The 144,179-nt window shown below is 43.6% G+C and overlaps 1 protein-coding gene across 1 annotated transcript; it reads left to right on the top strand.

Moving 5' to 3' along the window:
• Nucleotides 1-25,929: 25,929 nt before the first annotated feature.
• LOC144819308 (carbohydrate sulfotransferase 6-like) lies at nt 25,930-123,726 on the top strand. The gene is made up of 2 exons (XM_078677261.1): nt 25,930-25,970; nt 122,552-123,726. Exon 2 carries the CDS (start codon nt 122,564-122,566, stop codon nt 123,707-123,709), a length of 1,146 nt encoding a protein of 381 aa, XP_078533387.1. The 5' UTR covers nt 25,930-25,970; nt 122,552-122,563; the 3' UTR covers nt 123,710-123,726.
• Nucleotides 123,727-144,179: the final 20,453 nt, after the last annotated feature.

Raw genomic sequence — 144,179 nt, 5'->3', positions numbered from 1 at the left:
TCACACTGTCCTCCTCGCTGCGAATAACCAAGACCCACAGTAGAGTGGCAAGACACCTTTACTGGCCCCCATAGAATGGATAATGAAAGAGATATTCATAATTGGGGGTAAACCCAATGTTTCCATGATAACTCTGGTAGTATTTTGAAGAGGCAGGGATATTGTCAGGCTGTGACCCAAAGACCTTCCCTCAGAACAGATTTACTCTAGCAGTGGCTGACCCTGGGGCAGTGCTCCAGAAAGGCCACAGCTCCTGTAATGAAGAGGGCCTACTGTGAAGGTGGGGTTCCCCACTTACAGTGTCTCAGACATGGATATAATATTCTTTCCTGAAGGCTATTTGACACAAATATGGGACAAGCTATAACTATTCACTTCTTAACATGCAAAAACTAGTAGACCTATTGAGACACTCTGCTAATTCCTGAAATGCATGATATGGGGCATCGAAGAGTGTTTCAAAAAGTAATGAAATAGTAGTGGAATATTCTGCTACCATGCCTGCTTTTTGCCTAAGTCACAGACGGTGGTTGGCTTTAATATGTCTTTTTATTGATTTTGGATGCCAGTTAGTAGCTGATAAATGTCATCCTGAGTGAATACCTACATGAATAGAAGGTAATGTAAATGTAAATGTAAATGTGCTGGACTTGTAAAGCGCACAGCTGCCCGTGAGCGTCCCGGCGCTTGCTTAGGGAACCCGTCCTGGTATTCCCCTGTGAGAAACCCCGGCAGGGTGTCCACAAGGTGAAAGCCAGGCATCCCGCCGCGAGGGGCCATAGTGGAGATTAAGCAAGCTATTGCCCAGAGTCGCAGAGTGTGACCCCGTGAGTTGAGTAGGCACCAGAGCGAGAATTGTCGAGTCCATGGAATTTTTTGAGCCCGAGACCTGCCGAGGCGGGGAATCGAACCCTGGTCCACGGTCGATCTCAGCTTCCGGGTCTGCCACCTCTAACCACTGAGCCACGCTTCTCCGGTCTGAGCAATAGCCCTAATGAACCCCCGGGCTCTGCATGATTATAAGAGGGCTGCCTCTCAAACAGTTATGTACAAGGTTAGGGACCTGAACTAACTTCTTGATGCTGAAAATCCAAAAGCCAACTCCACAAGGTTGTTGTTAATGTCAACAGCTTTAAAAGAAATTCTGGCAGGGGCTCTGTTATTGCGGAGGAGCGCCGTCCCACTGCTTAGATAAATAACGGTGATGGATCAAGCCCTGATCTTTGGACTGGGTAAGAGTGGTCTGCTTAATTCAGACACTCTGTTCATCACCACCCCCTTTTCTGTATCGTCACTGCTGAGAGGCAGCAGAGGCAAATGTGAAAAGTAAAATGGTAAAAAAGCCATTTTATTTTACTTAGGGACCAGAGCTCGCCGAGTCTTAGGGCAGAGGTGTGGCCATCCTGGGAGCATCACTGCATCAGCAGGATAGAGGAGAAGTGGTGGGGGCACTGTAGGTACGCATGCCGGTTTGGCCGGTCGCCATGCCAATTTGTCTGTACCTTTGATAGTTTCAACAAGATCCACCTCTGAGAGGTTGCTGTATGTCTAGGTTTTTTAAGGCATACACATTATTTGTTAAATTTGTTAAAATACCCCTCACACACCAAAAGGGCCCTTGGTGTCATGCTTCATCATCGGGGTCTTCCCGCCCTGCAGAGAGGAGGATGTATCCACCATAGTACTCTTGTTGAGCACTACCTCTTCACTCCCTAACCTTTGTTTCTCTTGATTTACCTTTGATAGTTTCCTCTACAAGATCTATGCATAGCTGAATGAGGAAAAAGGCTGAATTCATGTACCAGGGTGGCTTCATATAGTAAGATGTACGCAAAATGTAGCAACCAACTGTGTGAAAAAACTAAGAAATGTAGAAAGGGGGAGAAGGGAAAAGGGAGAGGAAAAGGGGGAGTGCTCAGAAATACCCCATACGGATTGTAGGAGCTAAAGACAGTGACGTAGTCTATATGGCTATCCTTTTCCCTGAAGAGCAGCAAACTTGTCCAAAGTAACCCAAATACAGAAGAAATCTGTGGTAATGTCCAATTGTTTGAATGTGAATTGTGAGCACTTCTTAGGAAGGACACCCACGCCCACGATGTATGACAAGAAATGTGGTTAAACGACTTCCATCCTAATAAAATTTATTTATTTTATTTATTTATTTATGCAATTTTATATAGCGCGAACTTTACCCGAAGGTGTCAGAGCGCTTTACATAGGACCCAGTTTCAAACATAAGGACTGACGGTACAAAAAGAATTTGCTAATTTTTGACTTACATAAGAACCAGTTGAAAACAGACGGACTTAGGAGTACATGCGTTATAAAAAGGTACAAAATGACCATTACAGCAATCGTTAGGATCAAATCCAGTAGGGTCATATGTAGCATCCATTTTTCAGATGCTTTTGTCTGCTCTTGAAGTACGTTAGGTTTGACATTTGGTATAGCATGCCCACACCCAATCCACCATCTATACAAGCGTTCAACCTATTGGCTTTGCTAATGCTTGTTGTTTGCCCTCTCTTCTCTGGATAAAATTCGGATAATGGGAAGAAGGCGTCCCTCCAAAGCTCTCTTGTTGCAGGTTCAGCCTGGCCTGCATTTGACACTCATCTAGTGGGTACGGAGACTGCTACTGTTTCCAAATAGCCCTATTACACAGTGTACTTACTGGGAGAGCTTGTGCAAAGAACACACAGCGCCATCAGCAACAGGGAACGGGCTTGTGGGAGTGTTTGTGAAGGGGGTGATAACCCTGTGGGAGGCTGGGAGACATTACAGGGAGACTCTCGTGCCTCGCAGGTGACTCTTAGTGACCTCAGATTCAACATAGGTTTTCCCTGCCAAATACAGGCGTCTGTTCCTGATGTTTTCACATAAGAAGTATATACACATCATTCATAAACCATTTTTGCAAAAAAATCCCGATGTGTATTTTGCGTGTTCTTTGCTGGAGAAATGTATGTAATGCGTACATTAGCCTCAGGCAACTAGCTGAGCCAAGAAGTGCCAGTCTAAGGAGAGAGACTGCCCCTCCCACTCGCCACTTCACTTCTCCATTTTAACCCATCGCAGGGATGTAATGTAATGATGTCTTGTATAGCGCATGTATCACCCCACATGGGGTATCTCAGCGAGGTAGACCGCTGGGGAACCCGTCCTGGCTTTCCCTGTGAGATGGTCCCTACTGGGTATCTCCAAGGTGAAACCAGGCATCCCCGGCGTATGTGGGGGGCCGTTGTGGAGATGAGGCAAGCTAATGTCCAGAATTGCCGAGTGTGATCCCTGTTTAGAGTAGGCACCGAGGCGAGAATTATTGAGTCCGCTGACCCTGGTCCACGACCCTGCCGCGTCGGGAATTGAACCCTGGTCCCGGGCCGTCCTGTCGGGGGAGGGGAGGGCGGGGACGGAGGAGGAGGGGGGAGGGTGGAGGGGTGCAGAGGAGTTTGTTTCTGCTGAAGACTTTATGCGAGGTTTCTACGGTGAAATTGGCCCTGTTTCCCAGTTTACATTTACCCCACCAAAGACTTTTACAATATTGCAAAATAACTTGGTACACACTTAGATTTTGGCCCCTGTGTATGCTGTCCCTGAAATATGTGTCGTTTTATAGAGAGAGAAAAATGGGTATAGGAGGGGGGCTCGTGGATACAGTCTGTAGACAACAAATGGCAACAATCGAAAAGCACATTTTGACAGAAAATCTTGTGTCTATTTCCAAGAATGTATCGAAGACAACGACTATATCAGATATCGTACAAGTAGGGGATTGAACCGGGGAAAGCCTCGCGGGGAGTCTCGTTATCTCCACACCTGGTGCTAGCTTCTTGGGGAACTGAGCCAGTGGCTGCTCTCCTTAATAGGGGTGGCAAGGGAAGGGGACAAAAAATAAATCTACTTACCTGCAGGCTGGCCGCCACCTCCTGATCCTCGACACGCAGGAAGCAGGAAGCACACAGGCTCCCCTAGCTAATGACCATTCTGCTGTCACCAGCATGACAGTAGCATTGTGATTGGTCTGAGAGCGTGGTTCAGCGCTCAGACGGGGACTATGTTCTTTACCTAAGCTGTGCAATACAGCCAAGGGAGCACATGCAAAGTGCGCATGACTATTTGGGTGGCCCAAGACAGATGGTCAAACTGTTACGAGCATTGATTTGATTGATTTGGGATTTGATTTGATTTGATTTTGAGATTTTTATAGCGCTCAAATGCCCAGGGGCGTCTAGGCATTGCATCGGAGCAGTCTGCCAGCAATGAAAAAGGAGGTAGGATTTAATTTGAAAAAAAGCCAGGTTTTCAGTGCTTTTCTGAAAGAGAGTAGTGTTGGGCAGTTATTGATTGCTAGAGGGAGCATGTTCCACAATTTTACGGTGTTCAGGATGAAGCTGCTTCCTCCCCAGCCAACTTTCCTGAATTTGGGTGTCTGGAGATGTTTGTTCTGAGTTGAGCGTAGCATTCTACAAGGATGATACCATGAAAAGTGCTGTTTCAGGTACGCAGGTCCTGTTCCATGTACAGCTTTATACTCTAGACATAGAGATTTGAATTCTGTCCTCTTTTTAATGGAAGCCAGTGGAGTTTTTTTAAGCCTTGGGAAATGGAATGGAACTTGGGAATATTCAGCAACATCCTGGCGGCAGCATTTTGCACCCGCTGAAGTTCAAGCATGTGCTTTTTCTGAAGGCCCAAGTAAAGGGCATTTCCTTAGGCCAGTCTAGCCATTGCTAAGCTTGTCACCAGTGTTTTTACTGCGTCTGGGGGGATGAATGGTCTCACTTTCAGGATTGACTTCAGTGTTAGATAAACCTGAGAGGCAGCTTTATTGATTTGATGTTGAAAGGTAAGTCTGTCGTCAAAGATGATGCCCCGACTCTTGACCTTATGCACTGTAGTTGGAAGAGTTCCCATGTCCAGAGGCCACCAGTTCTGTTACCAAAAGAAGGTGTCGGATCCCAACAGGAGAACCTCTGTTTTACTTCCATTAAGTTTTAAGCAGTTTGCGGAAATCCAATGGTTTACATAGGACATACATTGATTAAAGCGATCAGCGGTTTCCTCCAGATTGCTTGAGATGGACACCACAATCTGCGTGTCGTCCGTGTAGGAAACCAGCAAAAAGCCAAACTGCCGGACAACATCAGCTAAGGGGGTCACATATAGACTGAACAAAGTAGGACTCAGTGAGGAGCCCTGCGACACCCCACATGGAAGTGTGAACTGTTATGAACAGGAATCGCCAATCTGAACAAATTGCAGCCTGTTATTTAAAAAGGATATGTTCAGACTTAGAGCTGAGTTCTTAACTCCCACCTTTTGGAGCCTTTCAATAAGAATGTCATGATTCACTGTGTCAAAAGCCGCCGATAGATCCAATAGGATTAAGGCAGCCCTTGCACCTGAGTCCAGAGTGGTTCGAAGCTCCTCTGCTGCCATAACTAGGGCAGTCTCTGTGCCGTGCCCTTGACGGAAACCGTATTGAGAGGGATCCAGTAGGTCTTCCGAGGACATAAAGGCGGTGAGTCAGGAGTGTAGGATTTTCTCCAGGACTTTAGCCCGAAATGAGATCCTCACAATAGGTCTATAATTGCTGTGGTCACTAGGATCCAAATTTGTTTTTTTTTTAATAGGGGAAAGATTGAAACCGTTTTCCACGCATCTCGGAAAACGCCAGACCTGATAATCTCTTTGAAAAGTAGATTGAGTTGCTCACTGATAGCATCAGATGCCACTTGGAATATTTTAGTGGGGCATGGGTCTGATGGTGCTCCAGATTTAACTGCTCTGACTATATGTGAGATCTGTTCTGCCTTAGGTGAAACAAAGGAATCCAGACCATGGACAGGTCATAAAGGCGATGTAGTGGGGGTATCCACTAGGGGGTCAGTATCCTTCTCTGTGAGGGAAGGGCCTAATTAGGAGTCTGGAAGTTCTCAAACCGCCAGACCCATGGTGAGGCGGCAGTGGCAGTCTTCAGACTGCCACATTACGATCTCGGCGGTCATGCCGCCTTGGGACTGACGATTCCAACAGGACACGACTGTCCCCTGGAGGTGGCGCGACGTGCTTAAGACAGTAATATGCTTGACAAGACCACGACGGTCCTGCCAAACATATTACGACTTTCCTCACCGCCACTGATTTCATGGAGGTCTTTTTTCCATGAAAACAGTGGTGGTGAGGAAAGAAAGGGGGCCCTAAAGGTGTGGCATGTCGACGCAGACAGAAGGTCACACCATGTGCTCCCCGGTGGGCATGCACCCCCAGTTCCAGCACGGCATGGATTTCACAGTCCCACCCTGCTCCTAAGGAGAAACGGAAAAATTAAATGATAACATTGAATTATTAATATTATTTTTTCCCTTTTTAAACTGCTCACAGAGCAGTGGGGCAACACTCCTCAGCTTTAGCGGAGGAGCCGTTGCTGCTCTGAGTTCCAGGGAAGTGGCTGTGAATACGTGGACACGCATAGGTGATGGGACCACTGCACTCCATTTATGACTGTTTTATTTTCCAAAGGTGCCAGATCACCCATTGTCCTTGTTTGCTAAGCCCCTCCTCTTCCACAGGCGGAGGGGTTGGGTACTAAAATCATTGCTTATGCTGATGATACCCAGCTCCTCTTCACTTGGGAAAAAAATTATTTATCCACTTCTCGAGCGAGAATATGCCTTTCAATGGCTCTTCGATGCGCAGCTCAAGTGTAACGAGGACAAATCAGAGATCCTTTTATTTGGGAATTTTCCTTCCTAGTTTAGGGAATCACTCTGGCCAGCTGACTATCCTCTGCCCAATTTTGCGGGCCAACCTACCAAAAACCTTCGGTTTTCCACGAAGATGAAAAAAGCTAGCCGGACGGTGTTTTGGCACCCTAAAATCACTTAAGAAATTCCTTCCCCTGCTTCCTAGGACAGCCAAGGAAATGGTCACTCATACCTTAATCATTTCACGTATTGATTACGCAAATGCCCTTAATGTTGGCTTGCCAGGATATTTGTTGAAGAGGCTTCAGGTAGCTCAGAATGCTGCAGCAAGGTCTCTTCTTAATATTCTGGGGAGATCTAGTATAAAACAAAATTTACATGAGCTCCACTGGCTCCCTGTGGCTGAAAGAGTCAAATTCAAGGACCTTACTTTGGCTTACTCAGCCCTGTATGAACTTGGTCCCGTATACCTAAAGAAGTGTTTTAAGTATTATGCTCCCACGAGACTGCTGCGCTCAGCGGCGCGGTTTCTAACGGTTATTCTGCGCTATCGCCTTATGAGAATTGGTGGCAGTTCCCTGGCATACAAGGCAGCGGTGGCTTGGAATTCACTTCCCCTAGATCTTCGCGGTATCCAGGACCCAAAACTCTTCTGCAAACAGTTGAAAACTTTGCTCTTTATCTAATGATCCGATGGTTTTTGCCCCTGCCTGGTCTCGCGCCAGGACACTCTAAGTAGCTGTGCATGTTATAAATTATATTAACATAATATAACATTACAGCAAAGTTAAAGTTTTTAAAAGACCAGTAGTTTTAATGTGTATTCACATACAGAATGCTCTCAAGACAATAACCACTTCTGGCCTTCAGAAAACCTAGGCCTCTAAACCAGTGGCATAACGAACCATGAAGGAGCCCCCCTGCAAAGTACATGGACGGCAGCAGCGGCTTCTCCGCTAAAAGGTGGAGGAGCGTCGTGCCACTGCTTTTAAGCAGTGAAAAAAAAGCAAAACAAACTGATAATAACAAAGGCTTTTATTTAAAAAAATCTCGCTTACTTTCTGCAGCGGAGCTTCCCACACGTCGACACAGCGGGAAACAGCCGTTCCACCGCAAGTGCTACAACGCATGTCATTACCCCGCATGCTGTTGCAACATGAAAGGTGTGCAGCAGTGGGTAGAAGGTATTGGATTTAACTCCAACACCTTCCCTACTGTTGCACACACTGGCATTGGAATAGTAAATTAAACTATTCTAATTTCCAGTGCACCTCTGACAGCAAGTCGGGGTAAAGATTTGCGTTGCAACGGCATGCGGGGTAATGGCGTGCGTTGCAACATCACATAACCGACACAGCCAAAGGAAGGAGGGGGAGTGGTGGCACTGCTTCAAGTGTGCATGGTGGTTTGGCCGGGCATCTAAGGCCGCTAAAGTATCATGCGCACTTACATCTCTGCACTCAAGCTGTGCTGCAGAGCCGGCTGGAGAACAACCAGTGGGTCTTAGGGCCTCAGTGAGCGCCTAACTATGGCACTCAAACCGATCACGGTACTGCTCTCATGCTGGGTAATACCATCTGGATTGGCGTAGGGGACCCTGTGGCGAGTTGAGGTCGAGGAGCAGAGGCCAGAAGAGCACCGCCCCGCAGAAGCAGAGGAGTAGCTGCTATCTTCTTTTTTATAGGCCCTAGCCTTTGGCTCAGGCCTGTAATGCTGTAGCAGGCCTTTAATGACCCATATAGCCCACTGCAGCTAGCTTTAAGAATATATTACAGCCTTATGATGTTTCTCATATCAAAGTATTCACATAGGCAAACATTTCTATTGTTGCTTAATGGATTACTATAATGTCTTTGATAAAGTAAAGATACATCTTTTGAGGAGAATGTTGGTGGACTGGGGAAATGAGAATGTTGTTCTTTCATTATTGCAGAACTACAAAATGCGCTTTCCTCACTAAAACATCTGAAGAAAATGAAACCTTTAATTCCCCAGGACGATTTCAAGATTATTGTTCAATTCCTAGTCCTCTCCAAAGTGGACTACGGGAATACCATCCTAATAGGGACGCCAAAAGCTCACCTAGCCCCCCTAAGGTCAGTCCTTAACATGGCAACCCGACTCATAACTGGGGTAAAAAGGTTTGATCACATCACACCAACCCTCCGCTCCCTCAACTGGCTGCCCATTGAAGGTAGATGTATCTTCAAATTGGCCTGCATCACACACAAACCCCTTCCCTCACATTCCCCCAACTACCTAAACAGCAAACTGGTTAAAACTGGAAGATCCAGATCCATGAGAAGCCCCAACTCACTTCTTCTCATCCCCCCGAAATTGAAAAAGAAAACCATTCAGTCCCGGTCTTTTTCTGGTAACATACCCAGGATGTAGAACTCACTCCCGATTGACCTCAGATGCAACCCCTCCTTTCCCTGCTTCAAAAGGGACCTGAAACTCCTTCTCCTCAAGAAATACTTTACCATCCAAACCAAAGAACCTAGCCTTCAATAACCTAGCAGACTCCCTGCTCACTTGTCCATCATGGACAGGTGCATATTTGACTGGTTCAACCTCCTGAACTTCCCTCCTTCCCTTCTCTGTATGCCTAATTATAACGTGTTACTTATATCCTCTCGCACCCTTATGTCCTGCTTTGTAATGTATGTCTAATTATATTTTTTGGTTTATATCTTCATGCATCCCTATGTCATGCTATGCAACGCAACTTGTTTTCTCCTGTGTATATAAAGCGCTCAGATACACCCGGGTCTAGCTAGCGCTATATAAAATTTATAAATAAATAAATACAATGGAGCAAGGCGGGTGAGGCTAAGAATGGCCTAAAAGAAGGCTATGTGCTAGCCCCCAACCTGTTGAACCTGTATTTCGTTTTTTGGAAAACAGATGGGAAAAAATAATTCTCTGCTAATTTGGGAGGATTCAGTCCTTCACTTTAAATGTAGTTCTTATTAGTCAAACCCTTTTGAGTATACAAAGACTGATTGATAGGGTGGCCTACTAATTACAACATGAACCATTTAGGGCTCTATTACAAGTCTGGTGGTCCACGGACCACCATACTAGTGGGGCGAAACTGTGGCGGTCGGACCACCATTGCCCTGCCGCAGCCACCAGGGAACCACTGCTGTCCCACCAAGCATATTACGAGTTTCCTCTCTGCCACGTTTTTCATTGCGGTTCCTCCTCCATGATAGCCGTGGTGGAGAGGAAACAAAGAGGGCTCGGTGTCCCCCTTGTGCCTCTGCGCCCTGGGGTGCATGCAGGGGGGCACAACATGTGCACCCCTGTGTGCATACACCCCAGTTCCTGCACAGCAGGGAATTTACAGCCCCTGCTGTGCAGGTGTTGTTTTTTGGCATTCCCATTGTGGTGCCCATTTTCAGGGGACGTCCATGGGAATGTAAAAAAAAGCCCACCAGACTTGAAAAATACTCATAATCTCATGTGACGGCGGGCGCACTCTTAATCAGGCCCATAGAGATCAAAATAAGCAAAACCAAAGTTCTAAAATTTGGTAGAAGAAAAGAATAAGTTCCATCGACTCTCTAGATGGTAAACTAATTGGCATATAACAACCACTGGCCTCCTCCGAGGAGGCATAGATTTTGCCCTCTCTGAGTCCAGGGGTCACAAAGGAAGTGCCAGGAGTAGCAGAGAAGAAGCTTGAGGTCACAGCTGCAACCCCTGACTACTGCAAAATGACGTCTGTGCTCCATCCTCGGTGATTAAGCCGTCAAGCTCCTCACGTACAATAGCAATGATGGATGTCAAGGATAAGGGATCCAAAACTGTTGAATGGCCTCCGAGGGTGGCACTGGTAGTGGCAGATATAACACATTGTAATAGGTGCTAAATGCTCGCAATACATCTTTATGAGCACGTAGGACTGGGCGTCTATCCTATACGATCTCCATGATTGGGGGAGTGTCTACCTCTTGATGAGCCAGCCTGGCAAGCATGCGTCCAGGTTTGTAGCTGAGCGAACACATTTTAGAATCAAACATTTTATTATGCGGACAGGACATCTTAGAATACAGCCCAGCTGCCTACATCGATTCACCGGCAGGGGGGATTCGCACAATAAACGTACACAGCGTCTGGGTCTACATCCCAGAGGTCGACCCCGCGTATCTGATGCAGCACCACCGCCCCACCTGGAGCATGGCTCCCGCTTTTTAGAAGAAAAGAGTCAAAAGGGAACAAAGAAAATAGGACCCCCCCAGCCCCCAACCCCCACCCTACACCCGCCCAAAACTCCCTCACCCACCCTCCCACACCCATCCCACTCCGCATCAACTTCTCCAAATGCCACTTGTCCCCAGGGACCCGGCCCCCTTGCCTGGCTGCAGCTAACAGGTCTTCAGGTGCGTGGCGTGGCGCCTACAGGTTCCAGGGGTATAAGTTGTAGGATTTGCATGTACTTTGGGCATGTCACCTCCCGAAGGTCTTTGGAAAAGAGCTGTAGAAATGGTGCCCAGAGACTAGCATATTCCGAACCCTTCCCATCCATTCCCAAGGAAAGTCGCTCCATAGCAAGGGTGTGCCACAGTCGCTGAATCCAATCCCGGGTATCAGGTATCGCCGGAGAGCCCCACTGTGCTAAAAGGACCTGCCACACAGCCAGTAGAGCCAGCGCAATTTGTCTGCCACTGAGAGAGCGCAAGGGAAAACATTTAGGGTGGGGTAGCCCTAGTAAAATGTGTTCAGGTAGCCGGGGTAGTGTGATCTTAAAAGCAGCATCCAGCTCATCAAGAACTGTTGCCCAATAGCGTTCCAACTTCGGGCAGCGCCACAGTAGGTGAATCAGATTCCCAGACATCCCACATCCCCTCCAGCAGAGGCCTGACTTCGCCTTATCCCACATCTTGACGCGCGCTGGGGTATAATACCAATAGGTCGCTGTTTTGTAGGCTGATTCAGTCCCTGCAGTGTTAGAGGTCGTATGGTGCGCCCAATAGAACACATGCTCCCAATCTTTGGTCGACAGGGGACGCCCTAACTCCGTATCCCTACGTACTTGCGCCTTTGTACGTTGTTTCCGGGCGAAGCGCAAAATCATCACATAGAGTTCCGAGATGAGGCTCCTGTCATCCTTTTTGCAAACTAGCCATCGTTCAAAGGCCGTTAGCGGCCGCGACATGAGGACTACGTTGGCCGGGAGAGTCACCCAATGCGCCACTTGCGCCACTTGTGCGTGATAGAACGCGTCCTCCTTGGCCAACGGAAAATAATCCGACCGTAGTGTGGAAAACGGGACCAGCCCGTCCAAATCCAAGAGCATGCCCACCCGCTTGCAGCCCTTCTCTCACCAGCGGTGAAAGACCGGAGATGAGCAGCCCGGTGGAAAGTCAGGATTATCATCTATGGGTGTCATTGGGGAGGGGAAGGAAGTCCAACCCTTACGTAGGGCTAACTGGTCCCACGCCTTCAGCATCGGAGACGTCAAGGGGAGGCGTACAGTCCCCACCCCCTGCATTTGCGCGGTAGCCAAAGCTCTCACCAGACATTACATCCGGCTACCGTTTGGTCCATAAAGAGCCAATGTTTACTGGACAGGGGCCTATTCCATTCCACTATGTATCTGAGACAGGATGCCTGGAAGTATGCAGAGAGCAGAGGGAAACTCAGGCCACCAGCCGCCTTCGGGGAAGTAGTCACTGTGAACGGAAAGCGCGGCCTTTTGTTGTTCCACCGGAACTTGTTAAGCAACCCCTGAAGTCTCCTCAACATGCCCAACGGTGGATTCAGGGGCAACATCTGAAAAAGGTAGAGTATGCGGGGAAGCACTGTCATCTTAATTGCGGCCAGCCTGCCAAACCATGATAATTTAAGGCGGGACCAGTCGGATAGGGTCTTAGTAACCTGATCAGCTAACAGGGCATAGTTTAAGGAAAGGGTCCTGGCTAGGGCCGGGGCTAGTCGTATACCCAAATATGTGATGTCTGAGTGCACCCATTGAAAGGCAAAGTCCCTCTGCAGGTCCACTACGTCAGAGTCCGGTATCGAGATGTTGAGAATTTGTTAATTTAGAGAAATTAACTTTAAACTCCGCCGCTTTGTAAAAGGCAAGGAGTTCTGCAGACAGATACCGTAGGGAAGAGTAGGGGTCAGTCAACGCCAAGATGACATCATCCGCATCGACACGGATTCGATGGACATCGGCCCCAAAGCGGATACCCGAGATGTTAGCGTGGGTTCGAACGCGCTGAGCGAAGGGCTCCATGTACAGTGCGAAAAGTAGCGGGGAGAGGGGACACCCCTGTCGTGTTCCCCTAGTGATGGGAAAGGGAGCCGACCTACATCTATTTACCCTCACTACCGCTTTGAGAGCTGCGTAGAGGCACTGGATCCATCGCAAAAAGTTATCACCTATACCAAAGGCCCTCAACACCTCAAACATATAGCCCCAGTCCACACGGTCGAAGGCTTTCTCTGCGTCAATAGACAGCAGAAAAGCCTGCGCCTTAGAGCGGTGTACCAAGTCCAGCAGGTGGAGCAGCCTCTTAGTGTTATCCCCCCCTTGCCTGGTTGGCATAAACCCTGCTTGATCAGGATCAATCACTCAATCCATTAAAGGGGTAAGCCTCGCCGCCAACACTCCCGCAAATAATTTTGCATCAATGTTGAGGAATTGAAGAGCCGAGTAAAAAAAGGAGACAGCTCCCTACAGTATGTCTTATAAAAAATAGCTGACAACCCATCGGGCCCAGGTGATTTAGCCAACTTTAGCTGTGAAATGGCCGATATAACCTCCTCTACTCGGATCTCCGAATCTAACGCCTCAGCCGACTCCGGATACAGGGGCGTGATAGCGGACGATGCAAGATATTCCGTTATGTTCTCATGCGATGCGCCCTCCCTCGTATATAATGATTGATAAAAGTGGCGAAAGGTGTCAACAATGGCAGTGTCAGTGGTGTGGGTCGTTGCCTGGCGATCTTTGATCTCTGTGATGGTATAGGCCTGCGCCAGCGGGTGTAATCTATGCGCGAGCATCCTACCCCCTTTATCTCCACACAAGTAAAATTTGTGTCGCAAGCACAATAAGGCATATGCCGCGCTATCAAGATCCAGATGTTTGAGCATGCGCCTTTTCGTCTCTAGTTCTCTCCATACCCTTGGGGCCCCCCGTTCTCTTGTGAATTGCCTCCAGGCCGCGCACATCCCCCTCCAGTTCCTCCCATTTCTCCCTGCGCAACCTAGCATACGTAGCCGCAAGCGCTTTGAAATCTCCCCTAACCACTAACTTCAGAGCCTCCCAAATTGAAGCTAACAAGGTGTCCCCTACCATATTTTCGGTCAGTTAGCGAGTGATAGTGTCGCAAATCTTCGTGACCACGGAATCAGAGTGTAACATGGAGTCTCTAAGCCGCCAAGCGGCCGAAGGTGGTCGGGCGCCACTGAACGGTCGGAAAGAGAGCGTGGTGTAATGTCCGCATTAGATAAGTGAGGCAGGAAGGCAGTTGTGGCCAAAAAGTGATCAAGGCGCGCATACGTCGTGTGTGCCGCTGAATAATAAGTGAAGTTGCGCTCTTGGGGGTGCTGAACACGCCATACATCGTGCAACCCTCCCTCGGCCAGCCACAGCTTCCCTTCTTGCGACCAAGCGCCAGTTTGGTTCACCCGATGTTCCGATCTATCTATCCCCACTTCCATCACAAGATTAAAGTCCCCCCCACCAAAATCAAAGCATCTGGGGACGCCAGGACTGTGCGATGGCAGCAGAAAGGAAGGGCTCTTGTTGGACATTTGGAGCATACAGAGACCCTATCGTGAAGATCGACTCGCCCCATTGAACCCGCACCGCCAGGAACCTCCCTCTAATGTCTACCACTTGGGACAGCACCTTACAATGGGTACGACTACTAAACCGCAGCGCAACCCCATGCTTCTTATTTGGGCCCAAAGACCAGCGCTGTAAGGGATAACACTTATCCTGCATGCGTCGGACATCTTTAGCAAGAAGATGTGTTTCTTGTAAGAGGCACACATCACTGCGTTCTCCAAGAGGGACAGGATTGCAGCACGTTTCACTGGACTATTGAGCCCACGAACATTAAGGCTCACCACCCTCAGAACTCTAGCCATCCCACACCAGACAGGAAAAGAAGGCTAATACGCATGTGGCGCCTAGATCAATAATGCATAGCAAAGGCAATACAGGCCGACAGTAGCTGTTCCCATTACCTCCAAGCTGTGGACCCACCGCTTCCAGCTCCCCAACCATCCCATAGGAGGAAGAGTGAAATAGCCACCCCCTCCCTATATCCCCCCCCCTAGATGATGCGGAGTCTCCACCCATCCCCCAACCCCCCTTCTCCCAGCCCTCCCCCTTCCAACCCAAGAAACCCCAACAACTCAAAGCATAACAGGTCAAGAAAGAAAAGCAGACAACAGTTCGTGAAACAGGCATCAAAGGCAAGGGGAACATGGCACCAACATCCAATCATCCAGTTCCTGATACAGGACTTCCTTTCCGGACAAGGACATAGAAACACTAGGCATTGCCTCTTGCGGACAAACCCCTCCGATGCCAACAACCAGCCCCCTTAGGGCCTCTCGGAGGGCCTATGCCTCAAGTGCCCACCGCTGCATCCGTTACCTGGGCCACAGAGGCGACTGCAGCCCCCCTTTCTTGCATGCTCGCTGACAGGTCGGGCCTCACAGCGGGAGCAGGCTTGCCAACTCTCTGCCATTCCTCGGAACGCCGTTGTCGCCTGGTGGGAGAACTGCCAACGTCAGATGGGGAATCCTAATGTTGTTGCGGCGGGACCTATTCTCCAAGCCCTCGGCATGGGCTTGCAGATCCAGGTTCTGCTCCGTCAGACGGATCACGTCCTGCTGGAGCCGATGTATGTCCTCCGCCGTCCCCAAGTCGTGCTCCTCCAGTGTCGCAACTCGCTCTCCCACTCCATCCATGTCCCGCCGCACTTCATGGAGATCAGACGCCAACTGGGAGCGCAGCTCCGCTATGTCCTCCTTAATAGCCGAGAACAGCTCTATTATGAAGGCCTTGGTCGCGGGCTCCTCGTTATCGCCCCGCCGCGGGGACCTGTCTGTCACTGGCGAGGCAGGTTGCATTGCTACCTTCGGCGTCCCGTCTTTCGCGGGCTTGTCTTTCTTAAGCCTGGTCGTCACCATAGTGTCCTCCGCGTAAGCCTGTCAGCAAGCCGCAAGGACGCAGAAGGGAGCGCCCGCTTAAGTCCAGCTCCCCCTCACACGCCCCATTTCCACGAAGGCCCACTTCTACAGCAACCAACAAGAGTCAAACCTTCTCCCTTCAGGCAGCACCTAAAAGCTCCGCAGTCCCAAGGTAGTCTTCAGCCCTTCAGGCCCAGCTCAGCCTGCTATCGGAATGTGCCCTGCAAGATGAAGACACTCGTCGTGGCCGAAAGCGGTAGGTATCCTCAAGCCCCTGGGCACTTCTGCTATCAGGGCCTAGGCACTGGCGAGTGTGGTGCCAAGAGCGTGGGGGAGAGGTGCCGCTGCCGCACTAGGTCTCCCCCAGACCACCTGCCACCACCAAATCTCCGAGCGGGGGAACCCGCAACAGTCCAGCTCTCCTGCCCCACTCCACTCTCCGTCGCTGGCTAGGTACCGTCCGCCGGTATGCAGACCGCAATCCGGGCATCCCCGGTAGCCCACTCCCTCCTCCTCACCTCCGCTGCTGCGCTGACTCCAAGCCTGGAGAACCACTACTCAGGCGGGCTCCAGACCTCCCTAGGCCGCGACTCGTAGCGTGGTGATGCCCGCCTCGGAGCCTCAGCTCCTTCCGTCTCGCCGAACCCTCCAGCCGCGCTCTACACTCCCTGCTGGGAAAGGCCGGACACAGCTCGTAGAGCTCCGTTCCCCTTCTCGCCGCTCACCTCTCTGTCGCCAATCTCGGGGCCGCCAGTCACCACAGACCTCTCGCTAGGCCGCTCACCAGACTCCTCCGATCTCCAGGCTGCTCCCAGTCGACTCAGCGCAGCTCGCGTATCTTCAGGCCTCCTAACTCCATCGACCACCGGGGCGCCCACAGGCACAGGGCGCCGCCACTGCTAATTCGGAATGCCGCAGCCCCCCTCCGCTCCGCGTTCTGCTCCGGCACAGGCCGCACTCTGGTCTCTGTTCTCTTCGGGGCCTTGCCTCCTGGCACCACTACTCCTCCCGGCGGGTCCACCTGGCAGCACGAGGGCGCTCCCCCCGCTGGACCGCTCAAGGGCACAGGACAAAGCCGATCCCGCTGCCGGACGAGCGCACAGCTCCGCAGCCTCACTCGCGCCTTCACCAGTAGCTGAGCCCAGGCCGCCCCTCAGGCTCCTCGTGGACATAGGCCGCACTCCAGATTTCGGCCTTTCCTCAGGTCGGACCCGCAAAATGGGGCCCCAGACCCCTGCAGGGCAACACAGGGGCACCGGACACTGCAAATTCGTGCTCAAATGGGCACCTAAGAGGGCGCTAATCAACGCAATGAAACTTGTGGCGCTGGAGGGACTGAAAAGCACGTCCTACTCCGCCGCCATCTTGGCCATGCCCCCAGCGAACACATTTTAAAGTGTGCAATAACGTGCTTTAGCTACAGTCAGAGCTCGCCGGGTTTTTTCATCTGGCAATTGGCAATTGTCCATGGTTGTTACCTCTACGGCCTTCGAGTCCCTACTCAACTTCCTACAAAACCCAGCTATATTCTGCATACAAATGCCCTTGGTTACCACCTTAAAAGAGTCCCAATCTATGGCATGGGTTATTGCAGTAGTATGATTAACTGCAAAGTAGCGGATAATATGTACACACTGTGCCTCTTGAAAGGCTGCATCATCTCATGTATCTTTTGAGAATCGACAGGTAGCAACCGGGGGATGCTGCACTCCCCATGTAATGTCTGCGAGGGTTAATACGATTGGGAATCACCTGTCCTAGATAGTCAGAATGCGCTAGCTGTGGAATATGGTCTGGGGAACAAAGAAAATGGTCTAGTCTGGTTGACCATCTAGTCTGCCTTCTGCAAAAACATACCTGCCTTCCCAGTCAATCACTGTTCGGAGGATCTGAAAGGGTATTTCTGGCCAGATGTCATAATAAGGCTCCTTGTGCATAAGAGGAATATGTTGTACCATAAACCTTGCCCCGCCAGTGCTTGCTGAGCCATTGAAGTTCATTGTCAATGAGATGAGTCTCTTGCAAAAAAGAGCCAGTGGTCATTTGATATATGCGTCTATGGAATATCGACGGTATGCCGAGTGTAATCCCTACACATTTAGGGTAAAAAATCAAGTATTGCAGTAACGGTCCTTGTCGTCATATGTATTATCTGTAGGATAAGCATCTACCCGCCCAACCTTCCATAACATCCACCCCCTTGAACTTGTTCATGCGTGAAAGTCTGCTTTGCTTGTGCTTTATGGGGATTAACCGTGGGACATAACCAATAACGCTCTAACAGAAACCAGAGCCTGCAGACAACGACTGCACTATCAAACATGTGTACTAAAAGCCAACTCTCAAAATGCAGGAAGTGACAAATCATCATGTAGTCACGAAAGTCGAAGAGAGGGTGATGAACACCAGATCTGAAAACTAAATCATGTTACATGGGTATGAGCTGCTACAGTATACCCAACAGGATATATTTTGAAAGCCCGTTAATCATGGAAAATTGAGTATTATAGCAAGTCCTCTGCTATTTGTGGCGTTTAAATTGGACCTGTCAGAAGCTCCCCTCTGTCCCAATCCTGCAGAGAATATGTCGTCATCACTTGTTGGTGAGCTTGAGTCTTTGCGGGTTAAGTGAGAGGGACGACCCGAAGCATAGCTGCCTTTCTTGGCAGTTTTTAGGGCTCGGGCCTACGTCACACTGCGTAGCAGTGTGGGCGGAGCCCAAGAGTCCTGTAGTTAGCATCTCCGAAAAGCTACCTAACAAATTCCTGGCTGCTCGTGATTTTTCGTCCTTTTTGTTGCCAGCTGCATTTCGATTGGCCTTCTCGTGCATGTGTTTTCGGAAGAGAGCACGCAATAGGCCATAGGCGGTAGACTAGCTCCGCCTATTGCATATTCCGTGCGGACACGCGCAGCAGAAGGGCATATTTCTTCAATTATCGCGGCTGTAGGGCCCGTGGTAATTGAAGACAGATGCTGGGCGCGCGTGCACCACTCTCGTTCTTCCTTGAGGCTATTGAAACACTTCGACTGCTATTACGGATGGTAACCACTAGATGGCATTCCTCCCGTAACATGGTCCACCGGCTGCTCACTGCAACGGAGAGAGCTTAACTCTGCCGTGCCGTAGTGTTCTGGTTGTCAGGAATTAAGTGCGCCTTGTACCCTTGTGCCTCCACGTGTGTCTGTGTGTGAGCGAGCTTTCTCCGGCCATCTTGTAGTGATCTGATTGTCAGGGTGTGCACCTTATGTCACTGTGCCTCTGAGTTAGCTGGTAGCCATGATTCCCTCTTGAGAGGAAGCGGGCCCGCGTCCTTGCTGCTTCCATGGCTTATTTCGGTGCGCATGGAAGCCCAGCAGGCGTTCGAGGCTGCGGATGCAAGTGTGTTCATTATGCGCAGCGGTGGCGGGTGGACTCAGTCCAGGATTACCTCATGAGCCATGTCCGTTTTCAGATGTCACACGGAGAGGAGGGAGCTCTAACAATGAGGGCATCGAGCTGCGATCAAAGGGGTGGTGTGGGGTAGAGTTCGAGGAGGGGGAGTAGAGTGTCGAGGTAGGCCACAACAAACCATGTTTTCATAAAGTTTTCTCCAGCGTGCAGTTTAGGTCTCATGTTTAAGTGGTACTTTGTGTCATTGGCACTAACAAGAACTCTTAAAACAGGAGTTATTATGCATAAACATGCGCATGCCTGTTTCGGAGTGAAATGCATATTTGCATACTGGGTTCGCCTGAGGTTTTCGAGGCCTGGGGCCGGTGCTGTTGTGAAGCAGTGCCTGGCGGGGACTGGGAACCCCGGTTGACGGGAAAACAAGACAGGCGGAATGTGTGGCTGGCGGTGGGAGTTTATCTTCACTCCACCCTATGGCCCCGTCTGTTCTGTGCAGCCTGAATTCAAGGAGTGCTGGAACAAAAATGCGCACAAGTGACCTCCAGACACATTTGTAAAATGTGAATTTATTTCCAGTGAAGAGATACTGCTGCCTATATGGACTGATGTATGTGCCCACTGGCAACGCTACCCCCCCAGAAGAGACGTGCAGCACAGCTGGGCACGTAAAGTGAAGGAAGGGCGCGCGTGCCACCTTATCGCACCTCGTGATCAGAAACAACCGAGAGAGAAAATGGTTGATTTTAGCTATTGGTGTTTGTTGGACCTGGGATCTCCAGATCACATAGGGTAGCCAGGCACAGAGCAGTAAGGCCTAACCTAAAGGTCAAAGTGTTAAGCTTGCATCACACCCTAAACGTAACTCAGCGTCCGGCCACAAGAAAAGAAAGAGTCTACACCAATTTTGGAAAAATACGATTCGTTTTATAAAAGTTCTTTAAGTTTTCTTGCTTTGTAAAATTAACACATGAAGTTGTACATCAAGCATTTCCCCATCCATTTTTCTGCAGCAAGGGAGTCTCAGTAATATAGCTCATGTTTCAACAATTGTATTAAACACTTACACTTAATACTTGAACTTACAAGCAGATTTCTGGTTACTTAGGTTGTTATTCACAAGAAAAAGAACACATGTCACATTTCATTTGGTTAGCGAAAACTTATAATTGTGCAATCTAGTTATCTCATTCAATATAGTTAAATTTAGTGCTTGCCCAGCACTACCTGTTTGGTTCCCCTCTGATCAAATTAAGCAGATAAATATTTCAGTTAGGTTCATATGATGACTTTAGGATTTCATTAAACATTAGCCCCCGTTTCTCCTCTCTGTCTAACCATCGTTAGTTTTCAATCTAAATTCCTCTCTTGAAGATTTTACTGTCTTTGTCAGTTCAAAAGTTCCTCTGGGGCTTATTTAGGAAGACCAGCCACCAACACCCGTGGCGTCAACTCCCAATTCCCAAGCACCCCCACCAGCTACCAGAACCCGGCTTACTTATTGGATTTCCGATGTCTGCTCAGCCCCGGCCGACATAAGCACCCGGAGACGCCACTGCGCCTCCAGCCACTACTCTATTGCTGTTTGCCTCCTCTTCCGGCCGGGCTGACTCACCCCCAGGTCCTGCGCGGGAGCCAGACGCTGCCGCGCCACTAACAGGCGAATCCACACAGGCCGCTTGCTCCCTGGGACGCTTCCTTGAAGAACCGCGCCTCTGGGCCTGCGCGGAAGTCAGACGCTGCCTGCCATTACTCGCTCAGCAGCAGCTCCGACGGCGCCAGGACTTCCCTCGAGCCCCGACACCACAGATTAGGGGGGAGGTATTCACGGCTCACCAGAACCCAGGAAACTACGTCTCTGGATGGAGGGCAAAGCAGCTACTGGACAATGCTCTGCAGCACAGGTGAGGAGACAGCCTTTAGCAGATGTAGTTCTTGTGGTGGCGACGGGAGGGAGGGGGTGAAGAGAGGGGGACAGTGGCTCACCGTTCCTTCCTTACGGGGTTCTCTCAGAGATGTTAAACTGCACTTCCTACGGGGGCTGGAGAAGGGCAGTGCTATTGGTTCAACAACGGCCCCGGCAGTCACCAGTTATGGGTCAGTGGAAGGGTCAGTTCCTCTACTCTGGAGATAACTGGGCAATATTCAGGTATAGAGTACCTAAGCAGGGTCAGATCTAAGGCCAGGGGCGATAACAGAAGAGAGAGAGTGCATCCCCTAGGGTGAAGTCAATCCTCTCAGTGTTCCACCTCCCTGATGTCCTAGCCTGCACTCCAGCTAGCCCTCTCAGATCGTTCTAAAATGGCCGCCCTAACCTGGCCTTTTTATAGGCTGGCCTCAGTCTACCAGAACCAGCTAGAAGGTTCTAGAGCATCTCTATGTTAACCTATGGGCCCCTTTCCTTAATTGACCGTTATGGCAGTTGCTAGCCACCATTTTAGGTAACTAAGCTGGTCCTCAGTAAAGGAGGGAATTCTGGGCCTGTGAGGAACCATGGGGTCAAGGAGCACCTAACCCCTTAGGTCAACACCTAAAAATTCCAGTGGACATCAAAAATGAAGGATAGACGGGCAAAAAGGGGACAAAAAATAAATAAATAATAGGAGGGACCACCCAAAGGGCAGACAGGTCTAACAGTGTTTCTTTCACAAGCACTGGGTGAGCTGGCAAAGGGCAGGTGATGTGGACGCTGGAAAGGCAGGCGACATAGAGGGAAAGCATAGTCAGGTGACGTGTAGCGGGAAACGGGCAGGCGTCTAGGAGTGAGAATGATTCAGTGACGTGGAGTGGGGGAATGGACTCCATGTTATATATCATTGTTTTCCCCAAACAATATTTCACAATTACGACTTTTCTCTATATAGTGTATTATTTCGACAAAAACATATTGTCATAAATTTCGACCTAGCCTACTTTGTTTTTATTTACTTTTGTCTTTTTCGGTATGTCTGTTTCTATTTACATATCTATTTCTATTCACACACATCTATAACTACACCCCAAGCTGAATATATATATATATATATATATATATATATATATTGTATATACTGTATTTGTTTTGAGTTTTAGTAGAAAACAAACAAACATCAAATCTATCTATCTATCTATTGCTCTATCGCAGAGTGAGAGTGAGTGCCGAGTGAGTGCCGAGTGAGTGCCGAGTGAGTGCCGAGTGAGTGCAGAGTGAGTGCAGAGTGAGTGCAGAGTGACAGCAGAGTGAGAGTGAGTGCAGAGTGAGAGTGAGTGCAGAGTGAGAGTGAGTGCAGAGTGAGAGTGAGTGCAGAGTGAGTGCAGAGTGAAGAATGAGTGCAGAGTGAGAGTGAGTGCAGAGTGAGAGCGAGTGCAGAGTGAGTGCAGTGTGAGTGCAGAGTGAGTGCAGAGTGAGAGTGAGTGCAGTGTGAGTGCAGAGTGAGAGTGAGTGGAGAGTGAGTGCAGAGTGAGAGTGAGTGCAGGGTGAGAGTGAGTGCAGAATGAGTGCAGAGTAAGAGTGAGTGCTGCAGAGTGTGAGTGAGTGCAGAGTGAGTGCAGAGTGAGTGCAGAGTGAAAGTGAGTGCAGAGTGAGAGTTCGTGTAGAGTGTGAGTGAGTGCAGAGTGAGTGCAGAATGAGTACGCTTGCAGAGTGAGAGAGAGTGCAGAGTGAGAGTGAGTGTAGAGTGAGTACAGAGTGAGAGTGAGTGCAGAGTGAGAGTGAGTGCAGAGTGCAGAATGAGTGCAGAGTGAGAGTGAGTGCAGAGTGAGAGTGAGTGCAGAGTGAGAGTGAGTGCAGTGTGAGTGCAGAGTGAGAGTAAGTGGACAGTGAGTGCAGAGTGAGAGTGAGTGCAGAGTGAGTGCAGAATGAGTGCATAGTGAGAGTGGGTGCTGCAGAGTGTGAGTGAGTGCTGCAGAGTGTGAGTGAGTGCTGCAGAGTATGAGTGAGTGCTGCAGAGTGTGAGTGAGTGCAGAGTGAGTGCAGAGTGAGAGTGAGTGCAGAGTGAGAGTGAGTGTAGAGTGTGAGTGAGTGCGGAGTGGGTGCAGAATGAGTACGAGGCAGAGTGAGAGAGAGTGCAGAATGCAGAGTGAGTGAGTGCAGAGTGAGTGCAGAGTGAGTGCAGACTGAGTACAGAGTGTGAGTGAGTGCAGAATGAGTGCAGAGTGAGTGCAGAATGACTGCAGAGTGAGTGCAGAGCGAGAGTGAGTGCAAAATGACTGCAGAGTGAGAGTGAGTGCGCAGGGTACGAACACTCGAACTAAGTCCACCACACATAAGACCACACACATAAGACCACACACATAAAACCACACACACACACACCACTCTCACACCACACACACCACCAACCACTCACCACCACACACTCACCACCACACAACCAACCACACACACAACCACACACACACCACCAGCCGTCAGTGCACACTTTCACCGGGCACAAGCACCTTCAGCCGTCAGTGCAGGCTTCCACCAGGCACACAACACCAGAAGTCAGTGCACGCTTTCACCAGGCACACACACCTCCAGCCATCTGTGCACGCTTTTACCAGGCAGGCACACACACCACCAGCCATCAGTGCACGCTTCCACCAGGCACACACACTTCCAGCCGGCAGTTCACACATCAATTGTTAACGCATCCACAATTAACTATTGTAGCAATCACAGTATGGTGCACTTTACTTTTAAACATATTCATCTAAAGCGCAGCATGCCACCATTGCTACAATTCCAATCCCACCCACATAATTCCACTACACACCACATGCATACACTCCATAACACATGGCTAAAAGACATTGCCATTTACAATGCCATTAGCTCTAACTCAAATTGCATTTCTAATGCTTGTTTGGCTCTGCCACAGCTCATTTGGGTAGGGTATTCTGGTAGCATCCCTGGGCTTATTACGACTACTGATCCTTTATACTCACTCCCCCACGCTGACCAGGTTGCAATGCTTGATTACTGATCATCGAGGACGGCAGGTCCACTGACAATGAGCTTCCACCCAACCGCAGGCTGATTCTGGATCCATAAAGAAGTTAGTACGCTGTTCATGTATAATTTATAACTTCGTCGGGAACATTAGGGAATATTAAACATTTAGGTCTTGAAGATGTCGTTCCGCTGGGCTTGATCATGTGTCACTTTGCACGAGCACCTCTTTTGCACTTTTTCACCTAATAGAGCAACCATTATCAAGCTTTGAATCATTTGTATATGCAACAAAAACTTGATTATTGACAATATTTTGCATATTTTTGGCTTTTGTGTTGTATGTCCCGTGTTCTCGAATTTTATTTCCCATAGAGATCAGCATGCGACAAATAACATTCTGTGTCTTGTGAGAATTTATTTCTCTTTTAAAAATAATTTGGTAGTCCTGTCTGGACCATTTTATTGGTTGTGCTAAACTGTACCCATGTCCTACGGTCTTTTGGATTACCCAATTATTGTGAAATGTCTTCATTGATAAATAGTAGTTGTACTTCTGGTCACTGACTAATCTTTCATGCTGTCAGTTTGCTCCGGCAGTAGGCATTGTGACATAACAATTTAAATGTAATTTTTTTTTACAGTTGAGACGTGTAGTTATTTTGTTATCACAGGCGATTTACAATATCACAACTAGACTATAATAAAAACAACTGTAAATCAGACATCTGTACACCACCAAAATACTGGATTTTGATTGGCTCACAGTTGATTCATGGATAGTACCAGAGACATCAGCCCCGCATAATACTATACTTTCATTTCCTTAACATCTAACTGGTAAAGACCAAAGAGTTCTATTAAAGGAACAGAATATTAACCTAACTCACAGAATGTATCACAACTGAGAGGCATGCTGCTGTATGGGACAGCTTTAGAATGATTAATTTAGGCAGACGTCTGAATATGTTCATAAAAATGGTTCTCATCTCTGCTTCCACAAGTTTCTGAAATAAAGGAGTCCCTGAAAACACTATTTTTCATGTGTTTGTATTGCATTATTTCAAAATTGTTGCCTTATTGTTCAGTCGGTTTTACAATGCTAAATCTTGTAAAAAATATTTATTAATAAGCTATGTAATTTATATTTTTTATATTATACTCACAACAAAACTGGATTAGAAGCCTATGCACCTTCATGCAGGGCGATGCAACTTCTGAGACAAGAGTGTTGAAGATGTAAAATTTAAATGCCCATATTGCAATTCATTTACATTTTTTCGCTATCATTAGAAGCACACACCTATTCCTTTTAAATATGAAATAGCATATAGCTTCTTGCACCTCTAAAAAATCTACCCCCAAGCCTTTGAATGGAAAATTTCAAAAAATAGCCTCTACATCTACAAAATGGAAATATTTTAAAATGAAGGCAGTATTAAATGAGAGGATGAGTAGTCTGAGGAACCAGATGTGGTACGGTGGATGCTGAACACCCACTCATATTAATTTCTTTCTTCATTTAAAATGTATAGAAAATTTGACCACAGTTTAGCTATTCAGAGTACTAACTATATTTTCTATGACACATTAAAACCCATCATTTTATTAATTATCTGCACTATGCTCCGTAGGAAATGCTTTCAATTTTACAACTAGCAACATGGCACTCAGGAGTGCCTTACATGTGTGATGAATGTAGAATGTTAGCAGTCTAGTTGTTCATTAGATCGCTGTGATGAAGCTACAGTAGAACACAGGAGAGTCAACTGACAGACTGCTGCTGCTGCTGGAGGTATGTATTGCTCAGCTTGGCAGACTTTTTTTCTTGGATGGATGATGAAAATATGTGTAAATTCACGGATTTTGCTTTCAGGAACAGGAATCATTATTTACATGAGAAAATAATAATGGGAAGTTGTTTTCTGTCAAAGGTGGTTAATTGTTTACTAGGACATCAGCAGCATTTTCACATGATGAAACCATACAGGAAGGGGGACAACACATTTTAGTCACAATATAAATCATGTATTACTGGTGGCATGCTAAGATTAGAAAATTTGGTGAGTTCTAAAGAGAACTCACCACATTTTCTAAATTTAGCATGCCACCAGTAATACATGATTTATATTATGACTAAAATGGGTTGTCCCCCTTCCTGTATGGTCGTTTGTCGCACTGAAAACAAGGGATTCAGTAGAATGCAGAGACTTATCACCTAAAATGCTGAAGGTAACCTCCTGCTAAAATAGTACCATGTTAAATGATAAATCTAACAAACAAATTTGTCAATTGCTCCCCACATTTTAAGGGCCTGAATTATAATAACGATATTGTCCAAAGGGAGAGCACTGCCTACATATGTGCCAAGACACTAATTCAGGGGGGACTCTGGAGCTTTAAAAGTAAAAAAATGGCTTTATTTCAACTTTCTCTCTCTTGAAATTGCCTCCATGTCAATGTAAGTAAATGGAGATTATCAATCTTGATTATCTTCCACTTTCCTATTTCCAAATGTTGGTATGTATGTTCCAGGGGGCTATCGACTGGGGTGGTCAGTAGTCTCCGGCCCAGCGGGTTACATATGGAATGTCACTCAAAGTGGCCTTTAGCCTCAGGGTTTCCTCCCCACACACACTACAATGGGGTGTCAAAGGTTCCCACCATTCTATGTTGGACTACACCCACAGCACCTACACCTAGGTGGCAGCCAACCTCCTCGCGCCACCTTGGTATTCAAAGGAGAGGACGTGGCTTTGTGCTAGAGCTGCTGTCTTTGGATCTGAGGAACCACGGTTCGAGTCTTGGCATTGGCTCAACACGGTGTGATTCTGGACAAATGTCTTATTAGCTTGCGCCCTTTAAAACTGCAAAAAAATGCATTTCAGTTCCCAATTCGGAGAAAGGGATTGGGCCATAGTAGACATAGAGTATGTCTCTGCAAGGTAATTTTGCATCTAAATGTAGCTTCTGTGAAGGTCAGCATGTCCTGGGTCTGCCTCAGGTGGATGGGGAGGGTGGTCCAGCCAAATGATGAGGCTGTGAAAGAACTTCAATGAGTCTCTTTGAAGTTACTTCAAAAGCAGTGAAGGGCGGTACTGCTGCAGATCTAAGATTTATAGTTTTCACTCTGATGGTGAGGGCAAAAAGAGAGAGCCCGATTAGGACCCGTCTCAACACTGCTTTTCAGAACTGCCGGTGCTGAGCACCAGCAGGACCCGGCCCATTTAAAGCCTTGCCTATAAGTCAATACATGCTGTAATTATAAGGCTACTTTTTATTTCGATGTTAAGAAAGTCAGAGGTGGGGGGAATGCAGTATTTAAATAATGAAGGGAAAGGTAGAGGAGGCTTCTCAGGCTGTTCGAGAAGTAGTACGAGCGATATCCTTCCTATCTATAGCAGAGGCCAGAGGGTTAAAACTTTTCTGCCCAAATTACGTTCCATTTTCCAATATATAGTGCAATCGGAGTCGCGCACAAAAATCCCAAAGTGCAGTTACTGTGATGTCACAGCAAAACTTTTAAAAGAAAATAGCAGTGCTCTGATGCCCTACAACAGTACAGTTGTGATGCCATATGTGTATATGTATAATATATATATTTTTTTTTATTTCCAATTTTTATTTCGGCCATTTGGCCATAAAAGATAAGCAATACACATATACAATCAGCACATTTACAATATAAAACATTGGAATAAGTATTACTAAAATACCTTAAAAACTGTAAATCTTAAATTTAAGTGGAAACCAGCGTTTTTAAAATGCGATTGCGGGTGTGCCAGACATTGGTAAAAAATGTTGCCAGAGCAAACACAGTAGGGCCTGAGACATCAGATTTTAAAATCCTGTACATTGGGGCATATTCCCTGCAGCCCATATTTCTTATTAGTGGCAGAAGCCAGTATTTCCTTGCGACCCTGTAAGCTGGGCAGGAAAGGGCCACGTGTAAATCAGTTTCCTCCGTGGCATCACAGGCCGGACACTGCTTGGTGGAAGGGGGTGAAGACCAGGAGCTAGTAAAAGATCGAAAGGGCAGCGTACCGTATCTCCATTGGAGGAAGAGCTTTCTGGCAAGCACTGGGGAAATGGCGTCCAGAGCCCCCTCAAACCTATATAGGTCCTTACTTTGTACAAATACAGAGGATAGTGACCCTTCAGTCTGACTATCTATATGTATAATATTGTATTTGCTGATACCGGGAAATATCATTGTATCGTATGTATAGGGCACGTATATAGCGCCTTACCTCTTGTCGAGGTCCTAAAGCACTCTTTAAGTGGTCGCGTAACTTGCTACCCAATCTTCTAGGGCATGGATGACGTCAAGGTTGTCGTTCGAAACCTGGATTTTTTTCGACACTTGCTTTTTAACTCGTGTCGGTTTTTGTCTCACACTTTGTTTATTTATTTGTGAACAGTGCCCTCTACTGGATAGTTGTTATAATACTATGGCAGAGACCTTGAACGTACATTTTGGAAAACTCATTTAGTTCATTCGTTTCTTCTCGTGTATTTAAGTATAAATATTGATGGAGGTTAATTAACCACTTGGCTGCTAAGGTACATCCCCCTCTTCCCATTGACTTTCCATTGAAATCAATGGAAACTCCATGACGAGTTACCCTTGTCATTAGCACTGAAGGGGTTAATAAGGTATCTGTTAATCCTGTTAATTGGCGCCGATCACACAGTCGTGCGCAGCCAGTTTTGCAGTTTTATATAGCGCGAAGTGGGCTAAGTGCCCGGGAGCGCTGTACACAATTTATTTGAGCGTCAGTTACATTACACAAGGATGGTTCCGTTTTTTGTAGGCACGGGGAGATTAAGGACCAAATTTAGAAATAAACCATGCAATAGACTGCAGCATGTGAAGTTGCTATGCTGTATTGAGTAAAAGGAAGAGAGCAGAACAGCAGAAGAGCCCAGGTTAACTAAGGTTTTGCCACTTTTTTATGCAAATTCTTTTTGGCATTTACTAAACCGCAGAAAGTCACTATGCGTGGCTTTGCGTGGTTTAGTAAATACAAAGTAACTGAAAGCAGTTCTGTCTTAAGGTACTTTGCATCAGGGAGGTGTTCCATGGCCACTCCCAGGCATCCACCCATGGTTATTGACGCAATCCCAGATTTTCTAAAGTGAGCAAACCTGGGAACATGCCAAAACTGTGGGCCTGATTCACAGAACTAACTTAAGACAAAATCCTAAACTTACTACCATTTTGGAATTCACAGAAGGCTCTTACTCATTTTGGTATTCACAGAAGGCACTTACTCATTTCGGTATTCACAGAAGTTAGGAGTCCTAACTTTAGGACTCCTGAATGCCTTCTGTGAATACCGAAAGTCTTAAAGTTAGGATTTTTCTCAGTTTAGGAGTCCTAAAGTTTGGGCTCCTAACTTCTGTGAATACCGAAATGAATAAATGCCTTCTGTGAATACCAAAATGTTAGTAAGTTTAGGATTTTGTCTTAAGTTAGTTCTGTGAATCTGGCCCGCTATGCCTACTTAAAGGCGTAACGTGGAGAACTTTCTTTATTTCTCCTTGTTGCTTTTTTTTTCTATGCATACTGCTTTTTTCAGCACAGGTAGAATGAGGAATATGCCACTAAGGATTATTTTTGTGCAGGAAGGTATCCTTCCTGTATAAAAAATAATTCTGCCAGTAACACAGGCCCCCTTGCACCGCGGTGCAAGCGTGCCTGCATCAGTGCTCGGCAGCACACAGTGTACCAGTGCTAGGAGACAGAAGAAGTACGCCATGTCTTAGTAAATATGGCACATTTCTTCTGTCTCCCTTTCACGCAACACAGCGCAGCAACTTTGCTTGTTGCCCTGTGTTGTGTGAAATGTTTGTAAATTTGCGCCCATGTCTACTAAGATGTGGTGCTGTTCTGCTTTCTCCCTGTGCTGGCACACTTTTGCTGCCATGTACCAGCGCAGACACACTTGCACAATAGTGAACGGGTGAGGCTGTCTGCGTTGTATTAAAAACTATGTTAAAAAGCAATTTCCTCTTAAATAGGCCTCTGGCGCATAACTATAAGCCATCTAATATGCTTTAATGATAACGGGTGACCGACATGTTTCATTGTCATTGAAAACTTTAGTCAACTTTATCAGGGCAAGAACACCAGATTGTCACCCGAAAGTGTAGGTGATCACAAAGTTATATGTTACATAACCCTTATTACATGTGCAGGTCAATCAAGCCTGTGAAAAGAGGAACAAAAAGTTTCTGAACTTATATTTACCGCGTAACCACCAGGTGAAGGCCTATCAGTGGTCAAAAAAGTTCAAGTGTTTAATCTTGTTCAGGTACATTGAACCCCCTAAAGCAATAAATGGCTCACTCAATAAGGGGCCCAGCCTCTGAACACATATTACTCTGTTTTGGTCATCCATGATTTAGAGAGTGAAGAAAGAACTCTTGAACTTTTTAGTGGACCTTTTTTCCTGATGCAGGTATGCATACACAAACTTTTGGCAAATACTGCTTTGGGAGCTACTCTCCATTGCATATTTTGGAGTGGTGGCCTCCTTTGTCCTGCATGTATAGGAAAGTGCCAACGATGATATATTAGCCAGATGGATGCACTTTTCGAAAGGATTCTGGTGACTATCTAAGTGAGGCACTTGCTATTTTTTACATGCTCTTTTTCTACATGTATTATCTGTCACAGTTTGACACTGTACCTATTTTATAGTGTAGCTTCCCAATGTATTAAAAAAACCCTTAGGATATGATGACTGCCCTTTAGTTTTGAAGTTGACAAGGGACCTGTATAACACAGATTGTACATTTTTTGGGGTGTTAGGAGAGCGGGGTTCTTGTTTTTGTGTACTGAGCTTGTGGCTGAGTCAAGTAGCTAGGGGAGTTGAGAGAAATACATTGGCATACAGAGCTCAGAGTCTGCACACTATAAACACATGTACTACGTACATAATGCAAAGAACACAATAATCCTCCTTCATTTATATTTTACCACTCTTGTCAATATTGTAGGAATCAGCCACTCACACTCCTCAATAGTGGCAATGATGATAACAGTGAATAGAAAGACTTGCCAGCCGGTTGGCTCTGTGCAATGCGGTACAGTACGGTGGCTTTGTGGCTCAAATCTACTCCTTGCCGAGCCACAAGCCACACGGGACACTTTCTTTTTGCCTGCATAGCCCTCCTGGTACCTGCTCGTGGTATCCTAATGCCCTGTGACGTGTGCTGCCCTTGTAGCCATAGGCGCTGTAAATGGGAGTGCTGGAACTCTGAAGGTGAATGAGTATTAAGGATGACTATTGTCATATTTGTCATGTGTTCAATGGCAGAGGTCAAGTGTCAGGCCAGTCTTCTGGCAAATTGCTGCCTATTCTTTCAACATGAGGATTTGTGTTGACTTTATTTATCTGATGGCAAAGTGAGACGAGATTGTAAAGTGAACTATGTGATAATTTTGCTGGTGTGAAAGGAAAGGATGCCATTTTTTTCTAACGCACAATGAAATGTAAATACCTATAACTGTACTGTACACATATTTCAAAATAAATTAACAATTAGGGAAACTCAAATAAAGCCTTTATTTGTAAATATGTAGTTTTGTGGGAACAAAGATTTTAATAGGATCAAAGCAAATTAAGACACTTTACTTGTCGATGTGCAAATGACAAATATTCGCTGAAACCCATTCTACATACATTATCACTTGTGTACTATAACGGTGTATCGGTAAAACTATGTCTGTGCAAACTTAGTGGTCATTTCAAAATGTGGTGTCTGTAAATGACAGTGTGCTACCACATCATGCTTTAGTAATACATTTGTGATAGTGTGCAACAAAATACAACCTCTGCTGCATACCACATGCTTACCACTCTCTTGCCAAATGGGTGTGACTCATTGCGACAATTGTTCTTTGTGAGATGCTTGGTGTCACACCCCGTTTGGAGGACCTCTGGGCAAGCAGGAATTACTGAGCCCAACCATGGTGGTTGAGGGCTTTTACTCAGTGCTTAATTTGAGCCGGTGCTTTCCGGTGCTTAGCACCTGCACTTAATTGCCAGCACCGGCACTTGGAACAACTGCTCATTTAAAGATGAGCAGGAGAACAGTTATTTATTAATTCAATACATGTTTAAAACAACTAATACCAGCCACCCAAACCATCTTTAAATCTTTAAAGCTTGGGAGCCTTGAACAGTCTGAATTCTCACACTTGTAGCAGTGTGATGGTTAGTAGTTGTGTAATTTCTGTTATATGGCAGCGCTGGCACTGGCAATGAGTGGTGCAAACTGCGGTGGCCTCATCACGAAGGCCCCGCCACTTATTTGTTTACAAATTAAGCACTGCTTTTACTCCTTATGTTACATGGCCTGGCCTACTATGGGCTGTGAGCAACTTGGCAAAGTAACCCTTCAGCACTTGACTAGCCGTGGTATAGTGAGTTGAGCAGTATAAGGATCATTAGAGGGACTGAGGTGTAAGGCAAGCACAGACTCACAACTCAAAATACATCTAGCAGCCCCATCAAATGATTGTCCAGTCAAATACTTGCTTTTGTGTAAGAAGGAGTATGTATCTACTAATACAAAGTTCAGTACAACACATTACAAACAATATATACAGCCTGATTGAGGCGAGTCCTTCAGCGTTTCCCGGATCCGTTTTCCAGTCTCACTTCTCTGTTAATGGCTGATAGTTATTCTCCGTTCACATGTGACGACATCCAAGCTAGGGCTCGCTAAGGCGTTTAATGCTCAGAAGTTCTATGGGGGCACTTTAGGAAGCTCCCCGAGTCTCAGTGCTTGAGCGCATAGTTCAGAGCAAGTCCCGCAGGCCTGGCCGCCCACTTACCTGCTCGTGTGGAGTGGTGAGTCAGTGTCCCTGGGCGCCTCTCGGCAGCCTGGCTGTGCCCAGACTGCAAAAGCTGCGGTCACAGGCATGGGCGTAGGAAGTGTGGGGTACACGGGGGACATATCCCCCCCAGATTTTAGAGTGTGGGGGACACGGGGGACAAAGGTGGGAGGGACGAGGGGACAAAAGAATTTCCCCTCTCCCTTCTGTTATCGCAGGGCCATTAGCGCGCGAAAGCGCTACCTAATGGCCCGGCACTTAACCTGCCTGGAGTCAAAGAGGCCACCCGCCCTCTGCCCTTTGTCATGCTGCAGGAAGGCTCCCCGTTCTCGGAAAGGCAAAGAAGGAAAAAAAAGTCTCTCTCTTTTCCTTCAGGCCCAGAGAAGGCAAGGACAGTGTCCACTTCTGATCAGTCTCTTGCCAGCTGCCTTCCCCCCCTCTCTCTCTTTTTTCCTCCTTCTCTTTCTGTCTCTGTCTCATTCCTCCTTACAGGCGCGCAACACCCATTGGGCTCACCGGGCTTCAGCCCCCTCCCTCCCCCCGTCGCCTCCTCTGCCCGGGCTAAGATGACACGCACTGAAATGATGCAAGAAGGCTGCCAGCCTCTGAACAGTTTCCTCGAGTGAACCCCCCTGCCCCACCTCTTGATTTCCTTCAGAGTGGCGCCGCCGAGGTGAAATCCTTGCCTGAAGGCAGGGATTTCACCTAAGCACTTGATGGGTTGTAAGCATGGGATGTGAAGATGTGCACAGCAGGGGGAAGGCATGCCAGTGCAGGTGACGCTTTTCTTTTGTATGGGAATTTCTGCTGGTGTCATAGCCCAGGGTGTGCTGTCTGTGCACTTGTATAGATGTGTATTCCATACAAGTGCACAGACAGCAAACCCTGGGCTATGACACCAGCAGGAATTAATTTTCAAAGGAAAAGCATCACCTGCACTGGCCATCCCTTTCACCCTGCTGTCTGTGCACTTGGATGGAATTCACATCCACTGCACTGCTCACTAGATGAATGGTGAACAGGGCCATGGAGCTTTCTATTTTCGCATCCAAGGGCACCGACGAAGAAGCAGAGGAGACCCAGGCAAGGAGAATCCAGGAGACCTATCTACTCTGAGACCTTCGAGGGGCTGGATGCCAGGACACAGTGCTGCTGATCAGCCAGATTCCACAGTATAGCATTAGAAGAGCAGGCAGCCGTTTTTTATGGAAGTTCCAGTAACTTTAATGCATTTGTCAGCACAGCATTACCTACTGCCTGCATATCTAGGTTACTGGGAATGTTGTTCTTGACTTACATGCATAGAAGTCAAAAAGGACAGTCCCCTCCAAATATGCAACTGTAATGTAAGTTTGTAGTGTTCATTTTTTTGGGGGGGTTGCTAGTGGGTAACTTTAGAGTTCAGGGTGGGTGTGGGTTTTAGGGTGCCAGTGAGTAATTTTATGGTTCATGGTGGGTTACAAATTGGGGTGCCAGGGGTTAATTTTAGGGTTCTGAGCGGGTATGGGTTTTAGGGTTCCAGGGGGTCATTTTAGGGTTCATTGTGGGTATGTGTTTTGGTGTGCCAGGGGTAATTTTAAGATTCAGGGTGAGTATGGGTTTTGGGGGGCAAGGGTGTAACTCTAGGGATCACTGCGGGTATGGGTTTTGGGGTGCCAGGGGTAAATTTAGGGTTATGGGTGGGGATGGGTTTTGGGGTGCCAGGGGTATATTTAGGGTTCAGGGCGGGTATGGGTTTTGGGGCTCCAGGGGTAATTTAAGGGTTCAGGGCGGGTATGGGTTTCGGGGCTCCAGGGGGGTGATTTTAGGGTTATTATTATTATTATGTATTTATGAAGCTTGTAAAGCGCGCGGCTACCCCCGACGGGGGTGTCCCGGCGCTGTAGACTACAGACTAGAAAGGAAGGCATACTTATGCAGAGGAGAATAGCCAGGTCTTCAGTCGGCTACGAAAAAGTGATTCAGACGGAATGAACCTAAGGTCTAACGGGAGGTTATTCCAAAGTTTGGCCGTCACAACTGCAAAGGCTCTACCGCCCATTCTGGAGCGACGGGACCGAGGGACTATCATAAGACGCAGGTTGTTGGACCGTAGGGATCTGACAGATTGGGAGAGTACTAATCTCTTTCGTAGGTATCCTGGTCCTGACCCATTAAGGGCCCGAAAGGCGAGAGTCGGCATCTTAAACTGGATGCGACTGGAGATAGGGAGCCAGTGTAGCTCTTTACGGTAGGATGAAACCGACTGACGGTAGGGGAAATTGCCAATCAGCCTCGCCGCCGCATTCTGAACGATCTGTAGGCGTTCGATTTGATACAGTGGGGCCCCAGCATAGAGACTGTTGGCATAATCCAACTGAGATGTTATTAGGGCGTGAGTAACCGTTCTGCGGGCATCCATGGGTAGATATGGAAAAATCTTTCTCATCATGCGTAGTTTCCAGAAGCAGGCTGCAGTAACCTTGTTTATTTGGGTTTTACACGAGAGGGCATCGTCAAACTGAAAGCCCAAATTACGGACAGTTTGAGCAGGCATAGGGGGGGGATTAAACACATCAGGCCACCACAAAGAGGGTGGTATTGTGATTTTTTGATTAAAAAACAAGACCTCCGTCTTATCGGTGTTAAGCCTAAGATGGTTAGCAGTCATCCAGGAGCATATTTCGCCAAGGCAGTGGCGGAAGCTGGCGAAGCTGGAGTCAGAGTGATCTCTAAATGAAAACACTAGCTGTGTATCATCAGCATAAGAGATCACTCTGACTCCCCACAACTCAACCACCTTGGCCAACGGGGCCAGATAAACATTAAAAAACAATGGGCTCAACGCAGATCCCTGCGGTACTCCGCAGACAAGGGGCTTACTCTCAGATTGAAATGGTTTAAGAAGAACCCTCTGCGTTCGTCCTTTAAGAAAGGAGCTGATCCACGACAAAACGGGACCACCCAATCCAATCTGCTTTAAACGATCCAGTAGTATCCTATGGGACACCGTATCGAAAGCGGAGGATAGGTCGAGGAGGACCAGCATGGCCTCCTCGCCTCTATCCACACACTCTCGAATGGTCTCAGAAACCTCCAGGAGCACTGTCTCAGTACTGAAACCAGTTCTGAAACCCGATTGGGAATCGTGTAGCAGAAAATTGGTCTGCAAATAATCCGCAAGTTGTAGCTGTACGGCCTTTTCCAAGACCTTCGCTGGTTTAGGGAGGAGGGAGATGGGACGGTAGTTACAGAGTTGCGCCGGGTCCGCATCCACCTTCTTCAAGATGGGGACTAGCATAGCCTCCTTCCAAGCCGTTGGGAATTGGCCCAAATGAAGTGAGGAGTTCCAGAATAAAATAAGTGGTTCGAGCAGAAGGGGAGCTAGGCTACCCATGACCTTGGGCGGGACCGGATCTAAAGGGGAACCAGATTTACACTGAGTGAGCAGTTTAAGAGCAGACTCAGTGGTGAGGTCCTTAAAAGTTACCAGTGACGGCGCGGTATAGTCCTTGTTCTTAGCCGTAGGAGGAGATAGTACAGAAGTTAGGGCAGACGGAAAAGAGGAAGTGATTCTCTCAATTTTATCTTGGAAATAATCAGACAGACCATTACATAGGGTCTGGCAAGAGAGGTTCTGGGGAGTCATAGCCGGAGGCTTGACAAAGTCTTTTACAATATTAAAAAGAGTTTTAGCAGAATTCTCTGCGTTTTTAATTTGTAAGGCAAAGAATTCTCTCATTGTAGACTTTTTTAGTTTGATAAAGTTTTTTAGGGCAGATTTATAGATACTTTTTGCTTCTGGATCATAGAAGCGTCTCCAGCTGCGTTCTAATTTTTTACAGCGGCTTTTTTCCTCACGCAAGGCTGGAGAAAACCACGGGGCAGAAGGTCGGGATCTTGCAGAGGAGACTGGCAGTAGAGGGGCAGTGGCCTCAACGGCAGACAGTAAGGCTGAGTTAAACTGGGAAACGCTTGCATCAATGTCTTTGGTAAATGGATCCAAGGGGCACGAGAAAACAGGATCTAAGGCCGAGCAGGTGACTTTATGCCATTTTCTCCTTTAGTCCCTACCAAGTTCCACCGGGCTCGGTGCGGGAGGGAACCTGATATCCAACGGGAGAAGATAATGGTTGGTCCAGGTAAGGGGAAGAGAAGGATGAACTGTGGTACCAGGGAGATTTGAAAAAATTAAATCTAGAGTGTGGCCAGCTATATGCGTCGGACCCTGAATCAGTTGGGACAAACTCAGGCTCTGCAAGGTGTCTAGAAGTTGGATAGCCTGGGTGCATGAGGGGTCTTCGGCATGCAAGTTGAAATCGCCTAGCACTATAAAGTGCGGATGTTTAAGGGACAGGTCAGCTATAAGATGTACAAGCAGCGTTGATGAGTGGGCTGAAGCGCTAGGGGGATTGAATACTAGAATACCGGTCAAAAAGACAGCAGCTGAGTCTGAAATAGTGAAATACATGGCTTCAATTAGTCCAATATTCGTAACTTTTTTAATAGTAAGTCGCAGATGAGATTTCAAAATGATGGCAAGGCCGCCCCCCGTTTTTCCTTCTCGGTTAATGCCCATAAAAAGATAGTCAGGGGGGGTGGCTAAATGGATGTCCGGATTAGAAGTGTCTTTAATCCAAGATTCTGTGTGGCGGTTGCATTGTTATGCCTATCGTGGGGCCGCCACCTTGAAGGCCATCGGTCTCATTCTCCGATTGGATGGCGGATGGACTGAAGTCCGCCTGCCATCGTAATCAGCCCCTAAGTTTGCAAACTTCATGGTCTCTGCTTCATGCACAAACACTTTTAACATGTGCAGCCTGCTTTCGGGTCACTGGAGTAATGAAGCAATGGAGGCCAAAATTATGTTGCAGTGTTGACTAAATTATGCAACAATAAAAAGGCTGCAGGGTAATGCAATACATTTTATGATACTTCATTATTTTGACATATTTTTTACATACTAACAGCCTCTGCAAAGCTTTTGCCTCATTAGTACCTGTGTAACATATAAATGCAGCAGTGGGAAAGGTGACAGTCAACCTTTGCAAAGGGCCCTACACTTCACAGCAACATAAGTCACATTTCTTTAGTCATTTTTGATCCATTTCAGCTACAAAATTGTTTTGTGTGAAATCGTTAGATTATGCAGCCGATGATGTATTATGTGGCAAATATGATACAGCCATACTTAAGTGGAAAACATTCCTCCACTTAACTTAATTTTGCCCCAACATTGTAGTTGATCGATTTGTAAGTTCCCCAAACCCAAAAGTCGAGTTTGAGCACAATTTGTATTTTAAAATCAGTTCTACAATACAGGGATAATTTTAAACTGACTGCAGGCTTCAGCAGTGCACACATGCAAGCGCAGAAAGGACTGCTGGCCTCTAAACTGCCATGCCCTATTATATTCTAGGGACTTAAAGATAGTTATAATCCCTATGGCCTATTATGTACTAGGGTCTTATAGGAGCGGTCATGCCAATCATAGGGGTACCCTAACCCATAGTGCACCCTAGTGTATGTAGGTGTCTCTTTCAGTATAGCATTGGGCCTGGTTAGGCAGAGGCCAGGGCCAGTCAGAGTCAGGTACCACCAGTACCACTCAGCAAAAAGTTGAGGAGTGCCAAAGGATTAGGATGGCTTTGCAACACTAGAGAAGCACAAACTCAGAGTTTAAAACATAACACCATGGTTGTGGGTTCCCTTTAATAACCAGAATTGATTTTTATCCTAATGAACCCATTTTCCAACATTAGGATATTGAAAGATAGGGGAACAATGATAATGTTCTAATCTATACCTTGAAGTTTTCATGCTGCTCTTTGATGACGGTTAATAGCTCACTGTTCAATGTTAGGATTTTAACTTATAAACTGCAAATACCAAAAGGATCTCTCTGACAAAAGCAGTAACTTACTGACCTATTTACATGATATGCATTTCATGATCTGCGTGGTACACATTCTTTGCAGTAGGCATATTACCCCACTGTGGCTACCTTACCATGAGTCAAAACTTACACTAGACAAACCTCCGATCTCTCTCAATACAGAACATTAATCACCGAAGTTATCTTCACATTTTTATTGTTACCTGAAAATTGCTGGAGACCAGGAAAGCAGCAGCAGGTACTTTTCAAACCATAATGCACAAACACGACGCCCCCAAACTAAGTCAGCGACCTTTGTTTGCTTGGAAGATTCAAAATTCATATACATGTTTTTTTAACCTCTCCCGTGCTCATGACGTGCTCATGAGTGCCATGCATGTCATGACGAGCTCAGCTCGTCATCAGCACAGCGCAACCGTGCCTCTTGACAAGCTGAGCTCGCCATGACATGCGCGGCGCTCACACGCGGGGCTAATTCCCCCGCTGTGCTGAGCGTTCTAAAGAAACCAGCGTGGTCATGACGAGCTCAGCTCGCCATGAGCACAGCGCCACCATGCAGCGTGATGAGCTGAGCTCGTCACAAGCACTGTGGCGCTGTGCACGCCCCCACTCCCCCCAGCGCCGCGTGGGAATTAGCCCCACGGCGAAGGGGTTAACATTTGGTCTGATTGGTCTGATTACTATGTGAATGTAAATAACAATAGAGCATACATGCAAACGGTGACTACATGCCTGCTTTTCTTAATATTTCACTTCAAAAGTATGCGATTGTATTTGTTTAACGGGCGGTGATTTGTATAGGGTCACTGGAAAGTCCACACGGTTGTCCCTGTCCCCCCCAGAATTTTATTGTCTCCTACGCCCCTGGTCACAGGGGCTACCATCCTTAATGCTCCTCGATGTGGTAAGTCTCTCCTTGTGGCAGGTCTCCGACCCACCCAGAAGGGGAGCTAGACTCATGGCTCTCACCCTATATGCATCATGGCCCGCAGTGTCTTCTTCACTGCATGTGGTGTCAGGTTGATGTCTCTTTTCTGCCTTCACAGACTCTTCCTCCTAAAATGCAGGTAGGGTCACAGCAACACGTAGAGGACAATGGTCCTTTCTCGTCATCATGACCCCCACCCGGCATACTAGAGTCACGGGTGACATGAACAAGGTGACACCCCTCTTCGGGTCATGGTGCTGCATTAGGCAATGGCTCTATGTCCCTCACATTACAGCACCAAGGGCATTACAACCTTTTGCGGTGCGTTTGCGTATCAACCCCCTGCACCACTCTTACTGATGTGACTCAACAATCCTATCCCAAGTCTGATTGGCTTGCATTGTTCTTATGGCCATCGCATAATCAGTTTAAGTACCACCTGTACCTCATTAGGGCATGCATACCATTGGAATTTCCTTTCGTTGTATTGCTTCCCTAAAATGTTGCATTTACAGGACGTTTTGGGCAGGGATGTCTGCTGTTTTACTAGCTGAGTCACCACCTGGAAACAGAAGCGTTTTAAAGCCACGGGCAAAGTGGGCCCTAGCTCTGGGCACCAGCCTCTCAGGGGGCCTCCTGATAGAACCAGCTCTCTTCTGCAGAGTCTTGCCCTGAAGATCTTGAATAATTCTTAAACAGTGTGCTTTAAATAACGTTCTTCTTGAATTTATTTTTTAATGTGGGTGATGTATGGGAGTCTATCACAGACATAGTGCACAGAAATGTTTGTTTTTCAACACCATGTAACAGCCATAAAAAAGTTTCATTTAGATCAAAACAGGACCTCACATATAAGAAATAAAATGGGTTACAAAGATTACTTGTAATAATATAAGTCAGCCGCTGCTGTATATTGAAAATACACATCCCTATCCCATAATATTAAATGTAAACACATTTAGAATGTGGAAGAGTGTGCCTGTGCACTTTCAGTGACATGGCCAAAGAGGTCATGCAAGAGTTGAAACTGGATCATGAATTCAAAGCTGTTTCCAACAAGGGACCCCAAATTATGTTTGGCCCAGTGCCCCCAAAATCATTAAAATGTCCCTGCCTGGACATGGTACGAGACCATTTTAAGATGGCCGCGAGGAGGGAGCACTCCGTCGGAGCTCCGCACACCGGGATCACCTACACGGTGTAAATCCCAGTTTGACCCCCGCCATCTCCCCCCTAACAAAGAACGAAGACTTACCGGGCTCTAGACCAGAGAGGGACAAGCCGGGTTCTCGCTCCCCCATATCCAAGAGGCTCAGATACTTCACGCTGCTCCCGCCTCCTCCAGGACAGCAACAGGTGCCTCGGAGGGACCGGAGACCAGCGTTTCGGGCAGCAACCTCAGGACCTGCTCCATTCGTCCCGCGAGTACCCCTCCAACATGCGACCCAGGACCGGAGACTGAGCACAGATGACTGCAGGGAGCGAGGTGGGAGCCGAAGAAGAGCTCCGTAGTGCCTGTCTTCAAGATGGCCGCTCCCAGCCCCGAATATCTGTGGTGCCCCTTTTGGACATGCTTCCCAGACCTGGGGAGGCCCGACCTCGGATTCCTCAGACCCTAGGTCTTGGCCATTTACCGCTGGCTTTGAGTTGTGCACAGTTTGCAGGACTCGCTCGGGATTCCCAGATGCTTGACCTTGTGATGGCCGCCGGGACTGATCTCAGTAGGATGATCCATGGCGCCTTAGTTCAACACTGTAGCCTGATCCAAGGATGCCTACCCCTGACTCCGAGTACCCCAACGCGCCTAAGAGTCGCTCTCTATCTCCCTGCACCAGAGTCTCATGGCCACATGCTGCTGCGCCGCAAAGTCACATGGGGGATTCGGGACAGTGGTGAGGTTTCCCGGTTTGGCAGATTTCTTGAGGATTTGAATGAAAAGAGTGTGGGTGAGAGGGAAGGAAGTGTGCAGATATGCCAACTGCCTGAGGATCACAATGAGCAAATAAATACATCTTCCCACCATTTTAGCTTAATAAATATAGGAAGAATCACTCAACCCACATAAGATGGCGCCTCCCAGAGATCGGAACTGAGAAAAACAATACTAGAAACAAAAAGAAGACTGCTCCATAAACCAATGCAAAAACACCCTGCAAAACAGGCAGACATCTTCAAATGGCACATTAATCATTAGCAACCCTTCGAATTCGGAAACAGTCACCTGGAAACTTTGGGAACAAGCTTGTTAACAAGAAAAACTCCATATTCTCCACAACTCTAAATTAGCACTAATCAGAATTTATTAGCAACATTTTACTTGTCCCCGGACATTATTTGGATTTTACTTGTCCCCGGACATCGGAGGGTCGGGAGCGTCTGACACTGTGGCCGCCGTTCCTACCGGTCATAGCAACACAAGATTTCTGGCGTAATTCTCACCTGTCGTTTTAACCTCAAGATGGCGCCTGAGAAGGAATGGACCTGCTTTATTAATGCCTCGCAGCAGATCCATGGGAACTTTTACCGATCTACCTACCCCCTACCCCTCCCCGCTCTACTCCTCTCCTCTTTCCTGCTACTGACATTTGCCCTCACCTGTCCTTGCCCTAGTCCCCACCCTGTCTACCTGTGAATTTCCAGCGTCATTTGAGAGCTAGCTATTTTGTATGATGCCCGATGGAGCTACCTGGTTTAGCTATAGGGGAGACAGGTTGGGGATTCCCTCCTTGGACGTCACTTACCCAGTCGGTCTTTAGCCAGACTTCCTTGCGTCTCTCCTGTAGTCTCTTCCTGCATCCTCCCTCTATTTATGTCTCTCCTTCTCTCCTCTCTCAATGTATTGAGACTGAACTATTTTGTCTGATGCCCGATGGAGCTACCTGGTTTAGCTATAGGGGAGATGGGCTGTGGATTCCCTCCTTGGTCGTCACCTACCCAGTCGGCCTTTAGACAGATTTCATTTAGTCTCTCCTTGTTGTCTCTTCCCCTATCCTCCCTTTCTCACCTTCCCTGTCCTCTCCCCTCTACGCTCCATTTATTTTGCCCTCCTTGTTATTTAAATGTTTCCCATTGAGACCTAGCTATTTAGCCAAAGCCCGGTGGAGCTACTTGATAGCTATAGAGGATATGGGTTTTGGAACTTCCCCCTCGACCGTCACCTACCCAGCCGGACTTTGGGCAGACTTTCCTTTGTCTTTCTGCCGTATCTCCCTCCCACCCTGTTTTTCTGTCTACCTCTTCCCTCGATACTTGAGACCAAACTACTTTGTTTGATGCCCGATGGAGCTACCTGGTTTAGCTATAGGGGAGATGGGCCGTGGATTCCCTCCTTGGTCGTCACCTACCCAGTCGGTCTTTAGACAGACTTCCTTTCGTCTCTACGGTTGTCTCTTCCCCTATCCTCACTTTCTCACCTCCCCTACCCCCCACTTCTTTTCTCTCTCCTTTCTCTCCTCTCCTAATGTATTGCTGATTGTTTGATGTAATGTGTAATTGTTGATCTTTTTCTGTTACACTGTTGAACCACATTGTTGCATTTCCTTTCGTCCCTCCTGTCATCTCCTCCCGCATCCTCCCTCTATTTATGTCTCTCCTTCTCCCCTCTCTCAATGTATTGAGACTGAACTTTTTTGTCTGATGCCCGATGGAGCTACCTGGTTTAGCTATAGGGGAGATGGGCCGTGGATTCCCTCCTTGGTCATCACCTACCCAGTCGGTCTTTAGACAGACTTCTTTTCGTCTCTCCGTATTGTCTCTTCCCTTATCCTCCCTTTCTCACCTCCCCTCCCCCCTCCACTACTTTTCTCTCTCCTTTCTCTCCTCTCCTAATTGTATTGCCTATTTTTTGGGATTTATTGTGTAATTGTTGAACTTTTTCTGTTACATTGCTGATTCTCATGTAAAGCGCTCTGATACCTCTGGGTCTAGCCAGCGCTATATAAAAGTCTTTAAATAAATAAATGGTGGTTGGAGCCAGCTAACCTGTAAGCTTATTGCTGGTGTATTAAGAGACAATGGCAGTTACCTGCCCATGCTTATTGCCGTCATGGTGCCATTTCTGTTCTCTTTGTTCTGTGACGATCAGTTACTTTTTTGGAGAACGGAAAATGGAGGTTGCTCTGCTGAGTTGGGCTGGATTTCCATAACTGATCAAGTCGAGGAGACTTCAACAATATGGAGCAGATGGAAGCTGATGCTTTGTCTGCCACATAAATCGGCAGAAACGGTTATTCTTACTTTCGTCCTCTTATCCTGGTAACCTGAGACAAGGTGGTCAGTGAAATTGTTGGACCATGTATTAGGATTGCGCATATGTGATTTGAATGTATGGAGTATAGTGACGTCAGTATATTCAGTATAATTGTGTTCACTTCGGCTTTATCAGAGTAGTTGTGTCGCCGAGAGCTGAGTTTGGTCACTCTGGGTGCTCATATATCTACTCCAGGGATTAGTGTCTGACCTCATGGTCACAGGCCAAAATACACATGGGTCCACTCAGCCTTTCATCCTATGAAGTCAATAAAATGAGAACTGTTGGGTAATGATAACGGTTTTCAACACCAATATGCCCCAACTTTACAACTGCGTGTTATGTTTATGCGTTATGGCCTTTGGAACCTTAGGCGAATGGCGGTGGATTTGATGGGTGCAGGCTAGAAACAAAGGAGCTCAAAGCGTTTGCTGTGTTTCTTTTTACATGTTTAACAAAAGGAATACTTTGTACATTCAACGCAGAAGGTAATCTTATACCATTGTTTAAAAAAAAAAGTGAGGCAGGGGCTACTGAAGAGCTTGTTTTTTCTTTCTCCTCCCCTATCCTCAACGGGTGATATCATTTCTGGATCTTCTTGGCCCGTTTCCCCACCAATTCTTTGTCTAGGATTGAGAACTTTGTACATTCTGTTTTTCATACGTTTGTGTTACGGATGCTTCCTTACTGTAGCAAGATTCCTTCACAAATCATTGTCTTGAATTTATTGTTCTGTTCAAGAAAGTTTTAAACTGACTTTTGTAGATCTCACACCACTTGCTGACAACTCTGTAATGTGTATGAATTAATGGAAAACTAAAAATGAGAATCCACATTAGAAGAAGCCAAATCACAAAAAAAGCAATTTTAAGGAAAGACAATTTTAAGGAAATACAAAAAAGCAGAAATTAAATAAAACATTTGAAAGGAAAGATCATTTAAAGAAACATTCCAAAATTACTTTAAAATTGGGTGGAGTTTAGGACTACTGTGGAGTTTTGTGGATTCAGGGATGGGTAATGGTTAGGGTCATGAGGTGTTTTAGAGGTCAAGAATAACTGGAGTTTTGGCATAGAAAGAGGTTTTTAGGCAGGGCTGGATTAACTATTAAGCAAAATAAGCACATGTCTAGGGCATAAAGGAAAGGAGGGCAGCACAGAAATGTTCCATTGCCTGATTTACCATGGTACATATGGTACAAAACTGCAAATGGTGCAACTGAACCAATAAATAAAGTGGAAGTATAAAAAAAGAAACATTATTTTACATCTTACTGTAAGTTTTGTTTCATTTAGAAAACTAACATTTGATTTTATGGGTTTATTATTGTTTATAATTTGAATTAGATATATACGGGGGTACCAACATTTTTTAAGTGCTCAGGGCCTCTAGAGGTCTTAATCCAGCCCTTATTTGGGGTTCAGAGATGAGTGGATTGTAGGGGTGGTGAGGGGTTTTTAGGTTTCACAGATGAGTGGTATTTGGGTGTTTGAGGTGTTTTAGGCTTCTGGGATGGGTGGAGTGGAAGGGTGTTGAGGGGTTTTAGGTTTCAGGGATGAGTGAAGATTAGGGCTGGTGAGGATTTTTAAGGTTCAATTAAGAGTAGCGGCTGAGGTCGTGAAGAGATTTTAGTGTTCAGGATAGAGTGGAGTTTGGGATTATGAAGAGTTTTAAGGATTCAGGGATGAGTGGAGTGTAGACGTAGAGAGGTTTTTTAGGGTTCAGGAATGAGTAGTTTAGGTGATGAGGAGTTCTTCTGGGTCATGGATGGCTGGTGTTTAAGGGCAGTGAGGGTTTTTTAGGGTTCAGAAAAGGGTGTGCTGAGGTGTTTTAAGGGGTATGAAATAGGTGGGGTTTAGGCATAGAAAGGGGTTTTAGGATTGAGGGAATAGCTGAAGTTAGGTTTAGTGAGTGGTTTCATGGTTCAGGGATGGTAGATTTTTGGGGTAGAAAGGGCTCTTAGGATTCACGGATGTGCGTATTTTAGCTGCGGTGAGAGGTTTAAGGGGGCAAGGATGGCAAGGATCGATGGTGTTTAGGGGTTGTGAGGGGTCAGCGATGGATGGTTTTAGCAGGTGGTGATGGGATAGCGAATTAAAGCATCCAAAGTAATTTTTTAACAATGTAAAAGATATACATATGAAATCATGTCCCTTGAAGTAAAGCACTGAAATAAACATGTCGTACAAAACTGTTTTTGAAAATAAGACCTCAACCATTGCATTTACACTTAAAAAATAAGCATTCATGATGACTCAGTCCCTTTATACTAAGGTTCCATAATCCTAGGCATAGTTCTGTGTCTGTGCAGAATCCCTGCAACAACCTAAGCGTAAGCCACATAAAAAACTTGAGGTTTAAATATGCAAGCTCCTCTGCGTGTCTTTTGCCCCTTTGTATGCCTCACAACCAATGAGTAAGGGCGCAAGGAAATCCTGACCTCCTTATTAGAATTTCTTGACCACAGCTAATGGTGTAAGAGATGTACAAGGTTTAAGTTTTGTGGCTACCAAATGTGGGCAACTGGTTAACCCAACACCTTGGGAGGGTTCACTGACACAACATTGATGTAAAAAATATTGATGTTAAAAATATCAAGTCAAAATTAAAGACAATGAAAAAAATTGACTCCTATACTTAAACAGGTAAGTACAAAATTATCGACTGAAACCATCGATGTAAAAATATAGATGTATAAAATATCGACTTTAATGTAAATATAAAATAATATAATATATGTTAAATATATTAAATATTATTTATAGTTTTAACAAAAGAAAATACATTTAACATACAATTTAATCAAATATAACAAATAACGTTAATAAAAAAATAAACACACAAACATAATAATTTATATATATATATATATTTAATTTAAAACAATTAATAAACTATTATTTTTAATTTATGTTAAAAGTTTAAAATAATATCAAAAAGAAAAATATATATTCATGATTTAATATATAAAAAACCAAAAATCTATAACAAATTAAAACATTAAACTATTAAAAATATTTAAACTTAAATTTCACATTACAATAGTAAGGAAAGTGTTGGATAGCAGAGGGGTAAAATAACTATTCCCACTGCAGTGCATGCAACAATAGGGTAAGTGTTGGATAGCGGAGGAATTACATTTACTATTCCAACTCCAGTGAGTGCAACAGTGGATAGCGGAGGGGTAAAAATTGCTATTCCCACACCAGTGAGATCAACAGTAGGGAAAGTGTTAGATAGCAGAGGGGTGAAAATTACTATTCTCACTCCAAAGAGTGCAAGAGTAGGGAAAGTGTTGGATAGCGAAGGGGTAAAAATTACTATTCCCACTCTTAAAAGTGCAACCGTAGGAAAACTGTTGAATAGCAAAGGAGTAAAAATGACTATTCCCACTTCACTGAGTGCAACAGGAGGGAAAATGTTGGATAGCGGAGGGGCAAAAATTACTATTCCCACTCCAAAGAGTGCAACAGTAGGGAAAGTGTTGGATAGCGGAGGGTTAAAAATGTTTGTTCCCACTTCACTGAATACAACTTTTGGATAGCGGCAGCGTCAGGATTGGCTTAGGGGTTGCCACTCCAGTGCTGCTGTTCCTGTTTCTGTTTGAAGACAAGGCGCCAACGCGGACCAGGAGCAGAGGCGGTCAGGTAAGTTTTCTAAATGTTATTCTCCCTCGGCACCCCCCACCGTGACCAACCCCCCCCTAGCCCCCCCCCGCAACCCCCTCTGCGACCCCCACTCCCGGCGCGAGTACTGCGAGCCGTGACTGCCTGTCACAACACGTTCACCTGTATTGTTAATGTTCCCCTATACCGCCGTAGTTAGATGTAATTCGATATCCCCCATTCGACAGCCAAAAGCGCTACACGCTGCAACAGGCGCATTGACCCACGGTTCTATTCTGGCTGCTGCTGCATCTAAACCCACTTTCCTTGGCAAGAGAGCAGTTTTACAAATTCGCAAATTGATCATTCTGCCACCATTTGCCGCGCATTTCTGTTGATTGACTTTTGAGTGTATTCCCCCCGTGAGCCAGGACTTGTTGGTGCGGTTGTGGGTGTGTGCAAACTAAGCTTGAGCGCCTCCAGGCACTACCTATCAGACTCAAGCGCTTTTGACGTGCCTGCTGCTGTCTGCGTGCCAGTCAGGAGGCATTTAAACTGCTGCACAACATTAGGCGAGCAACATGTTGCAGAGCTGTCTGCAAGCAGGGCATCATTTTATTATACTTTTGCGTTGTGATCTGGGAGCATCAAGGAACAAATATTAATCGTTCGACACTACAACGTAGGTTATCATTTTTAATTATTAAGGAATACGCCAATGGAGCATAGATTGTTGGAAGGGGTGTGATATGCGCAGTTTTTAGAAACACGTCTTTTAAACTACATGTCGTTTTGAGAGTTACCCTGGGTAATTTATATAGATGATAATTGATCTTCTTGAAGCAAATCTAATTTCAGCTGATCGCTTTTAAATTTAAAAAATATAATTATGTCTGTTTGTTTTGGTTTTCTTGTCTTGGCTCTAACAGACATTGGTTGAATGGTGTCAGTCCTCGGGGGCGCACACACGGCCGGGGGCAATTGCTGAACGTCTTCGCATGCAGTGACGAACAGCCTACAATAACACCAGTGTGTGTGGAGAGGTTGCTTGCATTCTCGGGTCTGTGCTGAGCACCCCCAGCTGCTCAGAGGCCCCAGCAGACGTGGTGTTATCTACTGTAGTCTGTCACCAGACAATGTCAGGCCTAGATAGGCTGAAATAAATGAAACCTATTGAGTGCAGTGTAGTGAAGGGTGAGTGATGCCTGTGTGAGTGCAGGTTGAGCAGTGTGCCTGTGTGAGTCCACGGTGAGTGATGCCTGTGTGAGTGCAGGTTGAGCAGTGTGCCTGTGTGAGTCCACGGTGAGTGATGCCTGTGTGAGTGCAGGTTGAGCAGTGTGCCTGTGTGAGTCCTGGGTGAGTGATGTCTGTGTGAGCGCAGGTTGAGCAGTGTGCCTGTGTGAGTCCACGGTGAGTGATGCCTGTGTGAGTGCAGGTTGAGCAGTGTGCCTGTGTGAGTCCTGGGTGAGTGATGTCTGTGTGAGCGCAGGTTGAGCAGTGTGCCTGTGTGAGTCCTGGGTGAGTGATGTCTGTGTGAGCGCAGGTTGAGCAGTGTGCCTGTGTGAGTCCAGGGTGAGTGATGTCTGTGTGAGCGCAGGTTGAGCAGTGTGCCTGTGTGAGTCCACGGTGAGTGATGCCTGTGTGAGTGCAGGTTGAGCAGTGTGCCTGTGTGAGTCCTGGGTGAGTGATGTCTGTGTGAGCGCAGGTTGAGCAGTGTGCCTGTGTGAGTCCTGGGTGAGTGATGTCTGTGTGAGCGCAGGTTGAACAGTGTGCCTGTGTGAGTCCACGGTGAGTGATGCCTGTGTGAGTGCAGGTTGAGCAGTGTGCCTGTGTGAGTCCTGGGTGAGTGATGTCTGTGTGAGCGCAGGTTGAGCAGTGTGCCTGTGTGAGTCCTGGGTGAGTGATGTCTGTGTGAGCGCAGGGTGAGCAGTGTGCCTGTGTGAGTCCTGGGTGAGTGATGTCTGTGTGAGCGCAGGTTGAGCAGTGTGCCTGTGTGAGTCCACGGTGAGTGATGCCTGTGTGAGTGCAGGTTGAGCAGTGTGCCTGTGTGAGTCCTGGGTGAGTGATGTCTGTGTGAGCGCAGGTTGAGCAGTGTGCCTGTGTGAGTCCTGGGTGAGTGATGTCTGTGTGAGCGCAGGGTGAGCAGTGTGCCTGTGTGAGTCCTGGGTGAGTCAGTGATGTCTGTCACAGTGCATGGTGAGTGTTATCTGTGTGAGTGCAGGGTGAGCAGGGTGCCGCCTGTGAGAGTCCAGGGTGAGTGATGCCTGTGTGAGTGCAGGTTGAGCAGTGTGCCTGTGTGAGTCCATGGTGAGTGATGTCTGTGTGAGTGCAGGTTGAGCAGTGTGCCTGTGTGAGTGCATGGTGAGTGATGATGCCTATGTGAGTGCAGGTTGAGCAGTGTGCCTGTGTGAGTCCTGGGTGAATAATGTCTGTGTGAGTGCAGGGTGAGCAGTGTGCCTGTGTGAGTCCAGGATGAGTGATGTCTGTGTGAGTCCAGGGTGAGTGATGTCTGTGTGAGTGCAGGGTGAGCAGTGTGCCTGTGTGAGTCCAGGGTGAGTGATGTCTGTGTGAGTGCAGGGTGAGCAGTGTGCCTGTGTGAGTCCAGGGTGAGTGATGTCTGTGTGAGTCCAGGGTGAGTGATGTCTGTGTGAGTGCAGGGTGAGCAGTGTGCCTGTGTGAGTCCAGGGTGAGTGATGTCTGTGTGAGTGCAGGGTGAGCAGTGTGCCTGTGTGCCTGTGTGAGTCCAGGGTGACTGATGTCTGTGTGAGTTCAGGGTGAGTGATGTCTGTGTGAGTGCAGGTTGAGCAGTGTGCCTGTGTGCGTCCAGAGGGAGTGATGTGGATGGGTGAATGCTGGCTTAGTGATGTGTCAGGGAAGGGTGAGTAATGGGTCTATGAGTGCAGGGTGACTGTGCCTATGTGAATGCAGGGAGAGAGATCTATCTGTGCAAGTGCAAAGAGTGTGTCTGCGTACTCCCAGAGATGTATTGGCCAATCCACCTCTTTCTCAAATGTGCTTGAGAATGCACCATTTGCCCACTCTTTTTTCAAAACCTTCTTGTGGGAGAAACCCCCGAACCCTCCATAGGTGGTTGGGCCTTGCTCGCTCGCCACAGTGCAGTATTTACGCCTCACCACTTTCAAATGTCACCAGCCGCCCCTGCAACACGCACCTAAAATTAATGACACAATTACCATAATAACATTTTAATTAATTCAATTAATATCAATTTACAAATAAAATAATAAAAATAAATAAACTACTTATAACCCTTTACCCCTATAAACACTAAACACACACCTACAATTAATTACACAAATACTATAATTAATTACCAATTAATTAATTAAAATGAATTAACAACCAATTATTAATTCATAAATTAAAAATAAATTATTCCCCACCCTTTCTCCAATAAACACCACAACATGCATCTAAAATGAATTAGACAATTTCCATAATTAATTAATTAAAATTAATTAACAACCAATTATTAATTAATTCATAATACATTACTTTACATATTTAAAACTATAAAATCTCAGTCAAACAAATATTAATAAATAAAAAAGAATCAATTAATTTTATATAATTAAATTACTTCCCATCCCTATTGTCCTACAAACCCACACCCGCTATGGAACTAAAAACACAATATTCAAATAAAACAATTAATACCTACAAAAAATGTAATACATATTTTGAAAATACAAACAATTCTTATACAAAAAACATACATCACATACATAAAAAATATATACTAAAATACATAACATTAATTACAAAAACGATATTTTTAACAACTTTATTTTTGCAAATGATATTAAACACTTTGACATTTTTAAAGTCGATATTACTTACCTTACCTCGATATTTTTGACCGCGATATTCTTGCTGTCGATATTTCTGAACTGCGATATTTTGTACTCGATATTTGTGCAACTCAATATTTTTTATTTGATATTCTGTCTGCACACCCCTTGGGAGGCACCCATAACAACTTGACTGCAACTATTGAGAATTGAGTTACAGATTATGTTATGGTGTGATGTTTTTATATGAAATGTTTACTTAATGTTTACTAGTGAGCTCTATTCACAATTTTTTCTACTATCACAGGATAACATTAGTTCCAACAATAACAGCATTTTCCTATGAGAGAGGATCACAATCATTACAACTTGTGAACAGTAATTTGTAATCAGCATAGTGACCGCCTCTGCTTAGTGACACCTCAAAGAGCGTTTGGGTGTGGTTTATTAGTTTTGCATTTATTATTTTGATATTGATGTTTTGGGATTTCAGGTCATTTGTTTAATTGGATGTTTTACTGATAATTCTGGACACAACATCTCCTATGAGCTAGGCCTTGGATGACTACAGGGTACTCTGCCGGTGACACTGTCTGAGCACTGACATCTGTAGGGATCTCACACATTCTCAGTTCTCATAATGTTTGCTGGAGTCCACATTGTGGGAATGTCCTGAAGATAGCAATTCAGGTTTCCTTGTTGACAATTCAAGTTTACAGGCCATTTAATAATTAGAGAAATCGTTTCTGCTCGAAGCCTAGGACTGCGCCAAACATCCATGTATTTTTGCATTAAGCAGTATTATGTTATCTTTTCTTTTGTGTACAGTTTCTCAAGTACTTTCTGCTTTATTAAAGTAGGATTTTACTTGGCTACTTGTTTATGCTAAGAGAAATGCCGTTTTGCTAAGAGTAAGGTTATTTGTGTTCTAATATTTTATTTCAGCTATACCATGTTTTTTTAAAGTCAGCAGCGCCCAGCATCCTTCCTCTGTATTGCATCATGAGGCGACATTTTGATGGGTATAGTTCCAATCTTGCTTCTAAAATATATTGGTGCAGGTTGAGTTTCTGAACTCTTGGGATGAGGTGCTTTATTCGGTGTCAGGCCAGGGGGAGATCAGGGCAAAGACCTCCCAATGGATGGGCAAAGTGTGCAATTGCCCAGTGACCCTTCCGTCCTAGAGTGCCCCTGGTAAAGTGACTTAGACATCCAGAAGTCCCAATGTAAAAATGTAATAATGATGAGCATCAAAAATATTATTTTCTAATCTGACAGCTGCCCATGCATGCTTCCCAGAGGTTCAGTGTGCACGCAAAGACGGCCCAAGCTTAGTCCATGCACTCTCAGGCAGTTTGGGCTCATTACTTCACCCCATTCCTCCTAATTCATGCCTCTCTATTTACTTTTCTACCACTCTACCTGTCTCTACATATCTATGTGTCTACCCCCCCTCTAGCTGAAACTTACCTCATCTAGTCCTATCTCACATATGTCTAGCCCATCTCCCAGTACCTCTGTCTCTACTACAAACTCTCTGTTTCTGGCTTATGACCATACTTCTTTAGTAGTCTCAGGGTCTTTCTCCACATCTCTAACTCTCTACCCCCTCGCTGTACCTCAACGCTCTCTCTCTCTCTCTGCCACATCCCCTCTCTGCACCTTGTTACTCTGTTTCCATCACACTTCCCTGTATTCTCCTCCACATACTTCATCTGACTCTAGACCTCAAATATCTCTTCAACTCACCTCTCCAACTCTTGTCATATCTCAATATCTCGCTTTATGTTGCTCTTATCTCTCTCTCTCTCTCTCTCTACCTCACATAGCTCTCAATATCTCTTCTTTCACTCCCCACCTGTCTCTATCTCACATTTCAAATTCCCTCACCATTCATTCGCTACTACGCCTCTCCACCTCCCTTCTCTCTCCACCTTTGGTCCTTTGGTTCATCTACCTCATCTCTCTCACCACCTGACTCTTTTCTTGCTACCTGGTTCCTATTCTTTATCGTTACCTCCTCTCCCCCTTTCTCATCTCTTTCTGCAGCTCCTCCTCTATTTCAACATACCCTCTCTACCTCACCACTCTCTTGACCTCACCACTCTATCGATCTCACTCTCTCACTCTAACTCTGTATCAACCTCATGTCTATCTCTGTCTCACATCTGCATTTTATTTGTCTCTGGATATGATTTGTTATTCTGCCCTCCACCCCTTTCTTCCTGCCATAGTTCTCTTTACCTCTCTGCTCTTCTGCTGTTGCCCACTGCTCTGCTTTATCCCACTTAGCAGAGTAAGAAATCACTCTATAGCAGGGAAATGTACACATAGAAAGATGGACAAAGCTGCAGAACCAAATAAAGGAGCAAATGATCATATTTCCCCTGAAGGAATCATAAAAATCTATAGAGCAGTAATTTTATTGTCACTGTTACAGCAGGTGTACCAGTTGTGCAGGGGTGGTTTATTTGCGATTACCAACATCCAGAAATTAGGTGCCGTGTACATATATCATATTTAATAGTCTGCACTAATCCATTAAACATCCACATGCCACCCTTTACAAAGACAGAAAATAAGGCAAGATCTAAAACAATAAATGTGTATACCAATGCTTGTTCAATCTTCCTTCTAGAACTATTTGGTTTGAGCACACTGGGCAGATTGACTTTTCAGATGGCTGTGCCTGGGCCCATTTCTGTAAATTTATTGTGTAACTAAATCTTGGGAACAGGAGAGCTTGAATTAGCTGAAAATGGGCAGGAAATTCAAATGTATTCCTAACAGGTGGCCCCAACATATACCTTGGCAATGGCCCTAATATCCTTAAGATAGCACTGAATCAGGAAAAGATTTTTTAGGGATTTTGTGATCGGTACAATGAAAATAGTTGCAGGGGACCACATTCTTTCTTAGGTGCCCACCCACAGGTCTGCCAAATGCCCAAGTTGCCGAATACCAGGACTACATGGTTATGGTTGCATCTCATGCCTCTTTCTTCCACCAGGTTACACTTCCTGTCTGTTATCTCACTCTTACAAGTGCTGGCACATGCTTCTGTCCCTGATATCCTCTTTTTCTTACACCTTCTGTATCCCTCGTCTGACTTTCTCCCTCGTGATCAAAGTCTGAAGATGAAAAATAAGTCCGCATCCACAAAAATGGGTGCTGCTGACCTGCATCCAGTGGTACAAACTAAATACTGTTTATAGTGTAGTTGTGGGTCGCAGCCTAACACCCAGGTCATCCTTCTATTCCATTGACGTGACTGTCAGCTCAAACACACACGACAGACCAGCAGTGCACATTATATTCACCCCTGAGGCAGGGCAGTGAGACACGAAACTCATGAGGGTCTCCTACCACAATTAGGGCCTATTTATCAAAAAGTGACGCAGAGCAGTAAGTCACCCTGCTCTGCTGCACTGCGTTACAGGGAAATGGCAGAAATGTGCCACATTTATCACACTACGGCGCATTCCTGCCTTTTCCCTAGAGAGGCACACAATGGGCGGCCTAGCGCTAATGCAGGCCCCCTTCGACCATGGTGCAAGGATGCCTGCATTGCATGCAGGATTTTTTTTGTGCATTAAGAGACACAAAGCTGCAAAAAACTCAGGGGCATATTATCAAGGGGGTTTATCTCCGCTTTTTTGGTTTTAAAAGCCAAGAAAGCGGAGATAAAATTATCTCCCTATTACCAAGCTGTCGCTAACACCAGTTAGCGACAGCTAATAGGAGATAGCGACCATCTTGGGCCCCGCTTTGCATGTCAGTGATATTTATCACTAATGACATGCAAAGTGGGCGTGCCAAGATGTTAGCGACTGGAAACAGTCGCTAACATCGCTATCTCCTATTACAAACTTTTGGAGATATTCACGCTAAGCGCGAATATCTCCAAAAGCTAACACCTGCCCTGAGCAGTTCTTAGCCATGTTATCCAATGGGAGGTGGATAACATGGCTAAGAGCATTTGCTCGATAATGCATGAATATCGCTGACTTTTCAGCGATATTCATGCATTGCGGCCGTTTTTTATCGCATTTGCGATAAACCTTGCTAATAGCAAGGTTTATCTGCGATAAAAATCGCCGATTTGCGGCGATAATTTTTGTCTCTAAACAAGTTAGAGACAAAAATTATCTCTATTGGTTGGTAATATGCCCCTCAATTCCCATCTATATTCTTCTTATGCAGCACACATAGAAAGAGGACGTAATGAGGAGAAATAAAGATATTTTTCCTTGTTATACCTCGCCTGGGAGGCGTAGCATTTTGGCGCATTCCCAAGTCTACCAGTAAGGGTAAATGTGGTGCCAAAATCCATGAGTGTTGTATGGGAACACTCAAGCAACGCCCATGGATTGATTCCCTGGGGCCGAGTAACGCAATGCAGCGATTTGCCCTTTGTTATGTTACTCCAAATTTATCAAGCCACTTAGGGCCACACAAAGTGGCCTTGTCTGGCTTGCTACATCGCATTTTAGAGTTTGTGTCGCACATGCAGCACCTTGTCTGGGGCTAACGCAACGCAAACCCTGCATAAATGTGGCCTTTATTTCGTAAGTCCAGGACCCACGCGCTGAAGGAGTACTTCGATCCGCCTATGAGGCATTGCCTGCTCCGACCATACTATTTGAAGAGGCTGCTATGTTTCAGATGAGCAGGTAGTGTAGTCACAGAAAGGTCACTACAACCTCTGGGACCTTTTGCACAAGAGCTCTTCAAACAGTCTCTTTTCCTGCCACTTTGCATGCAAACTATGAGAACAATTTCAATCTATCCACCGGATCAGACAGCTACTAATTGTCCAATTAAACATTTTCAGAGGAAAATCACATTTCTGTACACACTTTAAGTGCTGTGCAGGATGCCTCCAGTTCTGCAAACTAATGATAGCTGTAATGGAGGAGAGCAGCAATCTAGCTGCAGGGCTGATGAGGGAGACTTGGAGGCGGCAGGAGGGTATGCCCAAACTATAGTTTTTAAAAAATGTTAACACCTTCCTCCACATAGCCTTTCATGCACTAAATCTGTGAACATCTGAAATGTATCACAAATGGACCACGAGGTATCTTGGCATCTGGAATCTTGTATTGTAGAGTGTGTTCAACAAAAGTGCTGGTACTGTTGGGGAGAATGGGCATTTGTGAAAAGGAACAGTATCCAGAAGGAAAAGATTTAGGCCCATATGTATCAAAGGCACAACGATTTTGGATCATAGCCCTCTGATAATGAGTCATAGATGGGGTAACATGGCAACATGAATAGCCACACAGTGCCTGAAATTTGCAATGCTGGAAGATGTCACCTTCTAGGCACCCTATGAGAGGCCATATACCAGTATTTTGGCAAAAATGACAAAAGTGCGTAATCTCTCTTGGTTGGATGAGAGGGCTTTGAGACAGTAGTAGAAGGGGCAGAATTCTGACAACAGCAGGCAGTTGCAAGCATCTGGAACACAAACTGAAAGCTCTCAAAACATCATTGGCTGGACCGGAGAGGCATGGGGCTCCTCCCCCAACCACAAAAGAGGCAGGTCTGGCACTAGGGCCCAGATTTATGTAGGCTTGGTGGGGTATATGTACAAGGAAGTGGTGGTGCGTTTTGTTAACCTCCTTGGCTTAATGACACGCTCCCTCACTTCTGAAACACAAGGCTGCACCACATTTACAAGAATGTGGTGCAGCCTTGCGTTTTGCCCTGCGATGGCGCTAAGTTTAGCAACTTAACGCCAACGCAGGCACCCTTGCACCAGAGTGCAAGGGTGTCTGCGTGCAGGGGAGGATTGGTTATATGTACGAAGATGTCCCTTCCTACACATAAACAATCCTAAAATGCCATTCGGTTACTTAATGTGTGCTGCTTCATGCAGCACACATGAAAGTGACAAAATGGAATTATTTTTAAAAGGTTTGTTTAGTACCGGAAGGGACACCTTCCTGTACATAAACACACCATGGCATTTTGCTTTTTCCATGTGTGCTGCACAAGGCAGAACAATTGGAAAATGCAAAAAGGAGGAGAAATACTGCATTTCTCCTCGTTTCGCCAACTTATCACCAAGGTTTTCCTGGCTTTAATTTTAGCGCTGCCTCCGATGTATGCTACCCTTGTACATAGGGGGCAGCGTCAAATACAATGGGTGTTGCGGTGGAACACCCACCACAACACCCACTGCACGCCCTTTCACGCTAACCATAGCGGCCTTATGTACAAGGCAGCGTTAAGCCACGTTAAGTGGCTTAACGTTGCCTTGTACAAAAAAGGCGCAGCCCCTATCGCCACCACAATCTGTAAAAGTGACATTGTGGTGGCGATAGGAGCTTGTATATATGCCCCTGTGTTGTCCTTGTGTCCCGGAAGGTGATGCAGGGACAAAGCAAACACTTCAGTAATATTTATAAAGCCACGTAAAGGGCTATTTGCGCCTTCTTGCCTGGCTTTGAAAAGAAATTTAGCGCCACGCAACTGCTTGCACTGCATTATGTTAAATTTCGTCTTGGGAGGCGTTCCATTGGTGGAGCATGGTCACATCCACCCATGGATTTTGAAACATTCCCAGATTTACTAAAGCTAGTACACCTGGGACTGAATCAAAATGCTACGTCTTCCCCAGTGAAAATTAAGGGGAAGAAATAGTTTTATTTCTCCTCGTTATTTCATCTTTCCACATGTGCTGAATTCTGCAGCAAATGTGGAAGTAGGAACATGCCTCTAAGGATTGTTTTTGGTGAGGAAGTTGTCCTTTCCTGCACAAAAACAATGCACCTCGGTGCAAGGGTGCCTGCGTTGGTGTTAGGCAGCACACAATGCACCAGCGCAAGGAGAGAGCAGAAATGCTCCATTTCTTTGTAAATATTGAGGGGCAGATTTACAAGCCCATTGCGACACTTTTATGCCGCCGTTGCGTCACTTTTGTGATGCCGCGGCGGCGTAAACCATGCGCCACGTGCGACTTATTTACAACGTGACGCATCTAGACAGATGCGTCACGTTGTAAAGCCCTGCGCCACATGAAACCTGCGTCAGGTTTCATGTGGGCGTTCTGTCACAGGGTGGACGTTCCCTCGCAGGAAAGCCCCGTAAAACTGACGCAGTGAAATCTACAAGATTTCACTGAGTCAGTTTTACGACGCTGCTGCGTCAAATCCTTACGCCTGCTTCAAGCAGGCGTAAGGAGTGAGGCTCCATGTTGAGTATGGGCAGCCCCTATGCATTGCAGGAGTTTCGTCGCTCTTGCCACGCGACTCCAGCAATGCGCCACCCGTGCGCCTCAAGATGCGTCACGCATCGGCCCCTCCTTGCACCATGGTGTGCCGCATTGTAAATGCGACGCATCAATGGTGGCGCAAGGGGGGGATTACGTGACGCATCTGTTCTGGCGCATCCCTGCTGATTTGCAGAGATGCGCCAGAAGACGTAAATATGCCCCGTAGTATTTCTGCTCTTTCATGCAATGCAGCACACCAACTTTGATTGCTGCCCAACTTTGCATGGAATATTAGTAAATGTGCCCCTAGATTTCTGGATTTTGTATTATTACTGGCAAAAAGAGCCGTAACGATGGCATAGAAGGCCTGGGACCTTCCTCCAATCTCTAGTCCAGTTGAAAGATGAGCGAGCTCCGAAAGTCAAGAACTGCACACTGAAGAAAAGAGAGAGCTTTGGAGGCATGTAAATGTAGTGTACTTGTATAGCGCACGAATCAACCCCAGCTGGGGTATCTCGGCGCTTGTACGAATACCGCTGTGGAACCCTTCCTGGCTTTTCCTTGTGAAGTGCCCACTCCTGGGCACCCCCAGGGTGAAGCCAGGCATCCTAGCATTGTGGGGGCCGTTGTGGAGATTAAGCAAGCTATTGCCCAGAGTTGCAGTGTGGGACCCATGATTAGAATAGGCACCGAGGCGAGAATTATCAGGTCTGAGGAAATTGAGCCCAAGACCCGCCGAGGCAGGAATTAAACCCTGGTACCGGGCTAGACCTCTGCATTAGGGTCTGCCGCTCTAACCATTGAGCCACACTTCTCCACTTCTGGCCAGACAGATGGATGATCTGCAGCAATCTTTTAGCCAGTTGAGGGCCCTTGATCAAGGGTGGACAGAGACTTCCACTAACACAGAACAGCAAGATATGATGCTTGGTACTGGAGAATATAGGACTACCTCAACCAATGTAGTTGCCATGGATGTCATTTGGGGGTTGCTAGGGGTTGAACTTGTGACCTCTGGCTTGCCCCTTGCTACCCCTGGCACTGTCTTTGCAATCACTGGCTTCAGAGGTAGCAAAATCAGTGCCTGGAACACGAGAGCAGTTCATTCTAATGGACGTTGTTTGGAGGTCGATTGCAGGTTTTCTATCACAAATATTTTATTACACAAATAGCAAACAATATTTTTCACTTTTAGTGTCATAAAAATTGGGTTTAATTAGCTGGAATATGATCCTATCTAACAGCTAAGGTAATAAAAAAAATACTTTTAAATGTATGTTGTATGCATGCTTGTAGGTGAGTATGTTTATCGGAGTGTGTAAACGTCTGTGTATGTTTAAGCCTGTATGTGTGCATGTGTGGCTCAATTTACAGGTCAAATGGTGTGTAATGTTCCTTTCGCTACCCCTGGCGTTTTGGTGAACTGATAGCTCACTGTTCTATGTCTGGATTTTAACTTATAAACTGCAAGTCACAAAAGGATCTCTGATAAAGCAGTAACCCACTGACCTATTTACATTATGTGCACATTGTGATCTGCATGGTACAGGTTATTTGCAACAGGTATATTAACCCTCTGTGCTAGCTTAGGATGAGTCAAAACGCCCACTAGACAAAGCTCCGATCTTTCTCCAGAAATAACATTAATCACCAGTTATCTTGAATTTATTTTTCTTGCCTTAAAATTTCTGGAGGAAAGGAATAGGCAGCAGGTGCTTTGAAAAAAACTATAATATACTTGCAAATACGACGCCCCCACCGGAAGTCAGCACCCAGTGTGGTCGCACTGTTCGCACTGTCCTAGAGCCAGCCCTGCTCACCCCTTCCTTGCAACCCATAAGAATATGTATAATGAGAGAAAGATGTCTGTGAGGGACAGCTTCCACTATGGGAATGACAACCACAGACATCGGTTCGACAGTCAACAATCAACCATTGTCCCTTTGCATCCTGCCACTTGTTTCCATTGCAAACCCTATCCCTTTAAGGGACAACAATAAAATATACCAGTGATTTGATCTAAACTGCAAACATAGCACTATATAAAAGCATCCTTTTGGAAACCTCTGCAGATGTATCAGTCACTCAATCCTAAAAACATTCTATATTAATCTCCATCTGGGATGATCTCAAGAAGTCCATAGATATGAAAAGAATCGAGTACTACTTCTTCTTGAGCTACTAGCTGGTTTGGACACAGAGCCCACCAACTACAAGGGATAGGCTGGGGATGAGTGAAATGAACAGACAAAATCATTGCTTTTTAAATTTGCATGCAGAGCAAAATGAAGTCTTTGATGCAGCCAGATTGCAATCTGCAGGCAGACTCCAGTAAAGGGAGGATTTGACATGTTTCTTGCATCAAGAGTGTCCGTCAAGAAATTTAGGATGCAATGTACTAATCTCTGTTTACAAACCAGGATAGTCAAGTTGCCCACCGACTAGTTTCCGAAAAGGATTACATTTTGTGATGTAACCAGGAACCAAAGGATCACATCTCAAATTGCCAATTCACGGAAAGTACCAAAATTACCTTAGAAATTGGTTGTACATCGGCACTCTACAAAGTAGACTTAGATGATTAGCTAGGTTAACCCAGTGCACTACGAATTGTGTCACATATCAGTGTGCAATCATTGTTTTAAAAGAATCAATGGTCAATATGTATTATAGTACAATTCAAACAACAGCAATCACAAAGTTAATGTAGGACATGAAAAGAGGATGTGAAAAAATCATTAATGGCTTCAATAGTTCAAGATCTGCGTAATTTATTACAGTGTTCTGGCAGATCAAATCCAAAACGAAAAGAAATGTTGCACCTTGAGTTTCAGCATGCAGATACAAGCTTCATAGTTCCCAATGCATTTCGGGCTTATAAACAGTAGCCCTTCATCAGGGGTATCTGTAACAAATTCATAAATTTCAAAAGGTGGTATTGATCAGAAAATCAAAAATTATTAAAGCTGACATTAGCTCAAAATTCTACAAATCAATTAGAAGCACCAGTATTCCAACTACTTGTCAATGGAAGATAGCATGAAGCTGTGTAGAAAAGAATCAAACATGAACAAAAAGCTGTCTCCTTAAGTGCAAAAAGGATAGAAAGATGAAGACTACGCCCAGATTAAAGAGCTCCACATTATTACGTTTATTATAAACAATTTCTTTCTATATATAAAGAAAAGATATGTGAGTGATAGTAACTAGAAAACCATAGTTAACCCAAAAAGTGACATACGCGACGTAAATTGGGTCAAAGAAAGTGATAAAGAGGAGAAGTTGAGGTTTCATTAAAAGCAACAGAATCAAATGGCCAAAGTGCAAAAACCAGTAACTCACGCTAGCAGATTCAGAATTTATATTAAGTGAGAGTAACAAGCAAAGGACTCTCTGTATATTGGAAGGCTTGAATGATATAGGTCAGTTTGAGCAATTTTCTGGAAGTGATACTTGATGTAATAGATAAAATTTAAGAGAGCAGAACAACAGGGACATGAGTGTAATCACATTCTTACAACTTTCATACTTATTTTCTGGTTGGCTCGAAGTGGTGTCAAGACACATACCTGATAAAGGTATGGCGTGTGGCTTCCCTCAAGTATGTTAGGGATTGGGGTAGAAGGTAAACAGTAACTGGAGAAGCTCCGTCATCAAGATCTGTGAAAGTCACGTCAATAAACGAATTAACGAAGAAATCTTTTGGAAAGTTTAAGAGACAGATAGTAACTATCATTTCCCAAAAATCTAATTAATGTCGATGTGATTTAAAAAGGGTTGCTGGCAGGCAATGTGCAGTAGTATATATTGATGCAGCTATCCTATAGGTAAGAGGATCCCTCCAAACTAGAATTCCTGAGTTTAGCTATGCTAACACCACCTTGGATTGCATCCAATATTTAAAATGGTCAAAGAGTATCATATAGAGCCCAGGGAATGATAGTCAGTGCTTGACAATATAATCTGTCCCTAAACATGGGTATGAGAATTGAATCCCATGAATTCGAAAATGATGACCTGGGTGAAGCTATGCATTTTTCTCTACCAGAACAGTCAAAAATACCTCAAAAAATGCTAGGTTAGTAATTCAAGATGGACTGTATAATCTGTACCTTAAAGCGTAGAATACAAATACTCACTACAGCACAATTATTATGAAAACAAGTCTACCAAAATTCATAACATATGGACTCAATATAGAAGTCAAATTAAACGTGTGGGAGGAAAAGCCAATTCCACATCTTCCATGCTTATTATTCAATGCTGTAAGTGGAACGATTGACAGCGACCAAAGAGAAGGTATTTGTGACATTTCAACATTTGGAGAAGTCAAGCAAAGAGGGTGGATTGATATATCACATTTAGGATAATGAATACATGGAATTTCATCAACTCAATACAGACACAGACACTTAATACTGCACAATTCTAAAGAAAAACAAGTCTACAGAAATTCATAGCATGTGGACTCCATATAAGTGTTACAATGAATAGAGTTCATAAAAGAATATTCATCTGAAGATTTCCTTTGGACAAGGTAGCTGTTAATCCTTTTCATAACTCTTTGTCATAATTAATGCCCTGTTCAACCGCCCAAAGGCGTAATATCCATTGCGCTTCCATTCTTCTTAATACAGAGGTACGGTCCCCCCCTGGGGTCATTATATGCCTGGGCTATCCCATGGAACCTGATGTTTGTAATGGACATATTAGGGTGGGCTTTGTTGAAGTAGACTGCCATTGGGTAACTGCTGTCATTTTTACGTATTGCCCTTACGTGTTCCTGAATCCTCTCTTTTAAGGCACGTATAGTGCTACCAATTTAATCAAATTGCACGGGCATATTATACAGTACACTATGAACTTAGAGTCACAGTTCATGAAATCCTTGATGGAGTATTTGGTCGGAGTATTGTAACCGAATTCTTGGATACCATTGGGAGCCAAAGGGCACATGTTACAGTGTGCACATTTATAAAAAGCCTTTTGGTCTGGTGGGTAACCAAGTAGCATTAGTGCTAGTTCTAGCTGGTAAAAAGCTTGTGCAAAGTACGTCTCTAAGTGTCTTACTTCTCCTATGTATTATTCTAGGTTTATTTCTCAGATGTTCGGTTAGAGTTCTATCCAGTGCTAGGAGATGCCAGTGTTTAGATATAATTTTGTAAACGGCGTTGCTCTCAACGTGAAAATCCATGATTAGGCCAAGTTTGTTCGCGTTGCCTTTGTTCGCATGTTTCTGTTTCTTTTTTAGCAAAGTGTCGCTTTCTAGCCTGTGTGAGCATGTCCGTAGGATAACCCCTACAAGCAAAGTGTTCTTGCAAGTTATCAAGTTCTTGGAGAAAGACCCCGTCTTCACTGTAGTTTCTGCGTGTGCGGGTCATTTCGCCTAGTGGGATCGCTTTGATTTGGGCTTTGGGATGGGCACTCGTTGCATGTAAAACAGAATTACATGCTGTTTTCTTCCTGAAAAGTTTTGACATCATTTTTGGGCCTTTGGTGTAGACCGTGATGTCTAGAAAGTCTATCTCCTTGGTATTGTAGTTCGAGATACATTTCAAGTTGAAACTATTGTTGTTTAGATACTCAGTCAGTGCTTCAAAATCCAACTTGTTACCTGCCCAAATAACGAATATATCATCTATTTAACGACCCCAATAAACAATGTGTGTTGTTAGATTAGTGGGACCGTCTGCCCATAGATGTTTATGTTCAAATTTCCCCATCTATAGATTCGCTATAGATGGGGAATTACCTGCCTGATGAGTATTAATTAATGCAGGTCACTGTTTGTGACACCCCGTGATTGGCTACGAACAGAGGGATGATGGCTTCCAAGCAAAAGAACGCTTCATCCCTGTGCTTTTATTCCCAATGGGTACTTCCCAAAAGAAGCCCGGTTCCTTAAATGGGCAGGTGCTGCTTTTTAAAAGATGAGGTTTTCTGCCTGGGAGGACATTGGGGAGGGCATGTAATAGTTTCCTGGACCGCTGTCTGCTCCCCCCAAAGGAACCTGTCATGATTCACAAAGAGGACAGCTTCCAATTTGTTATGTTATGATATATATTTGATGGTAAAAGTGTGGACGAGGAGTTTTAAATATGCTCGTTTTTGTACGGAAAGCCAGTGAAGCTCCTTCGGGTTGTTGTAATATGAGTGCAACATGGGAGGTTGAGAGTGATTCTGGCCACCAAGTTCTGAATGGTCAGCAGCCTTCTAGTGAGTTTTTTGTAATTTGGTGGAGTTAAAGAGAAACTCCGCAAGATTCCACAGAGTTCTGTGAGCAGGGGAGTCACACTGCCGATGTGTTTAGTTTGCGCTGCAGGCGGGGAAGGAAGGGGTCATGGGTGAAGCTGTGCACCAGGTGCAGGGTGCAAGGCTGGCAGGGCTGCCTTGTAAGTGTGAACTGTCTTTAAATGGCTTCGGGTAGGATGGTGTCATTGGTAGAAGCTCTGGAGAAGGGGAATTATATTAATCGACGAAGGCTGGAATGCGGCACACACACCACACTATGCGGTATGTGCATCTCTGTGTCTGCCATACACATTGACAAGCCCTCATGAAAAAAAGAATATATTCCATGCCCCTTGACTATACGCTGCATGAGAAAGGAGGTTGGTGCCTTTCATGAAAGATGCTGCTGAATATGTATCGAAAAGCGATGCTTCGACCATAATTACTGCTATAAATATTAGGGGCTCACAAAAACATCCGCGCAGCCCTTACCTAAACTGTAACCAAAGGTGCAACTGCTGCACACACGGTCAGTTCAGTTCAAAATGCTTTATTCGGTTTGTCAAACACAACCATATAAGCAGAACATAGACATTACATTTTTATCAATATAGATAATTAAAAACATCATAGTTACAGAACAGAAGCCAACTCATAAACACACAGAAAGTTTAGTACATTCCTTTTGTGATAGGCATAAGTTCCAGGCAATTAACCTCGAGTGAATGTTTACCATGATATTACAATCCATATAGTATATAAAAATTAACGCAATAAAGTGACAGGTGCAAAGCATTTTGTGCAAGTCTTGCTAGGTCATTAAAGTGCGATAAACTACACACATCTCAAACTAATCAAAATGGCTCAATATCTAGAATGACTCTTTTACAGAACCTTCTCCCGAATATAAATTATGTGCAAATTTCGCAATAAAGTGACAGGTGCAAAGCATTTTATGCAACTCTTGCTAGGTCATTAAAGTGAGATAAACTACCCAAATCTCCAAATAATCAAAATAGTACAATATTTAAGGCGATTCTGTTACAGAAGGCATTTCCTAGAAATAAATTATGTGCAAGTATGATAACTAAAATGGTAATAACCAGGCATATTCAAAATGGAATTAATAAGAAACAAGGCATGAAAAAGTACTTGGTCGCCTTGTGATTGAACATGTACATACAGGATAAAATTAAACATATCCTCTACTATAGTAATGGATAACCATAGGCAGTTTCATCAAATAACTATGGATTTCCTGGCAGCTGTACATTTCAATATATATGATGCGATAAAAAAGCACATATCTGGACCTTCTAAAGATGATGGTAAGTTCATTGCCATTTTAGTGGATCGAAAATTGTTTTTTAAAAAGATAGGTTTAAGATAACATTTCCTAAAAGAACAATAACATTTGCAAAACAGTAAAAAATGGCAGCAGCTCTGTCGTCAAATATTGTCACACGGACAGACAGAGTTGGGACTAGTTTTCATTTTCGGGAATGCTACTAAATGATGTACAATTCCCAACCTGAGGCGCGTTAAAACGAATTGATGAGAATTCCGTGTAACAGTAGATAGTTAAGTCTGAAAGCCCTTATTTAATTTTAAATCCCGATAAAAAAACAGTTGGTAGCTTTCCAGACAACCTTTCTCTAATCTCCTTCTTATATGATAAAAACCTTGATTTTAACTACTCCTTTTTGTTAATTGATGCTGCATTCTCAGGTTCAGAAAGAATATTACATTCAAATAAAAGATTATACCAATACTGAATGTATTTCAGCCACGGGATACAAGAGAAATGATCAAGCCTCAGGCAGTCTCTAATGATCTCTTGTGTAAATTGCGTTTCGGTTTTAGACCAAATAGAGCGCCAGAGTAACAAGGGGCGTAATGCAGCTAAATCAGAAAGTTATTCAATTCCTACTTCCTCGTGGACTAATTCTGTTGATGCTGAGGGGGGTACACACAATGATTTTTTAAGGAATTTGTTTTCATCATGCTGCAATGTTATGCTATATTGGTGGGCCCATACTCCCGCCCCATACAACGCAGATGAAACACATCTGGCGTTGTATATGGCCATCATGTCTTTAATTCTTCTGGCCCCTAATTTGGAGGAGAATCTAAATATACCCTTGGTGTTCCTAATCATTTTTAGACTCACATTTTCATGCTCGTATATCCATTTCCCATCCCCTGCGAATGTTATTCCAAGATAACAGAATGATTTGGCTGGTTGCATCTTGACCTTTTCTATAAAGAAGGTAGAACTTGCTGGCTTGGCTTTCTTCCCACAAGTCATCACGAAAGTCTTGGTTTTATTTACTATAAGTTTTCTACTTTCTATAAATATCATAAAATTATCAATAAGTCGCTGTAGACCAATCTGTGTGCGTAATAATAAAACAGCGTCATCCGCATATAATAATATTGGGACCGCTTTCCCATCTATGAGTGGGGCATCTGCAGGGATCGGACTTAGGGTTGAGGCAACTTGATTAATAAATAATGAAAATAAAAGAGGTGCTAAAACACAACCCTGGCGGATGCCTCTTGTGACTTTAAAGAAGGGGGTGCATTCACCAGATGGTCCATAGCGCACTTTACATGACAGCTTCTCATAAAGCCTTGCTAAAAAATTTATAATTTCCTTCGGTGCTCCTAAATCAGTTAAAATGTGCCATAATATGGAGTGATCAACAAGGTCAAAGGCACTGCTCAAATCTGCGAAGCAGAGAAACAAGTTCCCCTCTTTGGCAGTGGTATATTTGTTAATGAGGAGATCAAGATTAACACACTGCTCTAAGGTCCCCAACCCTTTTCTAAAACCATATTGTGTTTAGATAAAATTTCATTCTCAGTAGCCCAAGTTTCCAACCTTTTTAGCATAACTCTGCTCATTATTTTGATGGATGCATCTAGTAGGGAGATAGGGCGATAATTACACGCCTCAGATTTTGAACCTTTCTTAAAAAGAGGGATGATTAACGATTGGCCCCACGATGTCGGGAGGTGCCCTTCCACCGTCACGTTAAAAAGTCTCACTAAGTTTGGCACCCAAAGGTTCATTTTGGTTTTAAGTAAGTCTACCAGAACCCCATCAGGGCCCGGTGCTTTTCCACCTTTGCTATTAATTAAGCCCTCATATACCTCATCTAAGCTTATTAATAGGGGTAGTGGCAGCCATATAGAATCATTACACAAACTTACATCTAAAATAATCCTATCTGGGTTAAAAATATTAGTAAAATGTTCAATCCATGCATTGCATTCTACATGTGAGGTTATTTCCGGCACACTATCATTGTTTAAAAAGGGACTGTTTATGGTCTCCCAGTAAAGTTTGCTGTTATTCGTGTCTGCTGCCAGATTCAAATTATTCCAAGCCTCATCTTGAAGCTCTCTTTTCCTATTAGAGAGGTCCATTTTATAGTTAGCACGCAGCATTTTAATAATTATATTGCTACGTGGTTTGTTGCTCAAGGCTTGTTTTAGCTCATGTAAGGCCGTAGTACAATATTTGTCAAACCAGCCCGACTTTGAGGCTCTTTTCCCACTACTTGTTTTGGTAAATATGCCTTCTATAGTTTCATTTATCTTAATAAAACTTGAGAGCAAAGTTTCAGGGTTAACTTCATCACTGAGGCAACAATCTATCTCTGTTCTACACTTAGCTACTACCTCCTTGTGCATTTTCTGAGGGTCAATGCCGGCCCATTTGATCCTCATACCATTTGGTCTAGAAGCTATCACATTCTCGTTAGAAGCCTTATTTCCCCAACATAGTAACGATAAAGTAATACTATTATGGTCACTTAGTGCTTCTTCCACAACCCACAAATTAGAATATTCACTATTGTTAGAAATCAGGATGTGATCAATATTAGTATTCTCATTTCTGCCCGTAAATGTTGGGCAGTAAATGTTATCCTTATTCTTGGTACAGCTTAGTAAATCCAGATCAAATTTTACTAATAATTTATTTAGTATCGTACCATAATTACAGTGAGGGAAATGCATATAATCAGTACCTTCATCATTGCTGATCTCCTTCCTCAAACCGCATGAATTGCCCGTAGCCAATGGGCAGGGTTGGATGTTAAAATCTCCTGCCCAAAGGATAATAGCCTGCCTGCGGGACAGTGCCAAGGCCCTTTTAATTTCATTTTCAAGTGGGTATAGAACTTTTCCCCTGGTGGCATTAAAGATATTGTTATAATAGTTGACAAGAATTAGATATTTGCCTCTACTGAATTGCAACCGCAACACCTGGCTATGGGTGTCTACTGCAGAATAGCTTTTAATTTTACAGATGGTTAATTTGTTTGATATTAGTAGAAGAAGACCACCCTTTGCTCTTCCAGATACAGAGGTAACGGCATTGAACCAATGTGAAGTGCATCCATCTATAAAAATGGTTCTTGGCACCAAGTTTCTTGGAGGCAAATAATGTTGTGGCCTGCACTGATGAAGTCCCTCCAGAACGGGGTGACCAGCTTCCTATGGATACCAGCTATGTTCCAGGTAACTAGTGAATAACCTACTTCTACAACTGCAGCTGCATGCAATGCTGCTGGCTCGTGTTGGGGTGCTGACATTTCATGTAAGATGATTTTAGGCATTGTTACTAACTCGTTTTCTACTAATGTATGTGTAGCCCTATTTATTACGCTGATTGCTTCGTCCTTAGTAGTAGCTAAAGTGGGTGGCTTGGATGGATTAGGTGCTACTATTGATGAAACAAGGGTAGTTGGAGGCAGTGTATCATTAGCTCTTTGCCTGCATCGGCTCAAACTTTCTGTTTAACCCCAGTGCTAGTATTTGCCTGTGTGCAACCTGGGGGCGACATGAGTCAATCATTTTCCTCTAAGGAATCAAATACCTGGAATCTGTTGTAAGTTGGAATTGTGGGGCAGGGACGGGGCATTGGAAACGTTAACAAATTTCACGGTGCAGAATTGTTCTTATCATAAAAGTTGGTATCCAATAAGTGCCTATAGAAGTAGCCTAAGGGGAGAAGAGTCAAATTAAACTCCCAAGCTGATGGGGGTGGTGCATTGGCAAGAGTATTCTGAGCCCAGTGAGGGGATCTAAAATGTATAATTATGCAGTCCCCTTCGAATTATTTCCTAAGTGGGCCCACCCATCCCACTCTCTGCGTTAAAATAATCTGGTTAGCCCCTTCCGTTGGAAAATTACACTTAGTAGTCAACCAGTGAAGGGTTTAATTTTTAAGTATATCATGGTTTTCCACTTGGCCCTTCCTTAGTTTAGGGACATTTACAAGTACCGCAACATAGGCCCCACATTCCGGAGGTAAGTCGATACAAGTAGGAATCTGTCTATCGTTATCTACTGTAAATTCTTTATTACCTCTGCTTGTTTGTTCCGCAGGTATTAATTTTCCTTTATCGTGAGTGTCCTGCGCTAAACGTGGTGCTGTGTTACCCTCGATGTTTGGGGGGGGTTTCTTCAGCTGTTGCTTGGTATGTTGTGTATTTCCCGGGTCTTTACTCGTGCTTGTAATCGTAGGTGGGCCTTTATTAGGAGCGGCTATATCTCCATTAATTATATTGTTTTTGTCTTTATTTCCATTATTCATTTCTAAGCCTGCTCTTCTTTCTTGGTAAACCCCCGTGCTAATTTTTTCTAGGTTACCGCTTAATTTGTGAACCTCCCTTACTAGGTTATCTACTTTCTCATGTAGAGGTCTAATCAGCTCAATCAGTTTGTCAAAAACTTTTCCAATGTTATCGCTATCAATAAGTGTATCTGCATTTTGCTTAGCCCTTGTGCGTGTGGTGACCATAGTTCCTGCTGTATTAGTTTTTTTTTTTTTTACCTTCAGACTGCCCTGTCCTAGTGCTTTCTTTTTGCGACCTGTTACTCTAGCCAGGGGGGGAAGGTGACAGACTGGGGCTAATGACTTCAGCAGGTAAACTTGGCGTGTTAGAAATACCGGCATAATCAACACCATAGTTGCTGTTTGTTCCTTCCAGTAGATCTGACACCTTATCAACTTCGCTTACACTAACATGACTCAGCGTCCTACTTGTACTGGCCTGTTTGGCCATTAGAACACTTGACCCCATAGAAAGCCGCCTTTCGGTGCGGTCAATTTCTTCTGTAAGATCGCTGACGACTTTTACTAGGTAAGTATCGATGGTATTACACGCATTTTCTAATAGTGGTTTTGCGCAACGCCTAGCCATTATCAGTATGCCACCTCGCTCAAACCCTCAGCAGTTTACACAGTTATCTAATTAAAGCAGTTAAAAACACTATACATAATAGGCACACTAGGGCAAATAAAGAGTCCAGTCATAAGTGGCGCCCATATACTGTTCTACCCCTTATTACGGGGGTGGCCCAGCCCGGCCTCCTTCGGCCCCTTGACGGCCACAGACAGCCCGCCCTTTGCCCGGGCTTAGCCCGGCTGTGCCCACGCGCGTCCCGCGATGCGGGAACTCTGACCTCCTTATCAAGCGCTGCCTGGCGCGCAATCCTTTTCGTGGGCGGCGTCAGCCGCAGGGAGCGCTGGGGGTTGTGGTCTCCCCCCTCGGCGGCCGCGCACCGATGGCAGAGTGCAGCAGCGGCGGGGGAGACTGGCAGGAGACTGGTGTGCGTGTGCTTGTGCCCCCCACAGCCCGGCAGCAACCACGGGAGCACCAACGAAGGGGTAGCGCCAGTAAAGGACCCCAGGTAAAGTAGAATTCGTCCGTGACAAGCGGCACCCGCTCTACTGCAGCTCTGACCTCCTTTTCAAGCGCCGCCTGGCGCGCAATCCTTTTTGTGATCGGCGTCAGCCGCAGGGAGCGCTGGGAGTTGTGGTCTCCCCCCTCGGCGGCGGCACACCGATGGCAGAGTGCAGCGGCGGCGGGGGAGACTGGTGTGCGTGTGCTCGTGCTCCCCACAGCCCGGCAGCAACTACGGGAGCACCAACGAAGGACCCCAGGTAAAGTAGAATTTGTCCGTGACAAGGGGCACACACGGTCATTCCCGGGTCCTTCGCCCCCCCACCCACACACACACACACACATATATATGCCTCTCAAGGATGCTGCCCGTCCCTCCAACCTGTCCCGTTGTTCCTCTGACCTCGCTCTTTGTAAACACGGGTGACCAAATCTGCCCCTACCACTCGTGAGGGAAAATCATTCCAAAAGAAGAAAAGCAAGGCCCACAAGAAGAGCGCCATTTGCTCACGCCCACTCGTGAAAGGAGAAAGCCCTCCCTCTCCTTGAAAGCCCGGCTTGTTTCGTCTCCTCAGTCTGAGCCCCTCACTGGGGAGCCACGGTGTGCACGCACACAGGGACGGCAGAAACATTGTCAAGGAGCAGACAGTTCACGCCTTTCAGAACAGTGAAACCATGCCTATGAGGATTTCAATACAGACAAGTAAAGCTAAATGCTTCAGAAGAACACGTGAGACCAAGTCCACTTAAATGATTTGTGTTGCAAGAATACATTTATCATTATTAAAACCGCGTTTTAGCACAATGGCTCGACGCTTCAATAAGGGATTTCAGTTTTAGAAAATAAGGTAACAGAGGCACTAAAGTCAAATGATCAGATTTTTTCTAAGCTAATAAAGAATGGGCTCTGCTCCAAATATTAGCGCAGAATTCCATGGTATGATGCAATGCGGTGGGTTCCCTTCCTTCCCATACCAGACATCTTACCTTCCCGATCTAATCTGCGGTGCATATCCATCACACTGTGCAGGGTTGTGGAATTTTTTTAAAAGAGTACTTGTCCATGGGACAAAGTACTACAATAATCTTCTAGCCCTGTAAAGAAATCCGCTTCTCCCACGCACTGTATAAAAGTTAGAAGGGCTAGCAAGGACAGATTACTAGTCGAAGTAAAATTGTCCTCCTCTGCTTATTTACTCTTGCAAACTCTCTTATTATAAAGTATTCCCTTCCACACTGTTTACTTGCTATAAGCAGTATACCATTTGCCATTCCACTAACTTGTCATAGGGCCCATACCTATTCCACAGGTTCCTCATAGGATCCATCACCGTTCTGGATTATTAGCTCACAACAAGGGCTTCACACACTTACTGTAAATGTACACCACTCCCTTGCTACGCATATATGCTCACACCAAATAAATTGGAATGAATGTTACACTAATAGACACCCTTCCTCTCTCCACTCCTCTCCACTTCCTCACCAATCAATCAATCAGGGGGCTTGTAGAGCACGTCTCCTTACCCGTAAGGGTCTGAAGGAGCTGGGGGAGGGTGACTGCTAGACGGACTGGGTGGAGCATCATTTAAAGAACCAGGTCTTGACGTCCTGCCTGAATTGGGTCAGTGACATTGATTACTGAGGGGCAGGGTATTCCAGGGCTTGGTGGTGAGGTAGGAGAATGATCTTCATCAGGTTCTGTATCCCTTGCCCATTTTACTACAGGTTCTCATCTTCTCCTCCCCTCTCAGAAGAGGTTTAATACCCCCTCCAGTCTCACCATAGGCTTCATCCCTTCAAAAACCTCCTCTTGTCAATTGCTACTAACTTGCCTTCCACTCTTTCATTTCAAACTGCTCACCCTTCACTTATCCCTCTGTGATCTGTACTCAACTAAGGGCTATGAACAACCCCTTTATCTTAACTACCTCTCTTCTCCTGCTGCCTTCCAGCAGCCCTGCCGACTGCCCACAGAGTAGCCCTAGTAGTGAAGAAATGTTGTAAAGAGCAGTACAAGTCGAAGCATGTACATGTAGATGCATCGATGGGAATGCAGTGATGGAAAAGATGACAAAGATAACTTATCTGTTTCAAACTTGTGAAGGAAGGGCAGTAGAAGGGAGTAGCTAACTACACAAAAGAACACAATGGCTGGCCATGGAGAATGGAGTCAAAATTGGGCAGCTTGGACAGTACAGGTCTGAGAGTAGATATTTCATTAGCATAATACCTGTATCAATGAAGGGAATGTCATGAGACTCACAGATCGCACTGAGGCAGCCATGAGGGGGCCAGGCTAGATCGAGGTGGAGAGAACGGACACTTGAGCTGTGTATTATTGAAAGAGTCACCAAGCAAGATTCAAGAGAGGAGGTCTGGCCAAATATTAGGACAGGGACAGTAGGAGAGGCCTGTAGCAAGATCCAAGGACTACTTTGAGGAAGAATTGAGGTTGCAGTGGTCTAATATTGCGAAAAGGCACACAACTTCTCGAGAAAACCTTGGTGAAACGGCAACATCAAGGGCAGAAATACCAGAGGATGTTTGAAAGAAATGAAGGTGGCAAGAGAAATATAAAGGCACCCAAATGAAGGAGTCCAGGAAATAGAAGGTCAGAGAATCTTAGGACAGAGGGAGAGCAGGTTACTGGACGACAGTATAAAGAAAGAAATCAGAGTTGTCAACACAGAATCAGCAAATTGCCTAGATAGCTCACAGGGTTAAGATTTACTCCGTATTCCAGACAACTGCTATCATCTGCACACTATGAGTTCAGATAAATGTTTCGCTTTCCCTCCAAATAAGGATAACAATTTTAGTACTATTATATCAGCAATAGTAAGCTCTATCATTTATAGTGCTAAAAACAAAAGAAGATTATTAGGCGCTATACAGATCCCACTGGATTTAGCGGCCAGGGATGGCAAATTTTGCATACCCAAACCGAAAAATTTGAGGTATTTTTAAGGCTGGCAAAGCATGTGTTTGTAACAAAAATACCACTCGCCCATTGTTGGAGACTCTTACAAGTCACTTTCCGTGACCTGGCAGGGTACCCAGCAGCAATGCATTGTGGACAAGAGGATGTCTGCTACCAGTAAATGCATATCATAATTTGAAAACTCTGCTCTCTTTGGCATCAGACAGCCACTATAACTAAGGTGCGTGCACAGGGCAGCAGAGGGTAAATTGAGTGTCAGGTGTACTGGTGACTCGAAAATGGGAGCGCAATATGGGTGGGGAGAGGTGGGGCCATGAGTGTAATGGGACTGTTGGGGACGGGTGTTTATCAGGCGGGTAGTGTCCTACTTTGCACTCCCAAATAATAGAAATCCAGCATTCACCACAGAGGTACACACATGGCGAAGCAAGAAAACATCTGGAAAGGGGGCTCAATCACATAAAATGAGGCACTTCAAAAGAAAGTTTCGGATTTTATTTGTGCAACACTCTCTAACAGAAGGGCTTTCCCAGAAGTCAAATGAAACAATATATATATATATTCACTGAAAAAACCATAGGTTATAGACCATATATAGTTAGGAATTAGCATTTACAAAACCTTGAAAATTCACTGAAAAAACCATAGGTTATAGATCATATATAGTTAGGAATTAGCATTTATAAAACCTTATTTTACTCACGCAAAACCATTGAAATTCGCATATATAGTTAGTTGCACTAACTATATATTTCGCGCACCCGCAATCCACTGCTGATGTCACATATTACATCATTCATGACATGGTCAGTGACATCACTGATGACATCACTGATGACATCTCAAATGACATCACTGATGACATCACTGATGACATCTCATTTGACATGACTGATCACATCACTGATGACATCATTCATGTGATAATACGATGAACTTCTTCAGACTCTAATATAACCTTATATACACTCAGTGTAAACAGACACTCACAGACTGTCACTCATCCATGGAGTTACTCACACACCTAGTCAGTCATGCAAAGAATCAATCACACCTCCATTTCCTCAACTATACAGTTATACACACCTTACTTATTCAAACAGATACTAACACATATTTACTCTCTTGTACAATCCCTGATACAATTTCATAATGATCCATACAGCCACTCACACATTCACTGGCTCTTATGCACAGTTATTTATATATGTCAACTCTCACATATACTGTGTTTTACATATGTCTTTACTTTGACATGTAGCACTGAGATATCCATTCACTCACCAATACACTCATGCACACAGTCAACCACCCATACAGCTGTTTCCACATGCACTTTTGAACCCATACTTCTAGTGAATCAACTGCTCACACATCTATGCACAGAGTCATACACCTCTCAACCACCAACACACACACTCAGTCTCCCATACAAATACTTGGGCAACCAATCAATAACCCATATAGTTACTCATATAGCTACTGATCAACACATGCAGCAGTTTACAGAACAACAGACATAATGATGCACAAATTAAGATAGTTTAGTCACTAACCCATGCACTCAGTGAGACATATTTAATCACTCACTCATACAGTCAGTCATGCACCTACTAAATCCTTCATCCAGACACTTCTACATCCACTCATTCTTCAATATGTAAGACATATTTAAACTTTACAGAAACATAAAATCACTGGATGTTGTTTTCAGTGATGTCATCAGTGATGTCATTTGAGATGTCATCAGTGATGTCATCAGTGATGTCACTGACCATGTCATGAATGATGTAATATGTGACATCATCAGCAGTGGATTGCGGGTGCGCGAAATATATAGTTAGTGCAACTAACTATATATGCGAATTTCAATGGTTTTGTGTGAGTAAAAATAAGGTTTTATAAATGCTAATTCCTAACTATATATGGTCTATAACCTATGTTTTTTTCAGTGAATTTCAATGATTTTTTAATAGCAAATATTAAAAGCTGTTAAATGTATTCTTCTTTTAAAGGAAAAATATATTTTATATGTATTTAATATAATTTTTTTATGTATATATATATTTTTATTTTTTTTAGTTTCGCTACCGGTCCGCGCACCGGGTAGCTTCCCGTTAGCTAATTTTTATGCCGCGACCCGGTCCGCGTACTGGGAAACGTACCGTCTGCACAACTGCCGCGTTCGAGAACAACATCGTGACGCGTCGCGTAAGCGCGACGTATCGCGTTGCCGCGTAATGCGTCTTATGACGCGCCGCGTTCGCGCACTCGGAAGTGCTCCGGTGCGTGAATGAGGCGCGAATCGCAGCACACCGGAAGCGCTCCGGGCGCGGAGCGGGACGCGTAACGTAAGCGTAACAGGTCATGTGACCTGTAAATAACACTTTTCATTGGTTTAGAATTTTTTTTTCCCAAATGATGAAAACCCCTCCTTCTTTCCTCACTCTGACTTTCATCTTTGTGAGAGGAAGACCTTAGTTATGGCATCTGTAGTAGCTGCAGCTGGTGGACCCCCACCACCACCACAACCACCTAGGAAGGAAGGACCACCTCCACAGTTCCTTCCCAACCCAGAGGAAGAGGAAGAAGAAGAGGAAGAAGAGGTAGAGCCGAGGCAGTTCTTACGTGAAGAGCCCCGGAAATCCCACCACAAGGACAGTTTTATTTGGCAATTTTATTCACACCCTCAAGGCCAAAAAAAGGTCAATGCCCGACATGTGACATGCCTCATTTGTAAATCTGTTTTGTCTAGAGGTACAGACAAAAAGTATAGTTATGGTAACTATACTATGCACCGCCATATGCAGAGGTGGCATCCACTCAATTACAGCGTTGCAGAGATGCGTCACCTCCAAGATAACCCACCAACTCCTGTGGCCAGTACATCGGCACAGGTAACTCTATCGGGACCAGAGGCGAGGGAGACGGTCCCAAATATCCAACAGAATTTTGTGCACATGAAGATAGTGTGCCTTTATTGTGGTGACCTAATTTAATGTGCGAATATGAGTATCATTTTGATTAATAGAGCATTTGAAAACCACAAGTGCTCAAAACGCCCCAAGAAATAATATTTTTTTTTGCTCCTGTTGAGCCCTTTCTAATGCCTGTTTTTCGTTGTTCCCCCCCAAAAAACCAAAAAAAACATAACATTGTTCAAAAAATACAACAAAAAAAAAATGTTCAGAAAAATAAAAAAAAATATAAAACAACAAAAACATTTTTTAAAAAGTTCTTTTCAGAACTACCTCCCATTTTTAAAAAATTACTAAAATTTTTAGCACTCTTGACTTCATTTTTCTCATGGGTGCGCTTCCCGGTACGCGCACCGGTGAGCGCCCCGTTAGCGCAACACAAAAAAAAAGAAAAAAAAAAAACAAGAGAAGGAGAGCATAAGAGAAAGAGAAAGAGAGAGTAATGTTAAGAGACAGACAGCAAGAGAGAGCAACACAGATGTACTGTGTAATACATAGTAAAACAGTGTAAAAGATATAACAAAGTGTAAGAGAGAAAATGAAAAAATATAAGGCTGTGAAACAAAGAAAGAGAGAAGAAGAATACTAAAGCAGAGGCACATGAAGAATGTGAGTGGCTGTAAAGAGTAAAAGGAAAGAGAAAAAATGATGTACAAATAAAAGGTAATAACGGAACCAGATTTAAATAACACTGGTAAGGGAGAGAAAGAAAAAAGTAGTGTGCATAACTAAAGAGGGATGAAATAAGATGGATAACATCGAATAACATGTGGATTGGCAGAGAGAAAAAACTAAAAGAAGAAAAGAAGAAGTAACAGAAAGGGAATAATTGAAGCAGCAAAGAAATGTAAATAACGTAGTGTGCTTGAACTTCAGGGAGAAAGCATAATCAACAAGTAGTGAAAGAGTGAAGAGACAGAGACAATTACAGTAAGATAGACGGACTGAGTGAACGGGAATGAAGAACTGTGAGAACAGAGGTACTGAGAAAAGGAGTGGAAGGAGTGCAGTAAGTAAATCACCCACACAACACAACAGCTACCCTACCTCAAAGCACTCTAAAATATTATTTTACTGTTTCTCTTTGTTTTCCCCTTGTTACGCTCCCCGGTGCGCTACCCATAGTAAAAGTAAAGAGGGGTGATAGAGGGAGAAATATTGAATTAGGATAACACATGGTGAGTGACAAAGAGAGAGGACAAAGAGAGTAAAGGAAACAGTACCTGAATGGGCTTGAGTACAACAGCAAAAAAAGATAAGTAATGCAGTGTGTGTGACTTACAGGGAGTTAGTGGGTGTAGGTCGGAGTGTGGGTGTGTAAGGTGTGTCTGTGGTTGTGTGGAGTGTTTTGGTGTGGGTAGAGATGAGGGTGTGTGAAATATGTGTGAGAAGTGTATGAGTGTGGGGTGTATATGTGTTCGATGTATGTGTGTGTATGGAATGTGTGTGTGTTTTTGAGGAGTGTGTGTGGGAGGTTTTTTTTGTGTGTATTAGGTGTAGGTGTGGTGTGTGTGTGGGGTGTAAGTTACAGATGTGTGTATGTGTTGGGAGGGGGATGAGATATATGTGTAGGAGTAAGGTAAATAATTAAGAAAAAGAGAATGAGTAAAGAAGCAAAGGAAGGGAACAGAGGGTAATTGAAGTAAAGAATAGGGATCAAAAGAAGTTGAATATGAGAGGGTAAATAATGAAAGGGGAGTAAACATGGAGAATAAGAATAAGTGAGAGAAGCAGAGTAAAAACACAGGAGTGAGGTAGATTGAGAAAATGTTAGTGACCTTAAAGCAAAGGGTGATAACAAACTACATTTTTTTAGTCATACTTACCATATAATAAATGTAACTATAATTTTTTTTTACTACAGTTGGTATCTGTGAAAGAGAGAAAAAAAATAAGTTATATGTAGTAAAATATGTATTTTAAATTAAAAGATACAAATGAAGAGCTAAAAACATCATTACACTCTATTTAGAAATAAAGTTAGATTGAAGAACACAGAAAGGGAAATAAACTAAGGTAGAAGGACAAAAAGAGGGAAAAAGAAATAGAAGGAGAACAAATTACAAAGAGTAAGGCATATAGATTCACTAAGAAAAAGAGAGAGAAGAACAGAGAAATGAACTGAAGGTAAGAAAGATATTAAAACAATGTGAGTTAGCAAAACTAAATCAGGAAACACAAGTAAGTAAAAAGATAATGACTGAGACAGAAAACAGTCTAATTAATGATGCATTTAGAAGAATGAGGAATAGAAGATAACTGAGAGTAAGTGAAGAACAGTCATAGAGTGAAAGGATGAAGGGAGACATAATAATATACAACAATTGAAGGAAATGGACTGAGGAAGTTATAAGGTAGACACACTAAGAGAAAAACGGAGTGAGGTGGAGTACAATGAGTGAGAAAAGAAAAAAAGTAAGTGAGCAAAAAAAAGGAAAGAGAAGAGAACACGACTAAAACAGTGCTACTGAGAAAAAATAATTTGGTGATGAAAGTAAAGAGAAGGACATTGAAAGAAAGGAAATGATGGATAGTAACGGAACCAGAGTAAAAGAAATGGGATGAAGAACGACGAGAGAGGAGCAGTGAAGTTGTTGTAAAAGAAGTGATAGAAGGTAGATAAACACAAGTGAAAATAACACAAGTAGAGTGAGGCACTGAGCACAGAGAAGTAGTTAATGAAAAATAGAGAGAAGAGGTCAAAAGTAAGAAGCAAACAAAGATAAGCGAGGGAGAGTGGATGTCAGAGAATGGGAATACAATTTAATTTACACAATCCAAAGTATAGAATAATTTCTACAACATGTTACATAGTTTATTTTTGCTGTTCTCAGAATATATTGATTTTCACTTAAAGCAGTGAGTTCAAATTACTCATCATATGACAGCGGGAAAAAAAAAACACAATCTAAAAGATTGTGTTTTTAAAAAACCCTTACATACTGACAAATGACAAATGTACGCTAATCTTTGATTGACTTACTTTTCCTTGAGGCCAAATAGTATATCATGGAGGTCCTTTTCTCGTTACGTAGTATTTTGCTGTTCACTTAGAAATCCATTTCATCGACTTTCTACAAGAAAAGCTCCAAGAACATCTGAAATATTTTCAAAATTTTAATATACTCCTTTTTTTCAGTCATGACTCTTTACTCATTCTTGCACCTTTCCATTTGGCCAAATAGTGTCAGATGTATGAGTATATATGAGTACTCCTCCCGTATTCATAGGCCAATTACCTTTACCTAAATTTTGGCTGTAAAAACACTGGATATGAATTTATAAAGCCAAAAGGCAAACATTGTTTGAAAGTCAAATGATTGTCGTTACATTGGGTCCAACCTTTAGAAGTTTTTAAATAGCATGTGTAATGCCCTGATGTTGTAGAAGGACCGTCATGAAAAATAATAGCTACAGTTGCAAAGGTTCTTCCTGATATCGATAACTGAGAAGCCACGAAATATTTAATAGAAGTTGTCAATTTAGTTCCATCAGGTCTACATCGTTGGAACATTAAAATAACATAGTGACCATAATTTTGTAGAAATAATGTGGACAGCATTGCAGACTTACATTGGGTACACACCATATTGTGATCCGCTGCTTTAACTAGATTATTGAAAGACACTGATTTGCAGTCTGGTAAAGTTAAATATATAAATCTTTCAGAGTCTATTCTAGTAGTACTTGATGAAGCACAGTTATCACAGTCATGTTGCCATTGATAAGAAAGGCCAAATAGATTTTTTATATCTACTCCTTCATCTTGTAATACATCAAACATATACATTAAAAATTCCTGACAATCCTGCTGAATATTCTGTGAAAATTGATTTTGACCTGAACATATATCTAGAAGATTTCTAATTTCTGAAACACTTTCTATTTTAGCTCTATCACTACTACATTTGTCTAACACAGAATTCAATAAACAGCACAATGTTTGTTCCCAATTTTCAACAATCTGTCTTTGTAAATTTTGAAGAAAAAAAACAACATTAACTACTACATTAGCATAGCAGTTGACACCAGAACTGTTTTCAAACTGAAATCCAACAACATCTTCAACAGAATCCTTTTTGTTTCTCTTTACAATTACACTTTTATCTACTTTATGCCTTTTTGCTGATACCTCACTGCAATTACTCTAATTTCTTCTTTTTCGGCCTACCACATGTTTTTCAATCAGAGGATATTGAGGCAAATGTGGAGCATACTCTCTTCTTAACCTATTGTATTCTTTTACACAATCTAAATCTGCACAAATCTTTGTTTCATCACACTCAATCAAGTACAATCCTGCTAAAGTTCTGACTTGTGATAATGCCACATATGCCATACCCTCTTTAAACACAGAACTTCCAATGTTCACCAAAGCGCTATCTACACTTAAACCTTGAGACTTATGAATTGTCACCGCATATGCCAAACAAATAGGAAACTGTTTTCGGCGAACATATAAGTCTTTCACGAGCAAAAATCTAGCTGAACAACGACAAATTTGTTCTATTTCATCAATGTCATCAAATTTAATTTTTAAAATTTCAATTCCATCTCTATTTTTGTAATTCACAAAACCAACAACATAACCCATTGCTCCATTTACCAGACCTCTTTCAACATTTAAATTCCTTCTTAAAATGACACGACAATTCAAACACACATTCAGAGTCTTTTCAAAACCAGCAGTTTTAGATATAGTCTTCTCTAATGAATCCAATTTTGATTTCAAATTTTCAGACAAAATAATTGTTGCTCCCATATGCTCTATTTTATCAATAGCTTCCAGTTTCACTATCTCTTCATTTTCTAACTGTAGCATTTTGTTGTTGAACATGGAACATTCTTTCAGAGTTGGCAACAAACATATGCCAGATTTCTTCTCGTTAATTTTCTTAAATATGTTCTCTGGAAGAATGTTTTCATTTGGGTACAAATTTGAAATTAATCGTGCATGTAAAGCTTCTTTCCCTTGCTGACTTACTTTTCCGATCCTTACATCTTGTAGAATATTTTTATAATCTTCATCCTTTGCCTGCCGCATATTTTGAAGCAGTTCTGCATATTTAAAGTTTAACCATATATTAACGTTTCCCATGCTCCCTAAGCACTTCCTGGTATCTTCATGAGTGAGTATTTTGAACACAGGTTGTCCTTTTACTGGAGTCAACTGCAGAAGATCTCCAAAAACAATAATATGTTTGCCTTCAAATAAGACATCATAGTCTGTTCTAAGAATTTCTTGCATCCTCAAATGCACAAAAGCAAGCATTATATTTGACACCATGCTTACTTCATCAATGATAAGAAGTTTCATTTTCTTCAGGACTCTCGAAACTTCGGAACACGCATCTCCTGATAGCTTGTGATACTCCAATTTGTTATCATGCTCCACTGGCAGCATCAGTAAACGATGTAAAGTAATCCCTTTAATGTTATGTGCTGCCAGCCCAGTTGGAGCAGTAACAACACAAGACAGCGGTGATTCAGTCCTTTTCTGCAGATAAGTTGCAATGGCTTTAATCAGAAAACTTTTTCCAGTTCCCGCTTCTCCACTCACGTACAGTTGGACAGACTTAAATGATGTACATGAGCACTCTTTTTTCTCATGACTGAATCCATGTTCAATCTGTTCTGTGACTTTGTCATATATCTGTTTCTGCTCAAGGTTTAGTTGTTTCACCAAATCTTCTAAGTTAACTTCATCATCTTGACCTTGTTCCATAGCTCTTTCCACCTCATCCATGGCAGTAGCAGCTTCATTTTGGATAATTGGTCCTCCTAGTGGATCCTGACTCAATGAAGCAGAACTCTGACTGCCTTGAGAACTGTCTCTCGCAATCTCTGCAGCAATTGTGGCTTCTTGCTCTATTTCTTCATTCAACATTTGTAGATAATTTGGAAAAACAGGACATTCTATGGTATCCTTCGTTGCATTAAAGGAGTCTTCATAACAGAGAAAATCTCCAAGAAGTTCCTCTTCTTCACGCCATGGTTTAAACAGTTGCAAAAGAGCCAAATAATAAAATTCTCTTTTATCTGGATTATCACAACTCAATTTGCGATGATTAATCAAATGACCTTTTTTCTGTTTCACTAGACATCCTTCACATCCAATGACTCCATATATTCCATTATTGATATCTTCTCTGATGTTCCTCTTATAAATATATCTCTGCAGAACTTCATAGAGACAAGCGTTCTCAAGGTGATGACTTCTATTTGGATAGTATGTATCCAACATGTTTGTCTTCAAAATATCTGTACTTTCTGGTTCTTTCTCCGCCAAATACTCTATCTCTTGTACAGATTTCAAAACTCGATTTCATGTTGCAGCAAGACCTAGACTCACCTAAATGATGGTTCTAGATTTGGCATAGAGACTTGCTGACGACAATCGATCAGAACATTCATACGCTCCAATTTCTCGATGCGACAACATCTTCAGACTGTAACTGTATAATTTCTTGCTTAGACTCTTTTCATGTGAAATGTCCTCCCACATTTCCTTTAGTTCTGTCTTTTCTTTTTTTGTGATGTAAGACGTCACATACCGAGCCACAGCAATAGAGTTGTCAGCAACAAATTGAATATCCATGTTAGCATTCCACATGGACAAAATCACTGGGTTGTAGTCGTTGATGTACTTGGACTCTTCGTCTCTTTTTAAATTGTATGTATTTTTTGGTGATTTCCTCATCACAGTATGTCGCAGAGAAGACATCAAATTATTTACTCTTCCTTTAGAAATCACTGGTCGTGGAAAGCTGAAACGACATTTTGTGTAGAATTTGTCCTTGTTTCTGAATTTTCGACGACAGTACTTTCTACAACGATGGGATTGAAAGCGTACAACTTGTTGCCTTAAACTGTTTTCTTCCGTAGTTTTCGGAACAGCACATGTTGAATACTCTTCAATGAAACTCATCACTGTCTCATCCGAATCTGTTCCAAATTTGGGTGCATCTTTAATCCACAACAACATATGTATGTGAGGAGCACCTCTCGCTTGATACTCCTTTCTCCAAAAGAAATCCAAAACCTCTCCAAGGGGAGGATTTTTGTTGTTGGTAATAAAAGACATCATAGCTTCAAATCTATGATTAAAATATCTGCATACATTCACTGGATCCAAAGAACACAGTTCTCCAGGTGTTTTGAATTCTATATTTTGTATATTAGCATTGGCCTCTCGTAGAAATTGAAGTAAGTCCTCCCATGCATACTCGGCACAGCTAAGAGTGAGGAACCATGTAGGAGTTCCTAAGTTTCTTAGCATACATTTCAATTCCCCATGGCGACGGTACCAATACTCATTTGTACCACGCTGACATGCCATGAGATTGATTAGATGAGATTCTAAAATATTATCTTGCAGATTCACTTTCTCCATAAAGTCCCTCGCCGAAACATTTTGTAGATGTGCTCCACTTTTCAGAATATGGTTTACTGCATAAGAAAGCCCAGACACGTCACTTTCATACAGTAGATGAAACAAATAGGGAGTGCATTGACGAAACCTTGCATCTTCAGCATATAATCTTACAGTTCGATATTCAGATGCAGGAATTTGAAGTGGTCGATCGTCATATCGTCCACCTCGACCTGTTGGAAATAGCTGTGGAAAACAACGAGCTTCCAAACTTTCTTCCCATACACTAATGGGACTTCCTTTTGCTGTTTTCATTTGAAACAATTCAATTGCATTCCCCATTACTTCTTTGGAATGCAAAAGATGAACAGTATATTGTTCATATATTTCTTCACTTCTAGACACATCAACTTTTGCAATTTGGCCGCCTGAACAATCACTGTCTTCATCTGTAGCTGTTTCCTCTGCTGCAACACATACATCTTTGTAGTACTCATTGTTTTTGACTAAATACAACGTTGCCTTTTTGACTTTCCTAACATCCACTAAATCTTGCCAGATTTTTTTACTCTTTGTTGGAACCCCATTAACTAGAATACCTAAAGGTTCCTCTTCTACTTTTTCTATACCAATTGTATCAATATTTTTTTTCAAATCTAGGGGCAAATAAACAACTCTTCCCTTTAATCCTCTCTGCAAATCTGTATGAGGCAATTTCCCTATCTTAGGCTCCATGCGAACAATTGCCTGAAAAGGATGGACACATTGAATCAAAATAGACTCATATGTATTTAAATCCATCAATTCACGGGGAATGTCTATCAACTCCAGATTATTATGAACAGCTCTAGCAGGCATTCTGTTTTGATTTAATTTGTCATAACAATATTTACAAATACGCTGATCAGAACTCAAATCAAAAGAATTCTCCACCCACAAATAAGTTGCTAAATCTTTCCACTCATAATTATCCATCTTTTCACTTTTTGCATATAAATCAACTAACCTAGTCTGAATCTTATAATGAGTCCGTCGACAACACACACAAGTAAAATTCGGCCTTTCACTTGATTTCACCTTAAACCTGGTAATTTCCTTCTCAAAATTTTCTGTATTTAAAATCTGTACATTGTCTTCCACATTACCTTGAATTGCTGTCTCAATTTCTACACTGTCCTCTTGCTCACGAAAATAACAAATCTCAATTTCTTCACAAATCTTCTTCACATCTAATTCTGTTCCATGCAAAAGAGCACTGTTTAATTGTTTAAGCTTAAGTGCTGGACTTTTTGCATAATACAACATTCTCACTAATTTCCTCATTTTGGTATGATGCACTGCTAACATCCTAAAATGATGAAAAACACTCTGACAGACTATTCTAGAAAGACAAGCCAGTGAATGGCCTTGCAAACCTGTGATTCCTCTCACTCTGCAAGGATCTAAGTCTTGCAACAACTTCACTTTCTGCTTTATACTTTTTTTACTATATGTACGTAAGAAATTACAAAACAAATCAATTGATTCCTGTCGCACACTACAAATACTACTACACTTCCAAGTGTACACTGGACCCTTAGTACGTCTCCCTAAAACTCCATCAGATAACACCTCTTCTGGTTCTCTAGGCACAAGTTTCTCTTTTTCAATCGGACAACCGTCTTTCACTTCATACGCTCGACCACTGGTGTCAACTGCATGCACTAAATCATTCTCCTGGAAGTAACTCTCCTCATTAAAAAATAGCTCACAACTTGAACTGTGCATCCATTCTCCAGAAAAAACTTTACAAAAATTAGTCCGATTAATTACTCTTTTCCATCTACTGTTTGATTTGAAAACAGCAATTGTCTTGTTAAGTGTCCTAATTCTATTGATTATTAAAATAAATAATTTTTTCTTAACTTCAAAAGCCTGATCAACAATCTTCTCTACACTTTTCTTTTTCTTATAAAAAGCAGCTCTCTGTTTACCTTTCCTAATGTTTTTTAACAAATTTAAAACCACTCTATTGCGAAACATTCGTCTACGAATGTCTCTAAACTGATTCTGCCTTCTATTCCTATACATATTATTCTCTCCTGCTCCAGTTTTAGGATTCTTTGAAGTTCTCTCCTTCCTTTTCAATTTTACTCTCTCCTTTTCTTTTTCTACATGGTGTCCATCATTTTTTCTGGATGTACATATGTTGCGTAAAAAAGACTTAGTTGTCTTACCAGGAGCTTTGTTCCTGTTTTTTGAAGTATCTGTTGTGGAAGAATGCTGTAATTCCGTTGCTGTTTTTGATTTTTCCCGGTTACGTTGTTTCTTTGTCCTTTCCTTTGTGGGCATCCTTGCTTTTTCTTCAAATAACGATTTCAATCTGTGTTAAAGAAAAACAGTAGCACATTATAGACCACTATTACCAAACAACAAAGCAATGACAAAAAGCAAACAATCAATACAGGGTTTCAGATCAGGTGAGGATTCTCCAGTGGTGCACAAAAGGTGAGGCCTGTATTGAAAAATATAGTGGAAGACAGCTCTGTCCACAACTACAAAGAAGATCAGACCTATGTCTAACTCCACTGCACTCTTATACACAGGCTTCACCACCTATGCTTCCCAAGAAAATATTGAGTTATATAGTTATATAGAATTGTATTTTATAAAATTGTGAAGCTCCATGAGAAAGCGTTTGCCTCAGTCTTATTCCTGTTGTGAGGCAGGTGCAAGATTTTACCTCAGTCTTATCCCTGCTGTGAGGCAGATGATTGTAAATAGGATCTGTGCTGTGTTTCCTAAATGTGATGTCAAAAACGATTTTGGAGAAAATTATTGGTTTTTACATTTTTGATTATAATGTGGCGCAGAGGTTTAAAAAGTGACGCATCTACCTACATGCATCATTTTTTAAATATGGAGCAAAAAGGTACTTGTTTGGGTTTTCCTGGGGAGCGTAGTTGGTGAAGCTTGTGTCTAAGAGTGCAGTGGACTAGGCTTCATGAAGCATATACCTGTCTGCATTTTTAGACGCAGGTGTCAATTTGACTCTTTACAATGATGTTAGCTGTGTTTTAAATCCGTGTAGGAAGCATATTGAGTTTGTTTGCATAGAGGAATTGTAATTTGTAAAATTGTGAAGCTTCATGTGAAAGCTTTTGCCTTAGTCTTATCCCTGCTGTGAGGCAGATGGTTGTACATAGGATCTGTGCTGTGTTTCCTAAATGTAATGTTAAAAACGATTTTGGGGAAAATAAATGGTTTTTACATTTTTGAGTATAATGTGGCGCAAAGGTTTAAAAAGTGACGCATACATGCGTCACTTTTTAAATATGGGGAAAAAAGGTACATGTTTGGGCTTTCCTGGGGAGCCTAGGCGGTGAGGATTGTATCTAAGTGTGCAGTGGACTAGGCTTCATGAAGCATATCCCTGTCTGCATTCTTAGACACAGGTGTCAATTTGACTCTTTACAATGATGTTAGCTGTGTTTTAAATCAGTGTAGGAAGCATATTGAGTTTGTTTGCATAGAGGAATTGTATTTTGTAAAATTGTGAAGCTCCATGAGAAAGCGTTTGCCTCAGTCTTATTCCTGTTGTTAGACAGGTGCAAGATTTTGCCTCAGTCTTATCCCTGTTGTGAGGCAGATGATTGTAAATATGATCTGTGCTGTGTTTCATAAATTTGATGTCAAAAACGATTTTGGGGAAAATAAATGGATTTTACATTTTTGAGTATAATGTGGCGCAAAGGTTTAAAAAATGACGCATACATGTGTCACTTTTTAAATATGGGGGAAAAAGGTACATGTTTGGGCTTTCCTGGGAGCCTAGATGGTGAGGATTGTATCTAAGTGTGCAGTGGATTAGGCTTCATGAAGCATATCCCTGTCTGCATTCTTAGACATAGGTGTCAATTTGACTCTTTACAATGACGTTACCTGTGTTTTAACTCAGTGTAGGAAGCATATTGAGTTTGTTTACATAGAGGAATTGTATTTTGTAAAATTGTGAAGCTCCATGAGAAAGCGTTTGCCTCAGTCTTATTCCTGTTGTGAGACAAGTGCAAGATTTTGCCTCAAAACACCTGTGTCTAAGAATGCAGCACAGATAGGCTTCATGAAGCCTAATCCACTGCACTCTTAGACACAAGCCTCAACACCTATGCTCCCCAGGAAAGCCCAAACATGTACCTTTTTTGCCCCATATTTAAAAAGTGACGCATGTAGGTAGATGCGTCACTTTTTAAACCTCTGTGCCACATTATACTCAAAAATGTAAAAAACATTTATTTTCCCCAAAATCGTTTTTGACATTACATTTAGGAAACACAGCACAGATCCTATTTACAATCATCTGCCTCACAGCGGGGATAAGACTGAAGCAAAATCTTGCACCTGCCTCACAACAGGAATAAGAGTGAGGCAAACGCTTTCTAATGGAGCTTCACAATTTTACAAAATACAATTCCTCTATGCAAACAAACTCAATATGCTTCCTACACTGTTTTAAAACACAGCTAACATCATTGTAAAGAGTCAAATTGACACCTATGTCTAAGAATACAGACAGGGATATGCTTCATGAAGCCTAGTCCACTGCACACTTAGATACAATCCTAACCACCTAGGCTTACCAGGAAAGCCCACACATGTACCTTTTTTCCCCATATTTAAAAAGTGACGCATGTATGCGTCATTTTTTAAACCTTTGTGCCACATTATACTCAAAAATGTAAAATCCATTTATTTTCCCCAAAATCGTTTTTGACATCACATTTAGGAAACACAGCACAGATCATATTTACAACCATCTGCCTCACAGCAGGGATAAGACTGAGGCAAAATCTTGCACATGAAGCTTCACAACTTTACAAAATACAATTCCTCTATGCAAACAAACTCACTATGCTTCCTACACTGGGTTAACACAGGTAACATCATTGTAAAGAGTCAAATTTATTTCTATTAAACATGCACACATTCTTTATTCCTTTTAAAAAATGTAAAAACTGTTTATTGTCCCCAAAATGTTTTTTTACATCACATTTACAAAACACAGCACAGGTCCTATGTAGAAGCATTCCATGTCACGACTAAAAATTCACAATTTTACAAAATACAATTAACGCTTTCACATGAAGCTTCACAATTTTACAAAATACAATTCCTCTATGCAAACAAACTCAATATGCTTCCTACACTGTTTTAAAACACAGCTAACATCATTGTAAAGAGTCAAATTGACACCTGCGTCTAAGAATGCAGACAGGTATATGCTTCATGAAGCCTAGTCCACTGCACACTTAGATACAATCCTCACCACCTAGGCTCCCCAGGAAAGCCCAAACATGTACCTTTTTTCCCCATATTTAAAAAGTGCCGCATGTATGCGTCATTTTTTAAACCTTTGCGCCACATTATACTCAAAAATGTAAAATCCATTTATTTTCCCCAAAATCGTTTTTGACATCACATTTAGGAAACACAGCACAGATCATATTTACAACCATCTGCCTCACAGCAGGGATAAGACTGAGGCAAAATCTTGCACATGAAGCTTCACAATTTTACAAAATACAATTCCTCTATGCAAACAAACTCAATATGCTTCCTATACTGAGTTAACACAGCTAACATCCTTGTAAAGAGTCAAATGTATTTCTATTAAACATGCAAACATTCTTTATTCCTTTTAAAAAATGTAAAAACTATTTTTTCCCCCAAAATCGTTTTTTACATCACATTTACAAAACACAGCACAGGTCCTACGTAGAAGCATTCCATGTCACGACTAAAAATTCACAATTTTACAAAATACAATTACTCTATGCAGTAAAAACTTTTTACCAAGCATTATCAAAAAGCATGACACAAAGCAACATGTAAAGACCACAATTTCCTTCCAAATCTTCTCCATAGAGTATACAAGTCTCTATGGGCCAGATGTAGGTAAAATTATTTTACCACCTCTTAAATACCGAATCATACCGATTCGGTATTTAAGAAGTGGTAAAATATAAGTACCGAGATGTAGGTAAATACAGATGTGCATTTACCGAATCGGTAAAATTCGGTATTTACCGATTCGGTAAATACCGACCGGTAAATGCCCATTCATTCCTATGGGCTATGGGCTTTGAAGCCCATAGGAATGATTGGGCATTTACCGGTCGGTATTTACCGAATCGGTAAATACCGAATTTCACAAGGGTGCAGGGGGTGTCACTTTGACACCCTCTAGCACCCCCAAAACGGGTTCAGGTGCCATGTGGCAGGCATACCTGCCCTAAGGGCAGGTCTGCCTGTCATATGGCACAGGTGTGCATGCACACATGTGCATGCACACCTGAATCGGTATTTTACCATCAACTTGTATTTGATGGTAAAATACCGATTTTGTAGGGCTTGTGGGACTCAGAAGAGTCCCACCTACATCTCGATTTTACCGATTCTGTAGAAATACCGGTCGGTATATTTACCGACCGGTATATTTACAGATTCGGTAAAATTACCGAAATGGCCTGTTTTCAGGCACCTACATCTCAAAAGCCAAATACCGGTCGGTAACGGCCGAATTCGGCCGTTACCGACCGGTATTTGGCTACCTACATCTGGCCCACAGTATATTAAATGAATCATAACTCACCTTTACAAATATTTTAGGAGATTCAGAACAGTGTCAGATACACACACCAATATTTCTTTAGCAGAGCAAAAGATATGTTCTCCAGACACTGCAAACCATAAAGGCACAGAAAACCTCTAATTCTACACAGATATCCCTTTTTGTTAACCAATCAAATCTCTTCCCTCTCTATTTTCAAACCAACACCCTTCCCCCCTCAGCCCTTTCTACCTGTTACCATAGCAACTCCCTCCTCACTGAGCTCCCAGGGTTAAAAGTTTATTTTACAATGTTGCAAATCACCTCAGCAAGGATGTTTGACCTGCGAATACACCAGCTTATCTGGTTCAATGTTTCTTTGAATGACTTTTTTTTAACCATTCAAATTACTTCTTACACAGAACACAACCATGCACCCTAACTTTCAGTTTTCAACTATCTCATTCTACCAATCATTGCTTGTGATTCAATAGCACTGAAACTCCACAGGTTTTTTTTTGCAAACTTCTATTGTTCCAACTGCCATTTCTTTTCCACACTTCATCTAACTGCACCAGAATCTCCTCTGACTATGTATTCTGTCTGGATTATTGGACATAGCTATATCCACTGGGCTCAAAGGTATGCAGCTACCAGAAATTTACAAAACCTTGATTTATCAAACGTGAACATAAATTGGATTGGATTGGCCACAGAGGATTAAAATGTCACCAATTGATTCCATTGGTGAAAACCTTTTCGCACTTGCCACACCCTGACCTGTTAATTGTGCACTGTGGAGGAAATGACTTGGGCACTTTGACTGGGGTAGGTCTGGAAATGCTTTTAAAGGACACCTTTGATCATTTGATGGCACTTTTTCCACAAACTGCCTTGGTATATTCCAATATATGCCAAAGACAGAAATGGAAGTGGTCAAATCAATTTTGTCCACAATTTGAGAGCACGGAAACATGTGAATAAATCTGTTTCTGCTTACATGAGAGACTATGGAATGGGTTCAATATACAATAATAATTTACGTTACAACATGGAAGATATCTACAGGGGAGATGGTGTGCACTTTTCTGATGAGGGGAATAGAATATTCCTCCTGAATTTAAGACTGTGCATTGGTACCTACTTGTAGGTACCTAAATCAGCCACAGAACCCAAAAGCCCTTTTCAGGGCTACCCTATCTCTGATCACTCCAAATGATTATCTTTTTTTAACTTTTTTCACCATAGTACGCTCCCCGGTACGCTCCCCGGTGCGCGCACCGGGCGCTCCCCCCGCGAAAATCGAAAAAAAAAATGCTGTCCCACGGGACCCTTTTATGGCCCCCACATCAAACCTAAGGGGTCAGGGGGTGTCTACCGTGCCCCCTTATACCCATTCCCAACGTTGTTTATCCTCCATCTTGTGTCTCAATTCTACCGAAACACAAAATGGAGGACTCCCGTTGCGCTTCCGGTACGCGTACCGGGACGCGCACCGGGAAGCGCTCCCCAAAAAATGTAAAACTTAATTTACATAAAAACCTCTGTAGAGAAGTTCACCAAATAGAGAATAGGCAATACTACATACCAGTCCCTACCATTTTCCCAAATTTGGTGGAATTCCATTGAGCCATTTGGCCTGTAGCCCTGTCTAAATATCCTGAGGGAAATTACATAACAAAAACACATCTGAAGTGTTAGAATTGACAACCAATTAAAATGTTACTTTCATTTTCTATTTTTTTTCCTGACATTTGATTGGTTATGTACATGAATATAAATGAAAAATGAGAGGGAAACACAGCCATTTTGACTACAACTACCTGAGGTACATCTTGGAAGGATTTTCGCATTTTGTCTTCTTCACCTCTCTCTAAAGTAAGTTGATAATTTGTAAGGGGCACTTTAAGTTATTTTTTAAAAACATTTTCTGATAGTTATTTACTGTCCCTCTGCTATAGTTATAGATAGAGATAGGCTCCTCTGTTATATTTATAGATTGACTTAGGCTTCTCTGCTATAATTATGAATTTACTTACGCTTCTTCACAGGCACTTTTTAATATTTCTACTTCCTGCCTGTTACCATACATTGCCCAAAGTTAACTTCACTATTAAAAAATCAAAACTACCTGTCTGAACTTAAACCCAACAGTGCCATATTTCTACTGATTTTTTTTTAATGCAAATTTCAGCACAAAAATGGAAGGAGAACAGAACGTTTCCTTTGAAATTGTCCTAGAGATGAACAATGAGGAAATCATTGAACCCATTGACTTGGAATTCATGGATGAATCACGGGACCATGAACTTCTACAATGTGTAGAATCTGTGGATTTGTTAATTCAATATGAGAACGTTTCTGACAGTCAAATGTTGGAAGTTATGTTCAGTCAAAAAGAGGACATTTCGGACAGTCAAATGTTAGACGTTCTATTAAATTTTGAAAAAGAATCAGAAAAATAAATTTATATTTAATAATCAAAAATTGTTCGAGACATTATTCATTATTATATGTAATTCATAAACTAGTACCAAATTGATTATAATATAAAGTCAGACTTATAGTATACTGTGCAACGTATTTCTGTTACATAATAATTTTGCTCATAGTTACTTCCTTTCTCCCACTATATTATCTCCAATGTGTATTTGACATCTCTTTTTCATCTCCTGCCTCCATGTTGTTTCTGCTTCCCTGACAGACTATGGTATAGATTCCATATACCACAATAACTTCTGTAACAAAATGCAAATTATCTACAGAGGAGACGGTGTACATTGACTTTAAGACTCAGCATTGGTACCTACATGTTGGTACTTAAAACACCCAAACACGACAACTCTATTCAGAGATACCCTACCTCTAAGCACTTTAAATTATTATTTTAGTGTTTCACTTAGTTTTCCCCATGTGTAGACGTGGGGGAGGTGTGTGGGGGGGATGTGCGGGGGGTGTCTGTGAGGTGTGTATGTGTGAGTGTGTGTGTCTAGGGGGGATGAGGTGTATAGGTGTGTGGGGTATATGGATGTGGGTGGGGATATGGGTATGTAAGTTGTGTGTGTGGGTGTGAATGTGTGGGGTGTTTGATTGTAGGTGGGAGTGTGGGTGTGTGAGGTGTGTGTGGGGTGTGTGTGGGTGTGGGAGGTATGTGTGTAGGATGTGTATGTATGTGTGAGATGTGTGGATGTAGTAACCCTAGTAGTGAAGAAATGTTGTAAAGAGCAGTACAAGTCGAAGCATGTACATGTAGATGCATCGATGGGAATGCAGTGATGGAAAAGATGACAAAGATAACTTATTTGTTTCAAACTTGTGAAGGAAGGGCAGTAGAAGGGAGTAGCTAACTACACAAAAGAACACAATGGCTGGCCATGGAGAATGGAGTCAAAATTGGGCAGCTTGGACAGTACAGGTCTATTTCAATAGCATAATACCTGTATCAATGAAGGGAATGTCATGAGACTCACAGATCGCACTGAGGCAGACATGAGGGGGCCAGGCTAGATTGAGGTGGAGAGAACGGACACTTGAGCTGTGTATTATTGAAAGAGTCACCAAGCAAGATTCAAGAGAGGAGGTCTGGCCAAATATTAGGACAGGGACAGTAGGAGAGGCCAAGGACTACTTTGAGGAAGAATTGAGGTTGCAGTGGTCTAATATTGCGAAAAGGCACACAACTTCTCGAGAAAACCTTGGTGAAATGGCAGCATCAAGGGCAGAAATACCAGAGGATGTTTGAAAGAAACGAAGGTGGCAAGAGAAATATAAAGGCACCCAAATCAACAAGTCCAGGAAATAGAAGGTCAGAGAATCTTAGGACAGAGGGAGAGCAGGTTACTGGACGACAGTATAAAGAAAGAAATCAGAGTTGTCAACACAGAATCAGCAAATTGCGTAGATAGCTCACAGGGTTAAGATTTACTCCGTATTCCAGACAACTGCTATCATCTGCACACTATGAGCTCAGATAAATGTTTCGCTTTCCCTCCAAATAAGGATAACAATTTTAGTACTATTATATCAGCAATAGTAAGCTCTATCATTTATAGTGCTAAAAAACAAAAGAAGATTATTAAGCGCTATACAGATCCCACTGGATATAGCGGACTGGGATGGCAAATTTTGCGTACCCAAACCGAAAAATTTGAGGTATTTTTAAGGCTGGCAAAGCATGTGTTTGTAACAAAAATACCACTCGCCCATTGTTGGAGACTCTGACAAGTCACTTTCTGTGACCTGGCAGGGTACCCAGCAGCAATGCATTGTGGACAAGAGGTCTGCTACCAGTAAATGCATATCATAATTTGAAAACTCTGCTCTCTTTGGCATCAGACAGCCACTATAACTAAGGTGCATGCACAGGACAGCAAAGGGTAAATTGATTGTCAGGTGTACTGGTGACTCGAAAATGGGAGCGCAATAGGGGTGGGGAGAGGTGGGGCCATGAGTGTAATGGGACTGTTGGGGATGGGTGTTTATCAGGCGGGTAGTGTCCTACTTTGCACTCCCTAATAATAGAAATCCAGCATTCACCACAGAGGTACACACATGGCGAAGCAAGAAAACATCTGGAAAGAGGGCTCAATCACATAAAATGAGGCACTTCAAAAGAAAGTTTCGGATTTTATTTGTGCAACACTCTCTAACAGAAGGGCTTTCCCAGAAGTCAAATGAAACAATATATATATATATATATATATATATATATATATATATATATTCACTGAAAAAACCATAGGTTTTACACACGTTATAGTTAGGAAGTAGCATTTACAAAACCTATGAAATTCACTGAAAAAACCATAGGTTTGACACCAGTTATAGTTAGCTGGAAATTTTACTGATATAAAACCAATGAAATTCCACGTTATAGTTAGTTGGACTCACTATAACTTGCGCGTGTAATGCACTGCTGATGACGTCACATATTACATCCCTCATGACATCACTGATGACACCATCCAGTGAATGTGTGTCTTTCTGAAAAATAAATATGTGTTATATATGTATATATTATTGAATATCTTAGTGAATACATATATTACTGAGTAATGCTTAAATAAGTGTTTCACTTTGTGTATAAGTGGCTGCATGGGTTGATGAGTAGGTACATGTGTATGTATATAGGTTATTAGATGTTTTTCTTAGTATCAGTATGAGTGTTTGCATGCTTTGGTGGGAGTATTACTTAGTACATAGATGCAAGAATGACTGAGTCTCTGTTTGTATGTGTTTTGAAGACAGCATATGTGCAGGACTGTATGGGTGGATGAGTGTGTATATGTCTGTGTTAGTGAGTGAATGATTGTCTTATTAGTGTCTTTATCAGTAACTACATATGTTTTAATCTAGTATATGTGAATATTGATGTATATAAGTGAGTATATGTGAGAGTGAGGTATTGTAAGAGTTCCTGTTTAAATTAGTATGTGTTTCTATAAGTGATTTTTTAAGAGAGTAAGTATGTGTAAGTTTCCTTAGAAGTAAAGTGGTAGTGTGTGTATAGCTGTTTATGCAAATAAATGGATGTTCAATAGTTTATTTGCATGTGTGAGTATGTGTGTGAATAACTTTTGGATGACTGTCGGTGCGTAACAGGATGTGTAGGTGTATCACTACATATGATTAGTGAATATATGTATGAGTGACTATATAGAACTGTTGGTGAATTAGTGCATGTGTATATAGATGGTGGAATTATTGAATTGGTTGTTGTAACTGGTATGGGTATCTCCATTTTTTTGAAAATTTTAGTTTCTATTTTTGAATATGTGTTTCAAGGGTTAGATTACAGTGAAAGGAGGTCTGTCACTGTGTCACAAGCATGGTGTCATCAGTGATGTCATGAGTGATGTAATATGTGACGTCATCAGCAGTGCATTACACGCGCAAGTTATAGTGAGTCCAACTAACTATAACGTGGAATTTCATTGGTTTTATATCAGTAAAATTTCCAGCTAACTATAACTGGTGTCAAACCTATGGTTTTTTCAGTGAATTTCATAGGTTTTGTAAATGCTACTTCATAACTATAACGTGTGTAAAACCTATGGTTTTTTCAGTGAATTTCATTGGTTTTTAAAATGCTAATTCAGAAATATCTTGTGTATACAACCTATACTTTTGTCAATAAAGTTCTGGCAATATTTTTTTCAGAAACAAGCCGTTTTCTTCACTGTTCAAGTTGCATAGAGACTCCTTGTAAAGCGATACAGAATTAGAAAGTCTGTACCTTGCCTTTTTTTCAACGCATTAAAATTTGCCTGTAAATAAAAATAGCCTTTCTAAACTTTCGTGCACGACCCGGTGTGCGCACTCTCGGCAACAGTTCTCAATAAAATGGATAGCGCATTTCCAGGCTTTCGTGCGCGACCGACTGCGCGCACCCGCCTATATATTTCGTGAAAACTTTGCAATCTGAACTTATTGAATTTCTTCATAGACCCATCAAAGAACTTATACTACGTCAAAGAGACTAAACCTAGGCTTCTTTTTTAATATTATGAAAATTTTCATTAAATGGAGCCGAATGTCTTTTTAAACTTTCATGTGTGAGCGAATGTACACACCTTGGTATTTTAAAAAAATATATAAAAGGTTTTATACTTTAACAATTGTATGCTTGAATCGAGCTCAGAAGATATATTAAATCCGGATATGTTTGGATTTACTCCTTTTCACGTTTTGAAACTTTACTGAATTAGACCGCTACTTCCAAATGGCGTACGTGACCAGATACTATCACCGCGTACACATCCTGAGACGCGCATGTGAAGTCATGTGTCTTGAAAACAACACTTCCAATTGGTTCTTAGTAGTTTCTATTCTGCAATTTACACGAAGCACTCCACCCACTTCTCTCACTATCTTTTCTACTCTCAAAAGAGAACGACGTTCAACACCCTTCGGAAGACTTTGCTGAAATGGCTGCCGCCCCGCATTCATCTTCCGAATCTGAAGGAAATGAGCGACTACCTTTAAAAAGAAAAAAGGAATCTTTTATTTGGCAATTTTTCACTTATCCTGAAGAACAAAAGAAAGTGAATGCGCCAAAAGTTACCTGCACGATATGCAATTCGGTTCTCTCAAGAGGAAATCCAAGAAAAAAATATTCCTTTTCCATACATACCATGGTGCGGCATGTCAAACAAGTGCACCCTGTGGAATTCGCACAGGCATCGACAAGAGCCCTGGCCACGCTATTACCATCAGAGGTGGCCAGCACATCTTCTGATCGACGACCTGTATCTCCATCGAGTGCTGTGATGGACTTGAGACCATATCTTGCAAAGGTGCACATGAAATGCAACGAGTGTGGAGAAATTCTTCTGTACGGAGAGCAGAGCCTCATTCTTACTAAACTAAAAATTGAGAGTCATAAATGCCCCAAGAAAAGATAAATTTCTTCATTTCATTTTGATCCTGTGTCACACATGAAAATGTTGTTGCAAGTTTAAAAAATCAAAAACAACATAACACTTGTTTAAAAAAAAAAAAAAAAAAAAGTTCTTTTCAGAACTAACTCATTCTACCAAAAAGAGCTCCAGGAGCATATTATAAAGGGGGTTTATCTCCACTTTTTTGGCTTTCGTTCGTGCGCGACCGTGTGCGCGCACCCGCCTATATATTTTGTGAAAACTTTGCAATTGCAACTTATTAAATTTCTTCATAGACCCATCAAAGAACTTATACTACGTCAAAGACACTAAACCTAGGCTTCTTTTTTATTATTATGAAAATTTTCATTAAATGGAGCCGAATGTCTTTTTAAACTTTCGTGCGTGACCGAATGTACACACCTGTGTATTTAAAAAAAAAAAAATAAAAGGTTTTATACTTTAACAATTGTATGCTTGAATCGAGCTCAGAAGATATATTAAATCCGGATGTGTTTGGATTTACTCCTTTTCACGTTTTGAAACTTCGCTGAATTAGACCGCTACTTCCAAATGGCGTACGTGACCAGATACTATCACCGCGTCCACGTCCTGAGACGCGCATGTGAAGTCATGTGACTTGAAAACAACACTTCCAATTGGTTCTTAGTAGTTTCTATTCTGCAATTTACACGGAGCACTCCACCCACTTATCTCACTATCTTTTCTACTCTCAAAAGAGAACAACGTTCAACATCTTTCGAAAGACTTTCTTTTCACGCGATAATGTGAAATACTGAGATTGTTACAGGATTTTCTATCAGATATGTGTTCCCATTTCTGTTGAAGCACTAACACCGTGGAAAATTCCACCGATAGCAGTGATATTTTTAACGCCGAGCACCGGCGATTTTTATCACTTAGAAGCCTTCCTATTATGAAGGTTTATCTCCTAAGTCTCTGATTCTCAAACTGTGCAACGCGGCTCCCCTGTGTGCCGTAATGAAGTGCTAGGGGCGCCGCCCACACTCTAGTGTGACTAACCATCTATAAATTCCACAGACATCTCTACCCTGTTATCTGCAATTGTGAGCATCAAAAGGAGCTGCGCTACGCCCCTGTGAGAGGCCTCACTCCCACTGCTGCAACGGCTTGGCAGTCCTCCAGATGCACAGGAACAGCCCCTCCGATCCATTGAAGTTCTCTGTCGTGAGAGGCCTCACTCCCACTGCTGCAACGGCTTGGCAGTCCTCCAGATGCACAGGAACAGCCCCTCCGATCCATTGAAGTTCTGTGTCGGTCTCAATACCACTTACGAAATGAAAATAAGCACTGAAGAATATTCAAGCATGTAGTACTCCTCCTGCTACAGCATACAGAATGCATTGTATTACCTATAAAAAAGTTAAACACCCACGCTACAATCATATAGAATACTTCCTCTAAAGAAGCCTGTGAATAACTTTAAAACATCAGGTTAACCTTTTTTTACTCTCTCATCATTGTTAAAGATAAGTATTTACAATACTATATTAAACAATGCCATGGTTGTTGCTTTTTAATTTTAAAAATCTTGCAATCTTTCACAAACCCAATACTCATGGCTTCTTTTTCGTGACAAAAATATTGCAATATTACATACCTACATAGAATAACAGAAAAAACATAAAACTACAAAGGCCAAACAGTCTACTAAACGCGGATTTGTAACCTATGGGGCAGATTTATGTTAACTACTTCATACCCAGATATGCACCAGTTAATGTGCACCACAGTATGCTAGTGCTCCGTTACCCATGGTGTGCCACATTTGAAATGTGGCGCACCATGGTACAAAAACACCATACATGCGTAACACATCTGTGCTGAAAAAGTAATACATTGCTAGAGTTGCATCGCAACTGTGATGCAGCTCCAGCAAGGCTCACCAATGCACTATATTCACAATCCTGCGTCAATACCTACGCCTGCTTCAAGCACATGCACAGTTTTGAAACAGCATGGGCTGAAAGTCACTGAGTGAAATATCATACATTACAGTCAGCCACTTTCAAGACGCATTCCTTCAGAGGAACACTTACCGTTTATTAGAGGTAGATCGTCCGACTCCACCGGAGGACACCCCTAATAAAAAAGACATATATATAAAATGCGGACTAGCCGCTGTATCGTGCTAGCAAACTTTAACTTAAAAATCGTTAGAAAAAACAAAAGGAATCGAGCAAAATCAGTAGGCCACTGATAGGATCTCTTTTTGACCTCGCTAAAATAGAAACATTAGGAACAACCCCTCATGAGAAATATGAAACTAGTAAGAGAAACCGAGCTCGACGCCATGATGGCTGCAACATAGCTCGGCTCCGCCGCCCACCCCGCCCAAAATAACGACAAACCCTATGCAAATATTATAAATAAATACAACACACCAGCAAAGTAACAGGGTAAAACGTTTTATTAAATAACTATTTACATGGCAGCCTGCTGCAACATGAAAACAACACTTCCAATTGGTTCTTACTAGTTTCTATTCTGGAATTTACACGCAGCACTCCACCCACTTCTCTCACTATCTTTTCTACTCTCAAGAGAGAACAACGTCCTACATTTTTCGGAAGACTTTGGTGAAATGGCTACCATATCTCATTCATCTTCCGAATCTGAACAAAATGATCGACTACCTTTAAGAAGAAAAAAATAATCTTTCATCTGGCAATTTTTCACTTATCCTGAAGATCAAAAGAAAGTAAATGCACCAAAAGTAACCTGCACGATATGTGACTCGTTTCTCTCAAGAGGAAATCCAACAAAAAAATATTCCTTTTCCATACATACCATGGTGCGGCATGTCAAACAAGTGCACCCTGTGCAATTTGCAGAGGCATCGACAAAAGCCCTGGCCACGCTATTACCATTAGAGGTGGCCAGCACATTTTCTGATCGACGACCTGTATCTCCATCGAGTGCACAGATGGACTTGAGATATTTAACTATATATGGTCTATAACCTATGGTTTTTTCAGTGAATTTTCAAGGTTTTGTAAATGCTAATTCCTAACTATATATGGTCTATACCTATGGTTTTTTCAGTGAATTTGCTCCGCCGCCCACCCCGCCCAAAATAACGACAAACCCTATGCAAATATTATAAATATATACAACACACCAACAAAGTAACAGGGTAAAACGTTTCATTAAATAACTATTTACATGGCAGCCTGCTGCAACATCGATCCAAATGCATGACACTGTTCCTGTCAAGGTAGCATAGCTGGCGGCCTAGGGGTAGAGGACCGTTGTGCAAATACCCAGGGGAGGACTCTGGATATGCTTGGTCCCTGAGATTCTTCGATGTCACTGCCTTCCACAAATGGCATAAGTCCTGGATGTTCGGTGCCATACTTGAGGGTTTGACCTAAAGACACGTCCTGCGGTGCCCTGGTCCAACCATCACATATACCTGCGCCAGGAGACGGCATGGGGTGCACTGGAAGGGAGAGGCGGCGCGAACGAGCCTCCCCCACCTCCCCAGGTGGAGGTTTCTCAGCTACACCCCTAAAGACACGTCCTGCGGTGCCCTGGTCCAACCATCACATATACCTGCGCCAGGAGACGGCGTGGGGTGCACTGGAAGGGAGAGGCGGCGCGAACGAGCCTCCCCCACCTCCCCAGGTGGAGGTTTCTCAGCTACACCCCTAAAGACACGTCCTGCGGTGCCCTGGTCCAACCATCACATATACCTGCGCCAGGAGACGGCGTGGGGTGCACTGGAAGGGAGAGGCGGCGCGAACGAGCCTCCCCCACCTCCCCAGGTGGAGGTTTCTCAGCTACACCCCAGCGCTTCACTGATCTCCTTATGCCATTTGTGGAAGGCAGTGACATAGAAGAATTTCAGGGACCAAGCATATCCAGAGTCGTGGATGTTGGGTGCCATAGTTGAGGGTTTGACCTAAAGACATGTCCTGCGGTGCCCTGGTCCCACCATCACATATACCTGCGCCAGGAGACGGCGTGGGGTGCACTGGAAGGGAGAGGCGGCGCGAACGAGCCTCCCCCACCTCCCCAGGTGGAGGTTTCTCAGCTACACCCCTAAAGACACGTCCTGCGGTGCCCTGGTCCAACCATCACATATACCTGCGCCAGGAGACGGCGTGGGGTGCACTGGAAGGGAGAGGCGGCGCGAACGAGCCTCCCCCACCTCCCCAGGTGGAGGTTTCTCAGCTACACCCCAGCGCTTCACTGATCTCCTTGTCCTCAGTCAAGCATCAATAGTAAGATTTTCATAGGTGAGTGTAGGTTCATAGTTTGCCATCCACAGACTAAAAGCCTGGAGTGGGAGTGAAAAAACCATAACTAGGTAAGAAGGAACGCAGAGGCTGTAGGAAGGACCCTGGATATGCTTGGTCCCTGAGATGCTTCGATGTCACTACCTTCAACAAATGGCATAAGTCCTGGATGTTGGGTGCCATAGTTGAGGGTTTGACCTAAAGACACGTCCTGCGGTGCCCTGGTCCAACCATCACATATACCTGCGCCAGGAGACGGCGTGGGGTGCACTGGAAGGGAGAGGCGGCGCGAACGAGCCTCCCCCACCTCCCCAGGTGGAGGTTTCTCAGCTACACCCCTAAAGACACGTCCTGCGGTGCCCTGGTCCAACCATCACATATACCTGCGCCAGGAGACGGCGTGGGGTGCACTGGAAGGGAGAGGCGGCGCGAACGAGCCTCCCCCACCTCCCCAGGTGGAGGTTTCTCAGCTACACCCCAGCGCTTCACTGATCTCCTTGTCCTCAGTCAAGCATCAATAGTAAGATTTTCATAGGTGAGTGTAGGTTCATAGTTTGCCATCCACAGACTAAAAGCCTGGAGTGGGAGTGAAAAAACCATAACTAGGTAAGAAGGAACGCAGAGGCTGTAGGAAGGACTCTGGATATGCTTGGTCCCTGAGATGCTTCGATGTCACTACCTTCAACAAATGGCATAAGTCCTGGATGTTGGGTGCCATAGTTGAGGGTTTCACCTAAAGACACGTCCTGCGGTGCCCTGGTCCAACCATCACATATACCTGCGCCAGGAGACGGCGTGGGGTGCACTGGAAGGGAGAGGTGGCGCGAACGAGCCTCCCCCACCTCCCCAGGTGGAGGTTTCTCAGCTGCACCCCAGCACTTCACTCGACATAGGCGGCCGGCTCCCGGGGTCCGGCGGAACTTTTAGCCTTTTGGTGACTCTTCCATTCTGGACCTTGTCCCACAATCCGTTTGACCTGAAGACACGTCCTGCGGTGCCCTGGTCCAACCATCACATATACCTGCGCCAGGAGACGGCGTGGGGTGCACTGGAAGGGAGAGGCGGCGCGAACGAGCCTCCCCCACCTCCCCAGGTGGAGGTTTCTCAGCTGCACCCCAGCACTTCACTCGACATAGGCGGCCGGCTCCCGGGGTCCGGCGGAACTTTTAGCCTTTTGGTGACTCGTCCATTCTGGACCTTGTCCCACAATCCGTTTGACCTGAAGACACGTCCTGCGGTGCCCTGGTCCAACCATCACATATACCTGCGCCAGGAGACGGCGTGGGGTGCACTGGAAGGGAGAGGCGGCGCGAACGAGCCTCCCCCACCTCCCCAGGTGGAGGTTTCTCAGCTGCACCCCAGCGCTTCACTCGACAAGCTGAGTTGCGCCCGCTCCTGCGGCACATTGCCTCGCTCGGCCAGCTGAATTACGCCTGCTCTTGCTATTACAGCGTCTCACCCGCCATCCGGCTGAATTGCACCCACTCTTGCGGTACAGCGACAGGCGGCTGCCACGGAGCTCAGGAAATGGCGGTCGGCTCCACAGACTTGGGCCTGGCCTGCAAGGATGGCTCTGGACAACCCTGGAACTCGGACGCTTGACTGCTACGGCATGGGCCCCATTCCCAAAAGCGTCCCATCAGCCTTGAAGATTCTACAAGAGTCACCGGGGCCCCCGACTCCCGCAGAGTTCCGGTGGGGAGCTTCTACCATGATTGCTCGCAGAATGGCCACGACGTAGCCACGGGGTGCTCTCATGCTGACGCCAGCTTCAGTCTGAAACTTCCAGAAACACTGTAGACTACCAATTCAATCAGTTCCGGTGGAGCCCCAACGACGTATCGCGTTGTTGCATAATGCGTCATATGACACGCCGCGTTAGCGCACCCGGAAGTGCTCCGGTGCGCGAGGCGCGAAGCGCAGCTTCCCGGAAGCAATCCGGGGTGCGGCGCGGAGCGCGTAACGTAAGCATAACAGGTCATGTGACTTGTTAATAAAACTTTTCATTGGTTTAGAAATATTTTTGTCCCAAATGATGAAAACCCCTCCTTGTTTCCTCTTGGCTCCTGCCCCCTCCCCAAGTCTTGCTCGGCCAGCTGAGTTTCGCCCACTCTTGCGGCCTACGACATGGATATGCCGGGGCGTTATGGATCAGTATGAGCAAATATACACTTGGGGATTCACAAGCAACAACAAGCCTTTGTATTTGGGGCTCTAAATCAACAACAGTGACAGAGAACAGAACCGAACTAAGCACTCAGGGGCTACGTTTAAACGTAACATCATCTCCCCAGAGTTACATCACCTTACACACACATCCACTCTGATCTCCTTGGCCTCAGTCAAGCATCAATAGTATGATTTTCATAGGTGAGTCTAGGTTCATGGATTTCCATCCACAGACTAAAAGCCTGGAGTGGGAGTGAAAAAACCATAACTAAGTAAGAAGGAAGGCAGAAACAGAATCTTCCTCTGCAACATCCGGCTCTGCATCACTACTTACTTATAAATGCAGAAAAAACTCAATTAACACAAGGGCTCTTTTCAGAGCCACCTTATATCAAAGCACTGAAACTTCTGATTTATCTCCATTTTCACACTCTTGTAAATAGGTGTGCGTGCCCAAGTGCGCGCACCCCGCAACTTTTTTAAAAACAAATAAATATATTTTCGCCTTTAAGGACCTTACTGCACATCCTGAGAGAACCTACGCAGCAAAACAATCTCTACCTTCTCCCCTTTCCATGTTCCAACGCTTTGAAATGAACAATATATTTACTCGCAGTGACAAAATGGCGGTCAACACTTCCTGATTTCCTTTGAATCGAACGTTAACAGACGTCACTCAGCAAAAAAAAATTCCGCTCGCGCGCAGCCGCTTGAGTGCGCGCACCCGTGCGCGCTTATAGATATATAATTGACTTTAACTTTAATTTTCTCAGCAACTACTGAACGGATTTACACCATTCCAAAAAAAGCGTAATCTGCGAGCCGGACTCTACATATTTGCCAAATTTCTTATAAATCCATTCAGCCGTTCGACCTGTAGCCGTGTCTAAACGTCCTATGGAAAATAACATGGAGAAAACACGTTTTGGGACCCCCCTTTTATCTCAGCCCCCACTTCACCAATCCCCCCCAAACTTTCAGGGAAGGAGCGCAGCGGACCGAGCCATCTTCTTTGAGAAATTCGCAAAGATTCATCCACCAGGGCCAAAGTTAATTCAAATAGAATGTTGAGGATTTCCTATGGAAACTAGGTCCTAACTATAACTACCTACTGGCGACCGTCAGTAGGTAATATATATATATATATATATATATATATATATATATATATAATATATATATATATTCTTTACCATACCAAACTTCTGATGAAAGAAGGCGCTGACTCCGTGAGTTTCAATTCAAACGTATTTATTCCTTATTTCAGTTTCTGCTCAGACGCGTTTCGACGGACTCCTGCCGCCTTGTTCACTAACAAATGCATACTGACATTCAAGTTTATATATACAGAAAAGCACATTGTCACTGATTGGGTAGTCTCAGTTTATGCTAATGGCAGTTGCTATAGTTACATGGTTACACCCTAGGTGATGACGCTGCTTGACATATGACTTGCACATTTGAGCCATCATGAAAGTCTTTCTACTGTTACTGTTGAATCACATATAACAGAAAATAGCAGCATATCTAACCAACATACTCCGTGCCTAAATCATACAATGTGGATCATTGCGCATAACATTACTGTGAAAACGAACATTACAAACCCCCACTTTACACCGATTGTGGTTTACGTATGTCAGGCCCATGTTTCAGCGAATCCCATGTATTCCTGCATACAGGGTGGACATGTCTGCTCATATAAGCATGCTGATTGGGCTGGCGCTGTAATCTCAATAATGCCAGATCCTTTGGCGCGCTCTGAGGGGTTGACAACACCATTTGTTATCCTGACTCGGTGAGTTCTAGAGTAAAGCGGCGCGCGCGCCCTGTCTGGCCCTTAACCCTAGTGCAGTTAAACTAATGTTTGTGGATTATATATATATATCCACACATTGCAGGTTTACCCATACGAATGAGGCCACAGGAAGAAATTATTTCTCTCGTAGTTTAATGGCAGCCAGCAAGCAAAAGATTTATCTGCAACTCTCATCTAACAAAGTTCATACGCCGGACGCATTTCGGGAAACACAATGTCCCTTCTTCTGCAGCGTGTCGTTCAAGGAGAATGAAAGCACATAGCATCGTGCACAATTTCATTTAAAAACCTCCTCCCTGGGCGTGGTCAAATGCATAGTCTCCTGGATAACGTAGTACGCTGTGTGTCCTCCCCAGTGGGTAAAAAACCCATCACATTAGTGCCTCTGGTTCTCCAGGTAGGAGAGTAAGCAGGGGGCATTTTAGTGGAGAGGATGTGGCATTGGGGACAAAGCTACTGACTTTGCAACTGGGGAATCAGGTTTGAGTCCCAGCATGTGCTCAACATCATTTGATGTTTACAAAAGTGCTGATTTCGAGATTTTGTTTGCAAATCGCAATATCCTAGAGGGTCTGACAATAAATAAAACCAAACTATAGAGAGGGATAGATTGCAGAAGCAGAGGAAAAGGTATAGAGAAAGGCACAGCAGTACAAAATAAATGAAGAGCTGTGTCAAGATCATGGAAGAAGTACCAGAGGACACAGGTCAGATAAACACTCCGAAATCACCACAGGTGATTAGCAGCACTGTACAAACGAACCCTAAATAAGGAAGACAAGTATCCCAGCGGACAAAGTGAGCAATAAGAGGTTTTGTGTGTGATCCAGTGAGAAAAGGTGGGATATAGAAGAGGCTGGTCAGAAAAGTAGGATGTCTTGGTGAGCCAAGACTCACTACTCATAACTTGTAAGATCATGAGAAGTGCTGGAATTGGAAAAACTGTACTTTGGGAACCCATAATTTGGGGACCAAGGTGGGCAACAAAAAGGGAATGGAGTAACACAGGGTGGAGTCCTTAAAAGCTGTCTGACAGTCAACTTATACATTTATTTTTTCAAACTTTGTCACACAGAAATTGGCAACAATGAGAAACGTGATCAAGAACCTGTTCTGGCTTAATTGGTTGCAAAGTCTGCATTTTGAAATATATTTTTTGGGGGGTCAAAGCAGCCCCAGCTGCGAGCTTTGTATGCCTAGTAAATCTCAGGGAATAATAATAATAATAATGTTAAGAAATCTTGTGGCTAAAGCACTTGCTGGAGATATCTGTGTGTTTTTTAGTCACTGTTTTGATGCACAAACTAGCATAGAGGGTCAATGTGTGTTCTGCAACGCACATTGGGTAACATGCAGATTACAAAATATTATGTCATGTAGATAGGTAAGTGAGTCACTGATTTGGTACAGATCCTTTTATTACGTGCAATTCATAATTTGCATTCCTTCTCATAATTTGCACTTTTTCTAATGTAGCATAGTGAGCTATCAACCCGCATCAAGGACTTGCATGCAAACAGCAAGACAGGGGTTTAGAATTTAGGGCCTCATTATGATGGTGGTCGGATATTTGTCCGACCACCATCCTTTCGTAAATAGGACCACCCGACAGGCTGTCGGCGGTCCTGCCATAGGCATTAGGATGCGACCTCCATCACTGCAGTCGCAATGCATATATTTTGTATTGTGGCGGGTCCTTCTGGCTGCAGCACACGCTTCAGTACAAAAAGGGGACACTGCACATATCCCTGCACTACGTGGCAGGCACTATGCGGTGCCAGCCACATGGTGCAGGGATATGTAGGGAGGCACCATAGGTGCCCCCCAGGTCCCATGTCTCAGGGCCAGAGGGTAAGGGTGGGCCCCACGGGCCCCTAATGTTCCCTTCCACCAGCTTTTCCCTGTTTCCCCTTTCTCCGGCTGGCTGCTCTCCTCCCCCGAACATACCATTCTGTTAAGGAACCAGTTGGCCCATGGGCATTAGTTGGCTCATTAACGGGCCTTGTGTTATTCATTGTTTGGACAGTATATTTCTGTATCACAGTCCTGGGGAGTGTTGGGGGTTTGTTGTTCAGGTTTGTTTGTTCATTTTCTGTCTTGTTTTCTCTTAGGGGGGTGCGTATGGCAGCAGAGGTTGTAGAGGAACCTCATGGGTTTATAACTGGAATTAACTGAATGGCGGACCAGATAAGATTGATCACATTGAATGTGCAGGGCTTATCCACTCCCTCTAAACATAATAATGTGCTGGCTTACTTGAAGTGTAGAGGGGTGCAGATTGGGTTTTTGCAGACACACATCTTACGTAACTCAAAGGCCAGGCCCTGCGTAGCGATAGTCAGTTATACAATACAACTTACTCCGCTTTTGCACAGGGAGCCCTTGTCTGGATCAGGCCTGGGGGTGCCCTTTCATTTACATAAGGCAGTTGTTGACTGAATGATTATGCCCCAAATCTTGACCAGTCTGTTCTTTAAGTAGCTTCATACCTTGCCTTCTGTCAATGCTTTCCTATTTGAAGATAGTGGCGGATGACTTTAATTATGTAGCAGACTTGGGCTTGGAGGGATTGCACCCCCCTTGCACTACCTCACCAATGCATAGGCTGGCAGAGGGTGTCAGCGCCTGGGCCACACAGTGAGTCCTTATAGATTGCAGGCAGGTGTGGAACCCAGAGGCGCAGATGTATTCCTATCACTTTGGTTTTACAAGGCTTGATAGATTTTATAGCTGTATGGCAAAGTATAGTAAAGTGGTAGATGTTGAGTACCCCTGCTGGGTTCCTTTAAGTGGTCCTCACTTGGCGATTGGAACCCACAATGCTGGAGAATCAGACCTTCCAACCAGGGCATCTCTGGGTGAGCAAGTTGCCCGCTATTGGCTTGATAACACAGGCTCAGCGCATTTACAAAAGAGGGGAGAGGTCTATTGGAAAAAGGGCAATCACCACTTTGAAAGAGGTAGGTCCAGCCACAGTCGTGCCCTCAGGACAATAGTGAATACAAGAATACTGGGCTGTCCCTAAGTAAAAAGAAATGTATGTGTATCTTCGGTGTAAAGGATGGTGTAGGGTCAAGGAGACTCCTACAAGTGGGCATCCATTATGTTGGATGTAATGCCCTCACACACCCTTTCAGGTGTCATGCTTCATCATCTGGGCTTGCTCCTCGTTGGGTCGGCGGTGCAATACCCAACGGGCAACACCTCAAAGAGGGGCACTTTGGTGGAGATCTTTTATCCAACTGCCGTATAGATGAAGTGCGGGTGTGGGGCCAGTACTGCGTAGATGTGTGAGTTAAAATAAAGCTGGGGGTACCGGGAAATAACTTTATTCTGGGGGTCCCCTGCTCTAATTAAAAGGAAAGCTATCCGGTACGGTATACAACCTTTACAACAAAACTTTTACAACGAACTACCATTACAACGCAACTTTTACAACGCAAACTATTACAACGCATTGCTCTGGGGGGCGCTCTAGGATAGGGAATAGGTTAATTTACTATCCAATAACCTTCCCTACTATCCACGGGGACTGGAGTTGGAATAGTAAATTAAACTATTCACTATCCAGCGCCCAAAAGCATTATGCGTTGTAATGGTATGTGTTGTAAAACTTACGATGTAAAGGTAGGCGTTGTAAAGGTAGGCGTTGTAACATCATACATCCATCCGGTACTGGCTGGAATGTTATGCTTCCAGATTGCAAGTAGCGGTATAGTATGTGCTGTGTTTGGTCGACATGTTTCTCGCTCTAAAGCAATTAGCTAGCGATTCTTCAGGACCTATCAGTAGAAAGTGTATCTAATGTGCTGACTGTCTACGGTAATGCAATGATGTCTCAATTTCAGACAACCATTCTATTATGTGTTGCTCACAGAAAAAGGGGGTGTTTCCTGCGCCATTACTCTGTCGGACTGCTTCTACCTCGAATTGGGAAAAAAAGGGGGGAGAGAACACAGGCTCAGCCTCATCAGTGGGGATGGAGTGGGAGGCTATGACAGTGGTAACTTGGGGTTTATGTATTTGTAACAAAATTGGGAAGCGTGCTCAGTTGCATTCCGATATTAAACAGGAGAAAGCAATGCTTGATGGCCTACCCCGTGAGCTGGAGAGGACCCCGGAGGGTAGGGAGGGCACTTTGGACAAACAGGAGAAACTGCTCACCCTGGTGCAACACACCAATTTGATTATATGGCCTATGTGGCCAGGGCTCATGCTTTGAAAGACAAGTCGGGCAGAAAGCTCTCATGGCTAATGAGGTGAGAGGGCATACTATTCTCCAGGTGCGTGATGTTTCGAGACAGGTCATCTTTACTCAGGAGAGGATTAATGCTGCATTCCCCTGTTATTATAGGGTTCTGTACTCTGCAAGAACTGGGGTCAGCAAGGTGAATATGCTGACCAACATTGTGGACTCCTCTCCGGTAGTCCAAGATCCCGCAGTGGCTGCTCATCTGGGTGGGGATGACTCTAAGCAGGTGCATTTAAGGAGATGGCGAGGGCGAAGATCCCGGGTTGGATGACCTGCCCATAGAATTCTATCCTATGTATGCTGCAAAGGTCGGCCCTAAGCTTGTGTCCTTGTATGAGGCCATAACTGTTTCCCTACCTAAGAAGGACGAGGACCCACTTCTTCACTTGTATTGTCTTCTTTCTATGCTTAACACTGACTATAAGATCCTGAGTAAAGTACTAGCGAACCGGTTCATGAGTATTGTGCGGAAGATTGTTGCCCTGGATGGGGCAGTTAACAAGGGCCGAACTCAATGTACTGCACTGTATGTTTATGTTTTTATACTGTATGTTGTTACTTATGTTGTCCTAGCTATATTAAGTTTGTATGACAAATGCATCTGCACTATGCAAGGATGGAATAATAAATGAAGAAAAAAAATAGTAGCGAACCTGTTACTCCCACACATGTACTTCCTGGTCCACCCTGCCTAAACTGCTTTTATTCCTACTCATAGCACCATGCCTAACATTTGTCAGCTGCTGTTTGCCCTGGACCATCAGGACAGCTCCCTGGGAGTTCTTGTATGCATGGGCTTTGGGTTGCTCTTCGTCAAGCAGACAAAACTCTTGTACACCAGGCCGTTGCTCGGGTCCATACTGGTACGGTGGTATCGAAGGTGTGCGCGGTGGAGCAGGGCACCAGTCAGGGGTGCCCATTATCCCCTCTGCTGTTCTTCCTGGCTCTGGAGCAATTTGCTCGGACAAACCGGTGGGCTGAACACCATTGGGGTTTACTACTTTCTACTGACTGCCTTTATCTCTCTGGATGCAGATAACATGCTTCTCTATATGAGAGGGGAGGACTCTAATTTTGGGGAAGCGGTGGCTGCCCTGATGGATTTCTAACACTTCTCCGATCTGGATGTAAACTGGTGCAAATCCTATATCCACCCTCTCAGTGATGATCAAAGGGGGAGCAGACCCCTCTTGTCTGCCCCGACTTGGAGGTGGGAATCTACACCAATGGTTAGCCATTATATCGAACAGAATCACAAACCAGAGGATGTACGTTGGATTATCCTGGAACATATTGAGACACGTGAAGGTCTATGTCCAGACAAAGTCCGTAAAAAACGGGAGGTATTCTGGATTTTTTCTCTGAATACATTCACACGAGGCTTAAACCAGGACATTCCATGGGAACAAGCGATTCTGTAAGATTGAAGATACCATTTACTATAAGAGATATACAGTAAAGCTGTACTTTGATATGTCTACATAGTAAGAAGTCTATCTTTTATAAATATCCCGAGAGTGATAATTTCAACTCTTATCTCTACTTGGGATATTTATGTAACAACATGTTTTCATGCCATTATATTTGTCATCCATTAGTATGGTCACCCTGGTTAAAACCAATATATCTGCGCCCATTTGTTGTCTATCGGTTAGGGCACCCCGGTTACTGATATTATATAAGTGCCCATACATACGGCATATATGCACCATCGCCTCTTTTCCTTATACCAATTTGTATACATCATGACTTTACTCATTGAACCACCTTATATTGATATGGGGGGCCGCGCTAAATACAGTTTTTTTGCATTATTGCCCCAATAATATCCATATATGAGGCCGTTTTTATAGCTGTCTCTAACAAAATAAGGGTGTAGACATGCCAGTGAAAGTCCGTTGTCTATTTTTATGACATCAAGTCTCTCAATATGCGCCATTGGACACTATCTAAACATATAGGCTGCTGCCATATGTAGTTCAACTTAAACTTGCTCTCAGACAAGTTCGCGAAAGTCCGTTGTTTATTTTCATGACATCGAGTCCCAGCATTACCGCGTCACTGAATATGCGCCAGGCATTCACCGGCGCCAGGTGCAATTAATTGTACCTCTCTTTTGGCGGGCCGTTTGCCAATATATACCGCCGGTTCAGAAGCTCCTTTGTTCTTGAACCACCGGCACGTCGAGGGGAGATCTGGCCAAAGTATACTACCCTGCAAAACGAAGCTAAGCAAATTACAGCTACCACCCTCGCAAGCACTATGATTGTGCTCTGTAGACGCTCGTTGGCCGATGTTGAGCTAGCGTGTAATCTGCTGTTTTATACCCTCTTCTTTAGTACGGTATATCCCCCAAAGCTATATGATGTACCTCATCCTCCATTCAAAATACGGCGAAATTGTCCTTTTTCATCTTCTATAAGGTAATACCTCAGCCAGACACTCTTTTGAGCTCTATCTTCGTATCATATATATCGAGTGGCTTTTTTGATGCTCGAGGGAGATACATATATATATCTGTTCTTATCTTTAACAGCAAAAGAAGAGATTACAAACTATATTTGCCAGTCTCCCAAACATGACGTTTCAAGATTTTCAGTATATCTAGGAAAAGGTACCGCTTTCTGTCTATACTTTTGATATCGAGTAATTTATACAGACTGAAGCTACACAAACATTACATATGTATATTTATATTTCCCCAGTGACACAGACAATGTTCCCACTCAGGGGCCTCTGAGTATAGGCTTTTGGGGAAGAGAAAAAAGAAAGAAAAAAAGTATATTGGAACAAGCACCTCGAACACAGATTGGGTCTCATAATCTTACATTTTCATGACAACCAACTTTTAAAACGGTAAATATATACGTGGATTCTATTCAATTCGCACGTTTGACCAAAATAGTAACTAATGGCTATACTCACTCTTTATCGAGACGTGATAATCTATGAGGATCTTCAAACGAATCTCACCACTATCTACATAGCGATATTGTATTATCAAAAAAAAGGTTGGTAATCCCTCTAAATGATCCTATTATATATACTCATGCTACCGTTTTTAGGAACTTATCCATACTATTATAATAGGAGTAGACATGACCAAAGTGTAAATCTTTAATCACCTGTAATATAGATATCTATTCCAGCCATATACAGGGAATTATATCTGTCAGTTCTGTCCTATATAATGGTCTGATATGAAATGTGTCTAAAATTTAGAATATAGATCTTTGAAGTAAAAGGTATATCAGGTTGTCTTTCATCAGAATAGATAGACCTGTTCATGTGCCATATAAAACATACCTTAACGAATAAATGTGTCTTAATGTGTATCCTATGACTTTATTGTCTGAGCTGCTTGCAAAACTGAGGAAATTATGACATTATGTGCGAACGTACTCAAAATTAGAACATGTTATATCTATGCTACCATCAGTATGGGCATATAATGGAGGGCTAGCCAATTAAGAACCAAAACTCTAACTTATAAACGACATGTTTCTTGCATGGTCTATATACTAATAGCCTCATGTTCTCTATTGGCGAAATAAAAACGAGTTACATCCATCATGACGATATGGTCCCTTAGAATTGATGGTGTACGTATATACCAGATCCAATTGCAACTAAGTGTAAAAATTGATAACAAGAGTGTCTTCCATTGGAACATATATAAGAGCTAATTCCAATCATGTCATGAGCTACTGTATGTAAATATTGTATATATTTGTATGTAAATAATGACCTATACCCTCTCGAATTGTAAATTGTAAATACCATTATGCTACGACTTTTTAAATTTCTCAATATAATTATATGTATGTTTTTGTATTTTTTATAGTCTTTGTTGTCCTGTACAGTATACACGTGAATGACGGTCACCTGATGAAGGCAGAATGCCGAAACGCGCGTAGTGCCAATACTCACCGCTTTTGCCCACTACAATAGACCATTGACCGACTTGTCTTTGTTGGTTTTTGTGATATGTGTTTATATTTTTCAAGTTTTTCTTTAAATGTGTATACCTTTATCAAATGAAATATTGAATTTTATATTATAATCATCTATTTAAAGAGCCTATATAGGACACTCAAAATAATCAGACAACTATTGTTATAAAATAAAAATAAAAGATTCTTGAAAAACAAAATATACATCTCTCTGTGATCATAATCATATAAGATTGTGTGAATGTCGTAGCTATACACACTAGTATTTAAACGAGAGGTTTTGGCATTTTCTTATTAATTGTTTGCTATAATTTCTTTTCAAAACTGTTTTTGCCCTACCTATAGCAAATCTATTTCGCGTAGGGGTCCCCTGTTTTTCAAACTATAGGGAATCTACACCCATTCATTATTTGGGGGTGGCCATTTACTGTACCATGGACATGCTTTACAAGGGGAATTTTTGCCATGCAGTTGCCACCTGAAGATGTTCAATGGCCTTCTGCACCACGCTGCCGTTGGGTGGGTGGATAGTTGTTTCAAAAATGGTGGTGCTGCCCTGACTCCTCTATTTGTTTGCGGCCAGTTAGAACTTCTGCAGAGGTTCTATTGAGAGTGGGATGGGATCCTACTGACACTATTTTGGTGCTACAGAAACTGTGCTAATTTTGAACTTTATTGCCTGGCGTTCCAACTACAGTGGGTAGCTCAATAGAGATCTGTGCTGTGGGACAGAGTAGCCCATCACAAGCGTAGCCTGCTCTTCAAGGACGTTTTGACTAGTATCTTGCTGAAGTCCATCCCCGCTTCCATGGTTCCAGATACAAATGTACTGCTTAGAACATCGTGCTATGTTTTGGCTAGAGCACTACAGAAGACGTGCTGTTGTATAGCGTTTTAGGATCCAAGCGAAATTTACCCATTCATGCCCTTATATAGATACAATTCACATTACCCTTATATAGGCATAGAAATCATGCCCATGTTTGGACATAACCCATCCAGTCCAAATACAGGCATGGCTACTTCCACTTGTCCCAAAAAGCCACAACGATTTCTTGGGAAACTCGGCTTCAGCAGTCAAGGACATCCCCTTGCTTGAATATTGATTTGTCCTAGAAAGAATGGAGTTTTCAAAGAACTACCATTCACTTGGGGTTTTTTTGTGACGTTATTATGTCCGACTTTACGTCAAACTAGCACCTTCAAGGTATAAATATGTCTACACTTGCGGGGTGTTGGGAAATCGAGGCCCGAGACAGAGATACCAGACTTCCTTCATTCTAAAACCAAGGTACAGAGCTGATTAGACCCTAAGAGAAATATTGGATAGATTCTTGGCAAAGAAACTAAACCTATGCTACACCATACATACTTCTTCCCTCGTACTAGACTTAGGGTTAGGTACATTGGGGTAGGCGTATTTTAGAAGCACCATTTGAGTACTTTTAGCCTTTGTTATTTATGTATGTATTTATCTATAGTTTAGAAACCATACAATGCTTTTATAGTATTATAATACTCTTTTTGCAGTACGCATTATACTTTACAGCCAGTATTACGGTTGTAGCAGTTCATTTATTTTGCATGAGAAAGAAGACTGTTCAATAAATCCTTTTTTATTGAAAACGCCTGTCTCTCTATTTCTCTGCACCTCTGATGAAACGAAGCATGCACGATTGACTGAGTAAAATATCTATCTATTGTTTCCACGACTCTGAAGATACGTTTTTTCTTGGGGAAACAAAGTTGTCATGTTTATGCGGTTGTCAGAAACTAATCCCTTCTTGTTTATTCGAGAAAGTTTCTAGTGACCTCTGAGCTAGCTGGCATTCACAATTAAGTCTAATATATTCGATAGAGATCTAGTCGACCTAAGTCCTGCGTCAAATGTATAGGATATATAATTCCAATGCGCAGAGCCTATTGGGAATATAGGAACTACACTACAGTGCACTAGATTACCATACACAAGTGAGCTGCTGTTGCTGGTTACCTGGCATTGGGGAGGATTGAGGGTTGGTAGGGGCTGCACCGGTGGAAGGAGGTGGGGATCACTATAATGGGTGATTTATTAGTGAAGGGTGAGACCTGTCATTTCCTGGATCTGCAGGAGACATATGACCTCCCAGTGGGGCATTTTTTGCTCCATGGGGCTCTGTTGCATGGGGTGCGGGAGTGGTGGGACTGTGGCATTGCAAAACCACTGAAAGTGCCTGAGTTATCTATTTCTCACTGGCCAGATGATGATGGTCACATTACTATGCAGGCGCTGTTGAAGGAGGCGCACCTGGACCTGGCGTGTCTGCAATGACGTCAGGAGTAGGGCTTGGGTATGCCATTGTCTGACAAGATTGGAAGAGGGTGCTGCTTAAGACAGCACACGCAGAAGTTGCAAAACGGCATTTTTTTAAAATGAGTGTTTGTGCAGGAACAGGGACCTTCCTGTACATAAACAATCACTGGCATTTTTCTGCTTTTATGTGTGCTGCACAACGCAGCCCCCAAGAAAACAGCAAAAACGAAGAGAAATGAAACATTTGTCCTCGTTGCGCCAGGGTAAAACCAGGTTTTTTCTGGTCTTAACTCTGGGTCTGCCTCCTATATAAGCCTCCCTTGTAAATAGGAGACAGTGACAAAGATCAATAGGTGCCCATTGCGCTCCCCTTTCACGCTAAGCATAGCATGAAAGGAGGCCTTATTTGCAAGGCAGCGTTAAGCCACATTAAGTGGCTTAACGCAGCCTTGTAAATAAGGCGAAGCCCCTATCGCCACCACAACATCACTGAAAGTGACATTGTGATGGCCATAGAGGCTTGTACATATGCCCCATTATTTTGGTGATCAGTGCAATCCTACATTCTACACAAGCTAAAATTTAACTAGCCACGGATCCCAAAATGACCAACTATTTTATATCCTACATTTAAAAACACCTTCATTTTCTTTTGCCGTATTCACATGCTGCTAACAGTTGAAGGAGAAACCAGTCTTTCATCATATTAATACAATTTAATACCCAGGAAAATAATCCAATCGTAACCCCACTGTAGAAGCAGTCTAACGCTGCATACATGGGCCTGTAATTCCCCATAATGAAGCAATTTCGTAGCCAATGGGTATATAGAAAGTAAGTGGGTAAGAGCTTCCCCACATTGGCCACACAAACTGCAACAAAGGCATGCAAATTCTCCATGCCCCATTTTAAATTAACATTCAGCAAAATCTACTAAAAGCAGGCTAAAACATCCATGCACTTTCAATGAGAAACAAGGTTGTAAATACTATTTATACATTGATTTCGTCCTCACCAATTGTATGACTTGATTCTTACACCAGTGGCATAGTCTATCTTTTTAAATTCTTTTTCCAGATAAGACACTTCCCCAAGCATTAACTGTCTCACCACATTCTCCAGGTTAGCCTGCGGTATCGCTTTAGTTAAACACAACATTTTATTTAAAAAAAAGCTTGCCTGGCTACCATCTAAAAATCTATTCAGTTCCCTGCAAACCATAATTGTACTATATAGCAACACAGAATAAAATGTGGACTCCGCCATCATAATTAGTGTAGAAAGTGATAGACAGGGTAGATTTTATATAACTAGCCTTTGTGATGGACAGAAAGACAGACTTAAATGTTAGTTTTTCTGTCTGAGCCTCTCAACAAGCGTGAGAATGGAACCCTACGGTAGTCATGTACCTTCACACAACAGAAGCAAGTTCTCTACAGTCTGAAACGTATTTTTCTGATATATTTTTCTTTCTAAAGCTATTAATCTGAGTTTTTCATACATTGACAATTAACTTATTCTCTCGAGTACCATAGCAAATGCTGGAGGACAACTACTGTCCTATCCAGTTAAATATATGCATGTAGCTACGAGCAAGGTATTTAACATGTCTGTTCAACAGCTCCTATCATTTACAATACCAATAGCTTAAACTCTCGCAAATGCGAGACCTATTGCAGTCCAAATGCTTGAAGGCATCGCTGAGTTATCCCCTTCTGTCTCCCACGGTCCCTGAAGAGCTTCCCATTTGCTAAGAGTTAAATAAACAAACCAGTGGTCATAAGTGCGCATGAGAGCCCCTCCTGCCCTCCTGAATTAGGAGAAACTCATTAAAGAAAATAGTGCTTACAGACTAAAGAAGACATACAACAATCAAAGTAAACGGGCCAGTCCTCGTGGGAGGTTACAAATGAAGACAAGGCGGTACTAAGGAGGGACTAACAAGCCTAATAACTAATCTAAAGCCAGCATTAAAGAAGGACAATGACACAAGCCAATGATAAATATGGGTGGAGAGTGGGCGGGGCTTCAAGTACATACTCCAATACAGTATGGCTCGCAGAGAAGCGCATGCACTTTCCAGGCTCGACCCAATGACTGCATTGCCCCCATTAAAATGTCTAACTGGCTCATTTAGATACCGCCTTGTCATTGGAGGTCTGCCTTTTTCATCGGTTGTCGCCTGCCTGGCAGGAATCATAAAAGCATTCACAACAACCGCTGGTGCGGCGGTTGTCATAAAGGATGTAAACTTTGCTGAACAAGCACCGTGTTTGTCTGCTCGGCAATAGTTTTTTGTGATCCAGAAACAACCCCTGAAGCTGGGGGTTTGTTGCTGAGAAACAAAAACACAAAAGGCCCTGATGGACAGAGAGTGTTCAACCTGCGAGTGTGGCCATTGAGAAATGTCCATGCCTGCGACTCCCTGGCTTTGCCGAGTAGGGAAATCTAATGATGGTCGCCCTCATTATGTGACCTGGGAACCCTGTGGCAGACAGGCTGCCAGGCTGGAGGTTTCCAATGGTGTAGCCATCTGTGGCTCTGCAGTAAGAAACCCAGTGTTTCCCCCACCTTTGAATTGCGTAGGAGAACTATGATCTTGGTGGGGCTGGAATTCCAATGGTGCTCCCACTCAACCAAACTCTAATTGACCCCATGAATCTGCTATGCATAGGTGAAATAGCAGGGGTGCAAGACCGAACCCTTGTTCAAAATCCTTGTTTATAAAAAATCTTCAAAAGACACACAATTGATGGACGGAATGCCAAACAAATTAAAACATTCACCCCAGTCAAAAAATCTGGGTTAAATCCATAATTCTTTCATTCACCATGCCACCCCAGTTTAGACCTGGCAAAGCAAGACCTTTTTTCCATCTCATCTCATAAGCAAATTATAACAGGTTTTAGAATATAGTTGTTGGTTCACTGGCAACCATATTGGATCTATGTCATATTTTATTAACTTGGACTATAAAATACTCTGATCAACTAAATCCTAAACCTTGATATAAGCAACAAAAAAGTGTAGTGGTCTCATGCTATGTAAACCTATCTTCTATAAGAGCCAGCGCGAAGACACTAATCCTGGCCTACACTTGGTTTGGCCCAAATCTGTTGATCCTGCGTGATAATGTGCTGTACACCTTTGCATCCAGGACAACAATGTCGATTAGTCTGTTATTAGATGGATTATCACATGCCTTTTCTTATAGATAGGAATTAATACTGGCTGTACCCAAGAAGTTGGTAGTACGCTCTGCTCCCCTACCATCCTAAAGAAAGAAGATAGAAACTGTCCACAGAAAGCTTCAAATACCTCTATCGGGATCCATGTGGGTCCACTGACAAAACAGAATTCGTTTTCCCTATATATGCCTTACTTTAAAGGCTTAGGGATGAATTAACTTGGGACTTCAGCTATTGGTCTCTCATTCTGTTCATCTTTCATAGACACAGTCAGAACACAGGTTGCAGGAGCCTCGTTATATGGTTGGTCTCCAAACGTTTATGTAAATGGAAAGAAATATGGGAATTTATAATATTTCTCAAGGAAGAGGCAGTGGCTGTTGTGTTTTGGGCAGGCATTTCAGGTGATTTTGAATTAAAGGAACTATTTCTTCAGTCTGGGATTTATCTATATCAATTTCCAGGATTTCAAGATGTGAATAAAATGTGAATAAAATCATGGAGAACGCAGGAGAAAGGTTTGCTATGGTATTGGACAGGCATCTGTATGTGCATGTGCTGAATATTAATGCCATAGATAGTATCATGAAAGGTGCCAACTTTGAACCTCTGACAAAAAACATCAACTAAATGTACCAATGAACAGTAGCTCTAAGAAAGAGACCATAGAAATATTGCAAATACACATCCTTGACTAGAAACAACTGTGAGCTGCAGGATGGTTGCATATCTTTAGTGCTCTTTTTTTCATCTTGCTTTTGCTTCAGTTTTATATGATGATCTCTTAGACCAGTGGTTCTTAACGTGTGATCCATGAACCGCAGGGGTCTGTGAGGCCTCTCGAGGGTCCCTGATTGTGTAAAAAAGTCAATATTATTAGCAGATGAATGACGTATATATAAATAAAGAAGCAAAGAATAAAATAAACATTGTAAACCGTTCTGTAAGTGTGAAGTAATTTGAAAAGTTGAGGCTAGAGATTAGGCTGTTATTCTCAGATTGATTTGTGGGGTCAGTGTAAGCGCATCAAACAAAATATAGTATGGATAACGGGCAGCCTCAATTGAATTTAGAAAAGCTCCAACCTTTCCTTTAAATTTCAAACTTCTATTTTTTTATATATCTTTTAATAATTATATTTAATCATTTATGTATCTGTTTGATGAATGCTTGTTTCTGCATTTCTGTGTATTGTTTTGCCGTTCAAATCATTAAAATTGCTTAGAAAAGAGTTCCCGGCTTCCTCTTTATTCTCAGTGGGGGGGTGACCTGATTCAAATATTGATTCCCTGGGGGTTACCGCATTCCAGTTATTGATAAGAGGGTGTCCACAGAAGTGAAAAGGGTAAGAATCACTGCATTAGAACATTCTTTATTTACAAGTATTCTTGCCTCACCACTGTTCACCTCTTCTCTCACTGTCAATTGGTATTCTCTCTTCCAATGAGTACATCCGTTCCACCAGTCTCCATGTGCTTTTCTATTGCTTCATTTGTCAGTTTCATTCACTTTATCAAGTTTGCTTTCCCTTTTGTCATTGCAAAAATTATAAATATAGTACCATTGACTTGGATAATAATAACTGCTATTATTGAAGAGACAAGGCAGGTGATTATGTTTTTGAAATAAAGAGCTATTGCTTAAAATAGTCCTAATCGATTTAATGAATGTCTGCTTTTATGCTTCCCACAGAATCAGGACAGGATGACTGGAATGGTCAGCACCTTCTACGGCTACCTCCTGATTCTCAATGCCATATTGATGATCTTGTACACAAGCTACACCATCCACGAGCGAGCAGCTAATAACTCTCTTAGTACAAAAAGGTCTAACCGAACTCATCTTCTCATCCTGACCTCTTGGAGATCAGGATCCTCTTTTGTGGGGCAGCTATTTAACCAAAATCCTAATGTCTTTTACCTGTTTGAGCCAACCAAACATGTGTGGGCTAAATTCAACAATCAGAACCCTACCCTCCTTCATTTGCCAATGAGGGATCTTCTCAAGTCCGTCTTTATGTGTGACATGTCGGCATTTCAACCTTACTTGTCCCAGGCAAAGTATATTTCAGATCTCTTCATGTGGTATGAAGTCCGTGCGCTCTGCTCTCCCCCAGCCTGCGAAGCCCTCAATCGTTTTGACATAATTGACAGGCCAACATGTAAGAATAAATGCCTTTATAGTACATTCGATAAAGTGGAGGAAGCCTGCAAAACCTACTCCCATGTTGTGGTAAAGACTGTCCGGTTCTTGGACCTGAAGATCTTGTACCCCTTATTAAGAGACCCGCAGCTGAATCTGAAGATCCTTCATCTTGTACGGGACCCCAGGGCCATCTTTTCATCCCGGGAACACTTCAGTGGTCTGAGGAGTGACAACATAATCTTGGCCAGAAGTAAAATTGGCAAACCTAACATCTACTTTGTGATGTTTGAGGTCTGTCGTGCCCAAGTAAACATCCATCAGACTGCCATGCGTGACTCACCCTATTTCCTTAATAATCGTTACATGATGGTACGCTACGAAGATCTGGTGAATGACCCGCAGGGATACATTGATCTATTGTACCACTATGCAGGCCTCAGTATGTCTACTATGATAAAATCCTGGGTCTACAACATAACTAATAATGTTGGTCCTCAGGAAAATGGCTTCATGTCATATACCAAAGACTCGATGAAGAGGGCCCATCTTTGGAGGCACAGGTTAAGTTTCCAGAAGGTGAAGTTACTACAAAGGGTTTGCCAGCAAGCAATGGACGTGTTTGGATATCAACAATTGAGGTCAGAAGAAGAGCAGAAAAACCTCATATTGGACCTAGTGTTGCCTAAGAAACACAATTTGTTTTAGCATGGAGATATATATATATATATATATATATATATATATATATATATATATATATATATATATATATATATATATATATATGATATAATAGTCACTTGAAAAAAACATAGCCTGCACTCAGATCATAACAGGACAATGGCTTGTTCAGAGTTTGGTAGAGCATGAACCACCTATACATTGGTGTGGTTCCTGCTCCATCAAGCATGTGATTTCCCCACCTCAGTCATAGGTTGGGGATCACTAGGTTTTGACGGTGGAGCCTCAGCTTTTTCTGCCATCGGGAACCTATGACCTGGTGGCCCATCTGAGAAGGTCAACCTACTTACAGTGGGTTTCTGGCATACATGTTTCCTGATTGTGGCTCCGATGCAAGGCAAAGCAGACCTGGGCTGGAAAAAAGCTCAATGGCCCGCCCCTATACACAGCAAGAAAATTCCCTGCATGTCAGGACCATTGATATTTTCTATTTAAGAACCAAACCACAGCTTTGGGCGGAAATGGTTTCAGTCTTTAATCTTTTATTTCTTTTTCCCAAAATGATTAAAAATGTAATTGCAAGCTAAACAGTTTACAAAATGTGCGACTAATTATCAGGAATAATCTTTCACTTATTTTAGGTACTTGCATCTCTCACTCTGCTCATTCTACAGAAACTGCTCTCCTACCTGTAGCCTGCTGTCTTACCTTTGCTTACTCCTGCCTAAACATACCTTTCCTTTCATTAGTGTGGACATTTCTGTTGCTGATGAGATGTTTGATCATCCTTTTGTTCTTACTACTGTTCCCTCGCTTGGGATCCCTGAAACTGTACTCTCCTGGTTTTCACCTTATCTCTGTGGCTGCTCCTTCTCTGTGTACTGGTTCAGTCAAACCGCTCGTTTCTTAACAGCGCTCTTTGGAGTTCCTCAATGTTTTCCTCTTGGTTCTCTTTTCTTCTCAGTCTGCACCACTCTTCTTGCCTGAATGAGCTCTTCGTTTGGTCTATCCAGTCGGTTCAGTGTGGCCCACTCTCATCTCTTTACTTTCTTTTAAAATTTTCGGTATTAATTAGAGACTGGTGGATTTGAGACATCGGCATTAAATCAGCGGATCTCCCACTTCCCAAAGCTCTCCTCTCTACCCCCCCCCTTCAATTAGAGGTGTGGGAACCACTGGATTTCCAACAGCATAAACGTCTTGGCAGTGGCACACCTGCAACAGGTCATCTACATTCAAGGAGACGAAAATCCAGCCCTGTTTAGATCTTTTATTCCCTGTTTGAGACTGCCATGTAAACCCAAGCATTCATAGACAGAAAAATGCAGAAACAAACACCTGGAAAATCAGAATAAATGCTGTCTGGCTGCAGTGACATTGCGGCCAACATGCATTCTATTTTCATTTAATGTGGCACTCTACACCACTCTATGCCACTCCACTTCACTCTACGCAACTCCATATTATTCGACAGTACTCTAGGACGCTCCACTTCCCACAATGCCACTCTCTGCCACTCCACTCTATGTCACTCCACCCTGCGCCACTCTACACTACGCCACTCCACTCTACGCCACTCCAAGTCTCTCGATTATATGCTTCTCCACTCTTTCACCACAGCCATCTTACTCCACTCCACCACTACACTCTACTCTGCCACTCACTGCCACTCTACTCTACCTCATTATTCACTATTCCACGCCACTCTACTCCACAACACCCCACTCTATATTTCTCTACTCTATGCCACTCCACACTATGCCACTCCACTCTAGACCACTCCACTCTAGGCCACTCCACTCTAGGCCACTCTCCTCCATGCCACTCGACTCTACGTCACTTCTCTCCAGCCGACTCCAGACCACTCCACTTCACACAATGTCACCCTACGCCACTCCACTCTACTCTACACCACTCTACTCTAAGCCAATCTACTCTATGCCACTCTACTCTATGCCACTCTACTCCACCCTCCTCTACGTCACTCTACTCCACTCTCCTCTACATCACTTTCTTCTTCGCCACACCATTGACTTTTAGCCATGCTAAACAGCATCCACGCTACTGTACAACATGGCTAAAATACTTTAGCAATGCCAATAGACCTCATATTTGTGAGACCTATACTTGTTTACAATAATGCTGGCAGCCCTGTGTGAAGCACTGAGGTGATCACTGCTCATAATCTTGTATATGGTGGCCACTAATGTAATCTTGTCTGATGTGTCAATATTACAATACTAATAATATAAGTAGCTTGGAATGATTTTCATTGAACATAAGTAGCTCTTATTACAGAAAAGGTGGGAGACCCCTGACATTGAGAACCGATATTTTGTCCAAAAACACAATGGCCAAGATTTACTAAGAAATCATGCAATGCAATCCAGAAAGTTGCTGTGCTGAATTATTTGAATGGGAGAGATCATAACAACAACATTTCCACTACGATGTGCACTGTTCTGCTCTCTTTCTGCACTAGCCCTTTATCCTGCCATGCGCCAATCGAAACACCCTTGCACCGTAGTGCAAGGGTGTCTGTTGTGTGGTAAGAATAGTGTTTCTACTGAAAGGAGTCCCTTCGGGTACAAAAACTATTCTTTAAAGCTTTTCCCTCTTTGCACGTGTGATGTAGAAGGCAGCACACGTGCAAAGAGGGAAAAACAAGGAGAGACAAATACATTTCTCTTCATTTCACCTGCCACTCGTAAGCATAATATGTTGGCACAAATCCCTATCTACAAATTATTGGAGATTGGGATTTGTGTCAAAACCCCTGCAGCATCCATGGAACTCCCCCTTGACGCAAAGTAATGGAAGACAGTGCCTTGTGTCGCTTTGCGTTACTTTTGATTACAATCTAATGCAAACTGCAAATAGCGTTGGATTGTAAATATCAACACACTTTGCATCGGGTTTGCTTTAACCCCTTGCATGCGGCCGCGATTCTGCGCCTGTGCGGCAAAATCGCAAGTGGGCGGGTTCATGGCGGCCCCCAGCCGTCATCAGCACACGAGCACCGCGGTGCATGACGGACGGGGGCCGTCATCAGCATGCAAGGGCTTAAAAAGGTGGGCCTAAGAAAGGAATGATGCTAGTACACCGTAGGTGGAAACTTGAAAGAACAAGATGGGAACTGGATATCAATAGAGAAATGACAGATGAGGAATGGATGACTTTACACTTACATCTAGCAAGTGTCCCGAAATGCACACATAAAACAATACTATCTACACTGCACCTACCTGTCACCTAAACTACTACATGGTGAATACTCCAGAGGGCCCGACAGTGGTCCAAGATGCGGCTGGGTTTTTATAAAATGGGAAAGTCCAGCTCTTATTATTGAGTAGGGGCGTTGCAAGATTCGTCAAGTCTTGCAGGCAGACATTTCACTAACACCCTAATTACATTCTTTTTAGGGCTGATGGTTACACCAAACAAGAAGCTAAGTTGTAAGTTGGCAACCTGATATTTGTACATACTAAGAGATGGATAGTCATGAACAGGCGGTCTCCACTACCACAGAAAATTACTACTTGGAAGTCTGGTTAGTTAAAATGAGAAGCAGCTGACAAAGGATTGACGTTAAAGCAAGTAAGATTGGGCAGGGGTGGAATTTCTCAATGGGACACAGCACATTTTGCTTGCATCTGAGTCCCTCGTTACCAGTGGCCTGATAAAGTCCTATATCTGTGGTAACTCCTATTATGGTACATATTAAAGTAATGGGTTTTACAGTTTTTGTGATAAAACCTGGGTCCTCCAAATACATCTCAGCATGTCAGTCCAGCCGATATTTATTGGGATGAAAAATTAACTGTGAATATCGGGGATATCCACATGTTATGTCCCATTTTATGGACAAAACTCATAATGTGCAACACACATAGCAAACAATAAATGTTGTAAACTACGTTATATATATTTTAGCACATACGATCATTATTGCGCATAAAATTGGCTGACTCTTAATGAGGGCTGTAGTCTTTTCTAAGACCTCGCCCGAGTAGAGTAGAGGCTTTAGATGAAGATTCACATGGATCATTATATTTGGCCCAAGATCACTAGTGATTAAAAATACTTATAAAAGGATAGAAGACAACGTACTGAGGAATCAGCCAATGTATATATTGAAGATTGGAAGAAACTGTCATGCAACCTCAGATCCTATGTGCTTGAGTGTAAAGGACAAAAGTAGCCCCCGAATCAAATGTATGAACACATAAATGTAGAGGATGTGATCCATATTTTATGTCGCCAGAGTTGATAGGTTTTCACATGATGACACTTAGTAATATCTAATCAATGTTTAGCACTAATATTTAAGTGTTGGCTGTGCCTTTGTTAATGAAACAATAAATAAATAGTGACTGATGCAGCGTTGGGCCAATCCTCTTACCATTGGTTGTAGGGTGGACCTTTTCTTCGCCGACTAAGAGGTAAAGGGAGTTAACATAAAACTCAATTATCAGTGCAACCCATTTGGCTATACAATAAGGACCGGGAATCAGTGACAATGGTTAAGAAGGTTTGTTACAAATTAACAGTCAGGTTAATGTAAACAAATCTTAGTAATGCTCTATAAAGTTACAAAATAACAACTAAAAAACCCAACCTACTAAAGACGTTTAGGCGTACCAACAGAAGGCAAACAAGAAGTTCAGTCACAGAAATACAAAAGATCAATTGCAGAATCTGATGCTCAGAGAAGAGTTTCTGTTTCTCTCTTCTATACATGAATAAAGTCCAGAGTCATCTAAGTTTAAAGTCCAAACTAAGGAAGGTAGTTTAACCCCTTCGCTGCTAGGCCTCCCCCATGCTAAGCCTCTTTTTTGGCTATTTGGGGTAGTTCCTGCTTAGGCCCCTGTAGCGTTTTGACCACATAAGGTATCCACACCAAGTTTTCGTTCTTTTCTTCCAACATCATGGGTATTCTAAAGGTATCCAGAGTTTGTGGAGTCCCCTGGAGAGGACCCAGAAATTAGCCAAAATACAGCTAAATTTTGTTTTTGGGGGAAAAGGTGCTGCAAATAAAAGTGTCTGGTTTTTTCCCTGCAAATAGTATCAACAAAGGGTCTCTGCGGCTGAAATCACCATTTTCCCAGATTTCAGGGACTGACAGACTTTTGATAGAAAGCCAACACTTTTAACACAGTTTTGGCATTTTACTGGGACATAGTCGATTTTTGCTATTTTTTCTGCTTTCAACCTTCTTCCAGTTAATGGTAGAAATGGACATGAAAACAATAATGGATCCTAGAAAGTTTTTATAAAGTACACAACATTTTGAATTCAGCAAGGGGTCATTTCTGTAGATCCTTCAAGGTTTCTTTATAGAAACTAACAGTTGAAAATAGAAAAAATTGAAAATGAGTTAAAAAAACAGCCATTTGTGCCAAAGTTTTCACCTGTAAATTCTTCAAATTATGACAGATGTTTGAAAACAATATACCGTTACATCTGCTGTACCTTTCTAGTTGTGGGATATATAGGACTTGTAGGTTCACCAAGAACCCAATAACTGAGCAGCATCTTACAATGGTTTTTTATTATGTACCAGGTATATAGCAATTAATTTGGGAAAATATACACAGAGAAAAATCGGGATAAAAGACACCTATGTATTTCTGAAATTGGAAAAAAATATAGAGTTTAGAAATAGTAGCTATTTGCACATTTCCAATATTATGAGTACCCATGCTAGCATGAGAATCATAGGACATTTTTCAAAGTGACTCCTTTCTTACACATTGTCTTTCATTTGGAAGGCAGAAATGAATCGAAAGTCAATAGGTAATAACAGTTGCTCTACAATTCTGTATTGGCCAAAGTCTCCAGATAAAAATGGTACCTCACTTGTGTGGGTAGGCCTAGTGCCTGCGACAGGAAACGGCCCAAAAGCAACATGAACACACTTTATTTTTACAGTGAAAACTGACCCTTTTTTTGCTAAGTGACTAGCTGTAGATTTTGAACCCTAGCTCTGCCAGCACCTAGGGAAACCTAGCAAACATATATATTTCTGAAAACTAAACACCCAGGAGAAACAAGGATGGGGTGACTTGTCTGGCTCTCCCAGGTTCTGTTACCCAGAATTCCTTGCAAACCTCAAATTTTGTCCAAACAAACACATTTTCCCCACATTTCTGTGGTGGAAAGTTCTGGAATCTGCGAGGATCCACAAAATTCTACCCAGCCCTCATTTCCCAAGGTCTTCCGAGATAAATGGTACCTCACTTATGTGGGAGGCCTACTGGCCGTGACAGGAAATGGCCCAAAATGCAACGTGGACACATCACCTTTTCACAGTGAAAACTGACCCATTTTTTGCAAAGTGCCTAGCTGTAGGTTTTGGACGCTAGCTCTGCTGGCACCTAGGACAACCTAGCAAACCTATACATTTTTGAAAACTAAACACCCAGGGCAATCCAGGATGGGGTGACTTGTCTGGGTCTCACCAGGTTCTGTTACCCAGAATCCCTTGCAAACATCAAACTTTATCAAAAAAACAAATTTTCCCACATTTCTGTGGTGGAATGTTCTGGAATCTGTGTGGATCCACAAAATTCCACCTAGCCCGCATTCCCCAAAGTCTTCTGAGAAAAATCATACCTCACTTGTGTGGGTAGGCCTAGTGGCCGCGACAGGAAACGGCCCAAAACACAACATGGACACACTACATTTTTACAGTGAAAACTGACCCTTTTTAAGCAAAGTACCTAGCTGTAGTTTTTGAACCCTACCTCTGCCTGCACCTAGGGAAACCTAGTAAACATATACATTTTTGAAAACTAGACACCAAGGGGAATCCAGGATGGGGTGACTTGTTCTGTTACCCAGAATCCCCTGCAAACCTCAAACTTTGTTAAAAAAACACATTTTCCCCATATTTCTGTGGTGGAAAGTTCTGGAATCTGTGTGGATCCACAAACTTCCACCCACCCCACAATCCCCAAATTCCTCTGAGAAAAATGATACCTCACTTGTGTGGGTAGGCCTAGTGCCCGTGACAGGAAACTGCCAAAAATGCAACGTGGACGCACCACATTTTCACAGTGAAAACTGACCATTTTTTGCAAAGTGCCTAGATGCAGATTTTGAACCCTAGCTCTGCCAGCACCTAGGGAAACATAGCAAACCTATATATTTTTAAAAACTAGACACCTGGGGGAGTTTAGCGAGGTATGGCTTACATGGGTCTCCCAACGTTTTCCTACCCAAAATCCCCTGCACACCTCAAATTTAGCTGAAAAAAATCACTTTTTTCACAAATTTCTGTGTGTGAAAGTTGGAAGATCACCGGGCTGCACAAATTTCCTATGACCCAGCGTTCCCCCCGGTTTCCCTATAAAAATGGTACCTCACTCGCATTGGTGGGTCAAGAACGTGCAACAGGCAAGGGCCCAAAACTTATTAAGGAGACATCAAAATGACCTATCACAAAGCAACCTGGTTTTGCAAGGGGGGTCACCTGTATCTATGACCCCGTGCTCGGCAGCCATCTTGGGAAACCTACCAAACCCACACATTTCTGAAAACTAGACACCCGGGGGAGTCCAGTGATGTATGGCTTGCGGCGGTCCCCCAAAGTTTTGCTACCCAGAATGTCCTGCAAACCTCAAATTTAGCTGAAAAACATCACTTTTTTCAAACATTTCTGTGTGGGAAATTTCTGGAATCTGCGTGGATCCACAAATTTCCTACCACCCAGCGTTCCCCCAGGTCTCCCGATTGAATTGAATTGAATTGAATTTGAATATGTAAGGTGCTCAGCTACCACGAAGGCTTTCCCAGTGCCTGCCAGAAAGATGAGAAAAAGCAGAGCAGAAGATTACTGGTTAAACAACCAGGGGGCAGATTTATGTTAACTGGCGCATCCCCAGGGATGCGCCAGTTAACATGCGCCACAGTGCGCCACTGCTCCGCCACCCATGGTGCGCCGCATTTATGATGCCACGGTCACCATTAGATTTGAAACCAGTCAAAAGAATATCAAATTATTCATTTCATTCATTTCGGCATTTTATTCATTTATAGCCAAGGTTATGAATAGCAATTTAAAGTAGATACATGTAATTGTAACATCATTACATTCAATATTCGAAATAGGTGCTCTCTGTGAAAAGGGAAGGGTAAGTGAATGAGTGAAGGGGACAGGGTAAAGGTGTTGTGACATAATTTTTACATCCAGATTAAAATGAAAAACCTCTACAGTCAAATTAATGGGCAAAGGTTCCCAATTTCACATCACACATAGATAATGAGAATACATCTCTTATTTGGCTCCTATGGTGTGTCAAGAAAAGAGGCGTATTTCTACGTTTCGACCCCTGATACGCTAGAAGGGCAATTCACAGCCTCATGTTGGGGTCTTCATCAGGAAGAGAGTGGAGAGCCTATAAGGTAATATGAATAAAAAATTCAGAATTTTATGGAGGGTGAGCAGACGTGGTAACGTTATTCATGGTAATGATGTGGATGGTTACCTACGAAAAGGGGAACTATATTTAGTATCCTTGGTCAGCTGGGTAAAATATACTTTAGTAAATGGCTAATATGTATTGAGACGTCCATGTGTAACAAACCGTAACTCAGCTCTGTTTCCCATTGATCTTCCTGACTTCGCCAAAGCATAGACAATGTAATTTCAAGTACTCTCAACCATGGTGACGCGGCCCCGTTTTTTACTTGTTAAAATTCAGATCGGTTTTCAGCTCAGCTCTGGTTTATCATTTTTAGCCGGTAATGTTCCCCATGCTGTGAGACTATCTCTTTAAGGACGCTCCCTGGAGCGCGCGAGTCAGGCCCCTGATCCGATTGGACCAGCGAGCCGAGCCCCTTTCTTCCAGTAGTTACTGGCATTGAGCGCCTGCACCGCGAGCTCACTCGGATGCAGGACGCCAACTAAGAAACAGCGCTAATGTGCGTTCCAATTTAAAAGGTAAATCCAATCTCTATCCGCCTTCCGGGCGCCCCGCAATTGCAATCGGCCACATTTACTAAAGTATATTTTACCCAGCTGACCAAGGATACTAAATATAGTTCCCCTTTTCGTTACAGTAAAATAAACCGGCACCGCGATCGCATTTTGATACAGTACGCCGATGGAGCAACAGCGCGACGCTGCGCTCACTCCTGAAAGGTAAAAAACGTGAAAAAGTTGCTCCTTAACCGTAATCGGCCACATTTTTAAAGCCTTACCCACCTAGACGGCAAAGTATGTTAAATGCAGCCTCCCCTCTCTCCACAGATAAACATACCTTTCGAGGACAGACCTACCTGTGCCCATTGGCTGTGTGACTACCAACACGCAAAGTAAGTCCTTTTACCTGCTACCCCCGGTCATTCCTTGATCTAGCATAGTTCAGGGCCCTGATGGCACCTATTTTATTGTGTTTCAGTATCCATCGGAGCTTTTGGAAGCCCCCCTGCGGACGGTACTTACGATGACCGTTTGCTGATGTAGGTAACCATCCACATCATTACCATGAATAACGTTACCACGTCTGCTCACCCTCCATAAAATTCTGAATTTTGTATTCATATTACCTTATAGGCTCTCCACTCTCTTCCTGATGAAGACCCCAACATGAGGCTGTGAATTGCCCTTCTAGCGTATCAGGGGTCGAAACGTAGAAATACGCCTCTTTTCTTGACACACCATAGGAGCCAAATAAGAGATGTATTCTCATTATCTATGTGTGATGTGAAATTGGGAACCTTTGCCCATTAATTTGACTGTAGAGGTTTTTCATTTTAATCTGGATGTAAAAATTATGTCACAACACCTTTACCCTGTCCCCTTCACTCATTCACTTACCCTTCCCTTTTCACAGAGAGCACCTATTTCGAATATTGAATGTAATGATGTTACAATTACATGTATCTACTTTAAATTGCTATTCATAACCTTGGCTATAAATGAATAAAATGCCGAAATGAATGAAATGAATAATTTGATATTCTTTTGACTGGTTTCAAATCTAATGGTGACCGTGGTTCTATTTTGAATTGTATATGGATATTATATTTGAAAACTCAGACCAACCTCTTTTGTACTGACCCACGGACCCAGGTCCTGAGTTTTAAGGGCCTACCCTTTTTATACTCACACGCATTTATGATGCGGCGCACCATGGTGCAAGGCAGTGAGGATGCGTGACGCATCTCTCGGCGTACGTGCGGCGCATTGCAGGAGTCATGTCGCAAGTGCGGCATGACTCCTGCAATGCACAGGAGCCACCTATTCTATGCATGCTGCGTCACCCTTACGCCTGCTTCAAGCAGGCGTAGGGAATTGACGTAGAAAGTGACAGAGTGAAATCTCATAGATTTCACTCAGCCACTTTTAGGAGGCGTTCCTGCGCAGGAACGCCCCCCCCCTGCGCAGGAACGCCTCCTTATGGCGCAGGGGTTTCCAACGTGACGCATCTCCTAGATGCGTCACGCTGTAAATAGTTTACAACAAGGGGTGGTGATAGACAGAGTCTCTGAATTAAGCAGAATACTCTCACCCAGTCAAGAGATCAGGGCTAGATCCAACACCGTTTTTTAGCTCATTGCACCATCCCAGTTTCAGAACCTGGCTGTATGCAAATTAGTCTGTCCCTGGCCCAGTGCATCATGGGAACAGGGCAGACCAGACTACAAAAGCCAATTCTTACACTGGGAAGGAAACAAGCTTCCGGGGACCGGTTTCTGGCATTTCAGCCGTCTTCGGCCCGGCTTGCTTGAATCCTGATGGTGCAATGAGCAAGGGACTCACATCTGAGTATACCCTTCCACGCTTAGGGTGGACACAATTATTTACAACAAGGGGTGGTGATGGACAGAGTCTCTGAATTAGGCAGAATACTCTCACCCAGTCAAGAGATCAGGGCTAGATCCAACACCGTTTTTTAGCTCATTGCACCATCCCAGTTTCAGAACCTGGCTGTATGCAAATTAGTCTGTCCCTGGCCCAGTGCATCATGGGAACAGGGCAGACCAGACTACAAAAGCCAATTCTTACACTGGGAAGGAAACAAGCTTCCGGGGACCGGTTTCTGGCATTTCAGCCGTCTTCGGCCCGGCTTGCTTGAATCCTGATGGTGCAATGAGCAAGGGACTCACATCTGAGTATACCCTTCCACGCTTAGGGTGGACACAATTATTTACAACAAGGGGTGGTGATGGACAGAGTCTCTGAATTAAGCAGAATACTCTCACCCAGTCAAGAGATCAGGGCTAGATCCAACACCGTTTTTTAGCTCATTGCACCATCCCAGTTTCAGAACCTGGCTGTATGCAAATTAGTCTGTCCCTGGCCCAGTGCATCATGGGAACAGGGCAGACCAGACTACAAAAGCCAATTCTTACACTGGGAAGGAAACAAGCTTCCGGGGACCGGTTTCTGGCATTTCAGCCGTCTTCGGCCCGGCTTGCTTGAATCCTGATGGTGCAATGAGCAAGGGACTCACATCTGAGTATACCCTTCCACGCTTAGGGTGGACACAATTATTTACAACAAGGGGTGGTGATGGACAGAGTCTCTGAATTAAGCAGAATACTCTCACCCAGTCAAGAGATCAGGGCTAGATCCAACACCGTTTTTTAGCTCATTGCACCATCCCAGTTTCAGAACCTGGCTGTATGCAAATTAGTCTGTCCCTGGCCCAGTGCATCATGGGAACAGGGCAGACCAGACTACAAAAGCCAATTCTTACACTGGGAAGGAAACAAGCTTCCGGGGACCGGTTTCTGGCATTTCAGCCGTCTTCGGCCCGGCTTGCTTGAATCCTGATGGTGCAATGAGCAAGGGACTCACATCTGAGTATACCCTTCCACGCTTAGGGTGGACACAATTATTTACAACAAGGGGTGGTGATGGACAGAGTCTCTGAATTATGCAGAATACTCTCACCCAGTCAAGAGATCAGGGCTAGATCCAACACCAGGGGCCAGGGACAGACTAATTTGCATATAGCCAGGTTCTGAGCTGGGATGGGGCAGTGAGCTAAATAACGGTGATGGATCAAGCCCTGATCTTTGGACTGGGTTAGAGTGGTCTGCTTAATTCAGACACTCTGTTCATCACCACCCCCTTTTCTGAATCGTTTTTGGCCACTATAGGTGTGGCAGGGTATACTCAGACATGAGTCCCTTGCTCACTGCTCCATCAGGATTCAAGCAAGCCGGGCCGACGAGGCTGAAATGCCAGAAACCGGTCCCCGGTAGCTTGTATCCTTTCTGGTGAAGAATTGGCTTGGTAGTTTGGTCTGCCCTGTTCCCATGATGCACTGGGCCAGGGACAGACTAATTTGCATATAGCCAGGTTCTGAGCTGGGATGGGGCAGTGAGCTAAATAACGGTGATGGATCAAGCCCTGATCTTTGGACTGGGTAAGAGTGGTCTGCTTAATTCAGACACTCTGTTCATCACCACCCCCTTTTCTGAATCGTTTTTGGCCACTATAGGTGTGGCAGGGTATACTCAGACATGAGTCCCTTGCTCACTGCTCCATCAGGATTCAAGCAAGCCGGGCCGACGAGGCTGAAATGCCAGAAACCGGTCCCCGGTAGCTTGTATCCTTTCTGGTGAAGAATTGGCTTGGTAGTTTGGTCTGCCCTGTTCCCATGATGCACTGGGCCAGGGACAGACTAATTTGCATATAGCCAGGTTCTGAGCTGGGATGGGGCAGTGAGCTAAATAACGGTGATGGATCAAGCCCTGATCTTTGGACTGGGTAAGAGTGGTCTGCTTAATTCAGACACTCTGTTCATCACCACCCCCACCCCCTTTTCTGAAACGCTGTAAATAGGGCGCATTGTTTGCGCCGCCGTTGCGTCACATTACGTGACGCAATTGCGGCGCAAGGAGGCGCAAGAGCCTCATAAATCTGCCCCCAGGTTTTTAAACATCTGCGAAAGTTACCATAAAGTTACCAATAAAGCTTTGCTACGTAATGACAAAGGAAGAGAGTTCCATAGGACAGAGCCTAGGCAAAAGATCTACCACCCATACGCGACAGTCAGATTCTGGGAACCGAAAATTTCAACTGAGAAGATGAGCGAAGAAGGCGTGATGGTGTGCAAGGCTGAACCAAGGATTGTAAGTATTGAGGGGCTGTACCAGTTTTAATCTTAAACATGTAGCTCAAGGCTTTGAATTTAATGTGGATCTCCACCTTAAGCCAGTGAAGACCCCGAAGAAAGCTTGAGATAGAGGCAGCCCTAGGAACCTGGCAGAGCAGCCTGGTGGCCGCGTACTGCACTATCTGCAGTCTTTGTGTCACAACTTTATTAGCACCAAGGTACAGGATGTTACTGTAGTCCAGTCTAGACGTGATAAGGGCCTGGACTAATGTTCTCTGAGTGGCAGTCAGCAGCATCTAAATATTTTTTTTAGCCATTTAATGATAGTAAAACAAGTCGAGGCCACCTTCACGACTTGCTGTTTCATAGATAACTGATCATCTATGATAAAGTTAAGGTTGCAAACTTGATGAGTGGGTTGGGCTAAGTCTCCCATTTCTGAAGGCCAATGCTGAGGACCCCAGTGGTCCTATTTTTGTCCTAGGATCACAAGTTTTTCCCCAATTTAGTTTGAGTGAATTCGTCTGCATCCAAGATGCAATTTTCCTCAGACCAAACTGAAGAGTAGATGACTCTGATTCCCTCTCTGCGGAAAGAGAGAAGATGATCTGGGTGTCATCTGGGTGTCATCCGCAAGAAAATAGGGCCAACCCTAGACACTACTCTCTCGCTAGACAAACAAGTCAGCAGGACTGTGTCCACCTGTTGCAATGCTCTGAGGATTTTAAGGAAAATTATTCATTATCTTTCCCCTGATGCACGCAAACAGGTAGTAGTGGCGCTTATTGCTTCCAGACTGGACTATTGCAATGCGCTGTATTTGGGCATTAGCAATGGTCTGGTCCAGCGCCTTCAGACTGTGCAGAATGCAGCTGCCCGGTTTGTTGTGGGTGCCCCTAAATGCACCTCGGGCACGGCTATCAGAAAAAACCTGCACTGGCTCCCCATGCAGGCGAAGATTAATTTTAAGGCTCTTTGCCTTATACATCGTGCCCTTAATGAGACCGGGCCTGAAGCCATTTGTGCTCTTGTGGCCTACTATACTCCTGGCCGAGCACTTCGCTCCTCCAGCAAAAACCTGCTGGCTGTTCCTCGAATATCCAAGGTCAGATGGGGTGGAAGGGCCTTTCGCTTCCTTGTGCCCAGACTCTGGAATACGCTCCCCAACTACCTTAAGGGGATCTCTTCCCGCACCCTGTTCCGTAAAGAACTCAAGACTTGGTTATTTCAAGAAGCATATCTGTAACTCTTCCCTTGGTGACTTTTGAGCTTTCCGTTTACCATCTTTCAGCACCTAGACGCCTACGGGTTTAGTTGCGCTTTACAAATCTCTATTAATAATAATAATAACCCTGCTTCTTCGGCAATTACTGTCAGAGGCTGGGCATAAACGTTAAACAGTAAAGGGTTTAACACTGAACCTTGGGGTACTCCATACAGGGGGAGGGAATTTTTGAGCAAGCCGTGGAGGAGAAAACCTGAAATGTATGATTCCTCAAAAAGGAATTAATACATTTGAGTGCAGGGCCATCAATGCCCAAAAGTTGCAGAGCTTTAAGTAACACGGGGTGTGACACCTTATCAAATGCGGCACTGAGGTCAAGTAAAATAAGGGCCACTGTGTTCCCACTGTCCATGCGGTGCCGTAGCATTTCTAAGACTCCTAAAAGATTTGTTTCTGTAGAAAAGCCTGTTCTAAAGCCAGATTGTGAGGGATGTAAAAATGTGTGAGTTTCAACGAAGTGAGCCAGCTGCGAGTTAATGTGTTTCTCCAAAATTGTCGAGAAGGCCGGAAGCAGGGAAATTGGCTGAAAATTAGAAAGCTGAGAAGGATCTGCATTAGTCTTCCTTAAAAGTGGAAGAGCCATTGCATGCTTCCAATCAGGCGGTGCTATAGCTTCCTGTAAGGAAGCATTAAGCAGCTCCATAATTAGAGTGATGACAACTCAAGCTGCTTCAGCACAGAAATGGGGAGTAAATCGCATGGAGAGCCATATTTTAGGCTTTCAATGAGCTTCTTAAATACATTCATGTCCATAAGGGCCCAGGTTTCCAATTTATTGGTAGCTTCACCGGACCTATGCTATTGATTGTACCAGAGTAAGTGTTATCCTGCTGTGCAGTATTGGTAAACGTTATCACGCTCTAGTGCAGAATATATTTTTTCAACTTTCTTCAGAAAAAAATTAGCAAGATCCTCACATTGGGATTCATTGAGGATAAGGGAGGTGGTCTGGCATTCTGAACCAGATAGATCTTTGACCACCTTGAACAGAGTTCTAGAGCAGTTCTGGGCATTGGAGATAGTGAGTGAGACATATTCAGTCCGGACTGTTTTGCAAAGGGATTGAAAGTCTTTCATGGCTTTTTTAAAGGCAAGTTTGACATCAGACACATAGTTTTTCTGTCCCTCTAATGCTTTACATGTGTTTTTTTCCTTTTTTAGTCTCTCCGTAAACTGGTACCTCACTCGCATGGTGGGTCAAGTACCTGCGACAGGCAAGGGCCCAAAACCTATTGAGGCGACATCAAAATTACCTATCACAAAACAATCTGGTTTTGCAAGGGGTGTCCCATGAGTTTTTGGCCCCGGGCTCAGTGGCCAAATAGGGAAACCTACCAAACCCACATATTTCTGAGAACTAGACAGCCGGGGGGAGTCCGGGAAGAAATTGCTTGCGTGGGTCTCCCAATTTTTCCCTACCCAGAATCCCCTGCAAACCTCAAATATTGCTGAAAATATTCAAATTTTTCTCAATTTTCTGTGTGGCAAAGCTGTAGGATCACTGGGCGGGCACAAATTTCCTACCACCCAGCGTTCCCCCAGGTCTCCCGATAAAAATGGTACCTTACTCGCGTGGGTGGGTCAAGTACCCGCAACAGGCAAGGGCTCAAAACATATTGAGAAGACATCATAATTACCTATTTCAAAACAACCTGGTTTTGCAAGGGGGTCACCTGGGTTTTTGGCCCAGGGCTCGGCGGCCAGCTATTAAGTTCTTTCTAATAAATGTGCAGTTCAAATTCAATAATGGGCACATCCAGGATGAATTGACTCCATCTGTTTAGTGGCAATGCGATTTTAAAACTCAAATCATCCACAAATTTCAATTCAATGCGAAATGTTATAGCCAAATGTCCAAAAGCTCTTTTGTGTTGATGAGCCTACGCCGTAATCCAGAGAAGTCGGTAACCCGAAGCATGGTAGTAAGTCCCTCAACAACAACTTAGCCACTATGAGACATAATTTCTCCTGGTCTGGTGAGCTTCCACCCAATGTGAAAATATGCAAACATTCACTAGGACATATCTCAGCCCTTGCACACGGGCATTTCAATAAAGTCCAGTTGCATTCTATTGGAGAGACATCCTGATCTCCCTATGTGACTCAGTATTACTGCAGTTCTCCTACCTACATTCTACTGCTGGCACGCAACACATTAGTGACACAACCCTTCATTCATTAGTCTGAACCTGGGGTTAAACCAGGTCTGCCCGAACAAGCGCACCATGGCATCTCTATCTACATGTGCAGGTCCATGATAATGTCTCACCATTGGAGGTAACAAGCTATCTGGTAACACAGGTCTTCCATCTATTAAAATCCAAATGCCATCCTCATCTCTTTTGGCACAACCCTCTGCTTTGGACACTTCCTCCTGTGGCCTGTTAACTTCCTCCCAAGTACAGATTGTAGCTATTAACAACACATTGCTATTTGTCTCACTTGTGCTTTCATTGTGGTATCCCCGATTTAAACTTTAAGCATTTAAAGCATAATATCTAGCAGTCTCTTCTGCCTACCTGTTGCCTACAGTGATATAGTCAGTTCTGTTGGGGCGTGCAGCACAGTCCACAACCGCAATCTGGGCAGGTAACTCTAATGCCTCTATGCTCTCCCCATTGCGGATTGGTGACCCAGAGGAGGTCGTTAATCTGTGGTGTGACTATAATTGTCCAAAGTCATGAAGATCACCAAAGCCATATTTACTATCTGTGAAAATGGTCGCTTTCAGCTGGTCTGAAATAGAGCATGCTCTAGTAAGAGCAATCAACTCGCTCACTTGTGCAGAAAATATTCCTCGAGGTCAGGAGGCTTCGTTCACACATGAGACAGAACAGACTGCAAAGGCATCTCTCGGGCTTCCTGCATGATCTCATAAACAAGAGCCATCAACAAACATTACATAATCTGATTTAGGCAGTGGCACATCTTGTATGTCAGATCTCGGCTTTTTAAAATTTATTTTTTATCCTCATTGGCTTTCTCGTCGCCCAAAACTCAACGAAACCGCCCTTGGGCTCTTTACCTCATGTGCTGGCCGTACAAGAAAGGCTTGTGAAACGCTCATTAGAGATACAATCCTACTGCAGGCATGACCCAATTATGCATAGGACAAAGAGTCTACCTCTCCGAGCGTGTCCACCTTATCCTTGAATCCTCACAATGTTGAAGAAGATTTTAACCAGTCAAGATAGGCGAAGGCTTAATCATTGGATTTACATTTAACGAAAACTGGACCACAATCCCTCACCCAAAACCTGGGGTCCAAAATATGTACCTTTTTTTAGTTCTAACTTAGCAATAGCTTTCATAGCTTGTATCCAGTCCAATTTTGTCGGGGAGGCCGGAGAGACCCATAATTTACATATCTCTCTCCGTGCCAACAGTATAGCATAAAACAAAAGCTTAGCATTGTCATCTGTGCCCTTACCTTGCAGATCCAGTCTTCCCGATATAACTAGCTCAAGGCTTACCTCGATCTGCAGGCCTAGGACTGTTGACATACAGCTACTCACGGTCTCCCAAAATTCTCTTATCTTCGGACATAGCAGAAACATATGAAGGTCATCCTCATTAGGACTTTTGCATTTAGGACATTCCACCACACCGCCAGAGCCAAATTTGGAAAGCCTTTCGAGGGGATGGATTGTAAAAAAATGATTCCGCCTTAAATTTGCAGGTTTCACTATTTTGTAAAGCATAGACATTGTTACTTGCCATTCGTCTTCTGTTGCGATCCCTGGCAAGCAATCTCCCCACAGGGTCGCCGGCAGCTTAAAAGGACCATCCTCCATCTCCAATATCATCAATCACAATCCTACTTCCTTTTTGAAAAGGAGGTCTGAAAAAAGCTTGTCTTCCAATTCATTATAAATTCCAATTTGATTTCCCATTCCAGTTGACCAGCTCTGAATCTGCAGATGTTTAAACCTAGAGAAGCTCCGGCCTTATTCTTGCTCGCAAAACCCCCAAGAGATCAGTTCACCATCCGGAAATAAATCCTTCCACCTCTGGGGGCCCACCTCTTTTAATGTACGAGCCAAAGCATCCTTTGTCCATGGTGGAGACCCTGGTGCATTCCAAATCAAAGCCATATAACTATAATATGGAATCTTTAGTGCCCTTCTGATTCTAAACCACAGTTCTGCTAAGTCCCTTAAAACCTTCAACCTAACCTTTTTGAAAATTTTGGATCAACAAACTTACACAGAAAACCCTGCTCATTCAAATTAGCATTTCTGAGCATTGCACAAAACATGTTCCCAATGTCTGAGTTTGTCGGGGTATTCAGTAACATCCTACAGTTTTTCAGCAAGAAGGCCAAAGAATAGATTTGAAAATCCGGAACTGCCAATCCTCCCTTCACAAGCTTTCTTCTCAGCTTCCTCCAGGAGAGGCGCGGCCCTTTAGACACCCACAAGAAAAAACTCATCTCGCTTTGTAACGTTAAAAAACACTCTTTCTTGAATAACAAAGGAACTGTTTCAAACAAAAATGTTAATTTTGGCAAAATCATCATTTTCACCAAATTCGTGCGACCAAACAATGAAAGCGGTAGGTGTGCCCATCCTCAGAGAGTAGCGCTTATCTCCTTTTTTAACTTAAAAAAAAATAACTTTAGTGAGATCTCTAATATCCTGCGTTATCTTGACCCCAAGATATCTCAACTCAGCCTTACATCCGATTCCCTCAGCATCCAAATTCCAGGCCATAACTTCTGTTTTGTCTCTGTTTATAGCATAGCCTGAAACAGCCCCAAACTCCTTGGTTAATTCTAGAAGGCATTCCATTGACTGATGTTGATTAGGAGTGTAAATAATAATATCGGCGGCATATAGCCCAATCTTTTTTGACCAACCCTCAAATTTGAATGGGGCAATGCCCTCTACAGCTCTTATCTTGCAAGCTAAGGGCTCGATATATAAATTAAAAAGCAATGTGGATAGGGGACACCCTTGTCTTGTCCCCGACATGATTGGAACTGGTTGCGTTAAAATCCCATTTACTAACACTCGGGATGTAGGGGAATGATATATAGAGGCAAGAGAACTACTAAAGTTTTGAACTAAATTTAAATGTTTTATCACAGCCTGAAAGTATACCCAATTAACGCGATCAAATGCCGTGGCGGCATCTAACGCGATAACCGCCAGAGGCAGATCATGGGCCGAGCCCATATCTATTGCACCAATAAGTGAGAAGGTTAATTCTTTCAAATATCTGCCCTTTATAAAACCTTTTTGGTCCTCCCAAATTAACTGAGGAATTACAACACTCAATCTGTCAGCCATGATTTTTGCAAATAATTTATAATCGCAATTAAGTAGCGATATAGGCCTGTAGGAATCCATATACTTTGGTGACTTCCCTGGCTTCAGTATTAATATGATGTTAGCCTCATTCCAAGAGGGAGGCAGGGAGGCCTTTCCCATAAAAATCTGGTTAAATAACTGGCAGATAACTGGTGACAATAAACCTATCATTGATTTATAGACTTCGGCCGGTAGACCGTCTGGCCCAGGTGCTTTACCTCTTTTTACTCCTTTAATAACCCATTCAACCTCCGACTGTGATATTTCTTGATTTAATACGCCCTTCAACTCATTCGGTAAAGGCTCCAAAAACTCTAACCAGCCTTTTAACGCATGCTCTTCAACCCTGAGATCCTCGTTGTAGACTTTTGCAAAATATTCTTGAAAAGCAACCGCTATTCCTTTACTATCTGTAATCGTCAGATCTAACTCCTCAACTCTTACTTCTTTAATCAGGTTACGTACTTGATCTTTTTCGCCTTCCAGCAATAGCAGTTTACTGCTTCCCTGACCATATTCAAAATGCGCAAGTTGACTGGCATCCCATTTCTCCTTGACCCTTTGACTCAGGATTCCCACTAGATCTGATTTGAGCTCAGCTAACTCTTGCAGAGTCCTTTCACCTACCACAGTTCCACCAAGATTTACCATCTGAACCTCACACTGGCGAATTTTCTTCTCCAAATCTGTGACTATGCTATAATATAGTCTCCTCTTCTTTGCAGCCATGGCCCCCAATCTTCCCCGCAGAAATGCCTTACATTTGTCCCAGACAATATCAATACTGGCTGAACCCAAATTTGTTTCCAAGAAAACCTCCA

The sequence above is a fragment of the Lissotriton helveticus genome, chromosome 2_1 (genome assembly GCF_964261635.1).
Source record: "Lissotriton helveticus chromosome 2_1, aLisHel1.1, whole genome shotgun sequence".
Lineage (NCBI taxonomy): Eukaryota > Metazoa > Chordata > Amphibia > Caudata > Salamandridae > Lissotriton > Lissotriton helveticus.
The sequence above is the reverse complement of the archived record's forward strand: the minus strand, read 5'-3'. Positions and strand labels throughout refer to the sequence as shown.

Bases quoted from the DNA above. Each gene is read 5' to 3' on its own strand.
- LOC144819308 (XM_078677261.1), top strand. From the start codon at position 122,564: ATGACTGGAATGGTCAGCACCTTCTACGGCTACCTCCTGATTCTCAAT.